The sequence below is a fragment of the Prunus persica genome, chromosome G7 (genome assembly GCF_000346465.2).
Source record: "Prunus persica cultivar Lovell chromosome G7, Prunus_persica_NCBIv2, whole genome shotgun sequence".
Taxonomy (NCBI): Eukaryota; Viridiplantae; Streptophyta; class Magnoliopsida; order Rosales; family Rosaceae; genus Prunus; species Prunus persica.
The window spans coordinates 12,053,283-12,188,819 of NC_034015.1; the positions used below are offsets into that span (position 1 = coordinate 12,053,283).

Below are 135,537 nucleotides of genomic sequence, written 5' to 3' on the forward strand. Positions count from 1 at the left end.
AGTTGATTAATTGTGCATTAGTAGGATTGTGGATTGTATTGGTTTATTTTTAATAATAAAGTTTATTCTCTCCGTATATGAGTTCAAGAATCATTGCCAATGATGGAAGTTCTGTAATATTCCACATCGACTAACGGAGAAGGGGTGGTGTGCTTTATATGTACATGCCCACCTCCATCTAGCACGAGGCCTTTTGGGAGTTCACTGGCTTCGGAGTCATGAGAACTCCGAAGTTAAGTGAGTTGGGGCTAGAGCAATCCCAGGATGGGTGACCCACATGGAAGTTGCTCGTAAGTTCACAGAAACAAAACCGTGAGGGCAGAGAGGGGGACCCAAAGCGGATAATATCGTGCTACGGTGGAGCCAATCCCGGGATATGACAATTTGGTATCAAAGCCACTCTGCCGTGTGGTGCGAGTGTGTCGACGAAGACATCGGGCCCTAAAGGGGGGTGGATTGTAACATTCCACATCGACCAACGGAGAGGGGGTGATGTGCTTATATGTACATGCCCACTTTCATCTAGCACGAGGCCTTTTGGGAGTTCACTGACTTCGGAGTCATGGGAACTCCGAAGTTAAGTGAGTTGGGGCTAGAGCAATTCCAAGATGGGTGATTCAATGGGAAGTTGCTCATGAGTTCCCAGAAACAAAACCGTGAAGGAATAGAGGGGGGCCCAAAGCGGACAATATTGTGCTTCGGCGGAACCGATCCCAGGATGTGACAAGTTCTGCTTATTTCAGCAGTATTTTTAAGCATGAGCATAATCTTTTTTTGTTGATAGAAAGTTTTGTAATGTTATGTTGTTTCCTATAGCGACAATTGCAGTATACCGACGTAATATACCTACAATTGTCGGTTGGTTCATGGTTTGTACCGCAACCACCCTTACTCACTATGGCCAAAAAAAAAAAAAAAGAAGCCCTACTATAAACTTACGACGCCGTTTGACTTGATCCTCCTCACCCACTCGCCCTAAACCCTTGCAGTCTGCAGCTCTATAGACTCTACCTTCTCAGTCTCTCAAAGCTTGTCTTCTAAAACCTCTAAAACCTCTAAAACCCCAATCCCTGAAAGCTACCCACGCACAATATATATACATATCACTCGTTGCATACAGCCACCACTATCGTTTTGTGAAAATGGCGGCGTCTTCCCAGAAACCCCAAGGCAAGAAGAAGGCCAGAGACCCCCCAAAGTTCAACAAGTCCTCCAAAAAGCCATTCAAACCAAACAAGGACCGAAACGACACCGCCCGGTCCGAAGCCGTCACTTTGCAGCTGGAAGACGACGTCCCTGATTTCCCCAGAGGTTCGAACTTCAGTAGTTTTTGTTTCTCAATTATGTGTTTTTATATTGAACTATATTGGCAATTAACGGGGTCTAAGTTGTTGATTTTTTATTTTTTTGAATTGAAGGTGGAGGAAGTGCTTTGAACAGACAGGAGCGCGATGAAATTCGGGCTGAAGTCGATGCAGAATTTGAGGCAGAGGAGCGGGAGATGAAGAAAAGAAAGAAGATAGGGATGCAGAAGAAGAGTCTCTCTTCGGAGGACGATTTCGGTTCGCTTTTCGGTGATGGTATTACTGGAAAACTACCTAAATATGCAAACAAGATCACTATGAAGGTATCCATCTGAAAACATAAAGCATTGTGATTTCTAACTTTCTTTTTAAAGAATTTAAATTTTCTTATGTGCATATATAAATATAAATGTTTGTATGTATAAGACAGCTAAGATAAATGACGTTATTACACTCTGACAAGTGAAGTTTTTGTAGTTCACCTATAATACTTAATACCCGTAAAAAATTATATAAAGTATTGTAGATTTTTTGTAGTCTATGCATCATGTGGGATTTTCCCTTTTTTTTGGGTTAAAAATTGTTGATGTACTTATACCTGTATGTCTGGTCAGAACATATCTGCTGGAATGAAGGTTTGGGGAGTTGTTGCTGAAGTAAATGAGAAGGACCTTGTAATTAGCCTTCCAGGGGGATTGCGTGGATTAGTTCGTGCTTCTGAAGCTTTGGATCCTATTTTGGATAATGAAACGAAGGTAATGATAAACATTTCTTTCCTTGTAACCCATAGTTATTGTCACTAACCCATTCTATGTTGAAGTATGTTTAATATATTTTCATGTAAGCAATCTTTACATTTTAATCTTTACCAGGCTGTAGCAGATAATCTCCTTGCTAGCATATTCCATGTTGGACAGCTGGTATCTTGCATTGTGTTGCAGTTGGATGAGGATAAGAAAGAGAAAGGGAAAAGGAAGATCTGGCTTTCTTTGCGCCTATCTTTGTTGCATAAGGGCTTCACTTTGGATTCTGTCCAAGAAGGCATGGTATGTGAACTAAGAAAGAGATAATCTGATCACATAGGTCACTTTCATTTTCTTCATATTTTGCCTTTCCTTGATTGATGAATAGTTGGAATTCTTCTGTATCATAATATAAATTTTATAATTGATAAGATTATTAAAAAATAGTTGATGCAACATCTCTAGTAGAAGGAGAGACATTATTGGTTATTTATCAATCTTCAACTGTAAGCATCCTACAATAGTGGAGCAACCACATACCATCGTAAAAATGCAGCAACAACATATGAACCCAGACAAGCAATCGACTATAGTGTTTTTCCCATTTGTCTATTTTTAATTAGGACAATTTGTCTCTGCCTTTGGAATGCACTGCTTTTAAAGTTGAAAGATGCTAATCTGTCTGTTTGGTCGATAACCGGACCTGCTTCTTTTAGTTTTTTTATTTTTATTTTTATACCGTGTTGCGCTTGCTACCCACATTCTGCATTAGCTGGCTTTTACTAGCTTTTTTCTGAACTGGGAACCTCAACAGTTGCACTGTTTATCACTTTATAATGAATGAAAATAATGATCCCTAATGTTGTTATTTATGTCTGGTTCACCTGATTGTTTGTTGGGGCACTAATTCAAAAGATTGTTATTATTATTATTTAATTCTTCAAGCTGAAAGAGTGATACAGTTCTTTTCCCCAATAAATATTCATGGAATTTAGGTGCAAATGTTCCAGAGTATTTCCTAGTTTTCTATAGTTAGGCCGATCTTTGCTGTTGGCCTGCTATGGTCATTTTGCATTTTTGGGGTGGCCTTCTAAATTTTGCTTTGCCATTGTTTATTATTTCAGGTCCTTACTGCATATGTTAAAAGCATTGAAGATCATGGTTACATTCTTCATTTTGGCTTATCTTCATTCACGGGGTTCTTGCCAAAAAATAGCCCAGCTGGTAAGTCGACTTGTACAGGTTTAGTTTTACCAGTTACTTTTAAGTGCCTTCTCCTTTACCTCTTTTTAGCCCAATATAAATCTAAACGTGCGAACAATATTCTCTCATGAGGTCCTTAAGTTAGATTCTTAAACGAGATCATATTTCACAGCTGTTAGATTAGATAGGATGATTCAAATTTTTTGAGATGCATCTTACTCACGGTGCACATGAGCTGTCCATATTTGATATGAAGATTGAGAAACATGAATTTATTTAAGGAACTGTAATTATCGAAATTCAAACATGTTTCCATTTATATTGTGTGATTAATTACTCTCTCAAAGTATTTTGTGGTTGACTAAAAGTTAGAATTTCATTCTAGTGAGAGTAACCTAAATAAGTATTGTGTTGTAGAAGACACTGGTTATTGCTGCTGATTAATTAGATAACAGTTCGTGCCCGTTTGGCATTGATTATTTGGGGTGATCAGTGATTTTTTAAAATTTTTGGGAAGCCCAACCCGTTTGGTAAACCATGAGAAAATCACTTATTGTTAAAAATTGCTGTGAGAGAAAGATATAAGGGAAAGCTGGTATAGAGCTGCTTTCATTTTCTGATTATGTGGCAATCAGTTTGGAGAGGCACTAGAGTTTAATGAAAATTTCAGAATTCCAAAAATAACCTCATGTTTTTACGCCCACGTCTCTTTCTCCTTGTTCTTCTACGTCCCATCGTTTATCTTCACGCCTTCTCTTCCATGTTCCTCAGTCCAGAGCTACTCTTCTCATTCTTTTCCTTCAATTTTTCTTGTTGGATTGTTGAAGCACTTTCTTGAAGCCACAAGAGCTACTCTGCTTATTCTTCTCATTCTTTTACTATTAACCAACGGACCAGTGAAGGATAGTATTCCAATTGATCTGTGAGAAGGTTAAAGTATCACTCATTGGAGATAAAGTGAGAGAGAACCCTGTGTTGTAATTTCATTTCTGTTCAATAAAAACATTTGTTTATTATGAAAAAGAAGATAAATAGAATAGTTAGAGTGATTAGATAAACATAGCAGGTGGAGCTTGAGAAAGATGAAAACAAAAATAACATGGATAGAGGTAATTAGGAAAAGTATTGCAGCATCAATGGAAATTTTTCCCAGGAGTAAGTGTTTTTCAAAAAAAAAATTTCCCAGGAGTAGGTGGAATGGAGGACGAGGTTTCATACATGGGTGGGACAAGGCTTGATTTGTTTTTTCTTTTATACCATATTCTCATGCTGGTAAAAAGTTATTTCATTACTATCCTTTCCTTTATACCATTGAAGAGCAAAAGGAATCAACTTTCACATGTAACAGACTAACCTTTATAATAAGATCGTGAAATTTTTTGAAGGTCACATGATGGCTAATGGAAATTCACAATACATGAGGTCACAGTAGATTGGTTGAGTGACTGTTTGGTGGAGCTCAATTGAATAGTATGCTTATACCTGTGTTCCTAATTTTTCAGTTGCTTAGAGGATCTTGAATAAAAATTATGGGTAGTACTCAGCATATAGATGCAATTTCCTTCTGCACAAAACCAGTGGACAGGTGGCCTGATATGTTTGCATGTCTTTTTCTTGGGTAAAGAAGATGAATCATTAAGAAGTCCCATTTGTAGCTTGTTTGTGGGCATGTTTTATTGTTGCTTGTTGGAACGAGGATTACTATTTTCTCCCAACTATTTTACTGTTTGATTGCAAGAATATGAATTTGTTTCAGATCTGAAATTCACAATTGATGTTTTTATGTGGTTTGTTCTATGTACTTGTTATTATACTATATTCCATTTCTTCGTTCTCACTTGTTTTTCAATCAATTGCGACTAGCCATACACTGTAGCTGTAATTTCTCATTTCGCTAATTGATATATAAACTCTTTTTCCTCTCCTTTTCATTTCCTGTTAATTCTGTTGTCTTTTCAGATAGCAAGGAGATTCAAGTGAACACTGGGCAACTACTTCAAGGTGCTGTTAGAAGTATTGATAAAGTCCGCAAGGTTGTGTATTTGAGTTCAGACCTAGAAACTGTATCAAAATGTGTGGTATGCCCCCTGTGCTTTTCTTCAGAAATTCATATGCGTTCCATGCTGCTTGTTTCACTGTCATAGTTTCACAGCTTCTCTTCTCATTTTAGAATTTTTTTTTCCTGAACTGATATACAGACCAAGGATCTCAAAGGAATTTCAATTGATCTACTTGTTCCAGGCATGCTGGTTAATGCTCGTGTGCTATCCACCCTTGAAAATGGGGTTATGTTATCATTTCTTACTTACTTTACTGGAACTGTAAGTTGTCAGTTCTGTATTCCTTCTTATATGAGTTGCTTACAAGAATCATACAAGCCTAAGATGACAGCTTGATAGGCTATGCGTATAAATTTTAAATTTTGTGGTGCTTTATATATATATATATTTATCCACTTCAATTTTTCAGGTTGACATATTTCATCTGCAAAATAGTTACCCTACCCTAAACTGGAAGGAGGATTATAATCAACACAAGAAGGCAAGTGTTAAAATCTGTAATCAATTTATCTCTATAGTTCTTAGTGCTGTTGATGATTTAGTGGCAATTGGAAACATGAATTTAACATATAGGTTATACATGCTTGATGTGAGAGTCATCGTACTTTTTAGCCAGTTAAAGGTGCATAACTATGGAGAAATCAGAAAGCAAAAAATGATATATTTCCATTGCATGTGATGTGTGGTCTGTGATAAGTCCTTAGCATGGATGCTTGATTTGGTGCTTTGAATTTTGATAATTTGATATGTTTGATGGAAGATTGTTACACATGGTCCTCCTTTCAAACATGTATGCTTTGTTCTTTTTTGGAATCAACTGCTATGTCTGAGCTGGCCTTCTTGTTTGCTGCATTGCTCTTCTCTGGTTTTGCTATAGTAGAAAATTAAAAATTGCAAAAGGTTCTGTTGTCAAGCTCCAGATCATAATCTTGTCAGATTAGTGGGTTAGCCATCTAGTAGACTGTCTTCCTCTTTTATTATGTTTTCCATTTTATGTTATGATGTCCTGCCTGATTAAGTTTTCCCTTGTAAAGTTCGGTTGCCATGTTGGTGTTTGTTCAAGTGCAGTACCTAACATGAGAAATCAAAGCATTCAATTTGAGAAAATATAACATGATTGGCTTTTATCGTACACGTTTGTATAATTATGTTGTAAATCTTTTAAAACTACTTTGGCGATATAACTTTTTGCTTATAAATTATGGTTGTAATTTACAAAAAGTATGACTCTTGTTTAATTATTTTATTTTATTTTAAAATATTGAAAAATAAAAAGTGCATTATTCATTCAGTTATGGCATCATAGAGTTTGGATGTGAAGTCTTAGAAAAAAAAAGGATGTAGATCTGAAGACTATGCCCTTATGATTGTACATCTTAATTATTGATTGGTTCTTTTGCAGCGTTGTGCTTTTGTTCTTTTGCATGCTTAATCTTCTAATACTTTTTATTTATGCTTTTATTAAGTTATTTAAGCACACTGTCTGTTATCCAATTAATTTTGGTTGATTGAGTTCTCTGTCGTCCTTGTTTGTTAACTTTGTTATTTTTGAGTTTCGTGTTTCTAATTGGTTTTTTTTAAAATCTGTTTTATGCTATTTTGGTTTAGGTTAATGCTCGAATATTGTTTATTGACCCTTCAACTAGAGCTGTTGGTTTGACGCTGAATCCACATCTTGTCCGCAACAAGGCTCCTCCTTCAGTAAGTTATTTCATATTCTTAAATTTCTTAGGTCATGTACTGTATGCTCTGGGATAAATTTTGGAATCAGAATTTTGTCTTTCTTTTATAAAGTTTTAATTTTACTTGTCTTGTAGCTGTAGTCTGTAGTTGTATAACCTTTTTGTGAGCAGGATTTGACTCTGGGCACATAGAAATAGGGTAACCGAGTCATTCCTGGTACATAATTCCATATCTAACAGAACTGAGGGCACATGTTGGGTTTTATTTGTCTTGTCGCAAGCAGATGCTGAGCAGGGGTTTCCATTAATGTGTTACCTTGTTTTTGGATTGATTTGTTTCTTCCACATCAATCAGAGTTTATTATCAAAGTTAGGATTATTAAAAAAGAACATGCCTTATTTTTCTACGAACTAGCATGGAAATCTTCGGTCATCCCATGCTATTGAAGCTTTTGTTGAGTAGCTACAACATTGTGGAGTCCCATCAAAATAAAAAAAAATTATCAACTCTGCATGAAACTTTTTCCTTTCACATATTCATAGTTTTTTTCGTTTGGTACATGTGATAGAGAGAATATTAAGATTTAAATTAGCAAGCTTTTTAAAAAGTGGGACACTCTCCTTCTACCCGCTTCGACCCCTCTCTCTCTCTCTCTCTCTCTCTCTCTCTTGTGGCAATCTTATAACTGCTTATGGAGCCTCTTTGTGAATAAGCTGAACTCATGTTTTAATAATCTACTGGTTAATAATGTTGGTAAGTAGTATAACTTGCTTGATCCTAACATCGTTTGCTTTAATGTGCAGCCTGTCAAAATTGGAGACATATGCGATGGCTCAAAAGTAGTCAGGGTAGATAGAGGGTTGGGTCTTCTGCTTGAAATACCATCTACCCCAGTTTCAACTCCGGCATACGTTAGTGTATGTTCATTTTGTGGCTTTGATTCAGAGACTTCTTTTGCTTACACAGTCCTTTTCATTTGGATAATGTTTCTGTTTTATTTATTATTTATTGCGTTAATTATAGATATGTGATGTGGCTGAAGAGGAAGTTCGGAAGCTTGAAAAGAAGTTCAAGCAAGGTAGTCATGTTCGTGTCAGAGTTCTTGGTTTTAGGCACTTGGAAGGACTTGCGACAGGGATTTTGAAGGTTATGCTTCTATATTTAACCCTGTTTCCGGTGATGGACACTTATTTGATATTACACCTTGCTGTATACTGTATAGTAGATGGGGAGCTGCAAAAGAGCTTTTCCATAAATGAGCCGTTTTACTGTGTCTTGGAATGGTCATTTACCAAACGACTTTGACTTGAACTTCGATGTTCAGGCTTTTCTGCTGAAAAAAAGCTTGCGTCTGAGTGGCATGTAACATGTCTCATTTTTCGCAAATGTTGGTATATTAGGGCTAAAATGTTGAAACTAGAACTCATATAGGCATATGATCATATTAGCCCAATCTGAAGATGGATGCTTTAATTATATGGGCATCTATTGATGGATTTGCGTTAAAGGACAGTATTATTTTCCTTTCAATTAAACTTAGGTAAACTTAATCTACAAATATGAGCTGGCCACCATAGGATCCAAGGACGACTTGTTGCATTGACAGACCAAATACGAGCAATCTCTAGAGTCTATTGTAAAGCATATGGTCCCAGGGGGGATTTGCCGACATAATTGTCAGCAAGTGAAGAATTTGATTCTTATATGCCAACTTTTATTACTTTGAATTTGACATATATAAGTAGACCAATCAAGAAAGAACAACTGCACTTGGTAATTTTTTTTTTCTTCAGTATATTTGTATTTACCAAGCAGTGGTCCAATTAGAATTTATCGAGTTTCTTTGAGTCATACTTGAAGAACTGAATATCTAGTTTACCTCATTTTGTTTGCAGCTTCGCATGAAAGTAGAATTTGTGTTCTTCCATTTACACAACAGTTAATACATAATTGCTTAGATGCTAGCAATTTTTTATTTTTATTTTTTGTATATGTTATGTTGTAAATGTCATTGGTGGTTGCAACCGTGTTCCCTGATATTTTCACTGGATGAGCCTTTTAGTGTTATGTAAAGGTTCTTTGTGTTATATGTTGTTTCAGAGTTGTTTGCATGTTGTTATGAAGCAACTGAATGGTATCTGTTCGTAACTGAATATGTTGACAACTCGCTTTTTGTAGTGTTTCATACCATAGACCTTGATTCTATATGTAAAGCTTATGTTTCGACATCTAGAAAAATCAAGATTTACTCTCTCTCTCTCTCTCTCTCTCTCTCTCTCTCTCAGCATTGTTAATGTCTATTCATAGCCAGAGATTTTGATTGGTGAGTATATTGTTGTTGTGTATTGTGCTTTCTAAAATGATGTTGATTATTTCACTTTCAGATGTTGCCCTTAGTTATTTACTAGTTTGTTTTTTATTAATATATACGAGTATGTTTAATTTTCTATGAAGCAGGCCAGTGCTTTTGAAGGGACAGTGTTCACTCACTCAGATGTCAAGCCTGGGATGGTGGTGAAAGGTAAAATCATAGCTGTTGACAGCTTTGGTGCTATAGTGCAATTTCCTGGTGGTGTGAAGGCACTTTGCCCTCTTAATCATATGTCTGAATTTGAAATTGCAAAGCCTAGAAAAAAATTTAAGGTATGTCATAATTGTACTCTTTTGGGTGCGTTTTCATTTTTTATATCCACCCACAAACACACACACCTAATATATGATCACTGGAACCTCGTGTGGATTTTATTTTATTTTGTCAGTCGATGACATTGAGGTGATAATTCATCTTTTGAAAAATTAATTTGGAACCTTTCATTCCATTTCCGTGTCACTATGTAGATTGGAGCTGAACTTCTGTTCCGTGTGCTTGGTTGCAAGTCCAAGAGAATAACCGTTACACACAAGAAAACACTTGTATGTAATATATTTGTACTTTTTTATTTATCTTATATTCTTTATTGGCTGGCTTAGTATTCCTTAGATGCATCTTGTCGATTTCCTGACAAACCACTCCTACAGAGAACTTACTGGAGTTACTCTTATTAACTTCTTGTGTGTATTTCAAAATCTCAATGTTGTCTCTTAACATATTAAATGATGGTATTGTATGTAAATACCATGGTAGCAGAGTTTATTTTCTGGCTCTAACTCCATGGATTTAGGTCGAAGAAAAACAGACTTGCAAGTAGGATCCTTTTTTTCCTTTTTACTATCAGTTCAACTGTTAGATCTGGTAAGGGTTTGCTCATATGCCCTCAATTTTGACTGTTAATGTGTAAAAATACATAACCCAGGACCACTTAATAAGATTGGTTGAGGTCTCATATGCGAAGGAAAAGGGTGGATTGGGAATTGGAAATGTGATCTAGTGAAACAAGGGCACATTTAGGAAAGTGGTTGTGGAGGTTTTCCTTTGGAAGATAAATCTTTGTTGCATGCTGTGATTAGAAGTAAATATGGGCTTCAGGAGAATGGTTGGGATGCAAGGTTAGTGGGTTCGAGTCAGTACCCAGGGAAATATAGTTCTCATGGTTAGGAGTTTTTTCTGGCTGCTGTCAGTTAGTGGGATGGGGGACAGTGAGATTTTTGGGAAGATTGTTGGGTAGGGAAATTACCTTTGTGTTGATTTGGAAATCTAGTGCTCCTAATAAGGTTTGTGGTTTGGCTTGGCTCATAGCTCATGGAAGAGCAAATTCGTTTTCTTATATATTTTTAATTACCATATCTTGACCTCATGCATTCTTAGTCATAAATATCAACTATTCATTGGCTATCTTTGTGATCTGATATGTTTTTTCACATTTCAAAGTAGCCTGGCTCATTTTCTGAAGCAAAGATTTATTGTTGATTTATAGGTGAAATCTAATCTTGGGATTGTAAGTTCATATGCTGACGCAGCTGATGGATTAATAACCCATGGCTGGATAAGAAAGATTGAGGAACATGGATGCTTTATCCATTTTTACAATGGGGTCCAAGGATTTGCACCAAGGCAAGGCCCTGATCACTTAGCTTGCAAATTTAAATAGTCTCTTGGACTTGAATGATGAGAAAGTGCATTTTACTTACTTGCAAGTTGCATGTGGCTTTTCTTTTTCCTGCTTGGTTGGTGATTTCTTTATCGTAGATGTTTAATTGTATATGTTTGCTTAACTATATATTTGGAAAGTAAAGAGTTGCTCTATATCTTTTTTTGGTACTTCATTTCTATTTGGATGTTTGTGCAAAATGTTTGTTTGTTTTCCTTCGTCTGATCCATTAAAGCTGAAGAGACTTCTCCATTCTTAAGCTGAAGAGACTTCTCTCTTTTGTTATGTTTGTTTCTTTGTTTTTTCTTTCATAAGACTCACCTTTTGTTATTGATTACTTTCTTAATTTGAAACCAGATCTGAACTCGGATTAGAACCAGGATCGGATCCAAGTTCCATGTATCATGTTGGGCAAGTTGTCAAATGTAGAGTTATTAATTCTAATCCTACATCAAGGCGGATCAAGCTTAGCTTCATAATAAGGCCCCCGAGGTTTGATTCCTTATGCCATGATAAAATAAAATAAAATAAAATGCATTTATCAGTGTTTTTTTTAGTAGATTTTGGAGAGAACACAAATGTTCTAATGTATCTATACCTGGAAAGGTGCTGAAAGTATTTCCAGTCAGCCGTAGGCTGTAGCTTGATTGGATTTGTACAGTGGATTACGTTTTAAAATTTTTAAAACCAGAACATCTATTTAGATTTTGAATTTTTCATTACCAAAGAAAAAGGAGACAAGCATGATAGTTTTTTCTACTAATTTAATTAGCGTTTTACTGACAGGGTTTCTGAGGATGATATGGCCAAGTTGGGTTGCCTTGTTTCAGGAGTTGTTGATCGAGTAACCCCCAATGCTGTTTATGTTAATGGAAAAGGTTACTCGATGGGTACAATTTTTACTGAACACTTGGCAGATCACCACGGTATATATTTCTTTGCCTTCGATATTGAATTTTTTCCTCTCTTGTATGGTGTTCTCTTATTGTATCTCTTGCTATGCAGGGCTTGCTGCTTTGATGAAGTCAGTTTTGAAGCCTGGATATGAATTTGATCGGTTGCTGGTATTAGGTATGGGAAATTTATCATCCATATTGACTTTGGGTTTTTTATTTACTTCTCTCTCTCTCTCTCTCTCTCTCTCTCTCTCTCTCTCTCTCTCATCCGTTATTGTTGGATGTTTTTTACACTGACAATTACAGAGTATTTCGAAATGCGTTCTTTTATCTTTACTTTGAGAAATAAAACAATAGTAAGAGAACAGAGAGGAGGGTGGATCACTATTCTCGGATTAAGAGGAAAATATACAATTAGAACAGAAGAATCTATGGAAAAAGTTCCATAGAGTTGGAATTTTCTTCCATAAGTTTTTATTCTGCTTTTCTCCTCTACCCCTTTTAGAAAAAGAATAAGCTCTGTTTTGTTGACCTGTGTTGTTAAATCATGATAAACAACTCCTAAATCCGGAGTAAATTTTTTAAAGTTACCTCAACTATAACCAAACCTTTGAGGAATCGAATGCAAGCAAAAGAAGTTGGATATTGCAAAGCCTTTAGTTTGTGATATCCTTGTTCATCCTAGGCTCTTAGCCTTGACATTTAAGTCAAATTTGAGTATTCGATGCATTTCTTCCCTGTATGAAACTATCTGTTGTAAGTTAATTAATTAATTTTTGTATAAGATAAATGATTAATTTATGTTTTGATTATACTTATATTACGTGGACAAGTTTTGGAAAGAATCTCAAAAGAGAAAAGAGAAAATAAAATAAAATGAATTTCTAATTTTTTGTTCAACAACCAGAGTTCTTAACCTCCAATTACTAATATTTTTTTCTCCTGGAGTGTGTAATTTGCAATTATATTCATTTATTATTTCTTAGCTCGCTCAATAGTTCTTATTTTATATTTCTCTTTGGCTCTCACAATTCGTATTTATTGTTGCAGTTTTCAATTTCTTACAGTCAGATGAAATCAGTATCATCCTTTATACTATTTATTAGATTAACAATATTAATTTTGGAAGTTTTTCTTGAATTGATGTAGACATTGAAGGGAACAATCTGATCCTCTCTGCAAAATATTCTCTGATTAATTCAGCTCAGCAGCTTCCCTCAGAACTTAGTCAAATTCATCCTAACTCAGTAGTACATGTAAGCAACTGGAGTTTTCAATGTGTAATATGGATTGTTATTTCTTTTCTGGAACACTTTAGGCAAGTTCTCTTTGTTTGTTTATTGTGTGAGGTGATTGCTTAGTACTTGTACGTGACTTAATCTATTGTTTATTTGAACCAGGGCTACATTTGTAACTTAATTGAAACTGGGTGCTTTGTGCGCTTTCTTGGGCGTTTGACTGGTTTCTCCCCCAGGCACAAGGTTCATTTCTTCCCCTTAAAATTTCCCTTATTCTTCACTCCACTTCTGTTACATCTGAATCCAATGATGTTTTGTATCCTCTTCACCATTTTGTAGGCAATGGATGACCATAAAGCTGATCTTTCAGAAGCCTATTACATTGGACAATCTGTTCGCAGTAATATACTCGATGTTGGTGAACTGTTTGGGACTGATACTTTAATTTAGAGTTATTAAGAGACTAGTAAGTAGTAATCATATTTTTAACTACTTATTTTCTCCCCAGGTTAGTAGTGAAACAAGTCGAATAACTCTGTCGTTGAAGCAGTCGTCTTGCACTTCAACAGATGCGTCCTTTATTCAGGAATACTTTATTTTGGAGGAAAAGGTAACCATTATTGGCACCGTTCTAATATGAATCATCTTCCTAAATTATTTTATAGGTTGTTTCATACATATTTCATATCACATAATTGTTATTTCACATTGCTGGAGCCTCTATTAAGATATTTTGCTAGATTTTTTATTTTATTTTATAGTTCTAAATCTTCAAATCTTACTTTTGATTCAGATTGCTAAGCTGCAATTGTTGGACTCAAAAGAACCCAAGTCAAATTGGTCAGAAGGATTTACAATTGGCAGTGTTGTTGAGGGAAAAGTACAGGAGGTAAAGGACAGTGGAGTTGTTGTCGGCTTTGAGAAATATAATGATGTCTTTGGTTTCATCACACACTATCAATGTAAGTTATTTCACTCAAGGTGTGGTTAATTATTTGATTTATTATTTTCTTTCAACTGTAATAAATTTCCTTTGTTTTTCCCCTCTATACTCTCTGTAGTAGGTGGTACCAATGTAGAAACAGGCTCCATCATTCAAGCAGTTGTCCTCGATATTGCCAATGCAGAGCACCTTGTTGATTTATCGCTGAAACAAGAGTTCAATAATAAATTAAAAGAAAGTTCTAACAGCCAAACTCATAAGAAGGTTAATTGCATTCCTTGTCTATCTCTACCTTTTTCAGTTTGATGTGTGAACTTCATAATGAATATGTAATGAGGGCAGACAAATTATTTTTGAAAAATATAATTTATTTCTCACTAGTGAAGATTTTGTGTCACTCTTTCCGTATTCGTGTTTTTTTTTCCTAACCTGTAGCTTTGTTGTATTGCTCTACTTTATTACATATTGATTTCAGAAACGAAAAAGAGAAGCTTCAGATGGCCTGGAGGAACATCAGACAGTAAATGCAATTGTTGAGATTGTGAAGGAGAATTACCTGGCAAGTTTTGATGTTAATATAAGTTATAATTGATTTATTCATGTCCTCGGCCTCTTTTTATCTGATTTTTATAATGTGCATTGCAGGTTCTTTCAATCCCGAAGTATAACTATGCTATAGGATATGCATCAATCTCTGACTACAACACTCAAAAATTTCCTCAGAGACAGTATTTGAACGGACAAAGGTGATCATGGTGTTGGTCGTGGTGATAGATATTTTTTCTGCTCTATATTCAATCTGTTTATTGTTCCATATGGCAACAAGGTTGTGTTCTTGTTGTTTTAAAGAAAATGGCCCAGCAACATGAAATTATATATCTTAATGCAGTGTCAATGCCACGGTCATGGCCCTTCCAAGCCCTACAACAGCAGGAAGGTTGCTTATGCTACTTAACTCTCTAAGTGAGTCCGCTGAGACATCCAGTTCAAAAAGGGCAAAAAAGAAGTCCAGCTATAAAGTGGGATCTGTGGTTCAGGCTGAGGTAATTTCTGTTTCTGGTTATTTACAACTTACCGTTGGTCATCAACTGTGTTTGAGTTAACATGGCCTTTGATTTTTTTTAATTTTTTTTCCGCTTTTGATTTGTTTAGAACAATATTTGTGAATACAAATTTATACATATCTTTTGGACTGGCTAAGTACTCATGTATTGCACTTATCACGTGTTGCCACAATCCAGATTACTGAAATAAAGCCTCTTGAACTAAGATTGAAATTTGGAATCGGCTTTCATGGGCGAGTTCATATAACAGAGGTAATATTTATGAATAATTTGATTTGAACCTTTGAAAGTTTAAATTTGTACCTTTTAAAGTAAATTTTTATGCAATCACACTTCACGCAGGTAAATGATGAGCTTCTGGAAGAACCATTTAATAACTTCAGAATTGGGCAAACAGTGACTGCAAGGATCGTTGCTAAGACTAATTATTCAAATAGCAACAAAAAGAGCTATCAGTGGGATCTTTCCTTGAAACCTACCATGCTAATAGGTAAATTTTTATCTAATTTTTTGCTTGAATTAGTATGTTTCATTTGATTGTAAGAGCACAGACTGATGGTTGCTTAAATTTTCTAATCCTAATCCAAGCCTCCTAAATAAATGTCTACCTTCTTCTCAAAGCAAATAAAATGTCTATCTTAGATGTATAGTAATGTCTTGGACCACAAAATCTTGGGTCATCATAGCCATAGCAACTTTTGTTTTTAAAGATTCCCTCAACTTGTATGACACAGTCAATTATATTTCTCCATTCTAGAAATAATATGCTATTCATTTAGCTTCTCCCTTGCGGTTCTCTTTTAAAAACTTCTCATTTACCTTTTCTCTTTATGATTCCTCATTTACCTTTTTGTAATTCTAATTAATCCAATTTTTGTAGCATCAATTTTCAGCTGCACATATTCCCAGGAAAGCTTCATTATGTGACGTTCTAGCTGTGTTTGAGTTTATTAGTCATTCTCTCATGGATATTATTTGATTTGGATATTTAAGTTGTGTTGCCTTCTCTTAATTATTTTATTAATGGAGTTCCGGCAAAATATTGTTTAATTTATTTTACCTACTTGTTCCTCAAGCATTGATGAAGTCTTACTTGGTGTGGAATATGCATTTTCCTTTCAGGTTCCTGCGAAATAGGGGAGAAGATTATGACTGAAGATCTTGATTTCTCAACAGGGCAATGTGTCACTGGTTATGTTTATAAAGTGGATGGTGAATGGGTCTGGTTGACCATATCTCGAAATGTTAGGGCTCAGCTTTTTATTCTTGATAGTGCTTGTGAGCCTAGTGAACTTCAAGAGTTTCAGAAACGCTTTCATCTGGGAAATGCTGTATCTGGTTATGTATTAAGTGTTAACAAGGAGAAAAAGCTATTGCGACTAGTTCTGCATCCTTTATTTCCCATCTCTGGCAAAATTGTTGATCATGAAGTTTCAAAGATGGAAGATCCGCACAATAACATCTTGAATGAGAATGTAACTGCTCATATTCGCGAGGGAAGTGTTGTAGGTGGGAGAATAATAAAAGAACTTCCAGGTGTTGGTGGTTTGACGGTGCAAATTGGACCCCATATGTATGGCAGGGTTCATTATAGTGAACTTTCTGACTCATGGGTGACTAACCCATTGTCTGGATATCATGAAGGGCAATTTGTCAAATGCAAGGTCCTTGAACTTATCCGCTCTGTAAGGGGAACTTATCACATAGATTTGTCATTACGCTCTTCTTTAGTTGGCATGCTTGGTCCAGATTGCAAGGGATCCCATGATGACACGTAAGTCATGTCTTAATCACCACAAAAACCTCAAAGCAGAACTTTTATTACATCTTTTGTTGCTCTCTTGTTAATAAGTTGCATATATAATTCATGCAATTGTCCAAAATATTTATTTTTAAACTTCTTTTTCATATGCTTTCAGTCTAGAATTTGTTTGCATACGTTCTCTTGATGTGGGATACACGCATGTTAATGATGTAATGCACTTATGTATAGGGTGTGCGTGTGTATGTAAACACTAGTGTGCTGATGATGTTGTTTGAAACATATTAGCATTCTGCTGGACATCTGTTGCTTTGAATAAAGTATCAGTCATTACATGACGAGTCACTAAAAAGATGGCTTATTCTTCTATTAGTTTTGATTGACAGCTGATATTCACACTTCCCTTTGTCATCCTGCACTCCATAATCAATATTTTATTATTTTATAACGTGAACAAAAAGAGTGTAGAATGACAAACTGGGGGTGTGAATAACATTTTTCCTTTTGTTATGCTGAACAAATTTTTCTTTTACTTTTGCATAGTCGCTGTCTAAAATCTTACAATCTAAATTGTTATTCTTTGGTTTTCACTAATTGTTTCTTGCTTTGGTTCTTGTTTTCTTCGCTTTGCTACTAAAGACAAACATTTTTTCTCTTCAGGCATGCTCATACCAAACGCGTGGAAAAGATCGAAGATCTTAATCCTAATATGATGGTTCAGGTGTTGTAGAATTTACTCTCCCAAACCTTCACTTGATTTTTTTTTATTCTATGTACTTTCTGGGATAATGCAGTGTCTTATGTTGGTCGTGATTATTTCTGGATCTGATAGGGTTATGTGAAAAATATTACTCCAAAAGGATGTTTTATTTTTCTTTCCCGGAAGATTGATGCCAAAATTCTTGTCTCCAATTTATCTGATGGATATGTTCAAGATCTTGAAAAAGAATTCCCAGTTGGAAAACTTGTAATTGGCAGGTAAGAGTTTTTTCTATTTTACTTTTTTTAAAAATTTGCAGGCTGTGCTTAAAAAGTTTTACTTCTTGGTAGAAAATTGATGTAATGCTGTACTATTACTAAGAAGCTTAAGTTCAGGGTGTCATCTGTAGAGCCGCTATCGAAGCGAGTTGAAGTGACATTGAAGTCATTGGGTGCAACCAGTGCGACACAATCTGGAAGTAATAATTTGGATAGCTTGCATGTTGGAGATATTATCTCTGGCAGGGTAAAACGGGTGGAGCGATATGGTTTATTCATCACGATTGACAATACAAACGTGGTAAAGGATGAGTAATATCAAGCAAAATTAATGTTTTCTTTCTATGTATGTTTTTGTGTGTGTGTGTGACAACATTTACCCAAAGTTTTTCCTTGATAAATTTGCAATTTTGGATATAATTCCATTTCCTGGTTAAGCATTTAATATTCCTTTGACAACAAACATACACTCTGGCAATTTTTTTTTATTTAAAAAGTTCTCTGATCTTCAACTAAGAAATGCTTCTGTTTTGTTATACACGTGGGAATGCTTTAGTAATTCATGAATCAGTTTTCGCTGAAATGATTTCAAGTATTTTGCTTTTGTGCTTAGGTTGGACTATGCCATGTGTCAGAGCTTTCAGAAGATAAAGTAGAGAATATTGAAACCAAGTACAGAACAGGAGAGAGGGTGACAGCAAAAGTATTGAAGGTATTATTGTCTGTTATGGTTGGAGCACATTCCTCACTCTTGCATCCTCTTGGGGTTCTTGATGTTTCAATAGTAGAATAGGTTGGAAATGAATAGTTAGCCACTAAAACCCAATTACTGTGGCATTTCATTTTTTTTGCAATTTGTGGGATCTGTTTAACTGCATAACACAGAACTTGATGAGAATATCTGGTTCACTCTGTTTGTGCTGTTTACACATTTCCTTAAATAAAATAAAAAGGTACTGTCTCCCATAAAAAGATGCATGTTATCATATTTCATTTCAATAATTTCAATGTGGTAATTTTAGGGCTGTGTTATGCATTCATGACAATTGTCATGTTAATTATTCGACTTTATTTATCAGGTGGACAAAGATAGGCACCGAATTTCTCTTGGGATGAAGGATGTATATATCATGGAAAATAATGACCTTCAAACGTCCTCAGAACAAGATCCTGATGAAGACATTATAGAAAATGGCATAACGGATGGTAGTTTGTCTGCAATGTTTCCTGGAAGCAGTTCATTTTGTACCCAAAACATGGATGTTGAATATGAAAATGCAGAGCCTCAGTTTCTTGCACAAGCAGAATCAAGAGCTTCTGTTCCTCCTCTTGAAGTCACTCTTGATGACATAGAGCAATTCAACGGTGATAATATTGTTAGTCAAGATCAAGAACATCCTGATGTGGACACTGTAAATGAAAAGAAAAAGCAGCTTACAAAGAAAAAAGCTAAGGAAGAAAGGTTAGTTTTGTACTCATTTGTCTTTGGCTCTTGTTTCTTTGTCTAAGGTTGTCAACTTACTCCCCTCTTACCCTTTTGTTTTTAATTTGGAAACAATTTTCTGCAGGGAGCGTGAGATAAGGGCTGCCGAGGAAAGACTGTTGGAGAAGGATATACCAAGAACTGATGAGGAGTATGAGAAACTAGTTAGAAGTTCTCCAAATAGCAGTTATGTTTGGATAAAGTACATGGAATTTGTTCTCTCTACGGCTAATGTTGAGAAGGCACGCTCTATTGCCGAAAGGTACTCCGTAGCAAAAATACTTGTTGCTAATTTGCTACTATGACAATGATGTGCTGCTGGCATAATCGTTTAAACATATAATGCTTCTTGACCTGAGTCTCTCTCTCTAGAAATGTTGTACAGATTTCCATTGTAATATATGTTTGATAGTGAGGTATAGGGTTTCAAAACTTGTTTTAGGGTATGGAACAAGAGGGTTAAGACCTTCATAGGAGCTGTGCTTAAGAGGAACAATTGATTTAATTGGACTAAAGTTTTGAGGAACTTGAAGGTTGTGATTTGAATTATTGTAAGAATAAGGTTTCCGTTTGGAGTACCATAGGCACTTATGCTGAACTGAGAAGTCCTGGTTGATTTATGGTGCTTATAGCTTTTTCCGGTTTTCTCATGTGTGTGTCGGCGTGCATGCATGTTATACTAGGATAACCCTTATTTACATAATTTCGACTAAATGTAGCTCTCTTTTTCTGTCAAGGGCTTTGCGAACAATAAACTTCCGAGAAGAGAATGAGAAGCTCAATATTTGGGTGGCCTATTTTAATTTGGAAAACAAATATGGAAGTCCTCCAGAGGTAATAAAACTAGTAAAAGGTCTTCTTGTCTTTCTAACGTTGATATGAAGTCCTTTAATCTGTTTTTCATTTTTCAGGAGGCTGTAATGAAAGTCTTCCAAAGAGCAGTGCAGTATAATGATCCCAAAAAGGTTCATCTAGCACTCTTAGGAGTGTATGAAAGGACTGAGCAACACAGGTTGGCTGATGAGCTATTTGATAAAATGATCAAGAAGTTCAAGAAGTCTTGCAAGGTATATTATTATCTCCTATATTTGTGCTCTCCTATTGCGTGTGTGCGTTGTGTAGATGTTCAAACGCTCAGTTAATTTATAAACACTAAATTTAATGGAAATTTAGGTTTGGCTAAGGCGGGTCCAGATGCTCTTGACACAACAGCGGGATGGGATTCAGGATGTTGTCAGTCAGGCTGAAAAAGTCCTTCCCAAGCATAAACATATCAAATTCATTTCACAGACAGCCATCCTTGAGTTTAAATGTGGAAATCCAGAGAGAGGGCGATCCATGTTTGAAAATATTTTGCGGAATAATCCAAAGAGAACAGACTTGTGGAGCGTCTATCTTGATCAAGTAAATCTCCTTTTACCAGCATTTCAGTATTATTTCTTTTACTGTCTCAAATTCAAGACAGTAGTTACCTACTCTTTTGTATCAACTGTGGCAGGAAATTCGACTTGGAGATGGTGATCTGATACATGCACTATTTGAGCGGGCAACTAGTCTGAGCCTCCCAGCAAAAAAGATGAAAGTGTGTACAATCATATTCCCCTTTAACTGAGAATGTTTTGCCTTTGTATTCTCTGTTATAGCTTATATTGGTGCTTCATGTATGGTTTTGCAGTTCTTATTCAATAAGTATCTGCAGTATGAGAAGTCTCATGGTGATGAAGAGAAGATCGAATATGTGAAACAGAAGGCAATGGATTATGTGAATTCTGTGGCTTGATATCAATTGTTCCTCTCACATGAAGGAGACAAGTTTCCTGATTCAGATTGCTACCCAAATTATTTGTCAACCTTGTACAAGAGAAACGAGGTTATTGTCAGTTATCGCCATCATGACACCACTATCTCCACCACCACACTTGCAATGCTGTTTCAGCTTTTTGAGGAGGCTATATGGCAGGATGTAGAAGGGTACCATTGTAAAGATGGAGAAGGTACCCTTGATCCTTGTCAAAATAAAGTAAGATTTACGTAGGATCACCGTTCTTATTATATTTGTTACTCTGAAACTGTGAAATTGGTTTTCCACCGGGGGTGGAGTTTTGCTCTCTTTTGTATTCTTGGGAATTGTAAGTTAATAGAATTCTTCAGTTCAGTACAGATATTCTAGTGAAATTGCAATGATTTTTTGCTCTATTTTGTATCCTTGAGAATTGTAAGATTCTTTCTCTATTATGAAAATTCGCGATATCATACCAATTTCTTTTTAAACAATCTAATTGAAAAATATATATCTTTTTCAACCTACTTGGAGTGCGACCAACTTCCATCCTTATAATTAATCTACTCTGAAATATTAATTTAAGAACGATAAATTAATTAGAAAAATAAATTGAACTCCATAATATAATCTTATTAAGTGGTTGAAAGCCGATAAATTTTCGTAGAAAAATGAAAATTATTCTTAAAATTAACATTTTAGGGAAGCAATAATTTGCAATAAACGTGACTTGCAAGGTTTTTTTTATTTTTTATTTTATTCTGTAGAGTATGCTCCCAATGATTAGTTAAGAACACCACCATGTGTCTATTTGATGTGAAGAAATCTTTTCAGGACTTTTAAGAGCAAAGGGTGAACTGTCAACTGGGGAAAATGGCCTTCTGTATTTAATATCTTAACTCTGGCAGGACCACCAAGCCTTTTCTTCATGTAAAACGCAACCGTTTTTGGAACAATAAAATCTTTCCTGGATTGGATTATGCTACTTGGCACCACAACTTGTGGCAAAATTCTTCTGAGGTCGCTTAGAAATACAGTTCTAGCAACACTCACTGCAATCTTGGGTGTCATTCTTCCCAAACTGTTTTCGAACTCGGCTATGGCACTTGTGTCTTTTACACCTATTGCTATTGGAGCAAAACTTAGAACCCAATTTGAGAAATTCTGATTGATTTGGTTGAAGAATGCATCGAGTTCTGTTCTGGTAAAGCCTCCATTGTATCTTGTTTTGTTGAGGTATCTACAAACAAAATCAACACAAAATTGAGTCAACGACAAATTCTGATATTGTCTACATATACCATATTTACTAATCACATATTATTTAAAAGAAAAAAAAAATATATATATATATATATATATATAAGTGGATTATATCATAGTAAAACATGAGTTTTTAAAGAGTGTGTAGTATGCTAAAGTACTTTTTTGAAAAGCAGCATACCAAACCAGGATTGACTGTCCAAAAGTCAATGGCAAATATTGCGTATTGTCATTTACTCCAAAGAAGTACTTGGCTCCCACTGTGATTTGCTACTTATCAGAGATAGGGCAAGCAGGGTTCTATGCCAAATTTTGTGTCTGTGTGTGACAGTGAGAGAGAGAGAGAGAGAGAGATGCATCATGACCTGGGAGAGCCACCTAGCAGGATAAGGTGCTGAAACAGGTGTGGTCTTTGAATAGAAGCGATGCATCCAACCATGGCAGACATGGAGTGGCCCAGATATACAGTCTTATTGACATTGAGATGATCAAGAAGGCACAGCAAGTCCTCTGCGTAGGCACCAAAATTTGAGTCGTACCTTTCAGGGTCATAGAGTTTTGGATCAACATTTGGTGAAAAAACCAAGTCGAAAACCACAACCTTGAAATAGCATGCAAGAAAGGGAATGAGGAAGTGCCAAACTGTTTGGTCTGAACCAAACCCATGAGCCAGAACCAAAGTCTGGCTGCCATTTCCATACACATGAGTGTTTAGGGCTTGGACAATGCCTCCTCCATGGCATAGGGCTTCCATTTATTAGAAACTAGATTTCGCAACTTTTGGATTTGGGTTGTGTTGTGGATGGATGTGGTTTGTATAAATAGGTCTTTTCTATATCACTAGGTGGCTCGAGAGAGCGAGAGAGCATTGATCATGGACTGAACATATCAGTCACGCTATGGAAAAAGATATAAATATGTACATAAATAAGTTGAAAGTTCCTTCCTTCCAACTGTCCATGAAAAAACTGCTGAAAAGTTGCGTGCTGTATTTTTTTTGGTTGCATAAATGCTGTTGCTACATTCGTTCCGACCAAAAAAAAAAAAAAAAAAAACACATTCGATCATGACCTGTAATGTTTGTCTTTTTCTTATGCATATGTATACAGACGTAATATATAGGCTTATTTACAGTAATGTCTCCGAAATTACGATCAAATTTTATTTTGTCTTCCTAAATATAAAGTGGTCCACTTTTTCCGTTTTGGTGACCGATTTTGCCCTTTGCCATCAACTACATCTAAAAGTCTGTTAACTTTGATGACGTGTCAGATATTTTTTGTAACTTCATATATATGGATCATTATTCACCAATTGAGTAGGTGATGTGGCAAGTGGAGTCCACCTCCATATAAATAAAAATATAATTAAATATTCTAATGTTTAAAAGTAACTAAAAATTTTAAAAGAAAAAAATTTCAAATAATTAAAAAACCTCCATCATGGTTTGAAGTTGGAACTTCCTTTCCAATTTTAGACAAAAGCGAACACCAAAAAGTCTCATGATGAAAGACTGTAAATTCGTTTGGGTGGACAAAAAATAGCTAACTCGATCATCTTTGCTTAAAATTCCTCTAAAGATACTAGTAACTGCCGAGCTTGTACCTGAAGAGAGAATTGGATAATTAAGACTACAAAAACTAGAGCTCCAAGGATATCATTTAGAAACCACTAGAGGTTTTTTTTTTTTTTTTTTTTTTTGGGTTTTCTATCTCTCTGATCCTCCGTTCCAGCAAGGTAATTTCTGGGTTTATGAGCTGGAGGGATGGTGTTGTTGGTGCTGTAGAGATGATGATGAAGGGATGGTGCTGCAGAAATGATGATGGTGTGGTAGAGATGGTGCTGTGGAGATGATGATGATGGAGGATTTTTAATTATTTGATTTTTTTTTCTTTCTGATTTATTTGAATTTTTAGTTATTTTTAAATATTAGAATATTTAATTATATTTTTATCTAAGTGGAGGTAGGCTCCACTTGCCACGTCACCTACCTAATTGGTGAATAATGATCCACGTGTACTAACTTACAAAAAACTACCCTTGCCACATTATCAGATTTACTAGAGTTTTGGATAGAATTGACGACATGGGCAAAATGGATCACCAAACCTTGATCAAGGGGAGAAAGTAGGTCACTTTAAGTTTGAAAGAGCAAAGTGATATTTGACCGTAGTTTCGGAAGCATTGGTGTAAATAAGCCTAATATATATGCCACATTAAAATGTAATTCTACTTAAATAAAACTAGTTATTAGCATATGTTGATGTTCAATTTCAATGAATATACATGTAGATATGTTATATTTTCAAACTGTGAATTAAAACGAGACATTCAAACGTTATGTGGAATCAATCAATAATATTCTCAGTCTAAACATGTGATATTAATTTCCATAAGTTTTGTTGTTAGATTTGAACGTAATTCTATTTCATGCTCTTGTCTTGTGAGTTGTTGGCTTATCTAAACGATGCAGCAAACCCAACCAAACTATCCTTGCCTTTAAGTTTTAGCCATGCGTGTCCACCTTCCCAACTGCCTTCCTTTGCAGGTGGACCTTTTGTGTTTCAATTTGATGAGGAGGATACTTGCATTTGGTATGATAAAATTGTAGGTGGGTCTCTTTTCTTGAGTTGTTGCTAGGCACGACATCAGTGCAGTTGGATATTTTAATTCTTATAGACAAAATAAAAGCTGTGTAGATGCAATTCAACAAATTTGCCGTCCTTGAATTTATTGTTGTTTTTGTGGTAGTTGTATTGTATGCATATGCTTTTTTGAGTTCAAAGATGAATGTTGATGCTGTCGGTTTAGGCACAAAAGGCTCTTCCTCTTCTACAATCTATATCCTCAATTCAAGTACGTACCATCCTCATTTATATATTTTAGTTGTGTGAAAAGTCTAGCTTTTATTTTCACATTGACTCCTCGTTTCATTAGACCAAATTATCTTTTCGTTTCAACTTACAAGGTCAAACTAAATTTAGTCCAACCCAAGCTTCTTAAAAGGTTAACAATGAAAAATACTTCTTGAGAATAAACTTCCCATGTCTAATAATTTTAAGAGATAGGAATGGAGGATGTTCATTCTCATGTTTGGGAATGCTAGGAAATGAGGACTATGAAATGGTATTTTATCACATTCCCATGTTTGGTTACTGCAGTATTAGGAATGAAAAGTTGTTCAGTTTTCCAACAATACCCTTATTTTTTATTATTAAAAGTTATTGTTGAAAAAGCAGTATTTAAAAATAACAATATAGGTAAGCTAGTGCAAAAAGAGCTGCATTAAATGTTTTTCCAAGTAGGGGAAAAAAGTTTCCCAAGGTGAGCCAAGGGTATGAAATTCCGCACTACATGGGAAGTCCATTCTCATGAGTCTATAATTACATTATCAATAGTGCACTTACCAAACATGAGAATGCAATTTGAAATCTATTACTAAACTCCTAAACCTTGAACCAAACATAATGGAGAAATTGTAAAACTAAATAACAGTGTTACGGTTTGACCCAAAAATTACTCCAAGCGGTGAGAATGAGTGAGAAAATTGATTAGAATTAAGTTAGCTCAATGATTCGAACACCCAAAAACATCAAAAGACTAGCAGTGAAAACTTATTGTATACCACGAAGTATGCAACTTTCTTTCCACAATAACATCTCACATGTACTCAGATATTATTCTTGTTCGAATTTCTTTAACAGTCGAAGATTTTTTGGATATTATGATTGTCTAATATGATATTAGAGTTATGGTCGGCAAGATGCCCCAAGTGTACGAAACAGTCAAATCACAACCCTGACTTCTTTGCTAGGTTGCAATGTGCATGGTTGAGCTGCACATATGTCCACCTCTGTAGCTGTTTGGAGTTGCACGTGGCGCGATAAGGGTGTAAGCTTGATATACATTGATTACATGCATTTCCCCAAAACTTTAAGATTTTGAAATCTGGAGATTGTTAAGAGTATGCATGCACGCTTCATACGCAAGGATGTTTCTTGAAAGTGCTTGGAATTTTACTGCTTATTAGGGTTTTGAAGTGTCTTTGCCTTTCTGTTTTTTCGATCGAAAATGATAAATCTACAATTCACTTCTTGTCCCATGCCCTGTATTGTACCAGTAATCATCACTAATCCACTTGAAGATGTACCAATCTTTTTCTCTTTTCAATAACCTTTTCCCAGAACTGACAATAATTTCCGGAGTAGAGTAAGATATTCTAAGGATAATGTTTCATGCACGAACAAATGTAAGTTAAATCGGTTGGACATAATAGTGTCGTTTGCATCCGAGATCTACGCACCAAAGCGAAGCCTTATACATTTCGAGCACTAAAATGGGTCACTAGGATTAAAGATCCTAATGTGAACGTCCGTGGTCAATAGGGCTTAAAGATCATCCTGATGGGACAATATTTTTTGTTTTTTTTGTTATCTTCTCTTATGGCGGATGGGAATGGTTTAGGTGGTAGCTCAATGCTGCTTTCAGCCAGCACATACTATTCCTCTCTAGTTGGGAGGAATATATTTGGGTCGTTTTTAATTGGGATCTATTTGGGAGTACTTTATAACTAATATTACTTTTTATAACGTAATTGGGTAAATGGCACCAGATAAATACTTTTTTCAGGGAAGCTTCGGCATACAGATGTGAAAGGCACACCATTAAAAAATGACTCCAGCCGTAAGCAAAATGTTACATTAATTGCTTTATGCATCTGCAGCCACAGAAGAACAGGCACATTTATCTAATATACAGAATGAACTCTCTCACCTGTTTCTCCGCATATTATACGTATAACCAATTCTACAATACAAGGAACAATGCAAGACATGTTACATAAAATGACAGGCAAATTCATCCATGTTGCGCACTTTTTGCCCCACTCTTTGAATTTGACGAAAGAATGTGAATCTAAGATACGCTTCATCAGTATGATGGTTAGCTCCATGGTATTAACAGTTGAGGGTCGAGATTCGCAACAAGGTCGTGCACGCTCAAATGTGCACGGTTGTCATTCACTAGTCCAAGCGAAAAGGAGGTACAACTAAAGATTAGTTGGCATCAGATGCTTCCTCCGTGGAGACTTGAAAGCCCATCTCCAGATCATGATTGAAAGAAAAATAAATATTTAGTTTAGGGCATAGTGAACCCGCTCAAGGAGTTGCACAACCTGATTAACAGGGATTAGCGCATATCGCGATTTCAAACTGGGCTTTACGGTGCCTTGTGCCCCAAGAGGTGATGATAATACTGCCTCTTGTTGCATACCAGTCAGCTCCAAGAATTGAGAGAGCATGTCACCATCAAGTATCTTAGGTACTCCTACCTGCATCAACAAATAACACACACATGCTCACACCCACATCACTCATCCACACGGGCATGATAACGACATAAAATATTCATCTTTACATACAATAACATCTGATGCACCCCATATTTCAAAATGAAACTATGTATAATGTAGCAGTATTCTTTTTTTATTTCTTACTCTCAAACTTATCTCTCCAGCTAATCAAAGGCACATTAGAATTGAAAACCACACCACCAAATTTATTAAGGTTTCTGTTGGAAACAATTTTCTCATCCAGTTGTAATCAATTTTAAGAATCAGATTCTAAATAGAACTGTCAACCGTGTATTATACTAAATGAAACTAATCTGATTAAATTTGGATGCTGGCATCGACCAATTTCTTTGTCAACCCAATCACTTTAAGCACTAACAGAAATAGCAACACATTCATGGTATACCCCCGTAACAAACTCCAAAGGCAAAAGGGAAAAAGAAAACAGGAAAAATATATCGAAAAGATAAATAACATGACATATTTTATGCACAGTACTAGTGTTCATGCACATGTAAGCATGCTAGTATATATAGGAAAAGATTTACAAGATCCTACAGTTCTTACCGGATTTTCCCGACTACGATACTCATTATGATCATTCCCAAGAATAGGAGCAGTTAATGGATGCACCACTAGTCTATCTTGGACAGCTTCTAAGAGTTCATATTCTTCCCTGGAAAACATAAATAAATATTTTAGTAAAAAAAATCAAATAAATTTGATATCTATTAAGCATGGTGTTAAATTCTAATCACGATTTACAATAAAAAGACAAACACATTGACCATCTACTATTAAGAAGAACATTGAACATTTGTAGAAGTAACCATAGAAAATTCAGTGCATCTGTGGCTCGGGCAACCAATAAAGACAAGATGCATAATGCATATTGGTTTATGGTGACTAGAGACTTTCACTTTAGGAGGGTATAGATGATTAGTACCTTAACTACAAAAGTCAGGATTCTTAGATTTTTCATTGAGGCACCTAGCTTAACAAACTAACAGACATTTTCTTCAAAAAAAAATTATGTCTTTCCAGAGGCAGCTTCACTATGTTAATGGTAAAACGAGTTATAAAAACACAGGCTAAATCCCCAGAAATTGGCAGTGAGCCAAGCTTACTTGCTCAAATGATCAACCACTATGTGTAGGCTAATAATAGCACATAAAGACTTTAGATGCATCTCTAGGATGTCTGACGCCTTTTATTTGACGTCAGGTCTAAAAGCATGATGGTGCAACTTTTTTGAAAAGGAAGGTTAGTAAAAGGGAATTGGAATTAAGGCTATTTTGCATACCTTGATATTGGCACGAAGGTTATTATGCTTCCAAGCAGTGTACTCACAATGATGGCGTTTTGTGAGAAGTCGATATTTCCATCACAACCCTTCAATACATCATCAGCTGGAAGTTTATATGAAAATGATCCCTAGAAAGAAAATTATTAATGTAACCACAAGGTAAGCACCAAGACATTTCACAACAATTTATAAGATAGTTTCAGAACCAGAAGTTCTGCAACGAAGCAATAGAAATAGTTTCTGAAGGTATGTTTTCTAATATAATAATATCAAGTTATCATGCTCTCATGGACATTTCATCATTTCTATATTGCAAGCATCCACTTACGTATGCACTTTTGTACCAAACTTTAAAGTCATGATGTATATTATTACTTTCATTCATTAACAAAAGAAAAAAGTTGGTCTTGCTGAATGTTGCTTATAAGTTACAGCCCATTCATGTTAGTCTTTTATATACTCATGAGTCATGAAAATTAATATCTAGCAGGAGCAAATTAACCTTGTAAGGCCTGCTTTTAAATCGGGATCTCTTCACTTATTTTGAGGAAAAAAAATACGAGTCTTTAACTATTAGGGTTTGTTTTCCTATTTACTAGAAAGGTTTCTTGTTGGCTTTATTTCCTCATTGGGGTTCAACTGCCAAGTACGGCTGATTGCAACCTACAAAAGCAGACTTGATTATTGGAGTGAAATTACAGATTTTTTTATGCCAGGATTGATATTAAAGATTGAAATCCTCTCTCTCTCTCTCCCCCTCCCTCCCTCCCTCCCTCCCTCTTTTTCGCTTTCTTCCTAATTTTTCCGCATCATCATTATATGTCAACTCCAGATAGGTATACCTAAATTCAATTCCTTCAGTTACTTCAGGCATTAACAATTTGAACTTCGAACGTTTAAAGGCTATAATCCAGTAGCTAAGAAGACACAGAGTAAAGATGTACCTTCCTGATGCTCATAGCTATCTCGCCCATATAATAAGCACAGCTCACTGTTAAATTACATTCTGGACTTGCGGTATCTGGTACACAGAATTGTAAGAAGAAAAAAGTTAAAACGGTACCACTTCCAGACGAAGCATATGAGCATGAACAGGGTCTGAAGACAAAATGATAGAAACCAAACAATATGAAGGTATTAATAAATTTGACTACCACCGTTATTTGTCTGTCAAGAATCCACCACCACCATACATTGATAACACTAACTCTTGACATTAAACAGCACGAAATTTATGAAGTAGTGTATGCTCATTAGCATTTAATTTAAGGCTGTCTGAAATATAAAAAAACCATTTGTAAAACAAAAAATTCAGTTTCCCACAAAATAAATTTCTACTTCACCATCATGCCAATTGCAGTGGAGCATTTCTCTATAATGATTTAAATCATAGAATCTGTTCCCGACAAGCAAGTACCACATTAGCAATGTTTTCCCAACATCGTGATAAGGAAAATGCATATGACTATGTTACAAGCTTCATGTCAATAACAAATAAGTTGTGAAATAATATATCTGACAAGTTTCTTCCTTTTGTGTTTTCTAAAATTACAAACCGTGTATAATTCACAAAATTTCTATATTTCTGACCAAATCAACTTGCATATTGTAGTCAAACAAGACAATCATTTTGAATGCTATACAAATTGGTATCAGCTAAAAAATCATACTTCCAAAAGACAATCAATTTCTCTTCATATTTAAAGCAAATACACAGATAGTCCAATGTTAATCTCTATAAACAATTTCTGAGCTGCACATCCTGCTGCTTCTGTTCCAACCCTCAACTGGGTTTTACAGGACTTAAGCTGGAAGACAAAAAGATTTGCAGACATTGATTTACAATTTCACAGGAAATTTAATCTTTTACCTTCTAAATAATCTGCACAAGAAAGAACAGCAATGCTTCCCTTACGATCTGAAACAACAGCAGTATTGACATCCATAAGAATGCAATCAGCAACTAATCTCTGACATGGATCAAAGTATAGTTGCTGCAGCTTTTTGGAATCCTTCCACACAAGAAAGAGAAGCAAACAATATCAGGACAAATAATACAAAGTACAAGGTGTGACCATATTGTAACTTCTAACGTAAAAGTTACTTAGACAAAGAAAAATAAACAACAACAAAAGGAGAGAGAGGGGAGAGCGATAATGCTTACCTCATGATAAGCATAGAAAAGGACACCATCACGACAATCACCAACAGCAATTGTAGTGAAATGTGCAGTCAAAGACGTAATCATAAAACGTGTCCTTGCCCAAGCAAACTTTCTCACTCTTTGGGAATTGTCATTTGGAAACCCGCATACATAAAACTGAGAAAAGAAGACCAATACCTTCATCAACAGTTGTCATGCAATAAACCAGGTTAACCTTATCTTCCAACTACAAAACTTTAAAACATGCATATAGAACAATATATAGGGAAAAAAAGAAGAAAGAATAAGAAAGAAAGAAGTTTGCTACTTACAGCATTACCAGAAGACGCCAAGAAGTAACGATCAAGATAAGGACAGATTGCAAGCACCATCCCAGGCCATTTGGTTACATAAGCCAATCGAAACTGCCATGCTTCAGTTTCTTCAAGTTTAATTCCATCACAGCTCGTATCATCTGGGCTACTGCAAAGACTACTGCTTGAAAGCTGTTCTGTGGCATACCCAACAATTTCATGAAATGGAGATGCTCGTTGAGAAGATGACCCTGCCTTTGAGCATAATGTCATTGAGCCACTGTCTGAATTTTGCACATGTTCAAGACAGAGAACAATAAGACGTCCCTTGGTACTGTTAACAAGAATCCAGTTAGAATGCATGCCTATCAAACAAAAGGAATTGAGAATGACCCTCAAACATTTACACATTGACACATTGCCTGGAAATTAGTTAACATTGAAGATCCTGAAAAACTTATATTTATAACTTGAACCTTTTAAACTCTGAGGAAGAGAGAGAAATAAGGACACGTGCTTTACCTCTCAGCCTCACCACTAGGCATTATGGCTGGACCAGAAGATAAACTCGTCCCAACCACAAGAACCTGTTCATTTCCAACCCTCACTAACTCCATGGATTTCCCTGTTTCACCGGGTTCAAGTTTGAAAGATGACAGCACTGACCCACTAAGAGGATCTACACAGCATATATCGGATGAAGATGTATCATTACTCAAATCAGTCCTCATCACAAGCAATAGCCTGCTTTCACTATGATAAAGGACCTCCCTCGGAGTGCCTCCAAGATGAAACTTCTGCACATTAAGCCTCTTACTATGCACCATCTCTACCTAGAATCATCATATAACATTGACTAGAATCAATATATCCAACTTCAAGATAATTTAGTATAAAAAATAAAATAAAATAAAATAAAAAACATTACAAACATGAGCCTCATAGACTCACAAGCTTTTAAGCTCACAAGCAAGCACCCACTCACATATGCGTACACACAAGCGTAATTTGAAAATAAAAAGACTTGCAATTCCTATGCATTGGGAGGTCCCAAACTCTACCCAACCTTGGTTAAGGCATAACTCAGTCAAATGTCCTTGGACAATGCCAAATGACCTCAGCAACTATGCTAAGATTTTCTAGGTTAGTGTTAGTTTATTTACTACACCTTATCATTCTTTAATAAATTCAGTATCAAAACATTAGAAGCTAATCAACTTCACAGATTCGGCCAGTTCCACTCATCAATCTTGTTCCAAATATTGTCAGGGAATATCTCTTTTATTTAACAAGGCAAAGACATAGAGCACAAGTGAAATTCCATTTACTGACAATACATTCAATGGGATATACAAACCATCAACCTTTTGTTCCAATAATCATATAGGAACATCTAGCCTGCTAGGACATCTGTGGAAATGCATGAACATCTGTCTAATTCTAATCATATAATAGCATAGAACAAATTTTTTAACTGGAACATAATTCCCATAGTCCTATGTTCTGAAAGACAATAGTGATTAAGAATGAAAATAAGTATATTTATTCAAAACCTCAAAAAATACCATCAAATGGACACAAACATCCACAGTTCCCAGAAGAAAAGGAAATAGAAATTCCATGAAAATCTAGAAATCCCAGTTCTGTGAAAATTAAATATAAACTATATAGAAAAATTAGCTGCAGTTAATATGGTAATATACTCAAGATAAACCTTTTTGTACAAGGCTCCATACACTTCCTAGATTGAAGGCATAATTACAAGCTGACAAGAGTAGAACTAGAATCAAACAAAAACATATTGATAAAACTAGATTCAACAAAATGAAATATATAGACCAACAAGAGCACACAGCAATATGGAGTAGAACTCTCACCAAATGTAGACAGTTCTCTGCAACAAATAAAATTCCCTTAGGGCATTCCACATAACATACAGGAGTGACATGTGTCGAAGATTGAAATGAGATAGAAGTATATGAGAGGCTGTGCCTTGCAGTATGCAACAACCAAGGCCTATCACTGAGAACAACTATATCACCATCTAGCGAGTCACTCAAAGGAACCAAGAAAACAGGGGTGATGCCAATCCGACGTGTAGCAATCAATTGAAGTTCAATAGGAAATTTGTCCTTTGTCTTCTCAGAGAACTTAACATCATATATTTTTGGGCCAAACGAATTTGCTGCTGATACACTTGGAAAAACAGTATTTGTATTAACTGAAAGAGATCCAACAGGCATTGTTGGGGAAGCAGGCCATTCGAAACGAAGCAGCATTCCATTCCTCAATCCCGAAAGGACATACAATCGGTCCACTAATACAAGCCTTACATCTTGAGGAATGCAGCCACTAATAGCAGTTCCCAAAGTATTTGTTAACGAGATCGTCCCAGAAGCAAGAACTCTCAGTCCTTCATTAGGCACAAGAGACAAAACTTCCACTGAAGGCTTGTGCGTGCCAATAACAAAGATATTACTGATGTCAACTCCAAATGGAAGGGTGGCATCACAGCTATTATCCACCAGACTGGTTCCCTCAAAACGTTTCTGAGGAATGGAAACACACGATAATTCATTTTGCAATCTCAAATATTGCATTTCATATATTTCATAATGATGCGCCGAAAGCAATCTAACCCCAAGAATGAATAAAAAGCATGGATTAGACGAGGAAACAACAATTAGATTATGTCCAACAGCCCCCAAACTGATACTCATATTTTCTGGGAACCAAGATGTGCAAACCGGAGAAGGCAGTGGAATACCTTCAGAATGGGCAGTCTTGGTGGGTAAACAGAGCCTAACTGCATTTTTGTGAATCTGAACCAGCAATCCATCATTTACAACACCGCAGGCCAAAGTAGAAACGTCAGGCTGAAAACCAACTGAATCCGTCACATCAGTAAAGCTTAAACCAACTGATAATACTCTGGTCTCCTCAACAAATGATAGCACAAGAAAAGAATGGTAAGAATCAATTACTTTCATTCGTAATGTCCAAGTACCAGTAATCCCTTGATATATAGGTGCAGTCCTCAGTAGCTTTTCCACACTTATACCATTTCTAATAATCCTTAGTGACCCCTCCGGTGCCACTCCACAACAGGCAAACATTTGATCATGTTTTTCATCATGGTAATCCACAACTGACATATCCAGTACTGGGGCAATATTTTGAATAGGACTTGCATAAAGAAGTGCCCCATTTTCCATTTTCAATACCATTCCGTCTCCCATCTCTATTATTGCAGCCAGAAACCCGCCTTCAACCCACAAAACTGCCTTGCTTGGTAAACCTTTGTAAAGACACTCAGATTCTTGAACCTTAAGTCCATCAGGACCAAAGATAATTTCAATCATGAAATATTCTCCTGTATCTGCACAAATGATCATTCTGGGACTTTTAGCATTTCCCGGTTCCCAACTCCATGAACACACATGTTTGTAAGTCACATTCACATTGTATTTGTCACCATCTATACACATTGGATCTAAATCGCTTAGTTCTAGTAAAGCACATGCAGCTACATTAAATAAACCTCCTTCATCATCAACCTGAAGTACTCTAGATAGATCACATCCTCTAGATGACTCTTGAACAAAATTTGCCTCATCAACCACATTGGATAAGAAATTTGGGCTTGTTCTGTGGACACAATAGGGGATCTGTGCATCTCTAAGATCCATTAGGAGAGCATCACCCTCCCTAAACATAAAAGCAAATCCATAAGAATGAGGAACTTCAACAATACTATGTGCTAACGGTCCATCTTCAGTATACGTAGAAATCACATAAATTTCTTGTTCACTAATATTCCATCCCAGTAACAGCAATTCATTAAGGACTGCTCCCCTCCTGCAATGCCAAAATTTTCCCATGTATATAGAGTCATCAGAATGTGAAAATGACTTCTATACTCAAACCATGTAAACAATTGCAAGTGCATTTTTTTCCCCCACACACGCATGACAATCATACCTATTTAGAAGAATGGCAAGTACAGGATTATGCCCCTTACTTGATTGACTAGGATCCTTTGAAATAAAGCTCATGCTCCATATAGTACCACATATACTGTTTTTTTGAACTCGGGCAGCACTAGCATCTGCTTCTTTTTCTTGGGGGAAGACTATTTTCTGAAATTTGGACAACAGAACATCTGAAAAACTTCGCATGAAAAATTTGTGGTCAAAAAGAAAATAAAAAAGCTTCATATGTTCTTTTTCTATACAAACAAAATTCATGTCATTTTCTCTAAAATATACAATACTGTGAAACCTATAATAAGAAGGGAAAGCAGCTCAACCTTATCAATAATGTCACTGCCTCCAGACACTGAAACAGAGAACATGGCCAACTGGTTTTCATAAGCACTAGCAGCAATGAAACAGCCACTGTAAAAGCGTAAACATAGAAATTAGGACTACAAAAAAATAATGGGACTGCCAAGAGCTTCTATTTACATATTCATTAGTTTATGAAATCTCTACCACATGCACTAGAGCATAAGAAAAGAACAAACATATAATAAGCAAACATATGAACACGCGAAGTTGTGCTCTACTCCACGTACTAAACTTTCTTCCTAAAAAACAAAGCTTACAATTATTCCACAAAAGACCCACAGCTGTTTGATAGGGGGAAAAAGAGGAACATTCAGGATTAAAATGGTAAGGAAAAAAAAAAAGCATTTATTTAACAACAAAAAATATTATCTTATACCCAACTGCTCCACTTTTCAGTTTAACTTTCAGTCCTTTACCTAATTCCCCCTTATATTCCCTCTTTCTTACCCACTTTTATTTTCTCCCTCTCCTAACTACTAAAAAAACTACTTTTAATTATTTTACTCGACAATGTTTAAGTTACACTTTTCTATCACACAAGAACATATATTGTTTGCAGAATCTAATGCAAGATAAGTAAAATTACAGTTAATATTCTATAGCAATATCCTAAAGTTTTCCAGGAAAACAACAAGAAATCTAGTAAACAAATAATTTGCAAATCTTTATTGGCTGAACTAGTTCAGGGTGCATAGCAACTAGCTAAAGATTTTAAACTATTACATGAGAAGACATGACACGACAGAGCAAATGATTATATTGCAAGTAAAAAGTAATTTCATCATGGAAATTGAAAGGAGAGGAGAAGGAATATGTGTTTACCCAAACTACACATAAACCAAACTAAGTTATAAAACCTTTTTTCAAAAGTTTCAAACACAATGGTGACTTACCTTGAATCAATGGCTAGCATTCTTCCAAGCTGATTCCTTGAATTTCCAGGATTAGAAAGTTGAACTTGTGTCACAGGAAAAAACCTACGTAAAACATTTCCAAATATAATAAGAGTAAGCAGCAGAGAAGGGTGGATTGTCAGTGTTGACAATTTGGAATATATAATTGGGAGGCATGGTTAGGTTCCATTATTATACTTGGCGCACATCCTAAACAAACCATTTGCACGGTATTCGAGACGCTTACTGTCATATAGCTGGTTTTTTATTTTATTGCACTGTTCATCAAGAAGCAACACCAAAAACGAAAAGTTCAAGAAAGCAAGAAAACGTATATTTACCTGTGCATTTCATTGCAAAAAGAGAGAAACGAGAGGTTCCCAGAATCAGAAATAACAACCAAAAGGTCTTTACCCAGCATCTACCACAAGAAGATGAACTTATTTCAATGAATACAACTTAGTTAATTTTTGAAATACAAAAAGGAAGAAAGAAAACTGTAAGGTTCTCCAAGTAAACGAGAAACCTGTGGGTTTTGGGTGCGGAATTTGTCATTCGAGGGTAGGATGGCGATGTCTTTAATGGTGCCAAACACAGGCTGCTCGCATATAGACTGTACAATCCCATCTTCACCAATTATGACCAACTCTATGGAAGTCTCCTGAATTTCAAATTTGCCACGAACCATTAACAGTTAGATTAAGCTATTTACTTCTGAGCTTAGGCAAGATTAATATCAAGCAAACGCAGTTTTTTTCTTATCTAATTCCAACAAAATTACAATTAAATAAGAAGAGCTTGATCAGAAAAGCAGTACTCTTTGTTTCTAAATCCAACAAAATTACCGTCCTGCTCACAATAGCTGCAGGAAAGTGGTGAACAACATGAAAAGTGAGAGAGATAGATGACCTTCCCGAAGACGACGTCGTAGGAAGTGGGAAAGCGGATGTGACCATAGAGGACCTGAAGAACAACGCTCCCTCGGAGGACGCACTTGGCGAGGTAGTGAGAGCTGCTGGCGGAGGCTGATGAGGATGATCGGGAATTTGCAGACGAACACTCTTCCTCTGAGACCGCCATTGACGATGGCCCCGAGAATTTCAAAGCTAGGGTTTTCTGTTTGTTTCTCGATAAAACTTAAACGACTGTTTGATTTTCCGACAACTAAAAGGTCTCTATTTCTTAGGCGTTTGTCGTCAAGGCTCCAGGTGTCCTCACAGAGAGAGATGGACTTAATAAAATTAATTAAGACTGATCATGTGTTATACTAATTAAGTAATCAGATATTTAAAGCAATGAGGATTTTATCAAGAATTTAATGCTTTACAAATTAAAACTCTAATGAAATTTAAAACTTATCTTTTTGGAGGGATTAATGACTGTGACAGCAGAGGTGACATCATGTGTAATGATGGTTTTAGTGCTACTAGTAGTAAGGTGGTGGCGAGGTAAGAGTGTGGTGGCGGCAACGGCAGCGATGCTGATGAGATGGTTTATCGCGGTTGTTGTGGGGAGGTGCAGATGGTTGCGGTGATGGGCATAGTATGGTTATAGTGGTGGTGGTAGCCAAATATGGTTCGGTTGGGGTGGTGGTGGTATAGGCGATGTGATACATAGTTTATTTTATTTTATTTTTCTTCAAATCTTTCACTCTTGAAAATTTTGAAATAATGTCTATTTATATAGAATTGAAAATCAATAGCGATACTCATGATAAAGTGGTGGTGGTGGTATAAAAGATGTGGTATATTATTTTTAAATTATTTTTTCTCTTAAAATTATAATTCTCTTGAACTCTTAGAAATGATAACTATTTAGATAAAATTTAAATTTAAAATTTATGACTTCGAAATTCTAAATTTGTTTCACAAAAAGATTTTAAATTTATATATTTTAATGAATCCAAACAAAAGTGTAGGTGCATGTCAATTCAAAAGTTAGGACTTTTATCTAAATTCCAAATTTATTTTCTTCTTTCAAGCCTTTGCTGCTACAAAACAAACGCTACCCAACTTTCTTCCTAACTATGATTTCTCAACTAACACGCATATATGATGGAGCACATCCCATCGACACGTTTATAACGAAACAACGCATAATACTCAATATACGAGCATGCTTACACCATGTAAGTTGGAAATTAAGAAAAGTAGGTTGTATAACATGGTCTAATCATTAAACATGACGTCTAATACATGGCCTACCAACAAGGACATCAATCAATTTCATACAATGTTGTACATGATCGAACTCACGTGCAAGAAGACCGAAAAACCACCTGATTAATTGACTTAAACCGCATATCTTTTTTAATTTGCAATACACAAATTCAAATTTGACATAAACCCTATAATATGAAGAAAAATATCACCGAATCAATAGCTAGTTTAGTATTCTCCTATTGGGCAATTATATGTTTTGTCCACCGTCCACATTGTAAATGGACAAGACCTTACACCATATTCATGTCGACTCCACCTGTTTCACAATTTTAATGTCAATAATCGATTAAAACTTGTCAAAAACGACCTGTCCCATCCTATGGTGCATCATTTTCATCTTCCTGTTTGCCGCCCATCTCACAAATCCATTTATTGAACATATTCTAGCAATAGCAGAACTATGAATTTTTCAATAGGTGAATTGTGCTAGCTAAAGTTATTAGCTAAAAATTTCATTATCATTAATTTATGTACTTACAGTTTCAATAATTTTTTTTTAGAAATAAAAGTGTATATTAAATTATATAAACCATGTTAGTTAATAATTTTATTGACTTTTTTTCAATACGTTTCTTTTGTGATAAACAATATTGGGATAGGGGTAATCGAACTTAGGACATCAAGTGCAATGGTAAATAGTCTCAACTATTGGAATTAGCCCCTAACAATTTCCAATAAACTTTAACATAAAACAAATACATATTAAATGCAACCAAAAACCACATATTGTCAAAATGAAAATATGTTCAACAACATAATTGAAAATATATCTATTTTAATGGGTATTTTTATTGTTGCCCTGAAACTAAATTCATAAAGAATTAGATTTGTTTTGAATTTTAATAGGTTAATACATACTGGACTATATTTAAAATAAGGCAAATATATAGGTTTGATTTTTGTTTATCCCCAAAACCTCCCTAGGTTACAGTTTGTCCTAGTTCCGCCAGTGTATTGTAATGATCTATTGACTTTGTTGAAAATGTTTTCTTCTTTGCCAATCGGTAAATAAGGGTTCGTTTGGTATCCTACTTAGATCAAATTTTACAAACTCAAAAACAAATTTGAAGTCCAAAACTTAAAATACCCGTTTAGTAAGGCCAGTTTTAAAAACCCGAACCAAAACAAACTAAAAAACACCCAATGATTGAAAACCGAAAAAGTGAGGTTATATATATATATTTTATCTCTCTCGCTCGCTCTCTCTCCTCTCTTTCTCGTCATTCTCTCATCTGTCTCTGTCTCTCATTGGTTGCTGGTTCAACGCCATCATTTGCAGCTCTATCAAGCTCACAGATTTTTCCATTTTTTTGTTAACTTCAATTTGAGAATCCGGGGTTTCTAATTTTAATTTTAATTTTTTAGATTTTAAAAATAGTTTGGAGTTCAATACCAAAGAAGTTTTTAGATCTTAAAATCACTATTTGAAAACTCATCTTTTTAAAAAGAATTATAATTTTTGAGTAGGATACCAAACAATGCCCTAGAATTTCAGTGCAACAAAGCAAGAGAGAACACTATCATGCACGCTATCAAATTGCTTTTACTCTGATTACAAAGACAATTGAACCTATAATTTTACTAATACATAAAGCATGATGAAGGTATTAAGATGCAACTGTCCAAGAGGCTTCAATCCGCGGCAGCACGAACATGAGCACACTCCCTTACTTTAGCACAAAAGATGCGCCGGTGTCCTCCAATGTTCCAATAGACTCCTTGAGAAGTCTCTGTGCTTCTTCTCTCCTCCTAAACCAGAAAGTGAAGCAAATAGTCACAAGCAATTATGTAACATCCAATCCGCATGGCAATTTGATTACACAGTCAAAGTACCAGTAGATTTAAGGAATTTATATGCATCTTTGAACTCTTACACTGACCACGCACACACTGCTTTTTACTTTTAACCTCATAATTCAAAGTTGCAAGAAATTAAATATCAACATTTCGATGCCTCACATACAAGAATAGGGGAGTTTTTCTATAACAACTTCTACAATGCACCAAAAGAATAGCCTAGTAGATTCAAGTAATTTTACTCTAAATAAAATGCTATATAAGCTATTCATTTAAATGATCAAAGGACAGAGAAATTTTCCTTCAACTGTTTTGGAAAAAAAAGCAAAACATTTCAGCCTCAGACCACAAATCTTTTCAGTAATTGTTGAAAGCATACCTCTTTATATCCTCCACAGCTTGTTTACGACGTTGTATCTGAAGTTCTAGAATGTGAATTAGCGTTGCCCTAGCCTGTATGATAAAATAAATTACAAAATAAAGAACCTCAAATACAAACCAATACAGAGCATTCTAAGACCCAAAACTATCTTACTTGATGGGGACGCAATGAGTTGAGAAGATGATGCAAGTTCTTGAAGATAAGAGATATATCTTCCACTCTCCTCGCGTACTGTGATGGTCTCTCTACAAGAATATCAGCCAGCTCCAAAATGTGCAGCTGTAATTCTCTGTTAAGTGACCTCAGTTCCTTCTTATAATCTAAGGAGTATCACAATTTTTGTCAGAGAAGCACAAAACATTTTAGAGGCGAAAAACAAACGCATGCATATGCACAATATTTCTTGTTAATTATTATCAATCAAATCATACTTTGCAAACCAGAAGATACATACCCCATAACATTCTTCTCCTTTCTAGAGAGGACATTTGTATTGCACTAAAGAAGGCTCATTAAGGGATCATATTTTAATCGTAATGTCTGATCTATCATTTATGACAACATTTTCTAGTATGGATTGGATATATGCCATAGCCTAGAAAACTATGCCAATCTATCAGAAATGTGGAGTAACTGTAACCAAGAAAGGTGTAGATAACTGTAACCAAGAGAAAATTTCTCAGTCTAGTAACTGTGTTCTACCTTAGCAAAGAAAACCTCTCTTTTGCTAACAACTTTCTAAAGAAAATTATAGTTAACTAGTTTATAAAAATGATAAATAATAATAAGATAATTCAACCAATGCTAAGAAGAAACTGCAATAAATGGTGATCGCAACAATGCTTGAAGCAAGAAAACGTTCACATTAATTCCTAAATTTCAAAAGCAGTAATTTCACATGACAAAACAAATAATTAAAACTAGAACGGAGACATACCAATGTTTGGGCCTTTTGGATACAGTTGACGCACTCCCTGATCTTCCAAGCTCGGAAGAATGTCATCAGTCTATATAAAATAAAATAAAACTAATTAAGAAAAGATTACAGGGAAAACAATGAAATCATACATTGATAACATCAACACGGCAAATTATAGAATTACACATATTTTGTAGAGGATAATCCAAACTCAACATTCAAAGCCAACAACTTTAAAGGTACATATATGACATTCCTGGCTAAAGCAACTGCTATAAAGGAGAGATGGCATTCTTCAAACAGTAAATTCAACAAACTTTACTTTTCACCAAAACTTCCAGCATCCAGTCATTAGTGACAAAAGAAATTTTCAGAAATCAAATTACATAGTTTATATAAATTTTGACAGGAAGAATGCAAAGAATGAGAAAAGCTCACAGTGTAATTGCCACCATAGCAAATGTATGTCCCTTCAATCGGAGGGGGCGGCTCCGGAGCTGATTTGGGATCTTGCAAGTAATCTTTGTAGAGCTTATAATATGGTGGTGGTGGTGGATATGTCGCTGTAGCCATTGCCAGCACCTTCTGGCCAAACCTAAATCAACCAAGTTTAAAGAAAACAATCATGCCAAGGGCAGCTCTCAAAATCAAACAGAAAACAAACTGAAATAACCTAATAGAAATATTAAGAAATCACCCAATTATGTACATAGAAACACAGAATTTGAACCTAGAAACACAGTCTCCTTTGCATCACGACATTGACACCTAAAGCGAACACACAGCCACACAATTGTTTAAACCAAACCATAAACCTGCAATTTCCTTTTAACAGAGACAAAGTACCCACACCTCCATCTGCATCTCCACCACAATATCACCCAAACCACAATCAAATGCATTCTACCAAACCAAAATCAAGCCCATTTAAAAATGCCATAAACAAAACAATCTCAAAAGATTACAGGGAACCCGAAACCATCCCATAAATTAAATCCACGCCTCCATATGTATTAGCTGCTGATAGAATGTGAACTTTGCAACGTATTGTTATAAATTTTTTACATTAGCACAAGACCTTGTCATAAGAAACAACAAATAGTAATAAAATAAAAAAAATCTATTCCCAAATTAAAATCAGAAATTCATAACAATACAAATGTAAAATTATACACAAAGCAAACTTACCTGAACTCAAAAAACCTACTCCGGCAGCTGTACTGAAATTGGGATTGATGCACAGAAGCAATTGATTTACTGAAAGAGAAAAAAGATAATTATATCACTCGAAAATTAAACCTTTAACTCAGAAAACAAATATAAAGCTATGGAAGAGAGAGAGAGAGAGGAATTGGAGAAGGAAAGAGAAAATCAGAAATTAGGTAAGTTCAATCCGTGGCCGATTTTTTTTCGAGCGAGAATGGAACCGGAACTGGGCGTTCCTGGTTGGATTCGCCATAACCGGAACCCTCATCTCCAAGTTCTCTCTTGACCTCACTGAGGAAGATGCTAAAACCTCACCTTTCGTTCAGAGGCTCAAGAGGTGATTTCTTCTCATGTTGTGGAGAGGGAGATTCGCGTGCTTTCTCCAAGGACTATGATAACATGAGAAGAAAAATAGACAAGGAGGGAGAGGTTTGCTTTTTAATATTTATTTTATTCATCATACTTGTTGCTCAATTATATTGTTGATCCGGTTTTTCGGATAAAATTTAAATAAATAAAAAAGAGCTGCTAAACGAACCTTAAAATTAACTGAGTACACCATATGATCTAAGTACATCTTAATATTTTAATTAAAATATAAAATTAACTAAGTACACCCTATAAAACTACCAAAAATATCCATAATACACTCTAATATTTGTAGCATTATTTTATAGTTGATTTTCAGCTTGATTTTTTTAATAGTGTTTATAAATCTTTGACTTTTCATATGGATTTATGCTTCTACTAAAATTGTTGACACTAATTTTTGCAATTCCAAGTTCTTGCAATCACCACCTCTTTCGTTAAAAACACAATAGGACAAGCAATCTCTTGATTAGGGTTGAATATGGTTAGTACGGTTTTCACAATTCCATATATCCTTTTTGGTCATTTTATATTAGAGTAAATCAGTAATTCAATATATACTTTTATAGTAGGGTGTACTCAGTTAATTTTAGGGTTCGTTTAGCAGCACTCATAAAAAATTGATGTGTTTTCCACTAAAGTTTTTTAATTGCACCTTGTAGTTTATTAATTATTGCAAGTTGCAACTAGGTCTAAAATTGTCTAAAATGATTTAATTTGCAATCGTTAATAAACTAGATAGTTAAATTATTGTGTGTATCTGATGTCGTATGTGTTGAATTATAACACGTGCACACTTAAGGACGTATTGTGTGTATGTGATGCCGTACGAAGAAGAAATGTGGGGGATGTATGGGTGGGATAATAACTTGTTGAAAGGCAATTACTTTAGGAATTGCAGAATTGTGGATCGGCTAGTGACCCTTGGAAACCATTTATTGGCTTTGTGAAAACTTACTAGAAGCAAAGCTCATAAAATATGCTATGCCTCTTCTACTTGGTTCAAGCTGCTGCACGAGATAACAATGAGGATGTTGTTACATTTGGTGGAAGGGCTGGTAGTTTTCTGGTGCAAAAAAAGAAAGAAGAAGAAAAAATATTGTCTTTCTGATGGCAAAACAAAAATCAAATAAAATTCTGGTCAGGCACAAATCTAAAGAGGCAACTTATTGTTAACAAGCAAAAGAAAACATGGCCGCAATTCAAAAGAAAACACAAAAAACTCCAACTTAAGCCTCTAGAAATAAACTCAAACGATAAAAAATAATAGTTTCCAAGGGGGAAAAAGTTTCAGCCTTGCTTTTATGCTATGTTTCCTTAAGCACGAATTCCTCTGTTTAGACTGACCAAACGGGTTGAAGTATCCATCTGAGACCCCCTTGCAGATGAACTAGCTTGATATCCAGTCCTCCCTGACCCTCCATAGGCAGCATCTTGATACCGCGTGTTGTGACCTGTTCCCCGGTACTGGCCTGTGCCTGTTCGATCCCTTGAATACCCACCTGCAGCTTGACCATATGCCATTGATCTATATCCTGTGCGCCCGGAGGCACCACCTTGCCTTCCTTGCGTGTATGACAAGTTATCTTGCCACCTGCCACTCACTGCAGTTGTTCCAGCACCATAGTCCTGGCTGTCCCTACGCCTCAAAGGCTCTATAGCACCGCCACCTATCTTCAATTCGGTTGCCCTTTCGTTACTTTCTGCAATGATTGACAATTTCTCAGTCAATTGGAAAGCTAGATCCTGCAGCCTAGTGTGCTCGACATCATGGAAAACAATGCAGTGTGTCGGCTGATCCCAACTAGCACGCAGCTCATCGTTGATCATCATCTTGCTCACAATGCAATGAGCCTGCGCCTCTGAGAGCTTGAACATCTGGGTGAGCTGTGCTAAACTTAGAGTCTTGTATGCGGGGGAGTAGGTCAAGAGGTAGGTTCTCAGAGCCTCCTCCTTGATCTTAGCCTCGAGCATCTCAAGAACACTCTCGTGCTTCCTGAGGAGCTTCCAGACATGAAGGGAACTGATGACCTTAAAGGCCTTTTCGAAGTCACCTTTGCTGAGGGCTCTGGTAGCTGCCATTACATGATCCCTGACATTTTCAGGGGGTCCTGTGAATGTTTGCTTCTCATTCATTTCAAGAAACCGCCTGAACGTTTTGCTAATCACTCTGTGTTTTGTATCGGGGATGTTAGCTGCCGTATTAGGCACTTCTAGCAGCATGGCACATATCAAATGAGCTGCCTCCAGGAGCTCAGGGTTTATGTGCATATGGTACGGCATCTGCCGTCTTCTCTCCAGCCTTTCCTGAAAAATAAAAACAGAAACAAAGAAACAAAAAGATTAGGGGGGATCAGTTCTATAAAATAGAGTTGATAGCAAATTAGACAAAGAGCATTACTATTATCTACTATAACTAAATAAGTCGGCACAGAAAATCTAATTTAAGATTTCTTAGGCTCCAATCAAAATGCTCTGTTTATGGTTTCAGCTTTCCAGAATATGTTGTTTCCCTCGAATGGCTTGTTTAACCAATTTGCTTCATCAAATCCTTCGGTTTGTTTCTTAAGAATCTTGAAGATTATGCTAAATTGCAATTTGACAAAGAGCAGCACTCTTATCGTTTCATAATTGTAACACCGGAAACTAAGCTAATCTTGTGGCAGGAATCAAATTTACAACTTGTGGAATCAGTTAAAGAACATTCAAAGTTTTGTGTTTCAATGACTATAGACAAACACAAAAGGCACAGAAGCAGAGAAATGCAATATATATACTCCTTTGCAAGAACAACACGCAGCCATTTTCCCATCCAATAGCTCAAAAAAGAAATCAATTCACACCTAAGGTAAGAACACATCGGGAGTTTCCTTGGGATCTAGTCTGACCAAACCAAAAGTAACACATCTTACAAAAAATATTAGGTCACATCTGCTTAAATTTTTTTTTCAAATGGGACATAAGAACATTAATATTGGTAAATCTGTTTGACGACATATGACCTTCAGCTAGTTCTGGATTAATTAGTTATCTGTTTATGGGTTTTCCCCTTAGAGCCTGCTTGTGGAATTTTGATTATAAATCTATACCATCAGTGCGCCTAATGAATTCAGGTCGTAAAGAAAGTATGAGGAAAACATAGAGAATAACTCTATAGAAAAACAAAACAAAAGAATTGGTACCTGTTCAGGAGTTTTCTCATGATATCTACTTTGGGAGACACCTTGTGCAAGCAACTCCTTTACTCTTCCACCAGAATATAGCTCAGAAAGGCAGCTATGCCCTTCAGGGATCAGTCCGCTCCGAAATGCACACAGACCAAGTTGTGCCATTGCCCTATTAAACAGTATTTGGGTGGAAATGTCCATATGCGAGATACTATCTTGCAGGTGACTCATTAGCATCAAGTCACGGGCAATAGAGAACTCGTCCAGGAGAGCATGGTGGTAAATGTCACAAAGCATTGCTCGAGCTTTCGTCCGGTCATCTCCATACTTATATATGAGGGAAACTAGAATATCCATCAAGGCCCTAATACTCTCAGTAAAAGTAGGTTTCCGAGGAACGAGCTCAGGAGTTAAAACAAATGCAGGTGGACCTCGACTTTCCTCAACTGATTTAGGCTCCTGGCCTTCACCACCAGTTTCACCATCTTCTGTCTGCTCTGCCAATATCTTCATGGCAGCATAAACTTCTTGCGGTTTATAATACACGAGCTCAACCCGCCTTAGGGCCACCTTTGCAGCAGCTTTAAACCTTCCAGCTTTCTCGAGATACTCTTGAACATTTTGAGCAAGAGTCAAAAACATAGGTTCATCTCTGAGTCTTTCAATGTACTCACGGGTGTGAGGGTCAATGCACTGCAAGCTCTTGAAGAACTCAGTATCTATCCTTTCCACAAAGGCCACCAAGTTTCCCCAGACTCTGATTGTCTCGTTATAATCTGGTCCCTTCTGGGATTCATTCTCATCAGGCTCAATCATGTCATCCACCGTAATGTTAGGATATTGCATCAGAATATCAAGTATAACAAGCATATTCTGCACACACTTTTTCCATACATTTATAGGCATGTGCCCACTGAGACCAGGGTTCACATCAAACTGAGCAGAAACAAGACTGAAAAGAATCTCAAGCTTCTGTGCTGGGGTCTTAGCAACCTTTGTCAAGAAGGTAAGCTGCTCAACCTGTTCAAACCTTCCAGTTCCCTTCCTGCCCCGAGCCGCCACAACCTCTTTGAATTTCTTGTTAATCATATCCCATGTGATCTCACTAGGGTCCCTCATGAACTGCTTGTCCATGAGCTTATCCTTCTTACTCATTTTCTTCACCCAACCATCCTCGTTGTCCCCATCACCTTCTTCCTCTTCTTCACCATCTCCACTAACCGAAAGCGCAATATCTTTTGGATCCTCAATTTCAGAACCTGTCTCTTCATTCTCACTTGTCTCATCTTCTACCCCCCCTTCCTCCTCGCTCTGCTCCGGATTCTCCCTGTACTTACTAATCAAATCCTCATAGTGCTTATTGTTCTTCTTCAGCTTCTGTTTCATAGCGTTCAAGGCCTTGGCATTGCTGCTACTCATCTTCTTCTTAGCATCCTTATTTGCAAGAGCCTGAGCCAAAAAGTCCTCCAACAAAACAAGCGCTTTGATGTACAGAGACGGTACTTTTTCAGACTCAGTCACACGCATCACCTTCTCAAGCTGCTTGTTCATCTTGTCAAAGCAGTCCTGCATGCTCACCCAGTCATTTATGTTCTTTGCATTCTTTATTTTGTCAACAGTGGCATTCATCTCATTGAAACGTTTGTCCTTCACGGATCTAACAACACGCTTCTCATCCTCAGATTCATCGTCGGGAAGCACATTGGTGCGGTATTTGTTGTCAATCTGTTTGGAAGTCTCAACGCTTGTGGCTTCAGCCTCCTCATCATACTCACTATCAGCATCCTCCGAATCACTACCAGTCTAAAATGACACATGAAAATGTTATTAAAAAATAAAGAAAACAAGGAACTAGCACATAACATGCATCTTAACATTTCATCAAAATGTAGAATCCAGGAGTTAAGAAGAAAATTTGATCCAACTACGGAGGTGAAGTACAAACCTGGTTCCAGAACTTCGATTCCATTCTGTCCTACAACAAACTGAAACAGGTCGAGAGAAAATCACAAGAATCTGTTTGGTTGATTATGCGAAACAGCTTCGAAAATCAGCCTCAAAGTTTATCTTCCTGTTCATTACAAGCCAAACCCAATTCATGAAAATTGAAAAAAACCAAAAAGCAAACAACTGATTCGGAAACAAAATCAACACACCAGACATAATTCTCAAATTTACATACTGTTTTAACACGTTACATGATTTATTATACAAATTAAATTAACCAAAACTCATTAAAACAATAACTAGATTGCAATTTCTTTTGTTCTTTTACTTAGGCCCTGAAAAATCACTATATGATAAGCAAACACATTCATCCATCCATGTATATATATATATAGAGAGAGACAGAGACAGAGACAGAGACAGAGGGAGAGGGAGAGATTGAAAATGAATTGGAGGCTTACAATGGACGAAGAGAGCTTCCAAGCTTTGGTAGCAGATTGTAAGGCAGAGCTTGTTTGTGTTATTTTAATTGATCAGAGACAGCAAAGAATGCCGAGGGTTTGATTGCTGGTTGAGAAACTCAATATATAAAGGGATTCGTTTGGAATCTGCTTTTTTATGAAACCGTTTTGTTTTTCACGTGAAAATAGGAAAACCAATCTCACCAAAAATAAAAAAGGAATGTTTTATCTGAAAAGGAAAAAAGTTGTATGCAAAGCGGTGATTCTTTCTTTTTATAAATAAATAAATAAATAAATAAATAAAAAGCAGTGATTCTTTCTCGGACAAGTTTTTTTTTCCGTAGCCCCCAAGCAAGACTAGACCTCTCCAGCTAACAAATTCCATTACCGTAAACTACACAACTTGGTCCCCAAGCAAGACATAAATTAATCGTATCCATTTTTTATTTTCACAAGTGATAGTGGGGGAAAATCGGACCTAGGACCAGGCCCGGCTCATAGGGTATGTGGGTTAGGCGACAGCACAACGCCTCAAAAAAATGAGGCCTCCTACAAAACCTTTTAGCCCAAGAGTTATAGTAACAAAAAGGCCTTTTATGTGTGTAACTCATACTTTTTCGGCTTTATTTCTTTTACTTTCATACATTGGGCCTATTTTACATAAACTAACAAACTTAGCACCTAAGCTTGAAACTTTTCATTTTAACTTTTGTTCAAAATAAGTTAAGTGTTGAACATAAAAGACCTCAAACCTTAGCACCATTGCTATCTAAATGGTGAAATGGTATCTAAGATTGGTTTATTTGGATTGCAGATTATGTGGGCAAAGCTGTACAGGTAATTCATTTTTTCCTTACGTTACATTTCATGCTTTTGCATATTTCTGAAGGCAGTCATATATTGGTGCCTATTGGTGTTTTTTGACAGTTCCGAGTTAAGTTTTCTCCAAATGTGATCACTCTATATGTTACTCTTTCATTTCTATCTTTCAGATATATAGATGAATTATATATCATAGTTACTAAACTCTATTATTGATGTGTACATGTACTTGCTACTGAAAGGAATGTCGTCCCAGTCGAAACCACGAAACCTACAGGTTCATCTGGGATGGGGGAAAGGAGAGCTGAACAACTTGTCATGCAAGCTAGGAAAGATGAGAATGACAAAGGAGTTGTAAGAGGGTGGAAAGTGGGAAGTGAGCGGAGAGGTGCTGCAACACTGTTAGAACAGAGGGGTGGTTTGCAAGAGGGCTATTTAAATATCAGCCTAAGAAGAGAGTGATGTTTTCTAAAGTGCAAGGTCCTTTCTTCAAGGTTGCTTGGCTTCTTCGTGAAATGGCTAAGGAATAAGTTGGGATGGATGCACTTCAATTATGAATTATATTATGTTGTTGTTGACATTATAGTTTGGACTTGTGTAGTTGATGCTAACAAAAGACTATGAGAACATCTCTCGATATTGGCCTACACATAATGAGTATGGGAGAATCACAATAGCACAAAGAGAAGGAAATCATGATCTTCATTCATGAAATAATACATGATATTTTTTTCTGCTTTGGGAGCATTTGGATGAAAAATACTTAATGACCGAACAAACTCTCCAAATTTACGCTTGATGTCAAACAAGTCAAACACCTGCAATGAGAATATGCAAATTGTTAGAAAAACATCACAAAATTTCCAGCAGATCAAACTCATCCAAATTACAAACATACAATCCCACATTTCCATACAAATACAAATAAACTTTGATTCCCAATTGATTAACACATATTAAACCAGGATTTTCAAAAACTCTAAAAACAACAAAAAAGAAAAAACAATTAGGCATCATTTGCCACCATCTTCTTCTTCTACTCCCTGTTTTTGTCATGAGAGATATGAACCCATTAAAGTCAAAAGCCATGACTCATGAGAGATATGAACCCATATATATAAGCTCCCATTAACCCAATATTCTTTCAATTTCAAATGAGTAAGGTACAAAAATACTCTTAAAGTAAAACAAAATTTAATGTATTTATACTTGTTTCATGTAAAGTTAAAACTCGATAAATGCACATATTACCAAATGCAATTAGCAAAGCTGCAAATAAAGAAATTATAAAAACCAAAACTACATGGCTTGTATGCTATTGAACCTGCAATTATGCGTCGATTTTGTTGAATATGCAGTTAGGGAAGAAACTAGAAAATAGGTAGCTGACCATATCCAAATGATCAAGCCACACTTCGCTAAGTATGAGGTCATACACAGCCTCTACACCAAACGAAAAAAATAATTAATTGCAATTTGAAATAATAATAAAATTGAATCAACATTAAGTTCTTACCAAAGAATTGTGTTCCCAGCATTTCTGCCACATGAGAAATGCAACTGGACACCAATTTTCGTACTTGCAGTTCCCGCTTCCAATTGTAACTAGAAGAAGTCCAACTTTTTTGGAAAGTTGTTCCCATGGATTTTGTAACAGAGGTCCGTGAACATCTTATCATCTCCCAAAATGACACGAGCAGAGTGAGGCAGACCGGGACATCCCAATAGTGTCCTCACGTTCCTCATCCATACCCCATGAAGAGTAATATTTAGGTTATCTTTTTATAAAACCTCAAAACATGGAGCATGACACTAATAATTGAAGGAAGTTGAGGTTCCACCCCGAAACCAATTGGCAATGGGGAGGAGTAGCCCAACTCCTTATAAACCCAGGCTAGGTCCCTTAACATTTCAATGTGAGACAAACACTCTCAACACGCCCCCACACGTGTGGCGAACTTTCAAGCCTAACACGTGGACAACACATATTGGGTGACGTGGGAGCACGTGTGGCCGTTGGGCCCAACACGTGAAGCCTTGCTCTGATACCATGAAGGAAGTTGAGGTTCCACCCCGAAACCAATTGGCAATGGGGGGGAGTAGCCCAACTCCTTATAAACCCAGGCTAGGTCCCTTAACATTTCAATGTGAGACAAACACTCTCAACAATAATATCGCTGCAACATTAAAAAATGAATACGAATAAATAAAAATGAAAAACAACATACTGCAGTAAAATAAATGAATACGAATAAAAAGAATTGAAAATTATTATACCTGTATATCGTACGCAGCTCCAGGACGATATATTAGCTATATGGATCCATCAACTCATATGTATTATCTACCCAATATCCAAAACAGCAGTCTATTGATTCGAAAGAGACAAGTGTACTGCAATCGAAAAACCTTTAGAAGAGATTAACCGGCACCACGTAACGGGAGTCAAAACGCAACAATAACAAACACCATTCATCTACAACTGAATCAGCGTTATGAAAACAATGTATACACCATGAATGGTGTTTGTTATCGTCGCTATGTGACTCCCGTTACGTGCTGCCCGTTAATCTTATCCAAAGGTTTCACGATTGCAATACGCTTGTCTCTTTCGATGCTGCCTCGGATATTGAGTGGATAATACATAATATTAACAAAATATATATATATTAGGAGATTAAACTTAATAAAACAAAAATTATAAAATACTTACCTCGTTAGTACGATTTTCCCCGCTTCTATAGTTGTCCATCACTTTTGCCAGGGCATCTCTCCATTTTCCTAACTCTTTATTGAGAATTTTCCACCTACTAAATAATGTCATCTCCGTACGAGTAGACCCCGGAATTTTTTCACAAAAGGAAACATCTTCCATGGTGCTCCAAGCCCCTCCGGTTTCAATAGAGAAGCCATAAAAATATGAAATAAAAATACAAGGTGAAAAAGAGGAAAATGTTGAGTAAAAAGTGAATAATAGTAGAAGTATAATGAAATGTATGAGGATTGGTGTTGAAAATGAAGGATATTGATAGGTATTTATAGAAGAAAAAAAATCAGAATTTTTAAAAAAAAATTTCGATTTTTTTCATAATTTTATTGCCCAAAAAATGCCCGCCGTTGGATTGGATTCGGAGAAGCTGATCAGAGTGCTGAGGGCGCGACACGTGGCTTCTTCCTGTTGGAGCTGATGTCAGCGTGCGCTGGTTCAAATTTTTTTTACCGTTGGCGCGTTTCATAATTTTATTGCCCAAAAAATGCAAGCCGTTGGATTGGATTCGAAGAAGCTAATCGGAACGCTGGGGGCGCGACACGTGGCTTCTTCCCGTTGAACGAGCTTGCTGACGTCACAACTCACGGGCTTCACCTCGGGTTGAACTGGCCTTCAGGCTGGCCCGAGTTGGTGGGACCCACTCCTAGCCCTGGCTTGGGCTCACCGCTGGAACGAAATTTTTTTTTTCCCCCTCAGCCTTGGGCTCAGCTCCTGGTTGGACTTGCTCTTAGAGCATTTCCAGTGGTCGGGTTTTGAGGAGGGCTTGGGGGTGTTTGGGCTAAAAACACATTTCCAGCAGCAAAGGGAGGCCCGGGCGCGAGGTGGGACCTAGCAACTCGGGTTGGCCCGAGGGCAGGGCTGGCCTGAGCTTCAACCCGAGGTTTGAGCTGACGTCAGCGTGCCTATACAATGTCCTCATTCACGTGGCGCGCGCTGGGCTCTCCGATTAGATTTTTTTTCTCTATACCTCATTTTCATTTTCAACATTTAAGTAAATGTCTTTGTCCTTTTACTTTCATTTATTTTTATATTATTCCATTTACTTAAATTTACAATGTAAATAAGGAAGTACCCCCCATTTGGATTCAAATAAAAATATTAGAAAATCAAATTCCCATCAAATCAAAATATGAAAAAATCAGTTTTAGTGCAAAATATGATTTATGCTACAAATGATGGCTCATTAAGTCAATATATACTTCATACTAAAATCCCATAAAATCAAGTTTTCTTATTTGATGTGTAAGGAATAAAAGTCGCCAAAAATTATCTTGAGAAAATGATTATTCTGAAAAACCATTTTTCATATTGAGTCAATATTGCACCTCCGCTAAAAAAATTTTGGGTCCGCCAGTGTCTATAAATACCAACCAATACTCTTCACTTTTAACACCAAATCCTCATACATTTTTTTTTTCTATAAATACCAACCAATACAACTAATAAAATAAAATACAACTAATAAAAAAAATCTTATCGAAAAATATTATCCAAATTAATTGTTTATGTAAAAACAAAGTTGTGAAAAAAAATAAAAAAATGAATAGTATTTGCCATGACAAAGGGTAATTGCTGAAAACACACATTGCTTAATATAGCAAGGGTAGCTACTATTCACGTGAATAGTAGCTGCCATGGCCATGACAAGGGGCAAACTGCTGGAAAGTGCTCTTAGAGGAGAGGCTTAACTAAAATGCAAATTTTTTTAAAAAAATTGTCACGGTTTGCGATAACCGCTATTTTCCAAAATCAAATACCGTAATGACAACAGCAATTGCAGTTCGGTTACTAAAATCGTAATTTTCGATCAGTTTTCAGTTATTGCGGTTCCAATACGGTACAATGTCGGTTAATTTTTGTGATTTTTGAGTCTAAAATGCCACCCCTACATATACCTGTAATTCGGCCGGATTGGATCGAAAATAGTCATTCCAATATCCGTCCAAAATCCTTCGGAATTCAATAAACTCTTCCGATTCCGATTCCAAAAAATTCCGGAAAAATTCAGAACTTTCTGATTCTGAAGTTTTGAATTCTTCATAATATAATCATACTTCCTTTCTCAAATCCTAGACCCAAAAATGGAACATCCCGCTGCTTCGTTCTTTCTCTTTTTGCCTTCTGTGAGACCCACTCCGATGCGGACGTCATAGCCTCCACCACAGTCAAACCTACCACAGCCTCCATCCACCATCCACCATTCCCCCACCTAATAACTCAGCATTTTCACACAATATGAATTCAACATCTCCAAAGACAGAGCACAAGTATCACTGTCAAACAGAACACAATTAAACCCAATCACTTAACCAACCAATCGAACCCAAACAAGAATAAGGAGAGTGAAGGAAGAAGAAGAGATAGAGGAGCCATGGAAGAGAGAGAGGGAAGAGAAAAAAAAAAAAAAAAAAAAAAAAAAAGGGTGCGGCGGCTGCAAATGGAAAAAGAAAAAGAAAAAAAGATGTGTTACTAGGGTAAGAACGTGAGTGTTGGAAGAGAGAGAGGGGGAAAATAAACAAATGAGGGTAAGTGGGAAATTGAGAAATTAAATAAAGAAAATAAAGAGGGATAGATAAGTGGGAGATGGAACATTTCCTTTTTTTTACTTTTAATTTTATTTATTTAGCTCTGTACTTTTGTTTTTAATTTCTGATAATAATAAAAAAAGGTTTTTAATTTTAATATATATTAATATATACATATATATATATATATATATATAAAAGACAGAGAATGTGTGCAAGGAAGCTTAAGTTAGACTTTTGAATTCTTTATTTTTTATTTTTTTTCATTATTGTGCTAATTTTGACGTACATGGGTTTAGAATCTCTTCTTCCAAATGAAGCCTTACAAGAGGGTGTACATATAACACGTATCTAAAGTGGTGGAAATATGAATGGGAGGTTGAGTTGTGTACATGATGGAAATTTTAAAAATAACATAATGGATTAAAAGTTTACAAAAGGAACTAATACTATTTGTTCATTCAATATCTTAATATGTTAGTCTTGCTCTATACAATTGGAATACTATAATTGTCAAGCTCTAATGAATATATTTATATTATATGTGGTGTTTCATGTAATTAAAGTTTAAATGAGCACGAGTCTTTGTGTCCAGTTTAAAAACTGTGCTCTATGTACACGAAATTGGCACAATTGTTTGTGTTTTATATGAAAAGAGCACATATAAGACTTATTTGTGCTTAATATTAGGAAGACGGGCACAATACTGTATTTGTGTTCTTATGTTCGTGCTTGTTGACCAGTTTTGTAGTAGTGTGTGCAAGGGGTGAATGTGAATTTTGGGAATGGGCTGGATGTGCGAGCGATCAAAGCAAATAATACCCGGTTTGCTGCGGAAGATCAATCACTTGGAAGAAGAAACAAAAAAAATATGAGAAACATAAGGGGGAAAACCCATGGTTTTGGGTGTCGTTTGCTTTTTTCTTGATCATTTGGTTGGTTTGTGCCAAAGAAAATGGCAATTATGGTAGTGGAGTTTTAGTAAAATCAGTGTCTTCAAATTGGTTAAAATTTTGAGTTACAGTACATCCACAAATGTTCACATTAGCCATTATCAAAAAATAATTATTACAAAGACTTAACTAGTCATTGGGTGACATTCTTTACTCACTAATCACTAATCATCCCACTAAGCCTATCACAATTGGTCAGACTTCTCCCAGACCCAGGTTAAGTTTTCTGGTCCAACTTTATGTTGAAAACATGGTCTGAAATTAGATAGCAAAAGACAACAGAACGAACAACTAGAAAGAAGAATTTATATCAAAACTGCTTTTTTTTTTCCTCTTCGTGTAACCATATACATTATATATTCATACAAATTGTATGAATTCTCTCTATATACACTTATCTGCTTTTTTTCTTGTAAACAATGTACACCATATACACCCATCTGTTTCGTTTGGCATCCCAGACAAAACAGATAAAATTCTCTACAGCATTTACATGATCTTCAACGAATGGTGTATAAATGAGCAAATGGCAACGGATTTTCTTTTCGTGCAGGTTTTGAAACTCCAGGAATCCCAAACACATTCCAAGTTCGAACTGTCTCATCCGCGGCTGCAGTGGCCACAGTGCATCCATCTGGGCTCTGAAAATATAAACAACAGAAGTTACAAACAATTAGAATATGTAACTACCATAAGAAGTTGCCATGAAAAATTATTCCAAATGAAAATCAATCCATGAAATCAAATACACAAACAGAATTGAATTCACAAAGTGCAAATTAAAGTCCAAATTAGTACCTGAGTCATGAAGAGAACTCTGGAGGTATGGCCAGTGAGCTCTGCCATCCTCACCATTGACGGGTACTTCCAAAGGATAAGCTCATTCTTGCTAAAACCATGACAACTAAGCAATTCACGCTCATAATTGTTCCACAAAAGACCACACACCTGCGAGCCAGTGTCAACCGAGCTCAAGCACGAGCCTGTTTGTGTGTTCCATATCTTAATGCACCGGTCAAGTTCACCACCACCAGAGGCCAACAAATTCTCTTGAAATGGACACCAAGCAAGGGCCTTGACTGCTGCAGTGTGGTCTTCAAGCCTTTGAAGCCACTGTCTTGGTGAATTGGAAGAGGCTGTTGACCTGTCCCATATGAAGAGAACATTATCGTTCCCTCCACTAGCTAAATGCTGGCCTGAGGGTGACCATTTTAATCCACAGATCTCGGCCTCATGACCTTTGTAGGTTCCAACAATGTGGGATCTCACTCTTACATCGTTGTTTATAATTCTACCATCCATTCCTCCTGTAGTAAGAATGCGTTTGTTCCAGGCCAGTGAACCTACTCTTCCATGGTGACCACCTCTCAATGTTCTTATCTGCAGTAACAAAATCAGCAGTAGATTAGTATTAGAACCAAGGTTTCATTTTCTAAGGAAAACAACCAACAATAATAAGCAACAACAATGTTCTTACCAGTCTAACAGAGACAGAATCCCATAACTGGACCCAGGAATTGTCCAAGCCGACGGCAATATGTTGCCCATCAAGAGCCCAGCTGATGCTTGTAACGGGACCATCTTCATCATCAATTGTGACGAGTTTTATAATGGAATGGTTAGAAGGATTCCATAGGTACACTGAGTTTTCAAGAGCAATTGCAAGAATGTTGCTGCTGCTCCAGTCTAGTAAATTCGAGTAGAAATTATCTACAACACCGGGAGCGTCCATTGTTTTCTCTGGACCCTGCAAAATCAATTTGGAAGAATTAGAACATAATCCACAAAGCAAAATCAATATGATCATCATTACAGACACAATCCTAAGCACAATTAGATTCAAGTATGATGATATTAATGCAATTATTATACCTGAGGAACCCGTCGAGAGGGCTTGGTAGATTTGGCCTTATGAAGAGGGGGTGAAAGCAATCTCCTCGGAATGGCTTCAACTGGGGTGGGGGGCTTGTTCTTGAATGTGAAGATTCGTCCTCTGTTCATGTTGAAGGTCTCAGTCAGTAGCTTCTGGTATGGAGTGCTTGCAGCCTCCGGGTTCTCGATTCCCTTTCTCCCTCCTCTGACCATGTAATGCGCGTAATCAAGGTCCAGTGCCGCCCGATTGGGTATAAACCTATCCAACTGTAAATGCCAAACAGATTTTATTAGCCAGAAGAAAACCAAAAACCAGAAGCGTTAATAAAGCTCTGTTTGGTTTCAAAGAAAATGCCAGAAAAGTGAGAATCTCTCAGACTTAGTGTATCCTTAAACAGAACATGTGATTGGACAACTAGCTTAACTTTGTGAGTTTGAAAAACAAAAAACCCAGAATTGTGTTTTGCTTGCGCTTGTTTTTCCTAAGTAATCAAACATAACGATTCAACGCAATTCTTTAACAAATAAAAACCCTAGAATTCCAAACGGACAGATAATCAAAATACAACTAAAATTCAAAAAAAACCCAGAAAAGATTCACTTACATTTTCCCAATTAGGCTTTCTCATAAGGAAGTTTTGTTCTCCAAGAGGGTTCCTGGTGTTCCTCGATGAACTCATTTTCCTTGTATCGCTGTGCGTGAAAACGAAGCTGAGGCAAATTGAATGCGTGAAAACGAAGCTAAAGCAAATTGAAGGAAACTGAATGAAAGTGGGTTTCAACTACAGACTTGGATTTAAATAGGCATCGACCGGAGTACAGTTGTAAATTTTTGTTTCACGAAAATCCTTGTCCTGCAAGGAAAACCCTCGAGCGGACCCCAGCTGGTCAGCTCCTTTAAACAAAAATTCTTGATTTTCCAAATTTACCCTTGCATTTTTTAGATTTATTTTATTTTCACCAAGGTTTTTTTTTTATACGAAATTTTCACCAAGGTTACAATTTAAAAGTATATGTCATTTTACACTTTTCTCATCTTATTAAAAAAATAAATCTGGTGTCACGTATTTTTTTTTCAACTTACAAACTTTGTTATCACACACTATTAAAGTGACATGAAAATTTGAACCTAAGATTAATCTACATGTCAAGACAATTTTTTACTGAATTAAACTCCTTTAATGGGTGAAACTTTCATAATCTCATAAATCCCACTTAGTTAATAAAAATGTTAAAAGAGAACACATTTTATTACAGAAAGATAAATTAGTACATTCACAATGTGTTGAATTGAATACACCCATAAATTAAATTAAATAAAAAAGACCATATTTTGCACTTGCCCATAAAAGAGTTATAAAACTCCAAAGCTGTAAAGCATTTTAGATATTTTTTTTTAATAAAAGTTATGAAACTCTGTTTTTCAATAACATTTATGTGGTTTATGAGTATGGAACTTGAATTGTTTTGCATGGTAATAGAAATACATTTTTTGTGCTATTTTCAATTTTCAATTTATCTTTTATAAATTGTTCAAAACTTTAATGGCCCAAACTTTATAATTCCTTGGAACCAAAAAAAAATTTCAAAATTCATATTTGATACAACCATTGTTGTAAATGATGGATGACCCACATGTTGAAAACGTAGAGTAACATTGAGTGAAATACTATGTTTTACGGAAAGTTGATGACTTGTAGGCTTAGTCACTATTTACAAATAATAAGAAGCAATTATGAGTTAATGTTGTAGAGTGAATGCTCTGATTGTGAAGCATATATCATCTGCCTATAAATAGAGGCAATCTTCAGACTTTGAGAGACACAAATCCGAAGAGAAAGAGAGAGAGAAATCTAAGAGTTGGAAAGCTTTATTCGAGAGAGAAAATTCTATCAGTGTAACACCACAAGAGCAAATACAATCACACCCAATATTCAGTGATACTTTCATACTCGGCCTATTTTATAACAACCAATTGATTTTAAAATTTGTGTTAAAAAAAAAAACTATGAGAAAAAAAGAGTCCTGTTGTGAAGCGGACAAGAAACACACTGCCTAAAACGCTATATAAATAGAGAAGATTCAAATGTCTCGTATATAGAATTCTCTCTCTTTTTGTTGTTGTCCCAGTTATAGACCAATCAATTATTCAATTGCCAAAACCCTAATCATATCGGTTCCTTTTCGGGTTTGGTGTGTTATGTTTTCCTGCTTTGTATATAATCACAGTTTTATAAGAAAAAAAAATTTATACACCTGTTCTTTCGTTTGATTTAAATATGGTAGTTCCATTAAACTAAAACAACAAAAATACATTAACTATGAAACATTAAAAAAATAAAAATAAAAACCATCAAACTATAAGAATTAAGCTTTTTTTTGAAGAAAGTGTCGAATTAATTAGATAAGGAGAATGCTAGCAACTTTCTCTGTAATCCTCTCCTTTTTCCTTATGACATGTGTCACTTTTTCTACACTTTGTTAGAGAGAAGATTGCTAGCATTTCCCATTAAATAAATGTTGTTCCAAAGCAAATTAATAATTTTTAATGTTAATGTGTGATTTTTATTTGGGCCTTCAATTTTTAAACTCTTAAGAAATTCATTGTAATATGGGCCTGACCAATTACACATAATATATTCGAGGCCCAGGCTCAGGGTTGGCCCTGATGCAATTACCATAGAAAAATCTAGAGGCTTAGGACATTATATTGTGTAAATGCAATCATTAACATTCTTAATACAGGCGTATAACCAATTTAAAACAAAAGAGAGTATTTTCAAAAACAAAAGAGAGTATTTTCAAGAACAAAAGGACACCAATGTTTTTCTTTTTGTTCTCTAAAAACTAACCATGGCACTAATGCTAATGTTAACCTAGGAATTCCCATTTCAGCCCCATTAAGGCGATAAATGGGGTTTCCTGTGTTGCTTTTACTTTGAAGAATCTACCATTTCATTTCGCTTCCTAATATCAGAGAAGTCTTTGACAAATAAGTTGCCCATCAAACAGAAACAAAGAGCCCAATTCTTAAGGGGTGAAATTCTACAGAGTAGATTGCCCCCAATTGTTTAGCCCTCATATAGCCTCTCTTTTCCTCTGTCACACAGATTCATTTACTTTGGTTAATACATATCTCAAGGGAAAGCATCACAAATAAAACAGGGAGGGGGGAGAGAGAGAGAGAGAGAGAGAGAGAGAGAGAGAGAGAGAATTATGTATGTAACACAGTAATAATTATGTCCACAATAACCAACTTAGAACAAGAAGCTTTTTTGCCATGTGTTCGAATTTATCAACAAAGACATGCAACTCAAATGCTTTCAAGTATCAAGACTCAATAAAAGCCCGAACAAAAGAGTTTGCCTAAACCGAAAATACGATTTAAAGACTGCCACCCCGTAGTGCAAGCACCAGATGAAGGACAGAGCCCCCCTCAATGTTGTAGTCTTTAGCTGTTTTGTCATCTCCAAGCTGCTTGCCAGCGTAGATAAGCCTGCAAACAGTGTAAAATAAATTAGATATTTGAATCAAATATTACATTACAAATCATTAAACATCAAAAACATCTCCTGACTTGTTTAGTTGGCCATTAAACATGTGGCCAAACAATACCTTAATAGGAGCTGTCAAGTATAAAATTAATAAAAATAACAATGTTGCAGATGCTGAGCCATTTCAAATAACATGAGCTAAGAAGACAAACAATAAGAGCTATGTAAGATTCAATAACAAGAAGGCCGTGCCATTTCTAATAACATGACCTATGAAGACAAACAATAAGAGCTATGTAAGATTCAATAACAAGAAGGCCGTGCCATTTCAAATCCCCAAGATTTTGAACCATCTCTCACAAAAAATTCAAAACACATGTTGAATCACACAAGAAGACAATATCCAATTCAAACTAGAAGCAACTAAAATATCCCAAATAGGAGTATAAACAAAAGTTATATGTTGACAACCTATTATTTTGAACAATCTCACCCACTGGAAAAGAAATTCTCAGTGCTATAGAGATAGAGAGCGTAATTCATGAATCAAAGCCTTTTAGAAGTAAAGAAATAATGAGTCGGTGAAACATCCAACACTAAAAAGACAAAATGGGCCAATGGGTTCCCACCACAGTGGTGGTGGATTCCCCCTCCCCCCATGGCACCCAGTATCAAACCCCAATAGGGTTTTCTTTCCTCCAGTGATACCAAAAAAAAAGGGCACTAAGTTCATGCATACTCACCGCCCAATTGTAATGCAAACACACATAGCTAGATCAAGGGAAAAGCAATAATCTCAGTACATCAATTTTTTAATTCATCAAATTTACTCTAGTCATAAGAAATTCCATGACCACATGCAGCAAAACCCAAATTATATTATATTTACCTGAAAAATGGCATGATATATAAATACACCGTGAAGTGAAATGATTAACATCTAATATATACTGATGAAAAGACGATGAAAACTCAGAAATAACTTGAGTTCAAGCAACACATTATTTTAGTGAAATAAAATATAATAATAAAAGAAAATATACCTTTGTTGCACTGGAGGAATTCCCTCTTTCTCCTCAACCCTTTCCTTGATCCGGTCAATGGTATCATTTGGTTCAATATCAATCTCAATTTCTTTCCCAGTAAGAGTCTTCACCTTAATCATAGTTCCTCCCCTCAGCCTCAAAACCAGGTGAAGCGTTGACTCCTTCTGGATGTTATAATCTGCAAGAGTTCGGCCATCCTCCAATTGCTTACCAGCAAAAATCAATCTCTGCTGATCAGGAGGGATGCCTTCCTTATCCTGAAACCAAATATCTATGAGTTACCATGCAATTCCATGACAAAAAAGAATAATAAATCTCTTTGATGCATATAAATGTAAAGGGAAGGAAAGAAAAATTGCAAAAAGAAAAGTACATATCAAAGACCGAAACATCATATGATTTCCGGATTTTAAATCCAATTCGCTTACAAATTTCTACTAAGCTGTCTGGGTGATTAAGGTATTTTTCCATGATGCCGTAAAAATACATAATTGATTAGCTCTTCGTGATGAAAAGTTGTTCTTTAATAGATAAATCTACAGTTCATTAGTATCAGTTCAAGACAGAGGACACTCTGCAAGTCTGCTTATATGGATTTCTTGTACTGCAGAATGGTAATGATAGTAACAGAATTATGCAATAACCTTACAGAAACAATCTCATTTCACAAAACTAAAGTCATAAAGGCTTAATCATACAATTAGGAACGAAAAGTTCTATGGGAAAGACGGAACACAAATAAACAAGAACTACTCAACCCATTGGATGACAGCAAAGGCCTAGTTTTTTGCAAAATCTTCAGTTGTATTTTTACTTGCCAAGAACAATAAAACTAAACAAACTCAGAAAATCAATAAATTTTGTACTCAATAAAATCCAGTGCACCAACAGCTCAAATTAGAAACCCTAACCCTCGCTATAGAATTGTTCCAACATATATATACACACACAATCACAAACTCTGATACAAATATTAACCAAACCGAATAACAAAATCATAATACAATAACAACCAAATCTTAACTAGAAACCGAAACCCTAATTATATCGCGAAGAAACGCTTCCATAAAATAAAGTTGTTCCTTTAAATGAATCAAATAAATACATGAGACGAAAACTCAAATTAGAGAGAAATACAGTACCTGGATCTTGGCTTTGACATTGTCGATGGTGTCGCTGCTCTCAACCTCAAGAGTGATGGTCTTCCCAGTTAGGGTTTTCACGAAAATCTGCATGTTCTCTTTGGTTTTTGGTCTCACGGAGGAGGAGGGAGAGAGAGAGAGATGTTTGATGATTTTGACTTGGAAATCAAAGGGAATAAGGGCTTTCCTTTTTCCAAGCAAAAAGTGGAATATATATGTAACCAAAAAAAAAAAATATCCTGAATTCGAGTGTGATTTGGAAAATGAGAAAGTGTGGACCCCACGTTTGAGATTCTCCACTTTCCATTGGTGTTGAATTAGGTGGTTCCAGCTTTTTCAGGCTGTATTCAATTGGAATTTTCACAATTTTTTAAAAAGTTTAAAAATTCAGAGATATTCAATCAAGATTTTTAAAGAAGTGTAATAAAATATTTGTTCTAAACTAGTGATTTTTATAAAGTTGATAAATTCTTAAATATTTTTATAGAGTTTATAGAAATTACTAATAAATCGACAAGGGATTTAGATATTTTGTTTGTTTTTTATCTATAATGATCTGCTTGACTTTTCTTTTGATACGTTACCTCATTAAAATTTAATCTAAAGGACTTTAAGTTGACACGTTATCTTTAAAATACAACCCAATTTTCTCATAATTAAAAAAGGAAAAAAAATCCTAATTGAACTAATAGGAACTTAACACCATTAAACTGTTACGGATGCAATAGTGGGTGTGGCCTCGAAGGCGCTTCATCAGGTGGTGATGGTAGGGTCCGTCTAGGCTCATGAGTTATTTTAGGATTTGGTTATGTTGAGTTTGTGGCCTTTGTTTGGGCTTACGATTAATTGTGGTGATTTGGGCTAGTAATTTCAGTGCGGCTTTTGTCCGCGTTAGTTGTGTTTTTAGCATATTAGTTTGTTGCCCTCTTGGGATTGGTACGTTAGATGTCTTGTTGATGTCTTTGATTGTACCGTTAAAGTTTATCTAATGAAGTTTCTATTTGATAAAGGGGTATGATTTCCTCACTCCCATTTTCTCCACTTACACTCCCTTTTGCTTTTTAATACTTTTTAATCAATTTTATTCTTTCTCTTTCCTATTCTACCCTTACCCTACATTAATTTCATTTTACTTCACTTTTATATTAGTTCTTTTTCTTTATACTTAATTTTCCAACTTGCACTCCATTTTTAATATTTTTTTTTCCTTTAATCGAGTAAGAAATTAACTTTTTTTTCTCCCTATAATACTAAAAATGGAGTGTAAGTTGAAAAATTAAGTATAAAGAAAAAGAAATAATATAAAAGTTCAGTAAAAAAGAAATTAATGTAGGATAAGGATAGAATAGGAAAGAGAAATAACAAAACTGATTAAAAAGTATTAAAAAGCAAAAATGAGTGTAAGTAGAGAAAAAAGAAGTGGGAAAATCAGCGCCCATTTATTTTCAAGAAATATAATATATTTTCATAAATAGCACTCTCTTTTTTCGGTCACTCTTATGACATAATTGATCACGGATGGATAAGATTGTATGAAAATGGAGGAGAGAGAAAGAGGAGGGTTCCAAGAAATATATCACATTTTAGAATACCTGTGCCTATACGTACAACACATTCTGAATACCGAAGAAACAAAAGGCAAAAAGAGAGAATGCTGAATGCATGTATCGATTTTAAGAAGAAATCTTCAGTTTAATTCTTTGCTTGGAGGGAAGCAAGATCCAGGAGGCTGATTTGCAGAAACAAGGATATGAGAAATATATAACTTGCTGTCTCAAAAACTATTTCTAGTTTTATTTGTAAGAAGCAAGTTAGTAAATAAAGAAAAAAAATATGTAGGGTTCTGTAAGTCTGCATCTGCGAAGCCATGTTAACAAGCTTCTGCATATTCTTTGCCTGTGACATGACTACGTTTCTTTCGGTATGGAACCCGTGAATCTAAATCAATGGGTCAGGCCAGCGTAAGAAAAAGCACTTAAGCGCTGTAAAAGATCTCTTTCTGAAGAGCTGTTGAGTCCAAACTCTACAAAAAAAGTTCTAAAAGAATGCAAAAACAATTCCTATATCATCTTCTCTATCAAAACATGAAATAATTGCTACAGATGATCCTTTGATCTAATATGTAGCAGTCAGCCTATGGTGTTGTGTCTCTTGCTCTTCCGAGGGCCAAGGGGACTTTTCCCTGCAGTTCTCTCTGTACTTAAAGGAGATGGAAGCAAGGGCCGGGGACTTCTTCCAGGTCTTCTTGGTGACAAGTTGGCTTGCTCTAAAACTCGGAACTGAAGCTCCGAAGGATAGTCCCTCATGCAACCAATCCGCGGACCAGCTCCTGTTGTCCACCTACTGGTTAATTGCTGAGCCAACTGATATGACTTCATTCCTTTATGTGAATCAATCCTTTGCATGATTTTCTCTTTTGGCACTGGCTTTTCGTCTTCTTCAAATTCATCGTCTTCAAACAAGTTTAGTTTAGGGATCATGAAATCTTCCTCTGTTAAGAGTGATTCTTCAGCTGTCTCATAACCATCGTCGGAAGCAGAATCTGGAAAATATTCGCGACAAGTTATTGGTATTCCCTCCTTGAGAATGTCAAACGCATCATTTCTTTGTGGTATTTCAAGTTTGGCTATCTTTGAGCAGAATCTTTCAGGCAATCTTAACAGAATAGGATTAGCATTTTCTACAGGGTTAGAGTCCTCATTGCTTGGATCAGTGCTATCTTGCCCTGAGCCTTCAGCATTAGTTGTTCCAGTATCTTTAGATGGATTTGGTTTTTTGGGACTGTTTCGAATTCCAATGTTGCTGCTCTTTTTGCTGAGGCCTCCTTCTTCATCATCAGCTGCACTTCTCTGAAAATTGAAAGAAAGGTACATTATTACTAGGTCAATTGTACATTACTATTTCTTTAATGGAAACAGTATCTACTATGAATCATGGGAACATTATGTTTCATATAGTATAGGGAAGAGTTTTTGCTAGCTACAAGGGTGCATTTGTGTCTGAGGATCTCATCTCAGAGCATTAATTTATGGAAAAACCCCGATACGTGGGAAATATAGATTTCGATCAGCTCTGTCCAGTTAATAATATCCTATCATGTCATATGCTGCTACACAAAACATCATCTGCTGAGACAGTAGAAGATGGTAACTTCTTGAGTTAAAATAATCGAATTTTTCCCGACGTACCTTAACATTTGTGAGATCTACGTTGTGATCAATAAGGAACAACATGAATTCCTGAAAATTTTCCTCTGTTGGGAGATAATGGCCACTATGAGGCCAAACTGACTGTTAAACCAAAAGAGAAAAAAAGAGTGTTAGTAACTATTATATTAAAGCCTAATCTCAAAGATAGACACAGGATTCAATCTACTAGGTATACGAAAATCGTTGAGAGATTACTCTTTCCTACCTTAAGAATTCCCTGTTCCACCACTAATCTTCCAGCAGAGAGTGTGGCTCCACCTGCCAAGAAGCTTGAATGTTGAAATGTACCTTTGCTCTTCTGTCCAATATACAAGGTCTTGGATGTGCTAAGCACAAATATCCACTTAGCATCTCTGACTTCTGTTGTATCAAGAAGATTTCCACTCTGCTTGTAAATGAACTTCCCATCTTGCATTACAACTTCATAAGCCTCTCTTTCTATCTGCAGAAATGAAGCAACAGTTATCGGTAGGTGCACCGGTTTTGTTTGATCTAAAATGTCTTGGGAATTTGTTTCATTCTTAAGGTTTATGGTCAGAAGATTGAAATGCCATGGTGAGAAGAGATTCAAACTCCTTCACGAAAACATAAAGAAATGAGAAATCATAACGGAAGATGAGACTCACAGGGCCAAGATACTTGATGCATTGTGTTTGAAGCTTTGGCCGAGGACATACTTCATGGTTGACTTCTCTTCCATCTCCTATGTCAAGCCTGCATTTTTAAGAGAAAAAAAAAAGATTATTAAATAGGTGCTAAAACATTCTTGGCTGTGATCAAGGAGCATTTCTAATTGCTTTGCATGATGTCCCAGATTAAACTTACCAATAGAAGAAGGGCTGTGTACTCTCACAATGGAGCCATTTCGCATAATAAAAGTGAAGATTATGGCCATAACGATGTCGAGGATCAATCTGTTAATAGGAAGGAACAAGAGTAAGAATCCATGAAGGAAATTTTGTACATTGATTCTAAGGTATGTTGCACTATAAGGTATAGAACTTACTGCCTCAAGCCAATGCTGCAAAGCAAGTTTACGGGCCCTTTTGTCCTTAGACAAACCTTTTCCCACCTTCAAAAGAGATGATGCAGCAGCAGTTAGAGCCATAATATAGCAGTACAGAAGTGCACATCACGTAGTGTAATACTAACTAACCTTGGCAGCTCTGGTTCTTGCCCTAGACCAGCGAGAAACAGCTGTCTCGGGTTTCTGAATGTCAAAAAATGATATTGAGCTCCGTTTGAGCTCAGCAAAATCTAGTGCCCTCCACCTACAAATTGAGTTCACCAAAATATAAGTCTAACTTCAGAAGGATACAAATAGGGATATGTGGACAGGACTAGTAGGCATAAAACTTTTCCATTTCCTTTCATGCGTGACACCGAAAGCTCTTCAAATTGAAAGAAGACATGAAAGCATACCATCTTTGCTCAACAAGAATTGCACAATCTGCTAACTGTCTTCTCGTGCGGAAACTTTTATAAACTTTCTGCAACTTCAATGCAGCCTGGTATCTGTGTTTTCCTGGCTCCTGGGTCTGGTTTTCTGTTGTCAGCAAAGGGTCTCCAGCATCGCTTTCTGCTCTGGTAGACGCAATGTTTTCCATATCTGCCGAACATGTCTTCGTTAAGGGCTTGGTGTTTAACTCCATCCCTTTAAAGCTAAGTGATCCTTCAATATTCATCTTTCCTGAACCATTTGTGGTGGTTGGTTCAGAATCAGGGCCGTTGGAGCTTAATGACCGCAAGGGCTTCCTCTCTTCTTCTTTCCTAAGACTAACTGGACTTACAAGAACAGCTCCACAATGACTATCCAAATCATCAAAATCAGAAAGTGGGCAGGAAACTGGAAACCCCATTGACCAACAAGGGATATCTGTAAGATTATACTACTACTAACCAAGATCTGAATCGACGAGATGATCGAGATCTATTGGGTCTCTTTACCTGTAAAAAACTGAACAGAATGTACAGAATTAAACATAAAAAGTTCATCAAACTTGACATCCATGAAGGGCAATATAATCAAACTTGGTACCAACAAACATTGTTTCAACATTCATGAATGGAGGTCTACCATTGGATATATAGGCACACATCCATTTCCTCCTCTTTCCTGTTTTTCTACTAGAATCTAAAGCATGGTTCCTCAAAAGCCATTTTACAATCCCATGCAAATTGCAGAGGAGGGTTTATATCCAACACTCTAAATTGGGTGATACAAAATTTTGCAACTTGTAAATTTGAAAATATTAAAAGTCTCAAATGCATTAAATGCAAATACTAACACACACACACATCACCAATTGCAACATTCAACCAACAAATTAAGTGAATGACTCACAAGAAAGCCTTTTGATACGTTTATGAATGAGGGGTGCACAATGAGTCTTACCTTAATCAGAGACAGAATGGAAGCAGAGATGGAGACTGGTTTAAGACAAGGCTGAGGAAAGAGAGAACCAAAGAAGGGTAGAGAGAGAAAGATGGAGAGGAAGTAAAGAAATGGACGAATGATGGGAGAGAGAGCGGAGAATGTGGGAAGTTGAAGGGGTTTTATTTTGTAGAGGTTTCAAAGGTTACAGAGTGGCTTTCATGGGCTTGCTTCTCTCCTTCCACAGAGAGCTCTACTTTTTTTTCTCTGTCTCTGGCTTACAGAGCACCTACGTTGGCTTCATGCTATTCTTGCAACATTTATATATAGAAGTTAGAGAGAGAATTCTAGAGAGAGAATTTCTATATAGAGAGAAGAGGGGGGAAGAAAAAGAGTAACAGTTGGATCATAGTCTCCCCACACGTGTTATTGACCACAAGAGAAAGTTCACCAACTTATAATATATATTTTTCTTAATGAATCTCTATTTTGATCTTTTTAATTCATGTGAATATTGTATTTATGTCTAAAATTACGTGATTTTAAATTTTTCTATAATTGGTTTAATCATATTTGGTTTGAAGGAAAATAAGCTTCATTTTCTTTAAGTAAAAACGAAAAGGTGCATGACAAGTTTTATAAGATACTAGTTTAAATACCCCTTTTTTTTGGTTAAGTTTGAATTTTTTTGTTATTAGGACTAAATTCTATTATGATATGAATGATCATTACCAAAAACCTATAATGCAAGTTTAATTTATAGTTAATGTAATAAATTGCTTGTGATTTTAGGAGGAATATATGCATTTTCAAGCAAGCAAGTGATTTGATGTGTAAAGTTCTCATGATGACGAACACACTGTCGTTTGAAGGTTTAATTGATAATTTAATTACTTTTCTAATTGCTTTTTTTTTTTGGTTGTTTCTTCATCTAACTAATCCATGTTAGTTTATCCCCTTTTTAATTTTTAACTTGACATTAGCCATCCAAACCTTTTTCCAATCTTTTCTTTTTCTCTTCTTTTTTTTTGGGTCAAGGAATCTTTTCTTGTTCTCTTGTCACAAAATTTGGGTGGGAATGGGATGGTTTCTAAAAACCCTATTTAGTATTGTATGGCCACAGATGCATGGAAACTTCTTTGGTTAGAAAACAATACATTTCTCCTACCCAATATTCTCTTAAATGAGTGTTATTTGCATCATGCGAAAAAACTTATGAAAAGTATAGGGTTTCCCCTTTTTATGGAAAAATGTTATGTTTTCAAATGGTCGAAAATGTCATATATATAAAAGACCACACATTCATACATGATTTTAGTTACATTAACTAATTATATTGATTAAATTAGCAAAAGAAGATATTCTTTCTTTTTACTAGAATGATATTTTAAACTATTTTTGACGTACGAAAAGGGAAGTTTAAACTCAGATATAATTGGGTGAATATATTGCCTTGATCAAGTAATCTAACCCGCAACATTTGAAAAAGAAGAAAAATCCACATTCAACCCCCCCCACCCCCCCAGATACTTGAAAGCAATTAATTTCCCACCAAAAAATTAAGTTACAACAAATACATGTTTACCCTTTTGCCGGCCACCTTCTTAAATGCAAGTGGGTCACCGCCACGGTATAATTGTAAGTACGGTCCTTGAAAGTATTATTATTTTCCCTTCTCTTTTGCCGTACCACTTTTTTGTCCTTTTCTTCTTCTTCTTCTCAAATTAGGTTTATTGCATCTACGTGCTCAAATGTCATGTTCATATTGTGCAAAAGAATTTTAACACTTACATTCGATCATTAATTTATATATGAGCATGTTGTATTATCTATGAGCAAATTAAATAAATAATATCTTATGTTTGAATATACAAATTCAAAAGATGAATTTATTTGCAAAAATAATTTTTTAAAACAACATTTCATAACGATAGCGTGTTAAATATGTTTCGAGAACGAAAATTGACCTCTCATTGAAAAAAAAAAAACATGTAATTATCGTATTAATACTTGTGAACTCAACACGACAAATTTTGGACGATGTGAATTACATCGTATATGATTTTATCAGGTCTAGTAATTTTTGAGTGATGTAATATTTGGACGATGTGTTCACGAGTTGTGACAAGAAGTAGACTTCATTGTGATTCAAGAACGAGTACAGCTCATGTACTGTCACAGTACGGCCTGTTAGAGTGGGATTTGTTTGGATTAGATTCTATGAGCAGCTGGAGAATATGGAGCTTTCCGCAAAAGTGCTTTTAATTCTGACTCATTCTAATTACAGAGTCCGACATGTATTTTTTTGGGTCCAAGTCCAACGCGTTTGTTTTGTTTTTGTAAAGCACCGACACACTCACAACTCAACAGTCAAATCACTCGCTCCTATTTTATTTATAGTAGTTGATGACCAGATGAAAGAGAAGAAGAAAAAGGACTTTTGGAAAGTTTCAAAGGCATGGGAGATTTTGGACTTCGGAGATTACTGGCTTAGGTAAATTAGGTGTTTGGCGTGTGAGAAAATTGAAAGAGAAAACTTGTACATTGGTCAACTAGTCAGCATCTGAGTGCATCATCATACATATATGAAGCTACGATAAAATCTCACATGTTATAAAGTAAGAAGTGAAGTTCACATGAATAAAGTAAGAGGATATTAGTTAAAAGATGAAATTATGATGTCGGGAGAAAATGTTGAAGATGCATTCATGGGAGGCCATTCTAATTGCCTATAAATAAGCTTCCTTTTAAGTTGTAAAATACACAACCAATTAGAAGAGAAGAGAGTCAGAGTCAGAGAAGAAAAGAGAGAATAAGTTCTATCTGATAAGAAATTCTGTTAGTGTAAACACCATAAAGAGCAAATATAATTTCACTCCCAATATGCTCCCAGTATTTAGTGGTACTTCTCATACTCTTTGATTATTCTAGTTCTATAACATCACATGACTTTTCAAAATTATAATAATTGTTTTGTTACTTTGTGTACAATGTCATGTTAAAACGGAGGCTTTCTAAAGCAGAGATGTCCTTATTCTCCTTGAAAGATGACCTAAATATAGATGATTTCGATTGTTGAAATATATTATAGGCAACCCTAGAAATGATGTGTGCACTTTTCTTATAAGGGCTTAACGTAGAAAAACTTCATGTGTCCAACTATTATATATCAAGGTCAGGCTTTAAAAGAATCGGCCAGTATCATATTACATATCTACCACGTTGCTTACATAGGATAAGAATTTGATGCAAGAAAAACATGTTACATATGGATTCATATAACATATGCTAGTTCCTTATGCCAATATTTACAGGCTGACAAGATATGAACTCTCTCTCTCTCTCTCTCTCTCTCTCTCATCCAAGATTCAGCAAATACTGAGGGAGTTGCTAGATGAAAGGAAAAATGATATACTCAGCATAGAAGAGATTCCATATAAATCTGTAGTAGCCGGCAATTGCTTCCTGCAGAACGCATTCAAACTTATGATCAGATGATGAATCAAATACTCTCTGTCATTTTATTGGAATCTGAATAGATCATCTCGAAGTAGTAGTGCCGAATTGTCCTATTCCAAACTGTACTGCTTGATCATTAGACCAGTAAAATGCTATTTACACAAAATGGAATTTTATACCTTGGTGTAATTTGCTTGCTCGAGCACCCAAGTCTGAAAGTACATGAGAACAAAATTTACATAAGAGTTCAACAATAAAGCACAAATTTTCATCAAGTGTTGTTTGTTCGTGTGTGCGAAAGAGCTCTAACATAAACCATTCACATCCAATTAAATGCAGATTAGAAAGCACGAAGCAGAACACGTTGCCATTGTCACTTTATTCTCCCAAGTCCTCACCACACACGCACACACACAAAATATACCAGAATTCCTAATACTGAAAAGAATCAGCATCATAAATGCCTAACTGAAAAAATCATTCAGTGAGAAGAAACTACAGAGAGGTGGGATGCCATTTTCGACAGTAAATTTGTCTGATATCATAAGCATTTTATTTACATCCCCCCTCTCTTTTCTGTCAATACTCTTGGAGCATTGACAGAAAAGAGAGGGGGGATGTAAATAAAAAGACATTCATAAAAACAAGGAACAAACAAAAAAAGAAAAAGAAAAAGAAGCCGTTTAGAATGGATATAGTGGTGATGAGGTCAGAACAGCAAGATACAAACCTGGAAAATTAAACTCAGAGCCAAAATTGTATGGGTCGGTATCATTAAGCTACGCCTGAATGCCTGTACACAAGCAACATAAAGGCTTTAATTTTTTGAGTCGACGGAAAACACGAAGAATTTCACAAACACAATAAATCAAAGCCATTAGCTTTTGTCCAAAAGCATGAACCACGCAAGCATCTAGAGATACACTTCAAAGTTCAAAGGGATACATGCTCACCTGAGGCATGAAACTTGCTGCGAATATAGAACCAACATAGTTTAGCAGCAAAAGCCCAGAACCCAGGAATGCAATCTTTCTAACTCCAAGTTTTGTTGCAAATGTTGATATCTGAAACCTGTAAGCATATATTTGAAATAAATATTGGTGGGCAACTGGAATGTTAGGCTTTAAACAAAAACAATGGTGCATTCTGATCTGAAAATGTAGAGAAAAGAGTACCAATATTGGTTAAGCATAATCTAAGACATTGACAATTACAGTGAGTTACATGGCAAAACGATACCCACTCTGTGTCTATGCAAGTATGGGGTAGAGGGTGCGGAAAGTATTATATGGGGTAAGAATCAAATGAGGAATCAGCTGCCAGAAAGTAACTAGGCCCTGCAACTTACTTGCGGTCTCCCTCTACATCAGGAAGATCTTTTGTTATGGCAATAACCAATGCAAATAATGTTACAAAGGTAGTGATAAAAGCCACGGGCGAGCTGCAGGTAGAATTTGAATTTCAGCATCAGTCTCTTTAAAATTTTAAATTATGAACATTACACAGCTAAAATATCAGAAGGATATAGTGACATTCACAAGAGAAAGTTGGACAATTAGATCAATCAATACAGATTTGTTTGCATAATAAAATTGAAAATTGAAAATTAGTAATGCTCATGTGTTGGATTTAGAAAAGGTCCCTTTTTGTTAACTTTCAAAATCCATATTGGTGTGTAAACTACAGCAGTTCCTTATCAATCCTGTATTAGTCCATCCAATTGTATAGTCATACCAGTTAAAATACAACAAATGGTAACACACCTCCACTCAAATTGAAGCCCAAGGGCAGCTCTAGTGGCATAATATACACCAAAATTAAGAAGGAAACCCCGTACCTGCAGTAGTTATTGGAGAAAAATAAGGCAAAATAATTTTTAAAATATATTTGTGAATCAACATAATAGTCATTGAACAGATCCTATCCTCTTCATAATATATTTACTTTCCAGGCTCCTTGCTCAAAAGTTGTTTGAATTCATGCCCAGAAATTTTTAGACAACTATATTAGATCAGTAGAACTACACTATTGCAGCGATTCAACTATAAAGAGTGTTATGCTACAATAGCATTTGGTGCTTCAGCCATTAGGGTAATATTCATATTTGGAAATTTTTGTTTTTTGTTTTTTGTTTCACATTGCTTCTAAAATAAACTACTCGCTTTCCTGTGACTCACAGGTCTGCTTCCGCCAACACTTTTCTACTCTCTTTTTTTCATGGGTGTAATTTGTGGATGTTTAACTTTATTTCTCTAGAACTTTCAGGCTTTTTTTACCAGAACTTGCTTAGATTGTGATGATTATAAATGTATTAACTATTATCTACTTTACTTTTTATTTGGACATTTTAAGGCAGGCGCATGAATTTCAAATCCCATGTACAAAAAATATCAAGCAATTTGAGTAGTTACTGATTTTAGAATGGAGAAAAAAAAAATTACAAAAAATGAGCGCATATTTCTATTGTGAGAATTGGATAACAGGAGAAAAAAGTGATACCGTAGCAATTATAAGAAATGCTGCAACAGGAAATCTCTTCATTCTAAACGGAGGAACAGAATATATGGTACCAAGGAAAAGACCAAGACTGTATAGAGAAGTAATGAATGGCCCAAAGTTCATTCCGACAATCAACAGGCCAGTCACTACAAAAAATACCACCAGAAGCCATGCTGATTTAACTGAAAGGTCCCCTGCAGCAATAGGTAAATAAGGTTTGTTTACCCTGCAAACACAACAGAGAGATGCAGAATAAGTTCAAAGAAACTAATATGCAATAATGTCCTTGGACAGTCTGTCACACAATGGAAACAAAGAAAAAACAGAAAAGATGATTTACCAAAGGTCAAGATCGTCTGGCTCTATATTTTTCCTTTTATCAATGACTAAGGAACAGGTTCTATCAAGAGTCTCTAGATCAGATGATTGATATTAATCAACTATGTTAAGGCATCAATTACATTCTGACAAGGGCCAACTTGTGATGGATCTTAAACAACAAAAAATGCGTACAAACCCTATTGTGGTTGTTGGAAACCAATATTTTGAGTTTAAGACTGTTGCGCAAATCCTTGTCTAATAGTATGCTCAAGAAACAGAAATTCGTAAAAATATACGCCCATCGTACTTGTCAATTTTGATATCGTAAATCTGGTTGATGCCAACTATGTAACCATTCCCACATAGTAGAGCAAAAAGACCAGAGAATGCCTTAAACAGCAGAGACCACTTTATCAAATTGGAGTTCTCAATCAACGCTCTAGTCACCAAAGCACTGTGGACAAAACAACAAAGAAATTTGGTCAACTACACCTGGCCTGAGTTGGAAATGAAACCAGTTTACTAATACAAATCAATGTTCTGTGTGGTAATTACTTACGTAGAACCCAGAACTGTTCCACGTATGGTATGAGGCCTCAGGAATCTCCAACAAGCATCTTTAAAATCTGAAATTCTGGTCAATACTGGATCAGATCCAGCAGCTTCAACTTGACTGCAGGCCTGGCAGCATTCACTTTCACTTTAATACCATAAAAAGAAAGGGCTTGAGTCTCATAGACTACAGTCTCCAAAATCAATATGCAACCATGTATATGGAACCGAATCAAGTACTAACACATGTAAAATCAAAATCAAAATCAGTAACAAGGCAAAGGGAGTATAATCTATAAACAGACACCAAATTGCCTTTTTTTTTTCCTTTTCTATTTGCATGTTCCACAGTAAAGCAAATAGGTACAACCAACTATATCAAGCTTCTAACTAGTTTTTTGCTGCTTTGACATGTTCAATAGTAGGATTGCGTACTATCAACCGCTTACCCTATATTAGTCCTTCAAACCTTGACATAATGTCGTAATTGCAGCATCACTTCAGAATAATAATCAAGTAGAAACTTCCAGTTCCACAAGCTAACAATAACAGCTAAAGGAAAAAATTACAGAGACCAAAATTCACTAATTGGAGCAAAATCAAACATACCCAACTGGAAAAGAAAAAGGAAAAGAAAAATAAAAACAATCTTCTAACCAAAGTTTCATAGTGGCATTTCCTAATGAACAGTGCTTAGAGAAGAACCCAATTGGACCAACTAAAAGTTGAATGTAATTTATATCATTGAGGAAGAAATGCAGCATACCCAGATGGAATTTCGCCTCTTCTGACAGTTGGGTAAGGACTTTGAGCTTCTGTAGAGCCCAATTGAGTACAAGTTTTGTGTGCATTTTGAGAGAGAAGCAAAGGGGGATTTGGAAGTTGGCTTAACGAAAGTTGAAGGAAAAGAAGAGGAGGTCTTGCAATGAGGGGTTAGAGCTGGAAACCGTGGAGAAGATGAGGGAGCGAATGAGAGCTCCATGCTACGCTTACAACACAGACAGAGAGCGAGAAACAAGAGTCTGTCCGTGCCTCCGAGAAAGTAGAGAGGATATCACTTTGAAACTCAGACACACGAAAAGACGGAGGTAAAACGACATGTCGTAGATACTCCAAAAAGAAAAAGGAAAGCACGGAACCAAAAAATAGGAAGTTAAACGAAAAATGGAGATGCGGGGTATCGAACCCCGTACCTCTCGCATGCAAAGCGAGCGCTCTACCATGTGAGCTACATCCCCAAGTTGCTAATAAGTTTCATAGTATTCAATTTACACAATTTTCAAGGAAATACATTTGCTTACCTTTTTTTTTTTTCCTCCTAATAAATGGCAGATTGTTTTTTTATTTTTTATTTTTAATAGAGCAACATTAGTACTTAGTTGGTCACTCAAGGAAATGATAGAGTTTTGATGTCTTCTATATTGCAAAGACGGTCCTCACTCACCAACCATTTTGCTCAATAGTTTAAAATTGAAGCGGCATCCCTCTCATTTTGTAGTACCCTTTTAACAAGAGAGGAAATAGGAAAACCACACCCTCCTCCTTCCCGTTCAACACCCTTCACATTACGACCCTCCGAAAGAGGGTACGGTGGTAAGACAACTGTGCCATGGTAGCTTCCTCAAGGGGCAACAGCACTAGTATTAACATGGTAGGCATTCCAAAAGAAAAAGGGTGTCACTGCCTAAAGTCCATTTTATTATTTGTGGACAAGGAAATCTTCAGGGTCGCCTTAGAGGAAACCATAATGCTAAAATAACTCTAAAAAGCAACCGCATGAATGTCAAAGTAACATTAATCTAAATAAAATTCGAGTCAAGCACAACATCCAACCACATAAAACTTGAGGATCATCAACATAAAAGGGCAGAGACATCTCTCATATTCAAAGGGTAAATCCGACAATCACTAAATAATAAGTAAACAAACAAACGCAGACAAAATTCTCCTTGTTGCCAACATAGTTTTCTGCAGCCCCTCAACGGTTGGCCTTGGCAACTCTTTCAATCTCATCCTTCTTCTTGATCGCATAACTGCACACAAAAGAAACAAAGAATCAAGGGAAGGAAATTAAATCAGACTACATAACAAAAATGGAAATAAACTCGGACATAAAAGAGCTTCGGCCGAGAATAATAAGTAATAAGAAAATAAGCGCTTAGAAAGCAAGCCATCAATCAGTACCTGTTAGAGGAACCTTTGGCAGCATTAATAAGTTCATCAGCCAAACATTCTGCAATAGTTTTGATGTTTCTAAAAGCAGACTCACGAGCACCAGTTGTGAGGAGATAGATAGCTTGATTCACACGTCTCAAAGGTGAGATATCCACAGCCTGACGCCTAACAACTCCAGCAGATCCAATACGAGTTGCATCTTCACGTGGACCACTGATCAGCACAAAGCAGACATACAAAAGAAAAAAAAAATGTTTGATCAATTTAAGGAGATAAAAAAAATCAACATATAATCGGGAGAAATTATACTAAAGGCCACTTGAGCTTCCCCTCCAATATAAAAAAAGGACTAAGCACAAGGCAAGTATGTAATTACTATGATAAATATAATAACAAATCTGCATCCACTTACCTATTAACAACAGCATCAACAATAACTTGAATGGGGTTCTGATCAGTCAGCAAATGGATAATTTCCATAGCATGCCTAATAATCCTGACAGCCATGAGTTTCTTTCCATTGTTTCTGCCGTGCATCATGAGTGAGTTAGTAAGCCTCTCCACAATAGGGCACTGAGCCTTCCTGAATCGTTTGACTGAGTATCTCCCAGCAGTGTGAGGCACATAGGTTGCATGCTTGGCAGGTACCACTCCAACATAGTCTGCCAATGAAATGTCACTGACCTATACGTTGCAAATTACATATTACCATTAGTAGATGCAATGAACAAATTAATACAACAAACTAATCTATATGTTTGAAAATGTCAAACGATTATTACCAAATAATTGATAATAAAAGATTTAGTCAGCATCTAAAAAAAACTAAAAACAATTTGACACGTAAATACCAATTAATCAATATACTTAATAGACAGGAAAAGATTTGACCCACATATGAATTTAACTGAAGCAGACATAAACTTTCATTTTATTGATATAAATTGAAAAAAGGCGTTAATAAAATCAGCACATTCAGGAGGAGCACCAAATACATGTGACCAAAACAAGTGCAATAAACAATAATAATAACAATAAACTTTAGCCTACTAAGTTACACCTACAGTGAATCTAAGAAACACAAGATGTCCACACAAAGAGGCCACAGAGATGTCTAAATTACAAAAGCAAGTCCCAATTACACATCTTGAGGTTGAGCTACATATACATTATGATACTTACAACCCAACAAGTAAATGCAAGGACGCCTATCCTTGGCTGCTAACCAACCAGCTAAACGTATGTTTACCAAACTCAACCTTAGTTTGTCTAATTCATAACAGATATCGAAAGTATAATTAAATCAAGTAAAGCAAAACAAACTCCAGATACCTGAACATCATCAAAGCTCCAGCGGTTGAACAGCTTCACGTCAAAGTGAGGCTCCGTTGGTTCCACAACAGAAGCAACTACGACAGGAGCAGCTGCGACAGGAGCATCTACGGCAGGAGCAGCCATGGTTCTGTATAAACACAATTAAAGAAACAAAACCTGTTCACATTTGTTAACAACAGCGGGGACTAGAATCAGTGCTGCAAATTAATTTTTCAATTACGAGAATTCCATATCAAAGTGAATCGAGTAATGTATAACTAAAAAATGAGATTAGGGAAAACATTGAATCAAGCTTTTTTTTCAAAATAAAAAATTAATATAAAAAAAAAAGGAAGAAGCAAAAGGGAAACCTCAAAATTTTGTGATTCTTAGTTTCATAGCTCAATTCACAAACCCAACAAAAATTTCAAGCCAAATTCTTGTTTCTTTTAATACTTTTAGCTTTATCTAGGTGCAGCAAAATCAGTATGTAAGAAGCATAAAAAATAATAATAAGCCATCAATAACAAAATACAAACAACTGTATGGCTCTCTTCCATTCAAAACAATAAACCCACCCCAAAACCCTAGCACAATCTTAATTACTCGAGGAAGTGGCAGAGATGGGTGAGAGAGGTAACCACTGACCTGGAGGTCGGAGTTTCAGAAGCTTGGAGAAGAAAGAGAAAATGGCGCCTGGAGTGGGTTATGAAACGCTCAATACAAGAGAACGGCGCAGGGCAGAGGGCGAAAGAGGGGAAAAAGTCTTTAATCAGCTAGGGTTTGGTTTTTAGGTTACGTTTACTATTTTACCCTTCCTCATTTTGTTTTTATTTTTGTTTTGTTAAAAAATCATATCCTCTGTTTTTTACTTTAATTTATTTTTTCAAATATGATCATAGAAGCTGCCCGGCTATGCTTTTTTTGACACGTGGGTCTCTTTTGTTTTGTAACTAAATAGTATAGTCGCGAGGCTATATTCTCAGGTATTTTTCAAAATCGTAGAGCCGGACTGCTATACTCGGGTTTTTATTTTTTTAAAAATAGTATAGCAGGGCGGCTTTACTGCAATAATTTTTATAAAAAATATTATAGCCGCGCGGCTATACTTGTGCTGACAGGTGCACACCTAATCTCTAAGCGGGTCCCTTTTTTTAATAAATAATATTGCCGTGCGGCTATACTCAACTTTTTTATAAATTTTTTTTTAAAATACTATAGTGGGCCAGTTGTACTATAGTTTTTTTAGAAATAGTCGTCGGGCGGGCATACTCTTTTTTTAAAATTAAAAAAAATGACGTAGAGGTTGTTGAGTTTTCAGATTTTTTATTTATATTTTGTTATTTATTTGTAAACCGAACTTAATAACTTTTTTATTATTTTTTTAACGGTAGTTTGACGTAGTGGACAACATTGACTAACGGAATAAAACACAAGGGCTCAATTTGCCAAATTGAACACACGGGAACTAAATTGGTCAAATGAGTATAACACAATGACTATTTTAATGTTTAAGCCTTTTTTTTTTTAATACTATAGCCAGGCGGCTATACTCTGGTTTTTAATCTATAAAAAAAGAGTATAGCCACGGGGCTATAAGTGTTTTCTAGGCAGGTCCTTTTTAAAAAAAAATAGTATAGCTGCGCGACTATAAGTTTTTCGACATCTGGGGCTGTTTTGTTTTAACTAAATAGTATAGCCGCGCGAGTGTACCACGATAATTTTTTTTATTTTTAAAGATAGTATAGGCACGTGGCTATACCAGTTTTGACACGTGGGTAACTAATCCTAGGTGGGTCCACCTTTTTTCTATAATAGTATACCCGCTTGGCTATACTCTGGTTTTTGTATTTTTTTAAAAATTGAAACTAGCCAAAATATAAACTAATGCAACTAAAAGGGTACTTTTTTAAAAAATTTCTTTAAAGAAAACGTATAGCCGCGCGGCTATACCTTTAAAGATAATATATTTTAATGCTACGGTATTTGTTTTATAAAAAAAGAATATCATCGTGCGGCTATACTGTTTTCGACATGTGTGTCCCCCTTTTTTTTTTAATAGTAAATAGTATAGCCGTGCGGCTATACTCTCGGTTATTTTTCAAAATAGTACAGTCAGGCGGCGATACTAAGGTTTTTTTAATTTGCTTAAAAATAGTATGACATAAAAGTTTATTGTGTGGCCAACAGGGCAATGTAAAAGGGTCTTGACTTGCATACTCGAGATCTCATGTTCGAACGTATGTGAGAAATTCGCCTCCCCTGTAGTTTAAACTATCGCTTTTACTAAAAAAAAATATTGTGTGAGAATAATTATGGTTTTTAAACCATTTTACGGTTTAGATCAATCGGTTTATCTAGGCCATGGCAAGTGTCGCATTGATAGAAGTTTTTTCTTTCTCGAAAATTCTTAGATGGATTTGGGCAATAAGTTGCTCAATTGTTTTTTTTTTTTTTTTTGTTGCCAAAGTGGGGAGTGGGAAAAACTGACACACATAAGGATTTAAACGCAAGACCACTTAAGAGCACACCAAAGACATGGGCCAATCCAACTAACACCCCCATTCGTCAGCTCACTTCAGACGATATGGGTTTCCTTAACTGTGAATATGATCGTGATACTTGTGAGTTTCACATTGTGCAAGGAAAATTTTGTGCACTTTCATAAGGTAAAATGTCAATTGGAGGAGAGCAAAAGGAGCAACACGAATTTTAGAAATATTTGTAGCTACTGTTCTTCCATTCATATTTTTTCTAATTCTCGATATTGTCTTGGTCACATCCTTGAAATTAAACAAAAAATATGAGAAAAACAAACATCGGCCATTTTTCATGAAACAAAACAGAACTAGCTAAAAATCTTGAAAAATAGGAACTCGCACATTGAGATCATTTGGAGCTTCCTTTGAACAGCAAATGACAAGATACTCGTAGGTTTCGGCAGCCCCTCAACGGTTGGCCTTGGCAACTCTTTCAATCTCATCCTTCTTCTTTATAGCGTAACTGAGCACAAACAGAACAACCAATAGTCAGAAAAGTATCAAGTTGAAGAAAACGAAATTAGACTAAACTAAACATAACAAAACAGAAATAAACAATGAGATAGATGAGCTTTCAGAGAAAATAAACATAAAGAAAGCAATGTATCAGTACCTATTAGATGAACCTTTTGCAGCATTAATCAGTTCGTCGGCCAAACATTCTGCAATAGTTTTGATGTTTCTAAAAGCAGATTCACGAGCACCAGTTGTAAGGAGATAGATAGCCTGATTCACGCGTCTCAAAGGTGAAATATCCACAGCCTGACGCCTAACAACTCCAGCAGATCCAATACGAGTTGCATCTTCTCGTGGACCACTGATGGTCACAAAGAAGACATACAATTGGAATCAGTATTTCCATAAGGGTCACCATCCAATGTGGTTAGAGTACCCAGAAGACTTCCAAAGTCAGAAAGTAATCAGGATCAATTTTATTAAAAGACCACTTGAGGTTCCCCTCCAGCATCAATACCTTCTACAGACCCTAAGCACAGGGCAAGTATGCAATTACTATGAGGAATATAATAACAAATTTGCATCCACTTACCTATTAACAACAGCGTCAACAATAATTTGAATGGGATTCTGATCAGTCAGCAAATGGATAATTTCCATTGCATGCCTAATGATCCTTACAGCCATAAGTTTCTTCCCATTGTTCCTGCCATGCATCATGAGTGAGTTTGTAAGCCTCTCCACTATAGGGCACTGGGCTTTCCTGAATCGTTTGACTGAGTACCTCCCGGCAGTGTGAGGTACATAAGTTGCATGCTTGGCTGGGACAACTCCAACATAGTCCGCCAGTGAAATGTCACTGACCTATATGTTACAAATAACATGATTATCATTTTAAATATACAAGGGAAATAGATTTCAGTATTTGTCTAACACATGAAAATTATCTAAACGTCCATAAAACTTTACCAAAATAAATTATTTTTAAAAAACACGAAAAAACTTAAAATCAGTGTAAAGATGAAGCCAAGGGCACCAAACAATAAGAAAATCAACTGTTAGCATTAGCCTACTAAGTTACACCTACTGTGAATCAAATCAACACAAGGACACACAGGATGCACTTATTACAAATCTAAAACCTAACAAAAGCCAGTCCCAATTACCGACATTTAGCAACACATACGCTATGTTTTCTTCCGACTACCCAACAGGGGAAACATGCATCTAGACACAGTATTTAAGAGCTCAAAGTACAGCTACATTAAACCTGAACATCATCGAAGCTCCAGCGGTTGAACAGCTTCACGTCAAGGTGAGGCTCAATTGGTACCGTTTGTACCGTTGGTGCCGTTGGTGCCGTTGGTTCCACTGCAACAGACATGGCTCTGCATAACGCAATCGAAGATCTAAGGTTAAGAGTGTTAAATTGAAAAAGAGGTTGGTTGTGATTTTAAATTCTTTGTTCAATTAAAATACTCACTGAAAATTCAAGTATAAAATGTGAAAGGAATTTCATTGTAAGTAACAACGACGAATGATAAAGCTTACCTCTTCGTCGGAGGTTGGACCTTCAGACGAGAATGCGAGAGAGCTTGTACAGAGTGGTGCTGAACACAGGAAAACCCTAGTTCATGTTTATAAGCACGACTGACCTGAAAATTACCTTAAGGTCCTTTAAGGGTAGTAGGGTCTTTTCGTTTTTATTTTATTTTTATAGATTACAATGTTTGAGATTCATCAAACTTCAAATTAATCTCTCTCTGGTTTTTATTGCTAGATTAAGCCTTGTGCATTGCCGTCTCTTCAATCTCAATATGAATGGATTAGTCAAGCCATTTTTGCCTTACTTGTTGGCTATATATGCACAAGCTGGATGGTAAGCATGTAAGGCTCGCAGATTATTTTCATGTGGAGGGACGAGCACATGTGGCTTTTAAAATTTCGACCTCTTGTTTGTTCATATAATTGCTTTTCACTTGCTTCTGAGTCATGACTTCCGCCATATCCTTGAACCATAAGATGTTTTTCCTCTTTCAAAAAATATTAAAGCCTAAAGCTATCATGATTTTCACTTCTAGCATCCAGCAGATAAAGTCGGGAATATAGGAGCATCTACATGATTTCTCAACGATTTATTAAAAATTTCAACTTTGAAGCAGCAGCAAACTATTGAGACAAATTTGATACTCAATACCTCAGAGCTCAGGGTAGAAGGAAATCAAAGATTTGACACAGAAACCAGGAATATTTGTTACTTGTTCAAACAAAACCTAGGGCTTTTTTCCGACATAGAAGTTTAGCAAGATTCGATAAAGAACTCACATCAGAACAATCAAGTCTACGTTGCTAGTAAATACCAAGACACATAAACTAAAAAAAATACGAACAGAGATTGGCAACACAACTGCCATTCATCAACATAAACAACAGTTGCTTGCAAGTAACCAAAACTTCGAAGTTCAAGCATCAACAAACAAGAGCCATCTCTGATCAACGCAACCTTCTAGCTTCCCTCTCAGACTCGAGCAAGGTAAGGATATCCCCCTCCCTCACTGGTCCCTTGACGTTCCTCATGATGAACCGGTTCTGGTCATCCAGAAACTTGACTCTAACTTGAGTCACCTGCCCACGAGATCCAGTCCGGCCCATAACTTTCACCACAACAGCATGCTTCACAGTGGAGTCCATTCTACACGCAAATACAAAAGGAAAATTAGCAAGAGAACACTCTTGTAGCAGTCGGTCGCCACCAGGAAAGCAACAAAGTCAAGAGGCCAGACTATTATATTCAGCATTACGATAGGAAATAGAACACGAGCTACAAACTACAAAAACCGAGCAAAGAACTAAATGGGGTATCATAATTTCATCTTATTTTCCGATAACTGAATCCTCGAAAAATATCAGAATTATACAGCAGCACCAAAAATTGTCCTACAAAACACACTTCAATTCCATAGCACACTAGTAAATCAAACCGAAACACCAAACAAAAGCCAACTACAAGCTAATTACAATTTTCAATGTACATGAACACAAACAGAACATAAGTCATAAGTTATTTTTTCCCCATAATCCACTTTGATTGATGGCATAAGGAAAGCTGCAATCAACCAGATCTAATTCCCTAAACAAATAATGAGCATAAATCTTGATTTATACAGTCACGAAAGTTTGATATAATTCCCTAATTCCATGAACACTTTTCTCATCTTATTTTAAAGATCTAAAAACAACATAATAACAGTCATAATCTGAATTTATGAGTATTGGGTTGAGTAAATAATCCAGCCAAAAACGCAAACAGCGATTGAAAGTTTCAGAGAATAAATCGCTCAATAAAGTAAATAAAAATGCAAACAGAGATTGGAAATAACAATACTGAAGATTACGCATTTACAGAAGAGTGAGAAATTCACCTTTGGTAGAGAGAGAGTCTTCAAAGGAAAAGTGACGAGAAGGAGTGCGCGGCTGCGTCAAGGAGAGAAAAAAAATGCGTGCGTCTGCGTTTAGGGCACTAGGGTTATCAAAGGTTTTTCTTTTATAGTGATTTTTTTTTCCTTTAAAAATGTAATATTTTATTTATTTATGGATTGCTTATTCAAAGCCCAAATACGACGTCGTTTATCATTTCCACTGCATCATCTTCTCGTCTCTCTCTCGCTCTTGCTCTAGCCCTGCCTCGGTCCAGCATTAAACCCATCTCTCTCTCTCTCTCAATGAAGCATTCTCGCTTCAGTTCGCTGTTCAATTTGTATTCTCGTTTCGGTTTCCGAAACGTACCGGGCGTTTCGCTGTACTCGACGGCTACAGATCCCACATATCATCATAGAAAGTGCTGGAATGGTGCCCTGAACAACCTCTACGGTCGGATTTCTCGAGTCGGAGATCGCAATGCATGCATTTTGCCGATTCTCGACGAATGGATTGAAGAAGGCGGAAACGCAGAGAAAGATGACCTCGTCACCATAATCAAGGAGCTCAGGCAATTCAAGTACTATAAGCACGCTCTTGAGGTAGGTACTAATTTCTGTTTGGTTGCTCAGAAAGTGTGGAAATGGAATTCATTTAGGGTCTTTATTTGGTTTTGTATCTTTAATTTATCAAATATTATGTTCAACTCGGTAAAATTGAATTGTGAATGGATTGAAATTCAAATTATGCTATAGAGTAGCTTAATTCTGTTAGCTTAACTGCTAAATGGGAGTGCTTTCATTGTAATTTGGAGGATTTAGACTGCTAATGGTGAGAGCAATGCTATATAGACTTCAAAATAAGTCAGCCCAAGTAGCAAAGTTTTCATCTTTTTCATCTTCTTCATATTTGGATTTCTGAAGAGAGATTGTATGGTATGTTGGCAACCCCAGATTCTGAAAATTGTTTTTGGTTTATTGATTCGCAGGTATCTATGTGGATGACTGACAAAAGGTACTTCAGCCTTATGAAGGCTGATGTTGCCATCCGGCTGGACTTGATTTCAAAAGTTCATGGAATTGAACAAGCTGAGAATTATTTTGAAAACATTCCAAAACAATTGAAAGCTCTCGAGGTTTACTGTACTCTCCTCAACTGCTATGCCCATGTAAAACTTGTGGAAAAAGCCGAGGCCACCATGCAGAAGATGAGGGATCTGGGGTTCGCCAGGACACCTTTGGTCTATAACGCTTTGCTCAATTTGTATTATAAGACTGGAAACACTGATAAATTTGACGTTCTGCTGAATGTAATGGAAGAGAGTGGCATCAGTTGTGACAGATGCACATATGGGATCCGTCTCAGTGCATATGCTGCTGCTTCTGATCATGAGGGAATTGACAAGGTTGTGGCAGAATGGGAATCCAATCCTGGGTTCCAGGTGGATTGGATTAATTATTCCGTTGCGGCAAATGGTTATGTGAAAGTAGGAAATGTGGAAAAGGCTTTGGAAATGCTAGAGAAGTCTGAAAAACTGATATCAAGCTCTGAAAGACCGAGGGCAGTATATGAGCACCTTATGACTCAATATGCAGTAATAGGGAAGAAAGATGATGTTGTGAGACTCTGGAAACTTTACAGCAAGCACATGAAAATATACAATAAGGGTTATATAGCCATAATAACCTCACTCTTGAAGTTTGGTGATGTTGAAAGTGCTGAGAAGATCTACGAAGAATGGGAATCCAGGGAATTAACTTTTGATATTCGTATACCTAATCACTTAATTGGTGCTTATGCCAGAAGGGGCCTTTTTGACAAGGCTGAAGCCTTTCTTAACAGGATAATACTTAAGGGTGGGAAACTGGATACACGGTCATGGTTTACTTTGGCAAGATTGTATCTTGATCGTAATCAAATTGAGAAGGCAGTTGAGTTGATGAAGAGAGCACTTTTGACTGAGGGGCCTCAGTGGATGCATGACAAGGGTGTTTTGGCTGTCTGTTTGCGACACATGAAAAAGAGAGCAGATCTGGAGGGAGCGGAGGAGTTTATAAGACAGCTCGGGGATAATTGTGTTATCCCCGTAAGTGTTCAGGAGAGATTGTTGGATTATATTAATAAAGATGATTCAGTCTCTAGAACCAGGTGAAGTGGAATGGGATGATCTGAATGGAGATAAAGAAACAAGTGGACCTTTAGAAGCCGAGGGGACTAGTAGTAGTTAGGATTAGAGACTCCTGAAAATTTAGGTAAAGGCAAGTCAACAGCAGGGACTTGTAAAGATGTGCGTGAGGATGAAGCTGACGTGTATTCAAGATATCATTTTTCTGTCAATGAAGATGTTGCTTTTGTTTCTCTAATCTGATCATGAAGTTTGCTGCATATATAGAGGACTTGAATGAATTTTATTTTGTATTTTTCCTATTCATGAAGATGCAGAAATTCCCTGAACAATTTTCTGGTACTATTGGCATGCTTGTGTCTACTAAAAACCACTCTTGAACTGCAATTTTGAGGTTCCTGAAGATTTCTTTGTATAAATAAGCTGTCATCTACATACCCAACAAAGGGAAATTAATAATGAGCAGTAAAAAGACACAAACCCAACTCATTTAAAATTGATCAACAATTCCAGCAATTGAGATGTAGTGAAGTAGAGAGTGGGGAATAGCTCAGTTGATTGAGCTCTTTGGCCTCAAACTCTCTGGACAGAGGCTTGAATCTCCCTTCCCAATCGCTTGTACTAAAACAAAATGCGGCTAAGTAATTAAAGCTCCTACTAAAAATAAGTGTTTAGCGGAGGGTAATATTGGTATTTTGCATTTTTTTTATTTATCTGATTCTGGATTTTATTAAGTGACAAAATAAACCAACCTCCTATCGAAAACCCTGCCAAAATGGAACAAAACCTCTCGGCCCAAACCCTCCCCAACTCACTCTCCAACCACCAAGACGACGACGAGGCCGCCGCCGACGACAATGACCCACCGTCCCTAAGCCTTCAAGCCCTAGAAGCTCTCAAGGAGTTCCTAGCGGAGCAAAGCCAGCCCTTACCTGATACCGCCGCCGAGAGCCGAGCCGCAGACTCGGCAGCTCCAGCTCTCATCTCCGAAGACTGGAGACTGAGCCAGTTCTGGTACGACCCCCACACCGCCGAAACCCTAGCCCAAGAGGTCCTCACTCTCTGCAACTCGCTCCCCGACTCGGCCGCTAGGGTTGCTTGCGTCGCTTGCCCCTCACTCTACGCCTACCTCAAGGTCCCTTTCATCTTTTCGCTCTCTGGGTTTTAATTTAATGTTTGTTTGTTTTTAAATTTAATATTTTTACTGATTTTTATTTATTTATTTATTTCTATTTTCAGAACAATGATTCTGAGGTGCCTGTGCAACTGCTTGAGTATGACAAGCGGTTTGAGCAGTACGGGAGTGATTTCACGTTTTATGATTATAACCGACCTGAAGACTTGCCATTGGAGCTCAAGCATGCTTTTGACATTGTAGTTGCTGATCCCCCTTACCTGGTGAGCAAAATTATGCTTCTTTATGTCATTTGGTTCAGTGTTATAACTTATGGGTATGTGTGTTATGTAGCAAAATAATTTGAATCTGAGTCTTCATGCACTCTGTATGAATTAAGATCTACCATCGAAATACATTTTCGTGACTGTGTTTGTACCATGCTTGGTGACTGCATTGCTTTTTCTACATCTCTCGTATAGAGGTCGAATCTGTATTCATAGGTAGGACTGTGAAGTTGTGGTTATGAACCAATTGCTGATATAGTATAACTGGTGTTTACAGAGTCGGGAGTGCTTGGAGAAAGTCGCTCAAACTGTTTCATTTCTTGCACGATCAGAAAAATCTTACCTGCTTCTCCTCACAGGTAGACATTTCCCTCCTATATAATTGGCAAAACATAATAAGAATATTGCCATTCCTGCACAAGCTACACTGTAATTACTGTGCTACAAGACAGGATTAAAACATTTCACCAATGAGATTTTTGTTATTGGAATCAGAAATTGAACAAGTGTTATTGCTAGCACCTTTCAGTTTGTTGCAACTAACTGTTATATGATGACTTGCAGGAGCGGTGCAGAAAGAGAGAGCAGCCGAACTCATGGGATTACATCCATGTGGTTTTAGGCCTCAACACTCTAGCAAACTAGGAAACGAGTTTCGGCTATTCACAAACTATGATCCTGCAATGAGATTAGAAGGGTGGGATGTTGAGAAGTAGGAACTCTGTATTCTCGTGTGACCCTAAACTGGTAAGCATAGATTGGTCGGGGGAAATTTCTTTCTTCCGACTCGGTATTATGTAGTGGAATCTTACATTTTCTGTGTGATAAATTTTGTTGTTCTCAATGTCATCTCCACATGCTATGAGCACAGTTATAATATTCATACTTAATTAGGACCGAGTATTTTGTGAACTCTGAACCGTTCTGACTTCTGAGCATGCGGTAATCATTGTACTGGCATTTTCTTTCTTTTTTACCAAGTTATAAATAATGCCTAGAGCTCTAGATGGTGGAATGTTACTGTGGTTATATGGGTGAACTTTTGTCTGCAGATTCAACTGCTGGAGAATCAAACTGTGTCGCCTGCTAGGCATATTCTGGATGCTAGAATGATGATGTCAGAATCTGTCATGTGGCATCAATTCAGGCTAAAGCAGATCAGTGTACATTGCTACTCCAGTCTGTTTTATCATCTGTAGTTGTTTTTCAGTTTCTTCAACTCCCCACCCAACTTTTGTAAGCCAAATTTGATTTGTTATGTGTATTTGCATCGCCCAAAATTTCACAGGATAGAAATGTATCTTCTTTTTTTATTGGAAGATAAATCTACATCCTCAAATCAGTACTTGCATCTTGACAAATATCAATTCTCTCTTTATTTGCTTAGAGTCTTCGAGTTTCCTTCCTCTCACTCACTCAACAGAATAAGAACACTGATGGGAGGGACAGAGAAAGAGGAGGAGAGATGAAAAGTGCTATGCTTCCATGTTAATTTGTTTCATTTGAATGGACAAAATAACCTTAAATTTAACATTAAAGGCAAATCGGCACGTTTTAAAAGTTTGAGTGGTTCATAACCAAATTGATAGTTCGAGGGGCTCATAGCCAAATTGATAGTTCGAGTAGCAAATCTGAAGGTCATTACTTTATGAGACATTGCTCATAACCTCACACCAATCGTTGGATGTACAGTGCAATTCATCAAATGAAAAATCTATGTTACAAAATACTTTTCTAACCAATTTGCATCTTCTACAATGGCTCTCTTCTAGGCAAGCCAAAGTATTCTTTCTGCATTAGAGACGACCTTAAACATGAATTTTGGTGCAGAGCTTCTTCATAGGCATCTGTTTTCGGTTGAAGAATATGAGTCTTGTGTCGAATGGCGGAATTATGCTCGGGTTTGGATGAGATCTAACTCGGTGCAAATTTGTGGAACTTTCGAAACTTTGCACTCCTTGTTCGAGAAGATTCAAAGAAGTTACTCTCTTCACATAGATATTTTAGATACAACTCAAACAACGTGTTCCAAATGAGAAATTCCTTAATTATCAAAACAAAATTAGGGATTAAAACAAGAGAACCCTTCTTGGATTTAACCCGGTGTCCAATTTAAATGCGGGCCTTCTCAACCCAACCCACGATTTGTTTCATGGACCCGACCCGCCCGTATTTCACGATCCGAGTTGGAAAAGATGGAGAGTTCGAGATCCCCGCACAACGCAAACACAAAAAAGCGATTTGGTGCTCTCCAAGACTTACTTCCAACTAAAGTTTTTTCAAAACCAAGTCACATAACTGCAGCAGCAGCAGCAAGAAGAAATGAGGCCAAACATCGTTTCCGAGGTAAATCTCACAACTCTCCGATGCTCTCTTTCCCATTGGTTTTTACCTTCAACTTCGCATATTTCTCAGAGAGTTATAGTTTTCTCTTAATGTTTTGTTTGGTTGCTGAGAAAATGCGGAAAATTTTGAATCTCGTTAAGTACAGCACGAGGTAATTTTTTTCTTGGAAAACTGGCAATATGTTAAACAATGGAATTTAGTTGCTTTGAGCTTCTCAATTTTTGTTGCTAAAAATATGCAGATTTTTTTTTGGGGGGCTAAAAATGGGCAGATATTTGAGTTACATTTGTACTCTGCTCTCATGAATGATCTGTTAGGAGTTTCTTACTTCTTCTTCTTCTTTGTTCTTTATTGCACATATGTACTTTCATGTTTGAGCTTGTCTTGGTTGTGTTTAGCTGCAACATCATGAAACTTAAATAGACCATTGATTTCTTTATTTATTTTTTTTATTTTGAAATTAGTATTTACTTGGATATTCATGGCTTGCGTGTTTGTTTTTATATCTAATTAATTTTGTGTTCTAGTAAATTTCATATTGATTCTATGTTTGGGTGTATAGGCAGGACTGCAAACTAGGTTGGGGCAATGGTGGGAGAGCATTCCTTTTCTTACTTCTGCGGTGGTTGGCGTGTGTGGAACTGTTTACTTGATCTGTCTCCTGGTTGGATATGACTCCTTTTACGAAATATGCTTTTTGCCCTCTGCAGTTCTATCAAGATTTCAAGGTAAATTGTTGAAACTGAAATCTGACATGATTGGTACATTCATTGGTCAGTTTTGAATTTATTAGTTATTGGAAAGAAGTCCAATTTTCCCAACCTCTTTCCTGGGGTTAAACATGCCCTTCCCTGCCCCTCATTCTCACACTATTATTCTTGATGTTTCACTTCTGGATATAATTGAGGATTGTGCAACTTAACATCTTTGTTATTCTTCTGTTCTGATTTCTATAATTTTGATGATGCTACTAAAATTTTACTTTGCCACAAAGCAGAGGTCCATCATTTTTTTTTTTGGTCAAACATCATTTCAAGTTATGTTCAAGTTCACATGATTTTGGTAATAGACCTTATGATTTGTAGTCCTTTATACTAATAAACAAATTAAGATTATTGTATCATGTTTTATATTCTTCTGGTGTTGTCACTATTTCGCCAATATTGGAGATACTTTGTTGCATGAATGTGGAGGCTTGAAGTTTTAAGATTAATTAAGTGACTTTAACACCATTAGTACTGTTTAGCTGTTTTGGTTGCTCCCTTGGATTCTTTTATGTATAAGTCCAGCACACTGGGCTAGAAACCTGCCAGTAGTTTCTTCGATTTAGTATTGCCCTAGATCATGATCTTTTATGATCAAGCTACAACCTGTATTTTAGTTCCTCTATTATCAAGCTACAACACAATCTTTGTGTCACCTGCCTGGCCCAATTTGAAGCCTCGAATAGAGAATTGAACAGCTGTTCGTTTTGATCTCTCTCTTTTTCGTCAATCAAAAGCTCAATTTAGCTTATGTTTAATAATCAACAAAAATTATTTGGGTGATTTGTTCTGTTAATAGATAAAAAGAATAGCCTGTTATTGCATGCACTCTGACACATCTCATGGTCACTTTCTGTTCTCCTTTTCAGTCTACAGGATTTTCACCTCCATTATCTTTCATGGTTCAGTGCTTCATGTATTGTTCAACATGATGGCATTGGTTCCTTTGGGTTCTGAGTTGGAGAGAATCATGGGATCTGTCCGCATGTTGTACATAATCTTTCTTTTGGCCATCAGCAATGCACTGTTTCATCTTACGATTGCGCTTTTGGTGGCCTATAATCCCATTCACTCTGATCCGTATCTCATGAATGAATGTGCAATAGGCTTCTCGGGAATCTTGTTTTCTATGATTGTGATAGAGACAAGTCTGAGTGGACACCAGTCTAGAAGGTTGGCTTTTCTAATGTTTAATTTCAAATGTATTACATACCATGGTTTTGTTTTTTCACTGAGTGAGAATTTTGCAAAGGCTATCTTTTCCCTAACCTAGAATAATTAGATATTCCGAAGCTTTCATGTATTTGATCATACATATGGGTGCTAAGACATCCACCGCATACACAGCTGCACATTAGAATTCTTTTCCCTTTTTTCTTTCATTCTTGACAAATGTATTGGATTCTACTAACTCACAAACTTTTCTCTCTGCAGTGTCTTTGGACTCTTTAACGTACCTGCTAAATGGTAATTACAGTAACATGCTTATGTGATGTCTAATTCTGTTCATTTTACATTGCCTTTTTTGGTAATATTTTGACATATTTACTTAAATATCTGTTTCAGGTATGTATGGATCTTGCTGGTAGTGTTCCAAGTTGTTATGACAAATGTTTCTTTACTGGGGCACCTATGTGGCATTTTGTCTGGCTTTGCATGTAAGTTTTCTCCCATTCTAATATTATTCCCCTCTTCTATTTTGCTGTGCCATGTTACACGAGGGAGTTGGTGACAATTCTATGTCTTGTCTTTACAATACAGATACTTACGGATTATTCAATTTCCTCATTCCCGGACCATCCTTCTATTCTACAATTGAGGCCACCTCGTTGCTTGTAAGTAAACTGCTTTTGATGATCGATCAATTTGGAAACTTACTATTATTCTTTTATCTTTTCCAACCTGTGCATTCATAATTTGCATGGATGTCTAATTGTTGTTCTTTTAAAATATTATGTTTTCAGTCAACTTGTGTGAGGCGGCCTAAATTTATTTTGTGCACTGGTGGGAATCCTTCAGCCTTCATCCCTACATATTCAAGCCAAGGTACAGCATCTAGGTAAGTAATATTTTTTTGTTTTTCAATGTTTCCTTGTTGAAAAATTAAGCACCTTCTGCTCTTCTTAACAGACTACAATTATATGTACTATAGTCGTAAAATGATATATTTTCTTAACCAGTGGATTCTCTGCCGGAAGTGTCTGGAGAAACTTGTCTTCATGGATTCCACAGAGGGAAACATCTGCACAGGTTTTGTTTTTCTTTTTCTTCCACTTGTGTTAATGCTGTTTTACCCTTCAATTCAATCTTTAAAATTGCACACTTCGTTGTAATCTTTAACCCTCGGTGTTTGGTGAATGTAGATTAAGTTATTGAATTTGATGACTTCCTATTGTAATAATGCAGTCAGCACAAGACGGTCACATGTTTCCTGGGAGGGGAAGAACACTTGGATCTGGTCGAAATACTGCTTCTGATGCTAATTCAGAATCAAACTTACAGGTTAGACTTTTGGATAATAGCAACTCAGAACATCCATCAGACATGGCAGTTATTGGTACAGGACAGCAGTTATCTGATGGAAGGTACTAGGAAAACTTCCTGCTTCTAGGTTAACGAGCTATTTCTGTTCATGGATTGTGTTTTTCAGTTTACAAGAAATTTGGTAGTTAGTTCATCACTTGTAAAGGCTTTCTTGTTCTTTCACCCATGCATTTCTATATTGAACGGATTCAGAAGAGTTTTTCTCGTTGATGAGAAAAGATATGTAACTGAGGTTACACTATCGCAACAGTCTTTCACGTTGATTAAGATGCATGAGTAATTTTTTTCCAGATGTGGAAAAGGTTATAATGTTAGTGGTAGTGGTGGTAATGGTGATTCTGGCATTAACATTGTTAATGATTAATCACTACTAATGGCTTGTTGTAAAGATAGAAAATTATCTTGCCTATGATTAATCACTACTGATGGCATGTTTTAGAGAAAGAGAGAGAACTTTTCTGTGCTATGAAATACAAAGGAATGTCTTTACTTTTGTGACTTGGACAGTAAACCCATCACTCCTAACCTCGGGCCTGAGTCATGTTTAAATAGTGCAAAAAAGAATTTTTACATTAGTTTGTTATTCGAAGAGTTCCTAACCATGCTTCTGACTGGAAACTGGTACTATCTATTTCCTTGATATTTTCAGGCGGTCAACCCTAAATAATACATCAGTCGCTGCAGCAGAAGTTCCTGTGCACCATCAGGTTTGTTCTTTTAATCAATTTCCTTTCAACATCTTCAAGCTCATCTGATTTACACATGTATCTTGGTTTACTTGTCATTTGCGTGCAGGATTATGTTATTTCTGAAGAAGAAATCCAGAAGCTTGTATCAATGGGCTTTGAAAGGGTAAAAAACTTGAAAATTCCTTTTCCTTGATCAAATGAGCTAACCATCCTATATAGTATACATTTTCCTTATCTAGCTTGATTCATATTCGTAGAGTTGAAGAATGCAAGGCTGGTTATGAAAAATGTTTTAGGATCGAGGAGCATAGTTTTATGTTCAGCCTTATAGCTGATGCTTGCTTTAATGAAGAAATCTTTGAATGTCACTAAATGTCTTGGTATGGGTTACAGACACAGGTAGAAGTTGCTCTTGCAGCTGCAGATGGGGATCTTAATGTGGCAGTGGAAATTCTGAGCCAACAGGTCTGTCTTTCAAACTCATTTGTTTCCCAAATTGTCGACTGTTGAGATTTCTTGGTTTAATAATGGGGATTGGGAATTATCTGCAGGGCTAATCCAAGCAAGCGAGCTAACTATTTGACTTCTCAAAATGGACCTCGGTCGACCCGGTTTGATGGGCCCGGTTCATTTTCACGTTTATGTAAAGTTCCATGTTCATTTTCACGTTTATGTAAAGTTCCATATCTGTATACTCTGTGTATTGTTTGAGAGCATGCTGAGATTATTTGGTCTGGGGGAAGGAAGATTCTGAATGGGATACCACTACACACACTTAACATCTGTTTAAATGAAGGCAGATAAGTAGTTTATAACATTTGACAGCAATGGAAAAACTAGAGTTGTAATATAACATCCACACCTTTAGCTTTGCATTGTTTGTTACCCATTATCTACTTGTATAGTGGTTCATTTACGGCTTGTTTGGTAGTGCTTTTCTCGAAACGCAGATCTAATTTGTTTTCTCAAATAGGACTTCAATTTTGAGTAAAATTTTTGTTGTGCTTATAATAAAAGTGGTTCTATAGCAGAATTGCTTCTAGATAAGGACTCCCAAAGGGGAGCAAAAGCGTTTTCTACATAAGCATTTGTAATGATTACATGGAAAGGAGCTTTTTCAATTCACACCATCTGTTATTTATTGATACATTTTATTTCTCATATATAAAAACCTAATGCTTTCCAGACTCCTTGGGTGGCTTAACAATTACAACTGGGCATTTTGCGTGATGTGCGCAGTAGTCACTCACGCTTCCTATGAATGTTCTGCACCACCCAACAAAAAACAAAATTAAATTAAATTAAATTAATGAGGCAAATAAAATAGAATAGATGTTGTTTGGATTTTGCGTGACAATTGTAAGCAGGAATTCCAAATGAACATAAACAAAAAAATCACCTCTTGATTATGCCAAGGCCACGGCTGCCTACAACCAAAAGATCCACATGCATCTGCTCTGTGGCTTGACAAATCATGTCCTTCGGATCTCCACCTAGAATTAGGGTTTCTGCTTTGATCTGCACAATTACTAAAATCGTGTTAGTTAAGTTCACCCAAATGCATCACAAAACCTCTCATCTAATTATCTGAACCCATAATTAGAATCATTAATTGAGAAACTAATAATGCAAGAGAAATCCTTAGATACATAAACCAACCTGATAAATGATTAATTCACAAAATAACAACATAAACATTAAAACATCGTGTGTGTGTGTGTGTTAAGAGTGCTAATCTATTGAGGGATCTTAAACTTATGCAAAGAATCACTGCGAGACTCGACTCGCATTGTATTTCCACAATCAGAACCATTTATTTTTTAAGTTTCATTCAAATCTATTGTATTTCCACGATCAGAATCGTCTATTTTTTAAGTTTCATTTACATATTTAAAAGGATAGACAATTCACAAATTTATCATCTACAAATTTGATAAACACGGTGTTTAAAAAAACACACAAAAATAACAACTATTTAAGCGAGTGTCAAAATGTGAAAATAAAGAGTCCTACATTGAAAAGTTAAGGAAACCTAATAAAAACTTATAAGGAGTTGAGTTACTCCCCTTATAGTTAATTAGTTTTGGAGTAGAACTTTAACTTCTTTCATGATATAAGAGAGAACGTGTGAGAATGTAGATGTAAAAAATCTCACATTGAAAAGTTAAAAAACCTAACCAAGGACTTATAAGAAGTTAGATTACTCCCTATTCCCAATTGATTTGATTTTGAAGTAGAACTTCTAACTTCCTTTAATATTTCATCCTACTAAACTAAATTAATTACCTTCTTATCCTTGCAAATCTCCAAAGCGCGGGCGAGTATAGCGGCAGCCCTCTCTTCTTGTTCCTTGCGCAATTCACCAGACACAGCAGCAGAGAGGACGTAGTTCTGGAACGGCTGCATAACATAAACAAGAGTCACCATGCTCACATTCTCATGGCTCCCTGCAAGAGGTGCTTCCAGGGTCGCCGTGCCTGTGCTTGTAGCCACATCATCGGCGTTGTCCTTGGGCAGCACAAGAAGAAGGTCAAGGGCCCACTTGAGAGCATAGAAGCTCCCCTCACTTCCGTCTATGGCCACCACCACCCTCATCTTCTCCTTCTTCCTCTGTTGCTCGTCGTCCCCGCTTTGCACCACTGCCTGCTCTGCAACTATTGTTGTCTGCATCACTTGCTTGGCTGAGATATCTTCTTGTTGTGTGGTTTTGTTGGTGCTTTTGAATGGTATATATACATACATACATATATATTCGTCGCTCTCTCTCTCTCTTTTCATTTTTTTTTTCCCCTTAGAGGTGAATTTCCATTTGTTTCTTATTTGTTTAGATTGGAGGTAAAAGGACACGTTTATGTACGTGGCAATCACGCAAATAGAAAATTCCAATTCCTCATACAATTTTGGCATTTCCGTGGGGTATAACTCTTTGTGTTTTACTATTTTGGTGTCGTGTCATCCTCGTGACCTGTGAAATTCTTCTCAATTTAAATTTAATTCGTAATATGTAAACTCAAGCTTATTTGTGAAAGTAACACATCGTGTCCTGTTTTATCTGTCGACACTTGGAAAGTCGGGTGGTTTTATCTGTCGACACTTGAATTCGGGTGGGACTTTTGATCGGATCACAGTCAGATTTTTATTGGGTCAGAACATAATGGATGATCTTCTTTTTCTTACCGAAAGAGCATGTCACCAAAGAAGCACTGGTGTAGTATCAGTCAACTTTTTCTGATGACAACGTCATAATTGAGTAAAGGTATTCTGTTGAGAGGGCAAATGAACATAATTTCTGGGAGTAGAGAAGTTATTACCTTGTTTGAATGTAAGTCAGGAATATTTATAAGAGATGAAGGAGAAATAGAACTCCTGGCAGGAGGGGTGTCTCTAGCCATGCTGCCATCATGGTTAGAGGGAATGATTTTGGCATCATGACTTCTTGTGCTTGTTACAAAAGGGAGACGAGCCAATGGGGACACCTGAAAGGGAGTAGGAATACATTCTCTCTCCAACCATATGGTGGCACATGTTCAAGTTGGTGAGCTTTGGGAGGTGGTCCGTTACTAGGTCCCAACTACCCCTAATTCCCGGGGTGGATCACTAAGAGTATCGACTCCTTACACAACATTTTTAGATAAAATTTAGGAGGAGGTGAGAAAACTCAACTCCAACCATACTCTCTTTCCAACTCTTAAAATATGAAGGCCTATAGAAGTTCTTAAATTTGATGAGAAAGAAAGAACTCTTAGAGGCTCCCTATAATTAAATGATGCTTTACTTTAATGCTAACTATTTTGTATTATTATTATCCGGTGGACTCCATTCTTTTCTATCATGTGAGAAAACCTTGTTTGATTGTCAACAGCCCTAGGATTGGATTCAATAGTAGCTGAATAAATAGATGGGGATTCCTTTCATATGAAGAGTGAGTATTTATACTAAACTAAAAAAATAAATAAATAATTTATGATTCCCTAAACTAGAGAGGATGGTTGGAATTGAAATTTTATAAGGAGCTTCTAAAATAGCTTCCTAGTGTTTTTAGCTAAATTTTAACTGAAAAATAAGGAACATGATTATGGATGCTCTAAGCGACCAATGTGGTCTCGGCCCCCCTCACCTATTTTATATTTTTATAAATATATTATATATATACTAATACTTATATATATTGATATATTTTATATTACCTTTAATATTTCAAGAATTTCATTTTCATGCATACCTCTTTTCTTAAATTTACTAAATCTGTTACTTTTTTATTTTATTTTTTTTTATAACACAAATCCTCAAAATCTAATTCTTTTTCAACTATTTCTCTTTTTCTTTTTTTTTTTGTGGACACAAAAACTTCCTCCTTCCTCTTACAACCATGTTTGTGACTTTTGTTTATTTTTCTTATTCTCCATATAATATATTATCAAATTCCAATTGAGTTAAGTTACTTAATTCAGGTTTGTTAAAATTTATCTTTTATTTATTTATTATTTTCTCTCCACCTATGATTTGTTTGGGTTTCAGAAATTTTTTATTATGTTCTCATCACATATGGTTTGTATAGATTTTGGAAATTTTGATTTATTCTCTACTTTGAGTTTAGTGAATCTTCCAAAACAATTATGTGTAGATTACCAAATGAAAAAGTTGTAAATATAATATATATAGCTTCAGTTGAGGGATTCCTCAAATAAGTTTATTTTAAGGACACTTTTGCAGGGTCCACTCCATATTGTATTTCACTAATTTAAACTGTCTATTTTGTAGATACTCATTCAAAGATCATCTCTACAAAAAATCACTTTCATATCATTTGACGACTCAATTAAATTATTGAAATTTTAGTATTTTCTTAAAGCACCGTGTTCATTAATTTTGTAGAACACAATTTGATATCGAAACGGTCTCCGATTTGTGTAATTTTTTGCAAGAATGATCTACGAATATAGACTTAAAAAATAGATAATCGCACTTCCAAACGGACACTCTTACCTTCAACTTGCCTCCGACCGAAGGTGCATGAGTTAACCGATCAGTATCTAACACTTCTTCATTTCGTCTTTATATTGATGACGAGAAGACAAATATGCCCCTAATTATACCATATTTGTACTAATTACATGAAAATGAACTTACTATTTGACTTCTCAAAATGGACCTCAGTCGACCCGGTTTGATGGGCCCGGTTCATGTTCACGTTTATGTAAAGTTCCATATCTGTATATATATTCTATATTGTTTGAGAGCATGCTAAGTCAAAGCACTACCAAACATGTCCTAACTCGAATTACGATACAAGAAGATAACTTGAAGCACGATGTTATATTACAACTCTAGTTTTTCCATTGCTCTCAAACATCTTATGAACTATACTTCTATGCTTTCATTTAAATCATTTCAACAGAAACTAGTGTGTGTAGGGATATCCCATTAGCTTCGACTTAAGGCTTGTTTGATAGTGCTTCGACTTAAGGCTTGTTTGATAGTGCTTCGACTTAGGACCTATTTAGTAGTACTTTGACTTAGGGCTTGTTTAATAATGCTTTTCTCAAAACGCCTATCTAATTTGTTTTCTCAAATAGGACTTTAATTTTAAGTAAAATTTTTAGGGATATGATTTCCCCAATCCCTTTTTCTCTACTTACACTCCCTTTTACTTTTTAATACTTTTTAATCAATTTTGTTAATTCTCTTTCCTATTCTACCCTTACCCTACATTAATTTCATTTTACTTCACCTTTATATTAGTTCTTTTTCTTTATACTTCATTTTCCAACTTGTATTCTATTTTCAATAATTTTTTTCTTCTTTTAATCGAGTAAGAAATTAATTAATTATTTTTTTTAATACTAAAAATGGAGTGTAAATTAAAAAATTCAATATTTAAAAAAATAATATTTAAAAAAAAATTAATGTAAGATAAGGATAGAATAAAAAAGAGAAAGAACAAAATTGATTAAAAAATATTGAAAAGCAATGGAGAAATCAGCTCCCAATTTTTATTGTGCTTATAATAAAAGTGGTTCTAGAGAAGAAGTGCTTCTAGATAAGCACTCCCAAACGGGAGCAAAAGCGTTTTCTACATAAGCATTTGTAATGATTACATGAAAAGGAACGTTTTCAATTCACACCATCTGTTATTTATTGATACATTTCATTTTCATATATAAAAGCCTACTGCTTTCCAGACTCCTTGGGTGGCTTCACAATTACAACTGGGCATTTTGCATGATGTGCACAGTAGCTACTCACGCTTCCTAAGAATGCTCTGCACCACCCAACAAAACAAATTATAAAATAAAATAATAATACAAATCAAAGACAATAGTGCTGATGAAAATTAAATATTTATAATTTTTTTTTTTTGGGGATTTCGAGTGAATTCCAAATGAACATCCTGAATTTGACAGAGAATAATCTGAGTTCAGTAAACATGTAATAAGCTGTGTCTGTGTGGATGGAGAAAATCACCTCTTGACCATGCCAAGGCCACGGCTACCTACAACCAGAAGATCCACATGCCTCTGCTCTGTGGCTTCGCAAATCCTGTCCTTCGGATCTCCACGTAGAATTAGGGTTTCTGCTTTGATCTGCACATCATGTTAATTAAGTTCGTCCAAAATGCATCGCTACAAACCCATAATTAAAATCCTTAATAAAAAAAATATAATTAAGAAACCAACCAACCTGATAAATGATTAATTCACAACATAACAACATAAACAATTTTTTTTAAATATCATAACATAAATTTTTTTTTTTTCCTTTCTACTAGCGATATTCTACTTTAATCTGATCATCTAACCATCTAACCTAAACTATAGAGAAGAGGAAAAAAGGGATTCAAACTTGAGTGCAAAGTGATGAGTACGTCCGCAATTCGGCTAAGCTCATAACAACATAAACATTAAAACATCGTGTGTGTTAGTGCTATTCTATTGAGGAATCTTAAAACATATATGTAAGGAATCTCTCGTTAATTACCATCTTATCCTTGCAAATCTCCAAAGCACGGGCGAGTATAGCAGCAGCCTTTTCTTCTTGTTCCTTGCGCAATTCAGCAGACCCAGCAGCAGGGAGGACGTAGTTCTGGAACGGCTGCATAACATGAATCAGAGTCACCATGCTCACATTCTCATGGCTCCCTGCATGAGGTGCTTCCAGGGTCGCCGTGCCTGTGCTTGTAGCCACATCATCGGCGTTGTCCTTAGGCCCCACAAGAAGAAGGTCAAGGGCCCACTTGAGCGCATAGAGGCTCTCGTCACTTCCGTCTATGGCCACCATCACCCTCATCTTCTCCTTCTTCCTCTGTTGCTCGTCGTCCCTGCTCTGCAAACTATTGGTGTCTGCAACACTTGCTTGGCTGAGATTTCTTCTTCTTCTTGTTGTGTGGTTTTGCTGGTGCTTTTGAATGGGATATATATGTATATATGTCGGTCTCTTTTCCTCAAAGGTGAATTTCCATTTGTTTGTTTGTATTGGAGGTACAAGGACACGTTCGTGTACGTGGCAACCATGCAAATAGAAAATTCCAATTCCTCATGCAATTTTGGCATTTCTGTGGGTATTATCGGTATATGAGATGAGATAGACCTCGACGCAACCCTTTGTGTTTTACTATTTTGGTGTCCTGTTTTATCTGTGGACACTTGGAAGATCGGTGGGTTTTATCCGTTGACACTTGGAAGGTCGGGTGGTTTTATCCGTTGACACTTGGAAGGCCGGGTGGTTTTATCTGTTGACACTTGAATTCGGGTGGTCAACTGAGGAGTTTTGATCGGATTCGGAATCAGATTTTTATTGGGTCAGAACGTAATGGATGATCTTCTTCTTCTTACCAAAGTGCAGGTCGGACTTGAGATTTTAAAGGCCATGACGAAGTCGAAATTAAATCCTATATATATATATATATAGCTTCACATAAAATATTTTATTTTATTTTATTTACATGTGTGTAAAATATTAGAAAATATAGCTTTGTATAACTATAATAAAAAGTTTAGACCTTTAAACAAAATAAATTTTATTTTTTTATGTCTTCATATATAAGAAAAGGATGATTAAAGACCAAAAAAAAACATTAAAGTACTAAAAAGCATACCAGCAAGTGGGGACACTTGGAAGGGATTAGGAATGCATTAAATTCTCTCTCCAATCATATGGATTACCCCTTGTTGGTCTTAGTTAGATCTACACCTTCAGCTTTGCATTGTTTGTTACCCATTATCTTCTATGATGTGCTTCGACTTGGGGCTGTTTAGTAGTGATTTCTCAAAACACCTATTAAGTTCTGTAAATGAAAATTCCATTGTGTTTATAATAAACACGTTTCTAAAGCAGAATCGCTTTTTTGATAGAGTAATGCTACAGACACCAACTTAAATACCAACTTAGTGATACCAACTTATTTGGCACGTGACATGTCAACCCATGTCATCTATCATCGCCTCACTTCCCAAATCTGGTCATGGTTTCAGTTAACAGACTATACAGATTCTGGTCATCACCCATATTTTTATCCATCTTCCTCATTTTTATTAGTTTGAGCCATCTTCCATATCAAGCAATACATCACACAACCCTTCAATGCTGCAACTGTTTCGCAATATTGATACTTACCAAGGAATTCTCTTCTCATTTATGTATCAGTGTCGTGGTCATGTATGAGAACTTTTTTGCATACGTGAAGGCATAGAAGAGTGTACAAACCTCGTTGCAGGGAGAGCCGTGAAGGCTGAAATTGCTATACATATCAGATTGGTAGAGGTCAAACGTGGGGTGTGAGTAATGAAGATTTTTTAAGGAGGAGGACATGGTAGATTTGAGAAGGATGGAAGGCGTGGAGAAGAATTTATTTATTTAGGGTTTAAGTTTTATTTATTTTTAACTAAATAATTAAGTTAATTATGGCAATTTTTTTTTTAAAATTTAACTAATAAAAAATAATATGACAAATAACATAAATTTTCATGTGTCACATAAGTTAATATTAATAAACGCTTTAAATAAAAGTTCTTTAATGTGTCACATAAGTTAATATTAATAAACGCTTTAAATGAAAGTGCTTTAAATAAAAGTTCTTTAATGTGTCACATAAGTTAATATTAATAAACGCTTTAAATGAAAGTTCTTTAAACGGATACTCTTTCTACATGAAAACTACATGAAAACTTAAAAAACGCTTTAAATGAAAGTTCTTTAAACGGATACTCTTCCTACATAGGCGTTTCGTTTACTTTTCCTACATAAGCATTCCCAAACGGGCACTCCTACATGAACGTTTCGTTTACTTTTCCTACATAAGCATTCCCACATAAGCATTCCCAAACGAGCACTCTTAACTTTGACTTGCCCTTCCGACTGAAGGTGCATGAGTTAACCGACACTTCTCCATTTCGTTGATGACGAGAAGACAAGAAATGCCCCTAATTATATCTATTAACAATCTGAAATTGGTCAACGTATTATGTACGTAGCTGGGAGTTTTGTAATTAGATGAACAAAAAACTTACCAGAAGAAAACCATTCATCATAATAATAATTACATGAAAAGGAACTTTTACAGTTTACACCTTCTGCTCTTGATACATTTCATAATAAACAAATAAAAACTCTAATAAAAAGCTACTTCTTTCCAGACTCCTTTGGTGGCTTTCCAGACTCCTTAGGTGGCTTTCCAGACTCCTTAGGTGGCTTCACAATTACAACTGGGCATTTTGCATGATGTGCGCAGTAGTCACTAACGCTTCCTAAGAATGCTCTGCACCACCACCCAACCAAATTTTTTTATTATTTAAATAAAAATTAAATACAATAATGCTGATGAAAATAAATATTTATATGTTTTTTTTGGTATTTTGAGTGAATTCCAAATGAACATCCTGAATTTGACGGAGAAAATCTAAGTTCAGTAAACATGTAGTAAGCTGTGTCTGTGTGGACGGTGTGGATTGAGAAAATCGTCTGTAGTTTCCACTCAAGGGGCAGAGCCCAGTCAAAACGACAACTCTTTTGAGCGTCTGTTTTCTTTACTCATTCCACATCTTTAGGTGAGCCAACATCAACAAAAATCTTAGTTCACTAAACAAGTAGTAAGTTGTGTGGATTGAAAAAATCACCTCTTGACCATGCCAAGGCCACGGCTACCTACAACCAGAAGATCCACATGGCTCTGCTCAGTGGCTTCGCAAATCATGTCCTTCGGATCTCCACGTAGAATTAGGGTTTCTGCTTTGATCTGCACATCATCTTAATTAAGTTCATCCAATTGTATAACACAACAAGGGACGGGAGAGTATTATAAAATAGTTAATTACCATCTTATCCTTGCATATCTCCAAAGCGCGGGAGAGTACATCGGCAGCACCGTCTTCTTGCGCCTTGCGCACAGATTCCAACAGAGCCGGCGTCACATAATATGCAGCTCCACCGGGCCCAGCCGGGAGGACGTAGTTATAGAACGGCGGCATAACGTGGACCAAAGTCGCCATGCTCACATTCTCTTGGCTCACCGCAGGTGCTTCCCGGGTCGCCGCCACACCGGCCTTGTCATTAGGCCCCACAAAAAGATGGTCAAGCGCCCACTTGAGCGCGTAGAAGCTCCACTCACTCTCGTCTATGGCCACCATCACCCTCATCTTCTTCTTCCCCTGTTGCTCCTCCACTGCCTGCTCTGCAACTTTTGTCTCCATCACTTGCTCGGCTGAGATATCTTGTGTTGTTTTTGTTGGTGCTTTTGAATTATATATATATATATATATATATATATTATTTTTTTTTTCTTTTTTTTGTGGTGAGTTTCCATTTGGAGGTGCAGGGACACGTTGATGTACGTGGCAACCATGCAAATAGAGCATTCCAATTCCACATGCAACTTTTTGTGTTGTATGGTGTTTGTTTGTGTCGTCGTGTCATCATACTGGTGATGTATGCCCATAGGAGCCGTTAGCCTGTCCCTTGCATAGTTGAGTGACATCTGTACTTCCACTTAACCAAAGTATTAACAGAACGCTGTTAATACTTTGGTTAAGTGGAAGTACAGATGTCACTCAATTAAGCAAGGGATACAGAGGGGACATGGGCTTGGGGACAGTGGATCCGCTCCCATACTATGTATGTATACCCGTCTTGGACAATAATTTTGTCCTTATATGCTCTATTTTGGTAACATTGGAAGGGATTGAAATTTATCATATTAAGGAAAAATTATAAAACTGAAAAATAAACCACAAAAGAACCATAAAAAGGAGAATATAAATATATTTTTTTAATTACCATAATCAACATTTATAAACACTATAACTAGAATAGTTTATTACCAATCCTAAAATGAGCATTATTACTACTGACATTTTCAAAGAATTCATCGAAAGTGAACATTACTTAGTAATGTTGGTAAAGTTCAAATCTAATGTAGCAACTCTCATAAATAACACAATCGTCTTTCATGTTATAATAGTCACGATTTATAAGTTCACGCTAGAAAGGTCCTTAGGACATTCGGGTTTGAGTTATCGTATCGTGTTGATATTGTGTTGACCCGTTAGTCATTCGTTAAGTTAACGGGTCATTTCGGTGTTCATTCACGAATACCCTAATCAACCCGTTAAGCGGAAGTAATTTTGTAATTTTCAATTCTAAAAAATCCCTCCTAACTCTAGCATCTCTTCATTTAGCGTCGTCTCTAAGAGCGTCTCTTCATTCAGCTCTCTCTTGATTTCTCTCTTCCAAAATTCACTCATCTTCTCTCTATATGTTGCTACAAGTATCATACACTCCAAACTATGCTGGTACTCCTCTTATTCCAGGAAAACAATTGAGAATACCAATTCTTAGCGGCCAACCCTAGATAACTTTCACTTTTACTGACTGTTTGTGAAGTTTGCTGTGAAGATCACCTGCAATCTCCCCACCATCCGACCTTCAATCTTGACCATCACCTGCAATCTCCCCGTTTGTCCTTTCATAACTCTCTTTTTCCTCCTTAATCTCTTCTCTCTCTTGATGTTAGCTGTTTAATGGAATGTCTTTAGCTCAAGAAAGAAACACCCAGATTCATACACAGTGGCTTTTCTTTAATTAAAATTTTTTAATTATGTCAGTTTTAATTATTTAATTATTTACTATTATTAACGGGAGAAACGAGTCTTGTCGTGTGATTCGCGAATTGCAACGAGTCGTGTCATGTCAACTCATTAAAAAAAGCAGATTGACACGAACACTACAAACACGACACGAATGCCAGGTTTATTCAGTTGTACCATAAAGTCGTTTATTGTTTAATATTATTTGTGACCTTTTTGCTTTCAATGAGCCACAAACAACTATATAACTTAATAGGGTGAACAACTCAATAAGTTTACTTTCAATCAACTCAGGATTATCATTGAATTCAGAATTAATATCATAAAACTCATTTGACCTCTTAATTGAGTTATTGAAATTTTAGTACTTTCTTAAAACACCATATTCATTGATTTTGTAAGATACAATTGGATGTCGAAACGGTTTTCGATTTGTCTAATTTTTTGTAAGGATGATCTATGAATGAAGATCTAAAAAATAGATGGTTTGGATCATTAGAAGAAAAAAACAAATTGTAGGGTACCCTAAAAGACATCCCTCAAATAAAATTATTTGAAGAATCCCTCAATAAAAGGGGACTATATATGTGTATAGACAATCACAATCATCTTGATTCTATTTATATAGTTTCTATAGACCTTTTCATAATAGTAGTAGTATACATATTATAACATAATTAAAAGCTATATTGTTAGCTTTGCCCGATGGTTACAAGTTACTAGTTATATATTAATTTATATTTTATCAATTTCTTTTGAGGGCTATGTATAATTGGTATGGTAAGAAATTGTGTTTGTTCCTTTAAAAAAGAAATATGACTTTCGGTATAGTGATGAGGTATTTCATTGCATTTGTTTTTAAGGCATTGTCTTATAATATTTTTCTTTATGTGCATGATGGTTTAAGGCATTGTCTTTATTCCTTTGTCTTTAGTAAAGTGATGGTGTACCGCAATGCATTTGTTCTTAGAAAAAACTAAAATAAAAACAGTCATATATGTGTACAATCCCATTTGGAGGTTTTTTTTAATGCCAAATTAATTTTAATATTCTGACCAAGTACACCAAATTGCATCGACTATATCTTTGATATTTTATAAATAGTGAGCATCTGTAATTAATTCTTTAAATTATTTTTTTTCGTGCATTTTCTTTTAATACAAACAATATTGAAAAAGAAAAAAAATAAAACTTAGAACCTCATATGCAAAAGATAAATACTCTGAACCACTTACGTTTTCTCATGTTCATTTCATTCGAGATTGTAGATACTCAGGGCATGTTTGGTAGGCCTCACTGGATTGGACTGGGTTAAATAGCATTTAAAACCCATATTTGGTAGGAGATGGACTAACTTAAATGAGACTATAAAATGGCTCACTGGCTCCTCTAATATAGTGAGTTTGAAATGTAGTTCACAAAATAGCATCATCGCTAAACTGTACAAGCGAGTCCGACACACTAGCCTGGCTTCTCTTCCCTGGCGCCATTCATCATTTTCTAGGGGTGCACATTATTATCGAAAACCCGACCGAACCGACTGAACTGGACCGATTTTGGCGAGTTGGTTCAGTTTTTTAATTCAAATTATTGAAATCGGTAGGAAAACCTATCGACCTGATTGTGAACCGATTTGAATTTTTTTACACCGACGAAACCCGAACCGGACCAATTTCATTAAATTGCCTAAAAATTTAAACAAATGCCATGATGGGAATCGAACTCTATTCACAGTTCATATACAAAGCCCAAATATCACTGGACTGATGTGCCTTCTTGTCTAATATGTGTATAATCGTATTATTTATTACAATCTAATATATATATTTTTTTAAGTAAGGGTTTTCCCTGCCCCACATACTCTCCTTTTCTTTTTCTTTTCTTCCACCCCAGCTGACATGCCTTCTTTCTTCTCTTCCCTATCTTTTTGTTAAATAGGGAGAGAGAATGAGGAGGAGGAGAGGGGGGCTTGGTTGTCGAATGAACAAGAAGGAGAGTGGGGGAGAGAGGACGGAAGGGGTGGGGTTTGGAATATTTGTTTTGGTTTAAAAATATTAAAAATTAGCTTCTTTAAAAAATATAAGAATTTGATTTATTTTCTTTTTATTATTGTTTTAAATCTTTGAATTGGGTTTTTTTGCAGAATTTATTTATTTTTAAGTCAAAATTCCTAATTAAATTTAAATATTACAAGAATTATTTTTTAGTCCGATACAACACCAAACATAGGTCTTCACTATTTTTACAATTCAGTTTCTTAGTCCGACGTATCACCAAAGGTAGGTCAGTACTTAATCCAGTTTAGGCCAATCCAAGTTAATCCAAAACAGTCCCAAAATTTAATCCAGTCTATGACAGTCTGCCGTACCAAACGACCCCTTAGATGCTAAAAAATAAGAGATACTAACGGCAAATCCAGAAGCAACCCATTGAGTTTATGGGCCTAATCCGTAAGTAAACCATTGAGTCAATGGGCTAAGGGTGTTTCCGTAATTCCACAATCAAATAAATCCTAATTCTTTAATCTCCTAGAACTTCCTCTCTCTCTCTCTCTCTCTTCTCGCTTCTGTCTGTGCTTCTCTCTCTCTATATTCCCGGCGGCCAGTGTTGCAGTCTCAACCTTTGGACAATCAGAGGTGCCTACAGCTTACCTCTAATCTCCCCTCTTTGTTATTTTCTTTTAATTTTTATTTTATGGACAATAGTAAGCACGATATTTAATTTTATAAATTGTCAAAGTGAACTGATGAAACTGGTGCTTCGTTAAAGCCCAAAAGTTCGACTTAGGTTAATGATTTTTTTTTTCTTTTTTTATCGTGGGTAATTGGTACCCACCTGAATTTCGAGTTGTTCAATTTTCTTTCTGTGGTTTTCAGGCTTAAGCTTCTTCTCTCTTGCTTTTTTTTTTTTTGGGTGTGCAACAATCGTATACAAAATTGAAGCTATAAACTCTATATTACCATATGTCATATTTGTGAAAATTTTGTTGAGACCTGTAAAAATGGTAGCTTGGGAATGTTTTGTGTGTTATGGCTGGTGGTGCTTTTTTTTTTTTCTAAGAGAGAAAAGGAGACACATGGGTAAGTTGTATTTGGCTTATAATAAGTAGATTTGGCTTTTGATTAACTATTGTGCTGTGAAACTAATTTGTATGTTACTCAGGTGCTGCGATGCAACTCTAATGGATTCTGATACTTTTGTGATGATTTGGTTTTTTGGAAAATACCCTGTTCAATTCTTTGCGGCTGCTTTTCTGGGTTGAATTTCTAATTAGGTTTGAAATAACTTTTGTTCTATTTCTAATTGTCATTTTTTAATGGAAATGGTCTGTCCTCCTCTTACAATTCAAATATCTGGAGGAGACTTGATGGATGCATTTGTTTTTCTTTTGGAAGCAGGGGAATTAGTTGTAGGGTTTGAACTGAATAAAAAATTTGTTTATTTATTTTGTCTGATTTTCCTTTTGTTGTATTACTTTGTGGTGAAGAATGGATTCCACTATAAAGCATGCTGTGGTGGTGAAAGTTATGGGTCGGACTGGGTCTCGAGGGCAGGTGACTCAAGTGCGAGTCAAGTTTTTGGATGACCAGAATCGGTTCATTATGAGGAATGTCAAGGGGCCAGTGAGGGAGGGGGATATCCTGACCTTGCTCGAGTCTGAGAGGGAAGCAAGACGGTTGCGTTGATTGGAGATGGGTCTTCTATGGTGAAGCTCCTACCTCTCCCTGTTTGATGTTTTGGTTACTCGCATAAGACTGTTGTTTGTGTTGGTGCAGTGCAGGACAGTTGTGTTGCCAATTTATGCTCTCATTTTGTTTGTTTATTTATCATGACTCTGAGTGTGTGTTATTAGCTGATGGAATTTCTAGTGTATGTCTAGTTAATAGTTGAACATGGTGGATGTTTCTGTTTAGTTTGGATCCTGCAACTTTATATGGATTACTATTTTGTTTCACATGAATTTTGTTTCACATGAATTTTGTTTCAATCACCTTACACTGTCACTGACATTGTTGTGTTGAGAGTTTATTGCATCACTACCTCTTTACCTTGAGTCTATATATACTAGGAATGATTTGGTATCGAACTAAAGCGTAGACCAGTCGAGTGTAGAAAGAGAAAGATTGAGAAAGGGGAGGGAAGGGTTTGCTAGTAGAGGAGTGGAGTTGCTGCCGGTGGGGTTGTGTGGTTAGGGTTGGCGTCTCTTGGGGTTAAAAGGTTGGACATGTGTCAAGAAACAGCAAAGGACCTCGAAAATAGGGATAGTGGATCCGGACTCAAATTTTAAGCACCTGAAAGAAAATGAGGGAGTGACAGGAATGAGACACACAAGGTCCACCCCAATGTCCAGATTTTGGTTTTCTTCTTTTATTGACTCTGGTCATCACAATTTTGTCTCCTAAGTTGTGCCCTTAGGTAAAATGGGTAATGCAAATGGAAACCAACATGAACTAACTATTTTTACCGCATTGGATCATTAAAGTAGGGAACATGGTCATCCTATTTGTGTAAGTTTAGTTTTCCTTTTACTTTGTGGTCTTCGGGAAATCGATTCAGAAAACTTTGATTGTTGTACGAGGGAAGAGTGCATGATAACTATAGAGGTTTTGGCTATTTGGATCTAATATTTGTAGTCTTGTAGATGGGAAACGTAAAGCTAGTTGTTTGAAAACTATAGGAGGAGAAAAAGAAGCAAGTAGAAGTATCTTTCTTTGATTCTGAAGTGAAATTTCTCAAAAAGCAAAAAGAACAACAAAGGTCGAACAAAGACCAAGTCAAAAGAATGAAAGCAGATGCAAAACCTAACCTAATTAACAAGGGTCGATCATTACATATTGATGTATTTGTTTGGAACAATACATAGTTTCTTGATGTATTTGTTTGGAACAATACAGTCAGTTGCTCCCAACTCATTGAGCGTGGTCTTCACCATACACATGTTATTATCGAAATAATTTATTTTCTAAATCACAATTTAAAGATTCTCTGGACAAAAATTAACTAAATTGGAGATCGTTTAATAAAATCTATGTCAACGGGGTGGAAAAGGGCATTGACTTGCAAATCAGTGGTTTCAAGTTTGAACCCTCATGGTACCTCCATTCCTCTTATAGTTTAGACTATCGTTTGTATTCGTTTAATAAAATCTACATGTGTTGAACAAATCAACAATTTTGATAATCTCATTACAAATCTGTCTGTAATAGTGAATTTCTTTCTCCATCCTGATCCTTTCGATGACATTCTCCTTCTCCCATACTCTACACCACAAATTGGTTTGTCCTAATTTGGTGACCACTCGCCATGAGTGACATTGTGACACATCTTCTTCCATTTTAGGTTCCCAACTCTAAAAGTTTTTGGGTGTTTAAAGTAAAAATTGTTGTGCAACTGTTTTCAAGAAATAAATTGAATTTGTGGATTGAAGGATATGCTTGGAATGTCGAGTATCATATTGAGTATTAAAATGGATATCGTGTTAGTGAATTGTGCCCATGGCATAAGCGAACACGATTAAGACCATCACAAACATGCCACTTTTACTTGAGAGTCTCAAAAAACAAACATAACACAATCTTACATGCATAACACGAGATTACATACATAACTCGTTCTATTACCTAAAATAATTACGACCTTACCTAATTCTCACTAAAACTAAACTTGGAAGCATGTATAACATAAAAACTTCATAAAAAAAACTAAAATATGTTAAAAACGATTGGTAAATATGTCATGAAAACACAATGATTTAGCATGTTAGTTTATGTCGTTTTCGAATTAGGCAGGTTAACACAATTACAAGACAAACACAACTACATACTAAACAGTTTATATCCAAGTAAACACAATTAATCTATTACACATCATTTTATTAGCAATGTTCAAACAATTGTTTATTTATTATTTTATTTGCTTATTTTCAGTCAAATAATGAGAATAGTGCTCGAACTCTAATTTTTGATAAACAAACCACTTTTTTAAATAAAAAAAGAAAAAGAAAAGAAGCAGTACCAGTGTACGAGGAAGGATCACATACCGTCATGGCCTGTGCACACGCACGTGACCTCCTGAGGCCGCCACGTCAGCTATTTTGGTGTGGCCCCACCCAACCCAACCCATCCACCATAGCTGTCGACCTCCCACTGGTCCTCTCACACGCTCAAGATCTCACGACTCACGAAAGCCCACCGCACGCCATCCTCCATTTCCCATATTGCCCTCTCGTTTTCGTGAAATCCCCAGTCTGCCCCTCCCTGAAGTTGCACTCAGCGGCTTGTCTCGGAGCCAGTTTCTTTCGGGAGTGTCCCCTCCTTTGCAAAACGAAGCCCCGCTTCTCTCTCTCTCTCTCTCTCTGCCTCTCTTTCTTTCACTGTTTCCATTTATCTCTCAGATTTGTCGATCGGACGGCTCATTGCTCGCCATCAATGACTATGATGACTCCTGCACCGTTAGATGTACGTACCAACTTCTCATCAACGTTTCCACTGTCGTTTTCCATTGAATTTCGGTTCGGTTCTTTGTTTCTGATCGACTAGGGTTCCTAGTGGCATCCGGTGTTTTCGAATTGACTTGAATTTTTGAAAATTCACTACTTGCAGTGATTGATTTGCTAGGGTTATGATTCAGTAGGATAGGGTTAGGTTTTGCCCGATCAGAGCTCTGATTTTGTTTCCTTTTCCAGCAGCAAGAGGACGAAGAGATGCTTGTGCCGCACTCGGATTTGGTCGAAGGCCCTCAGCCCATGGAAGGTTTCATTTTTATCAATTTTTCGATGATTCACTGTTTGAAATTCATAAGTTTGTGTTTACAGCGTGGTTTTAGAGCTTTAAATGTTGCATAATTGATCTGAAAGAATTGATTTTTGTGTGAGTTTGGTATCATGATGTGTGATTAGAGTTCAAGTGATTGCATTTTCTTTAGGGTTTTCGTTTTGTTGTTTTGAAATTTACGGTATTTGGTGTGTTGGTAGTAGCCCAAGTGGAGCCCGCTGCTAGTACAGTTGAAAGTCAGCCAGTGGAGGATCCTCCAACCATGAAATTCACTTGGACTATTGAGAACTTTGCTAGGTTGAACACCAAGAAGCACTACTCTGACATGTTTATTGTTGGCGGCTATAAATGGTATTTTTCCCTTGTCAATCAATTGTCAAAAACTGATTTACGCAAGTTGGCTTATTTGGTATCTTAGTGATTCAATTAATTGCTTTGGTTTGTTTTGTCAGGCGGATACTAATATTTCCCAAGGGAAACAATGTGGACTACTTGTCAATGTATTTGGATGTGGCGGATTCTGGGACATTGCCATATGGGTGGAGTAGATATGCGCACTTCAGCTTGGCTGTAGTTAATCAGATCCAGACCAAGTACTCAATAAGAAAGGGTATATTTCGTTATTAGTCTTATTTCCTTTTTGCATTTAAGTTTGTGCATTTGCTAGGTTGTCGTTTTCGTTTTCCTTTTTTTCTTTTTTTTTCCTCTTTCGAGGGCTTTTGCTTCGCTGTCATTCAGTAGTAATTTGTAGTTAAGGGTTTCAATTAGAACTTCTTTTTCGTGGAGTGGACGTATTGGCTTTCAACTTCACAGTTCTTGGGTGATTTCATTTTGTACACAATGAATTGCTAAGTAATAACCTGAGTGTTTTTTTTTTGTAAGCTTTTAATTCCAACTTTTACTCGTTAAAATTTAAAACAAAAAATAAAAACAAACTCTTCTACCCCCTTTCTCTCTAACACCTTGGCCGACGCCGGCAGCACCATGGCCTGACCATCTGCCCTTGGTAGCTTTTTTCTTAGTTTGAATTTCTCAAGTTTGAAAAGAGAAAAGAACAATTAGGGACATAAACGTTGTTCACTAACAAATAATTGAAAGGGGCAAACTCTGCAAATTCTTCGGTTCAAATAGAGTAACCCAAGTTCTGTTAAAGATTCATACAACACTTTAATTAATTCTTCATTATCTGTTCTTACCTAGCATGTACTAGATTAAAATTTGGAAATTATCGTCACCTATATTTTTCATCTGTTAATGTGATATGTTATTGTTTTGCTTGTGCTTGAGAGGAAAACATTAAGCCATGGGGCAAAGTAAAAAACACACAACATTAGTTTCCATCCAGAACAGGGGCAATCGGTTAAAGAAAGAAATAAGATGACAGATCTTAACGGTTATCTCATCTCACTGGCCATTAAATGTCACCACAGCCTGCATGCATTTGAAATGTATGTGGTCAAGGAATTGATTGAAAAATAATATGTTAGTCCTTTTACAAGGATCTAGAGGTCAATTGGAGATTAACACTAAAACTGGAAAAAAGGTAGAATTTTTTCAGAAACTGTGTGCAATTAAAAGATTATGGGCAGATTGAATTCTAATTAATAAAGAGGCCGAACACACTAAATCAAGGATATTTATTTATTAATAGATCAGCGTGAATTGGGTCTAGTGACCTTGTTAAAATTGGAGATGTGAAGTACATATATGGTAATAAATTGTATTTTGTTGATGTGTTCAAGAGCCTAATAAACTTTAATTATATCATAGGCATTTGTTTTGCCATTACTAGTGTGTGTGTATATATTCCATTATTCTTGATTCTTGTATCATGTTGCAGATACACAACATCAGTTCAATGCAAGAGAAAGTGACTGGGGATTCACATCATTCATGCCGCTCGGTGATCTTTATGACCCTAGTAGGGGGTATCTGGTGAATGATACAGTCGTCGTTGAAGCTGAGGTTGCTGTCCGTAAGGTTCTTGATTACTGGTCGTATGACTCAAAAAAGGAAACTGGTTATGTTGGGCTCAAGAATCAGGGAGCAACATGCTATATGAATTCTCTACTCCAGACTTTGTACCATATACCTTACTTCAGAAAGGTCGTTTACATGATCTTTTGTTTTCATCATGAGCTCAAAATGAATTGTCTTGTGGGTTTTATATGAAAAGAGTTATCTCAATTGTGGACTTACTTATCAGGCTGTGTATCATATGCCAACAACTGAGAATGACATGCCTTCAGGAAGCATCCCTTTGGCACTACAAAGTTTATTCTATAAGCTTCAATACAATGACAGCAGTGTTGCAACAAAAGAATTGACCAAGTCTTTTGGATGGGATACATATGATTCCTTTATGCAACATGATGTGCAGGAGCTTAATAGAGTTCTTTGTGAAAAGCTTGAAGATAAAATGAAGGTATAGGAAGTTTTCAAAATTTTTTTTTTTGGATGAACGAAGTTATCAATTTTGGGTCTATGAGTGTATTTGTTGTTTAATTATCATTTTTATCATTGTTCTGTGGGTATAGGGAACTGTTGTGGAGGGTACAATACAGCAGTTATTTGAAGGACATCACATGAATTACATTGAATGCATAAATGTGGATTACAAATCTACAAGAAAAGAATCATTTTATGGTATGTATTTCTTGCACAAATTTCAGTTGTTAAGAGTTGGAAATATTTTGTGAATGTCAGTGCATGCCACTGGTTCCTATTTATTTCCTTGCAGACCTCCAGCTTGATGTCAAAGGCTGTCGGGATGTTTATGCTTCTTTTGACAAGTATGTGGAAGTTGAGCGTCTTGAGGGTGACAATAAATACCATGCTGAAGAACATGGTTTGCAGGTTAATTATTGAACTTCTATTGGCAACTTTGCATTTGCACTGTAAATTCTGATATGAAGCTGTGTCGATATATCATTTTCCAAAACTAGTGTTTTTGGATTTATTTACTTTGTCAGTGAGATTTTGAATATGTGGTTCTCAAGGCATTTGTGCGTGGCTTTGGGCATGTTATGTTGTGTAATTTTTTATGGATTCTGTCCTTAGTTTTCATCCTTCCATTAAATCACTTGCCGAAGCGAGTGTTCTTACGTATATTTCTTTGATTATGAAAATTTTCGAATAATTTTCTCAAGGCATTTTTGGAACTGATGTTTATTCCAGGATGCTAAGAAGGGTGTCCTGTTTATTGACTTCCCTCCCGTTCTTCAACTTCAGTTAAAGCGATTTGAATATGATTTTATGCGAGATACAATGGTTAAGGTTTGTATTGGAATTCAATTTTCCTGCTTCAGTTTCTACTATGCTTTATCACTTGGTTCCATCATGTGCTCAGCATTTACTCGAGTTGACCTGTAAGATGTACTGTAATGTTTTACTACTAAAGTAAAGCTTCTGAGTCGAACTTAAAACTGTAGCATGTAAAGTATGTTTCTTCAAATTCTTATAACTCCAGGTCAAGGACTTGTGTTTACCTAATTGCTTCAATTAAATTTTTTTTATTTTTTTTTTGGTTTTAGGACTGCATGCTGAAAGAAGGACAAAAACCTTTCTATGTTATTATATTAACTTATAGGAATTCTTTTTTCCTTTATTATTATCTGCAGTGTGTACTTTATTTTCTTCCCCCTTTTAGTTGAATCTTCTCAATCTAGTGAATTATTTTTATTTGAAATTATATAACTAATCAAATTTGTTTTTACCTTTTTATTCGTTTGCTGTGTGTGATAATGGTATTTCTTAAATGGAAAGTGAATTCATTATCATGGTAAAAATGTTGTATTATTTGTTTGTGGCAGATAAATGATCGCTATGAATTTCCTCTTCAACTTGACCTTGATAGGGAGAATGGCAAATATCTATCACCTGACTCAGATAAGAGTGTCCGCAACCTCTACACTCTTCATAGGTATCCATTGTCTATGATATCATATAGTGAATCTGTTTCCTAAATTTGGCAATTTATTTCAATGAAATATACTTTCTAGACCTTGCATGCTCCATGTGGAAGGCGGTCCCTTGCTGAGTGTATCATAGAAATTTGCCTCTGCTTTGCATATGATGTACACAGTGGATGGATCACCTTTTTTCCTTGACGTTGAGTTGTGTTATATAACTTTCTATCTTATGTATGACCATTGATGATATTTTGGAATCCCCTTCTTTATCAAAGTTTCTTCATGCCTGTGACTATTGAGGGATGGTGCCTGTCTACCCTAGTTGATTGGGTTGGATCCTGAAAAATGGTTCAGGTTTTATATATCATTTGGTTGTGCTCAACTCTAATAATAGTATGAAAATTCCTAATGAAAGATACGTAAGACGGTTTCTCAAGTCTGTTTTTTCATGTGGTGTGTAGATTCATTATCTTTCCTTTGGAATTACTTAGTTACTGTAATGTTTATTTACTGTTGCAGTGTCTTGGTTCATAGTGGTGGGGTGCACGGCGGACATTACTATGCTTTTATCAGGCCAACCCTCTCTGACCAGTGGTATGTACCTGCATAATCAATGCTTTTTATGATTGTTTGTACAGTCTCTTGCCCACAGAAAGACACGAGTGTCCACACACACTGACCACTCATAATGCTATTTTTTTCCTTGCCTTCTCTTATGAGTTAGGTTTACATCCATGTTTCTCACCACAACCTCTGGTTTTTTGGTTGCCTGATTGTAAACTGTAAAGAAAGCACCAATTTTGTTATCTGCATTTGATTATGAGAAATTGGAAAGGATTTTCATCTTTCTATCTCAAAGGTTACATGATTACTGGGTTATGGTTTTTCAGTTTTTGGGCAGAAATGTTGGTTAGTAATTTTGAGTAATGTGTTTTCGAGTTTTACTTTGGTGTTTATTTGGAGTGTTATGCATGGCTTTGAGTGTTTTTGTTCATGCATTTTCATATACGTTGATTATCTGTCGGTTGATGTAATTTCGATTTAATTTGTCCTCCCTTGTTTTAGGTACAAGTTTGATGATGAACGTGTGACAAAAGAGGATGTGAAGAGGGCATTAGAAGAGCAATATGGTGGTGAGGAAGAGGTAAATTCTTTGTTTTTTGGCTTTATCCCAACTGTCCAATCATCCTTAACGTTTTAAACGTGGGTTAATTGTGAACTGACCTTTTGTTGTCTTCTATTTCTTACAGTTGCCACAGACCAATCCTGGCTTTAATAATACTCCTTTCAAATTTACAAAATACTCGAATGCATACATGCTTGTGTATATACGGGACAGTGATAAGGACAAAATAATATGTAACGTTGATGAGAAAGACATAGCTGAACACTTACGGGTAAATACTTGTTTTTAAATCTAGTTAATGTTTATATCAAGTGTAAGTTCTGCATTAAAGTGTCCAAGTAAGAGATGGGACTGACATTCTTTGTTTCATTTCAGATAAGGTTGAAGAAAGAACAAGAAGAAAAAGAAGACAAAAGGAGATATAAGGCACAAGCACACCTCTATACGATTATTAAGGTAAAGACTCTTGTCCGTCCCTGTTATCACCATTGCTTGTTCAGAAGTGCTTGTACAGGTATTTGGTGTACATCAAAAAATTATGTTAGAGGCAATTTATTGGTATGTTTAGGTTGCTCGAGATGAGGACCTGGCAGAACAAATTGGAAGGGATATATATTTTGATCTTGTGGACCATGACAAAGTTCGTAGTTTCCGTATTCAGAAACAGACACCATTTAATCTTTTCAAGGTACATCTCTACAAGCTGACTTTTATGCATTTATATCTTCCTTTTTCTTTTCCCTACTTTTGGGGTTATGGAAGAAGATTGGTGATTTTTAGTGCAACAGATTCTGAATTCAGTTTTATTATTATGAGAATTTCAAATTTCAAATGATTCTCACAGGAGGAGGTTGCAAAAGAGTTTGGTATACCAGTGCAATTTCAGCGCTTCTGGATTTGGGCTAAGAGACAAAACCACACATATCGCCCCAATCGACCATTGACACCTCAAGAAGAACTACAATCAGTATGTACTTCACCCTTGTTACTTTTTAAAGGATTTTCAAATTTACAAGCATAAACCTGGAGGCCCTGGTCCTAAAGAAGTGCTTAATGAAAGAATTTTATAGAATTCAGATAGTCATTCTACTTTCGATATTGTTTGGGGACCAGGGGAGTTCTTCTGCTATACATCTCTCTCTCTCTCTCTCTCTCTCTCTCTCTCTCGTGTACATGTATTCATGGGAAACACCTCCGTGGCATTTTAAAATGAAATTATTCCACTATGGAGAAAAAATTGTGTTGGCCAGTGGTAACCCTTTGATCTCAGATTTTGAAATGATTAATAATGTTTTGAATTGCACAGCTATGCCAAGAAGAGCTTGGTCTATGTACCTTATGTAAGCTAATGACGACTGGTTGCGTTTTTCAGGTCGGACACTTGAGAGAGGTATCAAATAAAACACACAATGCAGAGCTGAAGCTGTTTTTGGAAGTAGAGTTTGGGCCGGTAATCCATTCTTACTCTATGGTTGTTATAACCTGTGGTTTGAGGCTTATTGCTGTTCCAATTGCTGCATGAAAGGGATCATATATTACAATTTATTGCTCCTGTAATTACTTCAGGATCTACGCCCTATTCCTCTGCCCGACAAAACCAAGGAAGATATCCTGCTGTTCTTTAAGCTTTATGAACCTCAGAAACGAGAACTACGGTACCTAAGGCTCTATTTGCTGAGCTGAATATTTTCTTTTAACTTTATTCATGTTTGCTGATCTAAGTGTCTTGTGTGTTACCAGTTTTGTCGGTAGGCTATTTGTGAAGAGTTCTAGTAAGCCAGTAGATATTTTGGCAAAATTAAATCAATTGGCTGGTTTTGGCCCCGATGAAGAAATTGAACTTTATGAGGTTTGTTTCGCATTCATTTTTTGGGCATCAGCTGTTTCATACCCTACATATATACATATATGTATTGTGTATCTGCATTTTTAATATTTGATGCATCCTTTGGTATAGCATTCTTAAGCAAGATTTAATATATCTTAAGCCACAGTTGATATGTGTTTTTGTGCTACATTCAGGAAATAAAGTTTGAGCCTTGTATCATGTGCGAACACCTTGACAAGAGGACCTCATTTCGATTAAGTCAGGTAAACATTGCTATGTTGCATGCTTGCAAGAGGACATCATTAACGTTTTGATGCTTTTACAAGTACATTGCTAGTTAACTGTCTGATGCTTTCCTTTTCCAGATTGAAGATGGAGACATCATTTGCTTTCAGAAATCTACTCCACTTGAAAGTGAAGAAGAATGTAAATATCCTGATGTTCCTTCATTTTTGGAATATGTACACAATCGCCAGGTACAGGCTGCGGAAACTTTTGTTTGGTTTTTAGTTTAGATGGCATTATTCAATTATTGCATCGTAACAGTCAGCATTGCTTTTGCAGTATTTTCTTATAGCTTTATTATGTTGAATGTTAATTCTAACCATATGGAATGATTTGATGCTTTGCAGATTGTTCATTTCCGTTCTTTGGAGAAACCGAAGGAGGAGGATTTTAGTTTAGAATTGTAAGCACTTCTGTCTGGAACCATTGCCCCTCATAGTTGGGCTGTCCATCATTGTTGTGTTATTCAGTGCTAAAACTGTTTTATTCTTGTTGTTTTCTAGGTCAAAGCTACACACTTATGATGATGTGGTGGAGAAGGTGGCTCGCCAAATTGGTTTGGAAGATCCTACTAAAATCAGACTCACCGCTCATAACTGCTATTCTCAACAACCTAAGCCCCAACCAATCAAATATCGGGGAGTAGAGCATTTAACAGATATGCTAGTCCATTACAATCAAGTAAGTCGTATTGCATTGAACGGCTTCTGTTATTTAATTCTCACTCTCATAAACATCATGTATTGTGGCTGCTAATTGTGTTTGTCATTCCCTTTCACAGAGCTCTGATATTTTGTATTATGAGGTCTTGGACATCCCTCTTCCAGAATTGCAAGGCCTAAAAAACCTGAAAGTTGCTTTTCATCATGCTACAAAAGATGAGGTCCGTGTGAAATATTTGGCCAGTATTTCCTGTTTATGGAGCATGCTTATCCTAATCTGTGTATCCTAATCTGTGTATCCTAATCTTGTGTAATTTGTTTACAGGTGGTGATTCACAATATTAGATTGCCAAAACAGAGCACTGTTGGCGATGTGATTAATGTACTTAAAACAAAGGTAAGGTTTCTCTTTATTGTGGTTTTTCATTTATTTACTATCCATGAATGTCCACATTGAAATTTTCGCCAACCATGTGAGATGTCCCTGAATGCTTGATAAGATTATCCCCTCCTTTTGAAGTTGCTGATAAAGCTATAATGGATTTCACTCTATTTATGGTGTACCTGTAACAGGTAGAGCTGTCTCATCCAAATGCAGAACTCAGACTGCTCGAGGTTTTCTATCACAAGATCTACAAGGTAACTACTTGTATGCCAGATGTATCAGGATGTTAGCTCTTTTTCTGGGTCATATTTTCCCCAGAAGTGATATGCTTGGACCTAGCACCATTTGTACTGTTGATTACGAATGATATTTTTGCATGTTTTCTGTATGGATCTCCAATTGTGTTGGGGGGTTTTTTGCTTTCTCCTTTATAATTTATTTGTTTTAATCAAAGGAGTAGTGAGCGCTAATAATTCCTTATTTTTTCAGATCTTCCCACACACTGAAAAGATTGAGAACATAAATGACCAGTACTGGACTTTGCGTGCTGAGGAGGCAAGTTCCTTTCCCCCCTTTTTCTTTATTTAGTTTTATTTGAAGAGATTCTTCTTTTATGCAGTTGAACATTTTCAGACTAAGAATCTAGTTTAATGGCAAGATTTGTAATCTACTTTCCCCTTTTGAATTAGCTTTGCTTATCTTGTATAGGACTGGACTGGATTGGTTCATGTCACTGTTATTTTTTAAGCTGACTGGTTTTTATTTCTGTTTATCAGATTCCAGAAGAAGAGAAAAACTTGGCTGTCCATGATCGCTTGATTCATGTTTACCACTTTACAAAGGACACTGCACAGAACCAGATGGTATTGGAATCTTTTATGAATGTAGATGAGAATTTGACAAATTTTAATAGAGTTTTGCTTTTTAAAAATGAACTATTTCATTCTGTTTCAATTAATGATGTTGGAAGATTTCACCCAAATACTTGTGATTCTTATTTCTTGGTGATGATTTTTTCTTCAACAGCAAGTACAAAATTTCGGGGAACCTTTCTTCTTGGTCATCCATGAAGGTGAAACTTTAGCTGAAGTTAAAGTACGCGTACAAAAGAAATTACAGGTCCCCGATGATGAGTTTTCAAAGGTACTTGAAACACACCTTGTATCTATTTGAAGGTCACTAGAGGGAAAGAGTGTTCTATGGCTATAATTAATGGTTTTTTTTTTTACTCTTCTTCCTCAACTGATTCCCTTTTGTTTGTGTAGTGGAAGTTTGCATTCTTGTCACTCGGTCGTCCAGAGTACTTACAGGATTCTGATATTGTTTCCAGCCGATTTCAGGTATGTCTTTGATCTAATGAGGTTAAATATGAACTGTGGTTCTGTGTATTGCGTGTGCGGGTTCTTTAATTCCAATATTTTGGCTTTGTTTTCTATAGAGAAGAGATGTTTATGGTGCTTGGGAGCAGTACCTTGGGTTGGAGCACTCGGATAATGCTCCTAAGAGAGCTTATGCCGCAAATCAAGTGAGTTTAAATACTTAATGGCGTCCAATGCACTGAATAGAACCATATTATCAGGGTTTTCCAAATTATGAAGTTTGCAAAAAGAAAAGGGAGGGGAAGACAAAGCTACTAACATCATACAAACTTGGGAGATTTTGGAAAAGCCCAAAGGAGAGAGAAAATTTTTAAAAGAAGCAAAAATGGACAAAATTGCCCTTATTTATTTTTTGATTTCCTAAGAAATCCTTTACATTTGCATGTCTTTGGTTTGAAAGTTGAGAGGTTATTCCGTCTTTTTTCAAAAAGCTTTGGCTTTTTCCAAAAGTGAAAGTTTTTTTATGAGTAAAACCTAAATTTACTTACAAACTTCACATGCTAATGCTAGAATATGGTGTATAAAAAATGGATGCCTCCCATTTCTTACTATTGATTCACCTCAAAATGTTTTTGCAGAACCGTCACGCATATGAGAAGCCAGTTAAAATATACAACTAATAAGACCGATGATCCTCGAGTGGAGCATCAGCTTGTACTAAGCATCCTTCCCTGCCACAGAGGCAGTCCAGAAATAGGCACGATGCGAACGAGTGGCACATCCAAAGAACGAAGCTCGCATGTAGGTGCTTCGGGTAGGATTCAGTTATTGTATTGTGAGCTCAATTATTCATTCATGTGGGTGGGGGAATGGGAGGATCATCTCCTGGATGTGTAGTAAGATTATTACTCCCTGCTTGAGTTCTGTTCTGTTCTTTTTGTTTGTTTTTTACTCCGTATTGAAGGCACCTCCTTGCTTTGAGAGGTTGGTTGCTTTCCTTATACAGCTCCATTGTAATTTAGCAGTACATAAGGAGATTTTGAGGGCATGTATATCGGGTACAGTCGGCTGCATTTAGGATTGTTCCGTAATATTATTTTTCTTCATGTTCAATTAATTTTATCGTAATTTGGTGCAAGACGAGTGAAAGAATTAACAAAACCTATGGAAATGAGTCTGTATTAGCAAGGTTTGGCTGGCCCACAATTATGGCTTTCGGATTTTATAAGATATATGATTGGATCAGTATGGGATTTTTTTTTTTTTGTCTGAAGTATGTTTGTGTTTATCGGGCCATTTTCCGGTTCATCTATGGAAGAGCTTATGATTTAGCATTTCAGTTCTCAAATAAATGTAGAGAAATGGTGTATCGAATTCAAGTAAAAATATTAATAAGCAATGTAATTGAAAACTCTACCTAAATTTGTTGCCTTCTTAACAATTGGTTTGACCATTTCCCTTCCTCCCTCGTCCTGTGGCGGCGGGATCTGGATGGCTAGTTTGCTTTGGTATTCCTTCCTTGGCTGGCTGCCTCCATGTTTGTTGTTTGGGCTTTTTTCCTTACCTTTTGGCCGTTAATGAAGTACCTTTTCGACAACAACAAAAAAAAAACCGAACAATTGGTTTGGCATTCACAGCTTTGTTTATTGTCGTCTTTCCTTTTTTACTAATAAAACTCGGTTATCTTGTTTTATGCAAGACCAAGGTTCATTTTACCTTTTTAAGTGTGTTGGATGTTTTCTTTTGTTGATTTAAGAGGAGAGATGAGGAATAGAAAATAGTTGTACTTGTAGTAAGCATGCTCTATCCATATATTGGAACCTGAAGTCGGTTCTTTCTCTACCACCATTGTAATTTGTGGAGAAAGAAACCTCAATGTCTACCTGGTTGATTTTTTTTATGCCAAGTTATGTTCGCATGCTGATGAAGTAATGGAAACTGTCTAGAGGTACTATTTTGGCAATGAACAAGTTGAGGTAAAATTTCTTTAGTAGTTTCAAGTTTCAACAAGAAATTAGTAAGGAATTACAACCAAATAAGAAAACTTGTACAACTAATCCTCCTAATCCAAATACAAATATGAAGGATCTGCATTCCTAAATAGGAAACTACTAAAAACTGAACAATCAGAGCCCATCTCCAGCCCAGCAGTACTAGTTCTGCTTGCTACAAGTAGAAGAAGAGTCCTCCTCCTCCTGAGTCGCAGGCAGTGGCGGCGGCAGCACGCAGTAGTCATGATGAGTGGCGATTTGTTCCCTTGTCGCATTCAAAAAGTTTGTGATGATATTAAGGTATTACTTTGTCAAATTCAAGTCGTGTGTGTGATGATTTCAAGGTATTGCTCTGAAAAACTACGACTAGTATTGCCCACGCCCACCCTCTCCCCACCTCCGAGTCCAATTCCTTAATATAGCCTATCATTTTTTGTTGGAGCTCCTCAAGGTCCTTAGCCTTGTCCATTAAGTCCTTATGAATAGTCGTAGCCTTAGCTTCCTCAGCAGCATCAACAGCAGCTCTTACGTCCATTTTGAATTGAATTATGAAGGTATGAAGGTAGGTGCACCTTTGACAAGAAGTTGGAACTAGAAGGAATATAATCAACTTCTTCTAGGGCAATCCAAAATCTATAGACTGAATTCTCGAATGATGGAGGATGTTGATACAAACTGAATACAAGAGTTTAATTTAATTAATAATTAAATCCTATTCCTACTAAGACTAGTTAGTAGTTAGCAATCCTAATCCTATTCGGACTAATAATTATTTAAATTATACTATGAATGAAAGCAAAGCAAAACTAAAAAAAGAAAAGAGCCAAGAAAGAAGGGAGAAGCTATACAATGATATACAGGGCGATTTTAGACACCTTCTATCTGACCGATGAGCAATTGCACAACTCGCCGTCGAGAAAGGACGGTATAGATGAGGCCACGGAGACCATGCTCAGAATCTATGGCTGTGAGTTAATCCAAGGAAGCGGAATTTTGCTCAAATTACCTCAAGCAGTTATGGCCACTGGTCAGGTTCTGTTTCACCGATTCTATTGTAAGAAGTCGTTTGCAGGCTTCAACGTCAAGAAAGTTGCTGCTAGCTGTTTGTGGCTTGCATCAAAACTGGAGGAGGAATGCCCTAAAAAAGCCAGGCAGGTTATCATTGTTTTCCACAGGGTGGAATGTAGAAGGGAGAACAAGCTAGCAATTGAGCCTTTGGACTTGAATTCAAAGAAATATTCGGACATGAAGACGGAGTTGAGTAGAGCAGAAAGACATATTTTAAAGGAGATGGGTTTCGTTTGTCATGTTGAGCATCCTCATAAGTTTATATCAAATTATCTTGCCACTCTGGAGACATCCACACCGCGGGAATTAACACAAGAAGCCTGGAATCTAGCAAATGACAGTCTGCGTACGACATTGTGTGTGCGATTCAAGAGTGAAGTTGTTGCTTGTGGTGTAGTTTACGCTGCTGCTCGGAGGTTTCGAGTTCCCCTTCCTGAGAATCCGCCATGGTGGAAGGCATTTGATGCTGAGAAATCAGGGATTGACCAAGTTTGTAGGGTGCTGGCTCATCTGTACAGCCTTCCTAAAGCAAACTACATACCAGTCTGTAAGGATGGAGGAGATTCTTCTTTTACTAACAAGTCATGGAATTCAATCTCTCAAGAACCACTTCCAAAGGAAAATAGCCCATCAGCTATTGACGATAAAAGCAAGGAGAGGGAGAAGGAGAGAGACATAGACAGATACAGAAGCATGAGGATAGAGCAGCAAAAGATTAGGGGGCATTTGGAGAAATCAAGACATCACAGAGATCGTGACTATCACAATTCCTCCTCTTCTTCACGGGATGAGGATCTCCATAGACATCATTCCTACGTTTGAACTGATCATCAAGGCATCTCTCTTTTTCTCCTAAACTTTAACGGAACTGAAAATACTTTGGGCTTGTATACTTGGAGACTAGTTATGGATATGCATGATTAATTCTTTATTAAAGAATACGAGGATTGGGCCTCATATTCTGGTATTTTAAGGTTTGTTCAGTTTTATTAGTTTCCTATTTAGGAATGCATATTATATTTGGATTAGGATTATTAGTACAAGTTCATATTTGGTTGTAATTACTAATTTGTTGAAAAGTAATTTTACCTTAACTTCTTCATTGCTAATAACCAATTTTCCTACTCCTAGTCTTCTTAACTACAAGTCTTAGTAGGAATAGGATTTATATTCCTACTAGGATTAGGTTTTCTTAATAAAAAGGAATAAAATGTTAAATTCAGTGGAGATGGCATTTGGCCAATTTCTCAAAAAGCTTATATATCATGGGGTTACTTTTCAAAAGAGAGAAAAGTACTTCATTCGTTGAATTGCAGAAGGTGTCAAACTAAAACCTCAGAATTACCTTTCTTTACTGAAGTTTTCAACTTCTATGAAAGAGGAAACCAGTTAGAAGTTACCACTTTGTTGGAGATACTCCTGCCAATTTGTGGGAATAATGTTTTACCAAGTGTCTAAGTTGTATAGGGTTTGTGAAAAATGGTGGAAAGGACCCTTAGTCATTGCATTTATGGCAAAGGATTCCTCATAGTATCTTTGTTACCTTCATATGTAGCCTTTACTCTGTTAAAAAATGTTTATATTTGAGAGTTTTTAATTAATTTATCACTCAAGATCAAGACTCCACAGTTTCTTTTCTTTCAATGTAACCTAAAAAAAAAGGTACTTGACTTGAGGTTAGTTGTTAAATTTTTTTATTTTACGGGGGAGTGGATAGTAATTTTCGTTACCTAGAATTATTCGCTACAAAATTTAATTTACAGCTTTGCTGGCGGTGGCCAATGAGTTGGATAAGCTACCTGGATCCATGGACAAACAAACATGGATTGTTCTTCTCAGTCACAACCAACACTGTTTGTTTTAACAAAATCTTCAATGGTGAGTTGAAACATGCAGATATTTGGTTGAACTTCATTCTGGAAAATTATCCGGGATATGTTCTTGTTTGTGCAATTTGTTTCCTGGAAAGCATCACAGATCCTGTGAGTATCCAATGAATAAATGTATACACCGACTACCTTTCGGTTCTTTTTGGAAGCACCTAATCATTGTGTCCATGCCCCATGCCCTTTCAGGATCCACTGCGCCCATTAGTGTTAGGTGGTGGTGACTCAATTTCTTACCCTGTTGATTTTCTGTAAAGCATCTCATAGGATTTTGTCATCACTTGTGGGTGGGAAAATTTGAAAATATTCTCAGCTGATAATGTTATATACCATAGAAGATTTTATAAGCATTTGGTATTTCTAAAATATAGATGAAATCTTAGCTATGCTTCTTCTTTTTCTTATCCTTTATATCTATTCAGGTTGGTATGAGATCAATCAACAAAGAAGGTCGTGAACAAGGAAAAAGGTTTGGTGTTGAGCAATATGAAATGCGAACCTTTTCAAGAGATTGTCATTTTTTTGGAAAACCTGGTCTCTCTTCTCCCTCTCTCTGTCTCTCTCCCTCCCTCCTTCCATGTCCCATGTGTATCTTTGTGTTTATACGTATGCATGTACTCATAAGAGTACTGAGAGTAACTCTTAAGAAATTTGTGTTTGACAGAAGGGTACATCTTGATAGATGTAGATTGCCTTGATCCTGCATTTGCTGTCACACATTGAGCCTTGGGGTCTTTCCTTCCGTGATGTTCTCAACATACTCCACAGCCTCCAAGGCGACATTGTTGCTGCAGATGTCGTTGAATTCAACCCGCATGGGATGACTGCAATGGTAGCAGCTAAGCTGGTAAGAGAGTTGACTGCAAAGATATCAAAATGATAAAATCACTACAAAAAATAATGGCAACAGTCACCATTATTTGATGACGGTTGCCACCTTTTTTTTTTTTTTTTTTTTTGGTGAATTATCATGCGCCTTCCTTTGGTACACGTGGAGAAAAAACCAAAAAATTCTTCAAGACTAATTTTCCAATGTGTTTAATTTCTTCATTTTATTCAACAATGTTAATTGGCTTAGACTATGAATTTAATGAATAAGTGGGCCTTTTTCAAGCTGAACTTTTCTTAATTTTGGATTGAATAATTTGGCCTAACAAAATTTTTATGTTTAATTTTTATTTTTAATTTTTTTAATTTTATATATAGTATCGTACTAGATATATATAAAAAGGGGAAACCCTGTGAGTTTGGAGGCTCTAGGTTGCCGCCTTTGCTTACTTGTGCTCAGAGCCTCCCCTGATTATATAAATATATTTATATATTTTTTCTTTCTATTGTGAACTCTTTAGTAAGATAATATTTCCCTATATATATATATGAAAATGAATTTTCATAGGACATGTAATTATTAGAAATAGTAATACCTGGTTTAGTAGTAACACTCAAGTGAAATTAGACGTGCATTGATTTTTCATGTGGGTTGGCTCGACAAAAAAGAAACATGGGAAAAAAAAAAATTGATAAGAGGAAAATAATTGTATGTTGTTTGGGGTAATAAAAGAGAGTTTCTAAATAACTCCAACTTCCGCAACAAAAAGAAACACACGAGTTGGCCCGTTTGCGTTTGGCGAGGGTGTGGCAATAGAATTAATTTAATTAAAATATTAGTTTTCCCAACGAGATTAGGAAACAGAAAACTATAAATACATATGTAGCCTCAGCCTTTTGTAAACACAAGCTACTGTGATTTAGGGTTTCCAAAATTCGCCATAATCTTTTCTCTTTCAAACGATCGAGAGACCCTTCACTTCACTAGCTACTTTCTCTTTCAGGCAAGATGAAGGCTTTGAAGGAAGAGCAATGCGAGCGAGAGGTTCCTGTTGACGTTGACGTTGACGACGATGACGACTTTGGTGGACTCGCTTGCCTTCCCCTCTACGACCTTGAAAGTGAAACCACGACTTTCGATCCCTCCAACTTGTTCGACGACGTCAAACTTGATGATCGCAACTTGGCAATTCTCCAGAAGCCCAAGAAACCACCATGTTACGGCAATTTCGGCAAGGGCAAGGATTTGGAGACCCTCCGCTTGATGCTAAGCGCACCACCTCCACCTTCTTGTCAACAAAACCCTACGGGGCCAACAAAATCTGATGCTCATCATCAACGGCAAGACTGGGATGACGAAGAGAAGTTGGAGAATAGCAAGCGAAAGCTTCACCAAGGCTACCAAGAGTTCCAAAACAAGAGAAAGAAAATTCAATTTCTTGACGTCAAGAACTTGCCTTTGCCATCTAAGCCTCAGCGAGGCCGGGTTTTGAGCGAGAACAAGCCGTTGATCAGTTCGAGGAAGTGCCCAGAGCCTTCTGATTTTTCGGAGAGCCAACAAAACCCTAAGGGGCTCACAAAATCTACTGATCATGATGTTCATCATCGGCAAGATTGGGATGATGAAGAGAAGTTGGAGACTAGTGTTCGAAAGCTTCACCAAGGCTATCAAGAGTTCCAAAACAAGCGAAAGAAAATTCAAGTTCTCGACATCAAGAGCTTGCCTTTGCCGTCTAAACCGGGACGAGGTCGGGTTTTGACAAAGAACAAGTTTCTGACCAGCTCCAGGAAGTGCCGAGCCTTCTGATTTCTCGGAGAACACGTTTCTTATTGTCTAGTTTATTCTTTAATTGATATCAGATGTAAGTACATGGTTTTTGAACCACGAAATGATTATAAGTACATGGTTTTCTAGAACAATTTTAGTTTTTACCCTTTCAAATGTATGTATTTTGGCCTCCATATCGAATGAGGAAAAGGCCCAGGTGCAGGGTTTCGTTTTCTTCCATTTGCTTTGATTTTGTTCTGTGTTTTTTTTTCTCTTTCCTTTTTTTAAATAATAATCATTTTAACTATTGAGTAAATGAAAAAGAAAACAAATACACACATTGCAATTAATAATAATAATAATAACAATAATAATAATAATAATAATAATAATAATAATAATAACAATAATAATAATAATAATAATAATAATAATAATAATAATAATAATAATAATAATAAAAGAGTACATATCAATGCGCCAATTCCTTACAAAACTCTGTATGATATTAAACCATCTACAGTCTCGACAACTAATCGATTCATGCGTACAAGCAGCAGCAAATAAGATCTCGCTTTAGGTCCTATTATGAACAAAAATATCACCAAAATCAGGTCTTGGAAATTGACATCTATAAATAAATAAATAATTTTACCCATCACAAGCTATTTGTCAAAAATTTTGACGGTTAAGAGATTTCGAGTGAGAGTTTTACATACGCCAACAAGCAAGCATAGCTGTCAGCAGCCTATATTGATTCAAACAAAAGTTTAGGCAGAGTTTAAAGAATCACTTACCCAAACCCAAGGATGAAATTTCATCTTGGTGGAAGAAACTACTTCCCTTTGCTTTTCCTTTCAGGCCTGAATTAATTTTCTCAACAGCAGCAAGCAGGTCCTTAACGTCGAGTTCAGTACAAGTACAACACACAAAAACTTCAGAAATCGAAATCACCGTGAGCAACTAAATCGACATCACAAAATCAAAATTATGCTCGGATATCATATAGCAATCAGTTCATTTGTTCTTCTGGGTGATAAACTATAAAGCAAACTGTGATATTTTGATGAGTATAGAGTAAAAAATTGAACTTCGTAAGTTTTCTAATGCACCATTTTTTGTTTTTGGTTTCGATGAAACCAGAGACAATTTGCCAGCATTATTTTTATGTTACATATAAATTATAATGCCACTATATCAAAATCATTCAGGCTACACAATGCATTATGCATATTCATAAACTTCGCATCTTGGTTCATTTTATAGGGTTTATACAAATTTGAAAAGCCATTTTAACTCTATCAATTAGCTTTAAAGATACAGCATATCCATGTGCAAGGAAATTGTTATTTAGACGAGAAATCCATGAACCATGGTTAAATCTGCTATGCAACATCCTCAAATTATGTTTCTACACCAGAAGATGAACAATGACAAAACTGCGGTTTCTTTTCTGATCTTTTACCTTTGGGCTTGTCATAATGTAAAATTTTGGGGTTATCATTCTCAAAGGTCTAGCACAACTAACTCGGAATGTTCATCATTACATTAGTCAGTATCATAAGCCAAAATTGTACATTTCAATATCAATTCTCAATTAAGCAAAATTGTACAATTCAATATCCAAAATTGTTAATCTTAGAGCTATCAGAATGGTATAAATTCATTAAGCAACTATCTCTGCTCTCCTTTTGTCTTTTCGTTATTAACTTAATTTAATCCATTCTCAATTGTTAGATAATACTGGCTATAATTTCACCACATGATTCCAAAATACAGGTACAGGAGCAGTTCCCTTTTTCATGATGCAGGTGATTGAAGCATTATATTGCACTAAAGTATGAAAAACTTGAAGACATAAATTCAACTACAAGAAACCTGAGGTAGAAATTCCATACCTCCCAAGGTGCTAGGCTTTTCATGTAGGAAGGAAGACTCTCATAATCATCCCTAGATACATTTACAAGAGGCAAAGGAACTTGAGCTAGCTTTGGTTTATCCTCACCTTCCCCTGCATTTATTTCACACAGAATGCCAATACCAATATGGGCAATCATTTAATTTTGTTCACAACTAAAGTGATGAGTCTCTAACAAAATGGACCTATAAAGACGACGTTACATACCAAAATCAGAGAGCAATCCATCTCCAGATGCTCCCGAGGTATCCGTAGAATGATCATATGACCCCTTAAAGGACTTAAACTCATGCAAAGATATATCTGGATCCTCATTTCTAGCATTAGCTGCAAGAGAGTAAGCAATAGAAGTGAACTGCATAGCAGCTAGAAAACAAGCAAGAAAATTTCCAGCATTTTTGTGAACACGAAATCACAGACAAACAAAGACTTAGGGTTTCATTTCAATTTCTCACCTTGAAATGCTAAAGTGGCAAGGGAAGCATCCGAAAGTCCAAGCTTCTTTAAACTCAAAGACTCGTCCAATCTAAGCAAAAGCTCACTAAGAAAACACAAATGCAATGTCAATTCCAATTTTCATTTCTTTAATAAGGATACAAAGAGTCGTCTTCTTCATCACTGATACGTGGATCGAATCCGTCCTCTGGATCAACCGGCGTCGTTTCGTGATCATCGATCTCAATTTCTACGTCAAAATCAGAATTAGTCAACAATTACGAATAAATATAAGGGCGTGTTTGGCCGGCGAGAAAATGAGTACCGGGGTCGTAAGCGGACGAAGGAGAGAGACGACGTTGGAGGTGGAGGAGCCGGGTTTGGTTGTCCTTGTAGACCTCGGTGCAGTGGCCCAGGAGCTCCTCGAAGGAGACGGTTCCGAACGACATCGTTTCGAGGAGGTTGAGCTGGGTGCTGGCGGCGGAGACGCGGCGGTTGAGGGATTGGAGGAAGGTGGACGACGCCGTATCGAGAGGGATTGCGCGGCGGTCGACTGAGGTTTTTAGGGCGTCGCAGCTGCTCTGGAGGTGGTTGCAGAAGGACGCTACGCCCTTGCACAAGTTCCGTATAGATTCCTCCATCTCTCTCTCTCTCTCTCTCTCTCAAATTCTGAAGTTCTGAAGAATCTGCTAATTTCTGCTTGTTAATTTCGAATTAAATAGGCGGGAAGCTTGTCAAATGTGTACATATGCAATTAACGGAAGAAGGTAGAACAACAAGCGCCTGTAGCTCAGTGGATAGAGCGTCTGTTTCCTAAGCAGAAGGTCGTAGGTTCGACCCCTACCTGGCGCGAACCTTTTTACAATTTGTTTCAAATTTTGTAAAAAAATATACTTTTGGCCTTTTTGGTTTTAGAATACACCTTTTGCCTTTTTGGTTTTAGTTTAATTTATGAATCAATAACACTTTTTCTCTCGTGCCTATTTGACGCACTTTCTTTTCTTTGTATTAACGCAATAGTTAGAGAGGGGGATTCGAATATGGGACTTTGAGTGCAAGGATGATCTTAACCACTTGAGTTACAAACCCCTTTGCTATTTATAAGAAAAAAAAGCTTCTAATCTCTATATGCAAAAGTTTAAAAGCTTCATAATTTCATTTAGATAACTTTATTACTGTGTACAAAAACTGTAGGTTTACATTACAGGGCAAAAA

The 135,537-nt window shown here is 36.2% G+C and overlaps 22 protein-coding genes, 1 long non-coding RNA gene, 2 other non-coding genes and 2 pseudogenes across 32 annotated transcripts in view; 10 read left to right on the plus strand and 17 right to left on the minus strand.

The window, feature by feature from the left end:
• LOC18769940 (rRNA biogenesis protein RRP5) lies at positions 664-21,653 on the plus strand. Of its 2 annotated transcripts, none has more exons than XM_020568220.1 (40): positions 664-1,311; positions 1,419-1,627; positions 1,919-2,059; positions 2,177-2,350; positions 3,172-3,271; positions 5,210-5,328; positions 5,449-5,571; positions 5,720-5,791; positions 6,919-7,011; positions 7,797-7,910; positions 8,017-8,139; positions 9,451-9,636; positions 9,832-9,906; positions 10,848-10,984; positions 11,379-11,513; positions 11,808-11,947; positions 12,027-12,092; positions 13,067-13,173; positions 13,318-13,398; positions 13,495-13,569; positions 13,664-13,765; positions 13,949-14,117; positions 14,217-14,362; positions 14,574-14,657; positions 14,744-14,844; positions 14,988-15,141; positions 15,340-15,414; positions 15,505-15,652; positions 16,285-16,936; positions 17,585-17,645; positions 17,757-17,902; positions 18,020-18,203; positions 18,516-18,614; positions 18,982-19,364; positions 19,471-19,647; positions 20,123-20,219; positions 20,297-20,452; positions 20,559-20,789; positions 20,884-20,967; positions 21,061-21,653. In XM_020568220.1, exons 1-40 carry the CDS (start codon positions 1,143-1,145, stop codon positions 21,163-21,165), a joined length of 5,793 nt encoding a protein of 1,930 aa, XP_020423809.1. In that variant the 5' UTR covers positions 664-1,142; the 3' UTR covers positions 21,166-21,653. The 2 variants fall into 2 exon arrangements, with proteins under 2 accessions (XP_020423809.1, XP_020423810.1); XM_020568221.1 differs by having other exon boundaries at positions 14,220-14,362; positions 21,061-21,546.
• Positions 21,785-23,611, minus strand: LOC18770089 (strigolactone esterase D14). The gene is made up of 2 exons (XM_007202604.2): positions 22,794-23,611; positions 21,785-22,405 (listed from the first exon to the last, which is right to left on the minus strand). Exons 1-2 carry the CDS (start codon positions 23,180-23,182, stop codon positions 21,973-21,975), a joined length of 822 nt encoding a protein of 273 aa, XP_007202666.2. The 5' UTR covers positions 23,183-23,611; the 3' UTR covers positions 21,785-21,972.
• LOC18769711 (splicing factor 3B subunit 3) lies at positions 27,095-38,067 on the minus strand. The gene is made up of 15 exons (XM_007204237.2): positions 37,693-38,067; positions 37,310-37,444; positions 37,125-37,204; positions 36,784-36,867; positions 35,851-35,938; positions 35,523-35,680; positions 33,419-35,399; positions 32,064-32,374; positions 31,560-31,875; positions 31,249-31,404; positions 30,955-31,096; positions 30,029-30,105; positions 29,082-29,212; positions 28,346-28,454; positions 27,095-27,757 (listed from the first exon to the last, which is right to left on the minus strand). The coding sequence occupies exons 1-15, from the start codon at positions 37,861-37,863 to the stop codon at positions 27,560-27,562; spliced, it is 4,137 nt and encodes a 1,378-aa protein (XP_007204299.1). The 5' UTR covers positions 37,864-38,067; the 3' UTR covers positions 27,095-27,559.
• On the minus strand, positions 40,443-43,739 carry LOC18771315 (mediator of RNA polymerase II transcription subunit 7a). The gene is made up of 7 exons (XM_020567889.1): positions 43,625-43,739; positions 43,292-43,360; positions 42,542-42,698; positions 42,122-42,191; positions 41,338-41,504; positions 41,182-41,255; positions 40,443-40,754 (listed from the first exon to the last, which is right to left on the minus strand). Exons 3-7 carry the CDS (start codon positions 42,674-42,676, stop codon positions 40,673-40,675), a joined length of 528 nt encoding a protein of 175 aa, XP_020423478.1. The 5' UTR covers positions 42,677-42,698; positions 43,292-43,360; positions 43,625-43,739; the 3' UTR covers positions 40,443-40,672.
• Positions 43,367-43,650, plus strand: LOC109950155 (annotated as a pseudogene).
• Positions 44,791-49,438, minus strand: LOC18769014 (eukaryotic translation initiation factor 3 subunit C). Its single transcript, XM_007203172.2, has 4 exons — positions 49,254-49,438; positions 48,791-48,916; positions 46,861-48,648; positions 44,791-45,985 (listed from the first exon to the last, which is right to left on the minus strand). Exons 2-4 carry the CDS (start codon positions 48,812-48,814, stop codon positions 44,996-44,998), a joined length of 2,802 nt encoding a protein of 933 aa, XP_007203234.1. The 5' UTR covers positions 48,815-48,916; positions 49,254-49,438; the 3' UTR covers positions 44,791-44,995.
• LOC109950156 lies at positions 50,750-51,863 on the minus strand. Its single transcript, XR_002272456.1, has 2 exons — positions 51,592-51,863; positions 50,750-50,893 (listed from the first exon to the last, which is right to left on the minus strand). It is a non-coding gene; the product is annotated as an uncharacterized LOC109950156 (long non-coding RNA).
• On the minus strand, positions 56,681-58,971 carry LOC18770267 (cell division cycle 20.1, cofactor of APC complex). The gene is made up of 5 exons (XM_007203077.2): positions 58,801-58,971; positions 58,196-58,462; positions 57,801-58,070; positions 57,122-57,703; positions 56,681-56,964 (listed from the first exon to the last, which is right to left on the minus strand). The coding sequence occupies exons 1-5, from the start codon at positions 58,873-58,875 to the stop codon at positions 56,824-56,826; spliced, it is 1,335 nt and encodes a 444-aa protein (XP_007203139.2). The 5' UTR covers positions 58,876-58,971; the 3' UTR covers positions 56,681-56,823.
• Positions 61,399-64,073, minus strand: LOC18770172 (ubiquitin-NEDD8-like protein RUB2). The gene is made up of 3 exons (XM_007202654.2): positions 63,878-64,073; positions 62,733-62,992; positions 61,399-61,691 (listed from the first exon to the last, which is right to left on the minus strand). Exons 1-3 carry the CDS (start codon positions 63,968-63,970, stop codon positions 61,580-61,582), a joined length of 465 nt encoding a protein of 154 aa, XP_007202716.1. The 5' UTR covers positions 63,971-64,073; the 3' UTR covers positions 61,399-61,579.
• LOC18769755 (IQ domain-containing protein IQM6) lies at positions 65,708-69,020 on the minus strand. The gene is made up of 8 exons (XM_007204726.2): positions 68,509-69,020; positions 68,243-68,357; positions 68,093-68,158; positions 67,912-68,000; positions 67,713-67,800; positions 67,292-67,528; positions 67,066-67,167; positions 65,708-66,726 (listed from the first exon to the last, which is right to left on the minus strand). Exons 1-8 carry the CDS (start codon positions 68,943-68,945, stop codon positions 66,007-66,009), a joined length of 1,854 nt encoding a protein of 617 aa, XP_007204788.1. The 5' UTR covers positions 68,946-69,020; the 3' UTR covers positions 65,708-66,006.
• LOC18769870 (pentatricopeptide repeat-containing protein At2g20710, mitochondrial) lies at positions 72,593-88,556 on the plus strand. The gene is made up of 3 exons (XM_007203394.2): positions 72,593-72,819; positions 86,482-86,795; positions 87,182-88,556. The coding sequence occupies exons 1-3, from the start codon at positions 72,786-72,788 to the stop codon at positions 88,343-88,345; spliced, it is 1,512 nt and encodes a 503-aa protein (XP_007203456.2). The 5' UTR covers positions 72,593-72,785; the 3' UTR covers positions 88,346-88,556.
• LOC18771788 (homogentisate solanesyltransferase, chloroplastic) lies at positions 72,613-77,316 on the minus strand. Its single transcript, XM_007204469.2, has 10 exons — positions 77,058-77,316; positions 76,299-76,420; positions 76,047-76,193; positions 75,419-75,644; positions 74,683-74,756; positions 74,268-74,360; positions 73,873-73,990; positions 73,650-73,712; positions 73,099-73,131; positions 72,613-72,925 (listed from the first exon to the last, which is right to left on the minus strand). The coding sequence occupies exons 1-10, from the start codon at positions 77,271-77,273 to the stop codon at positions 72,851-72,853; spliced, it is 1,167 nt and encodes a 388-aa protein (XP_007204531.2). The 5' UTR covers positions 77,274-77,316; the 3' UTR covers positions 72,613-72,850.
• On the minus strand, positions 77,457-77,529 carry TRNAA-UGC. The gene has a single exon. It is a non-coding gene; the product is annotated as a tRNA-Ala (tRNA).
• On the minus strand, positions 78,054-80,645 carry LOC18771543 (40S ribosomal protein S5). 2 transcript variants are annotated; one of them, XM_007202493.2, is made up of 5 exons: positions 80,429-80,645; positions 79,799-79,928; positions 78,879-79,150; positions 78,476-78,679; positions 78,054-78,324 (listed from the first exon to the last, which is right to left on the minus strand). In XM_007202493.2, the coding sequence occupies exons 2-5, from the start codon at positions 79,922-79,924 to the stop codon at positions 78,270-78,272; spliced, it is 657 nt and encodes a 218-aa protein (XP_007202555.1). In that variant the 5' UTR covers positions 79,925-79,928; positions 80,429-80,645; the 3' UTR covers positions 78,054-78,269. The 2 variants fall into 2 exon arrangements, with proteins under 2 accessions (XP_007202555.1, XP_020424036.1); XM_020568447.1 differs by having other exon boundaries at positions 79,799-79,957; positions 80,429-80,534.
• Positions 82,491-84,433, minus strand: LOC18769612 (40S ribosomal protein S5). The gene is made up of 5 exons (XM_007204668.2): positions 84,328-84,433; positions 84,047-84,164; positions 83,369-83,640; positions 82,934-83,137; positions 82,491-82,783 (listed from the first exon to the last, which is right to left on the minus strand). Exons 2-5 carry the CDS (start codon positions 84,158-84,160, stop codon positions 82,729-82,731), a joined length of 645 nt encoding a protein of 214 aa, XP_007204730.1. The 5' UTR covers positions 84,161-84,164; positions 84,328-84,433; the 3' UTR covers positions 82,491-82,728.
• On the minus strand, positions 84,949-86,323 carry LOC18771735 (40S ribosomal protein S28). Its single transcript, XM_007202775.2, has 2 exons — positions 86,199-86,323; positions 84,949-85,468 (listed from the first exon to the last, which is right to left on the minus strand). Exon 2 carries the CDS (start codon positions 85,465-85,467, stop codon positions 85,270-85,272), a length of 198 nt encoding a protein of 65 aa, XP_007202837.1. The 5' UTR covers position 85,468; positions 86,199-86,323; the 3' UTR covers positions 84,949-85,269.
• LOC18770489 (protein-lysine N-methyltransferase N6AMT2) lies at positions 89,045-91,072 on the plus strand. Its single transcript, XM_007202416.2, has 5 exons — positions 89,045-89,453; positions 89,558-89,716; positions 89,997-90,078; positions 90,284-90,466; positions 90,772-91,072. Exons 1-4 carry the CDS (start codon positions 89,094-89,096, stop codon positions 90,433-90,435), a joined length of 753 nt encoding a protein of 250 aa, XP_007202478.1. The 5' UTR covers positions 89,045-89,093; the 3' UTR covers positions 90,436-90,466; positions 90,772-91,072.
• Positions 91,935-96,954, plus strand: LOC18769542 (rhomboid-like protein 15). The gene is made up of 13 exons (XM_020568525.1): positions 91,935-92,065; positions 92,628-92,793; positions 93,699-94,002; positions 94,264-94,296; positions 94,396-94,487; positions 94,591-94,664; positions 94,794-94,888; positions 95,010-95,079; positions 95,236-95,414; positions 96,023-96,080; positions 96,169-96,225; positions 96,456-96,527; positions 96,614-96,954. Exons 1-13 carry the CDS (start codon positions 92,042-92,044, stop codon positions 96,617-96,619), a joined length of 1,230 nt encoding a protein of 409 aa, XP_020424114.1. The 5' UTR covers positions 91,935-92,041; the 3' UTR covers positions 96,620-96,954.
• Positions 97,044-98,857, minus strand: LOC18770787 (universal stress protein YxiE). The gene is made up of 3 exons (XM_007202546.2): positions 98,349-98,857; positions 97,462-97,580; positions 97,044-97,328 (listed from the first exon to the last, which is right to left on the minus strand). The coding sequence occupies exons 1-3, from the start codon at positions 98,838-98,840 to the stop codon at positions 97,235-97,237; spliced, it is 705 nt and encodes a 234-aa protein (XP_007202608.2). The 5' UTR covers positions 98,841-98,857; the 3' UTR covers positions 97,044-97,234.
• On the minus strand, positions 102,036-106,792 carry LOC18769705 (universal stress protein in QAH/OAS sulfhydrylase 3'region). 2 transcript variants are annotated; one of them, XM_020568527.1, is made up of 3 exons: positions 106,373-106,789; positions 106,175-106,293; positions 102,036-102,324 (listed from the first exon to the last, which is right to left on the minus strand). In XM_020568527.1, the coding sequence occupies exons 1-3, from the start codon at positions 106,745-106,747 to the stop codon at positions 102,231-102,233; spliced, it is 588 nt and encodes a 195-aa protein (XP_020424116.1). In that variant the 5' UTR covers positions 106,748-106,789; the 3' UTR covers positions 102,036-102,230. The 2 variants fall into 2 exon arrangements, with proteins under 2 accessions (XP_020424116.1, XP_020424115.1); XM_020568526.1 differs by lacking the exon at positions 102,036-102,324 and adding an exon at positions 105,565-105,816 and having other exon boundaries at positions 106,373-106,792.
• Positions 110,668-112,100, plus strand: LOC18769604 (40S ribosomal protein S28). Of its 2 annotated transcripts, XM_020567839.1 has the most exons (3): positions 110,677-110,775; positions 111,302-111,413; positions 111,627-112,100. In XM_020567839.1, the coding sequence occupies exon 3, from the start codon at positions 111,628-111,630 to the stop codon at positions 111,823-111,825; it is 198 nt and encodes a 65-aa protein (XP_020423428.1). In that variant the 5' UTR covers positions 110,677-110,775; positions 111,302-111,413; position 111,627; the 3' UTR covers positions 111,826-112,100. The 2 variants fall into 2 exon arrangements, with proteins under 2 accessions (XP_020423427.1, XP_020423428.1); XM_020567838.1 differs by lacking the exon at positions 111,302-111,413 and having other exon boundaries at positions 110,668-110,775.
• On the plus strand, positions 114,427-125,673 carry LOC18769796 (ubiquitin carboxyl-terminal hydrolase 12). Of its 4 annotated transcripts, none has more exons than XM_020568164.1 (32): positions 114,427-114,597; positions 114,825-114,891; positions 115,113-115,263; positions 115,365-115,522; positions 116,753-117,018; positions 117,119-117,337; positions 117,450-117,558; positions 117,653-117,768; positions 118,090-118,188; positions 118,725-118,834; positions 119,343-119,417; positions 119,889-119,967; positions 120,074-120,220; positions 120,325-120,405; positions 120,518-120,637; positions 120,794-120,916; positions 121,322-121,399; positions 121,516-121,604; positions 121,690-121,798; positions 121,972-122,040; positions 122,143-122,253; positions 122,410-122,465; positions 122,566-122,743; positions 122,844-122,945; positions 123,050-123,121; positions 123,298-123,363; positions 123,599-123,664; positions 123,886-123,972; positions 124,136-124,252; positions 124,375-124,449; positions 124,548-124,634; positions 125,067-125,673. In XM_020568164.1, the coding sequence occupies exons 1-32, from the start codon at positions 114,568-114,570 to the stop codon at positions 125,106-125,108; spliced, it is 3,354 nt and encodes a 1,117-aa protein (XP_020423753.1). In that variant the 5' UTR covers positions 114,427-114,567; the 3' UTR covers positions 125,109-125,673. The 4 variants fall into 4 exon arrangements, with proteins under 4 accessions (XP_020423753.1, XP_020423755.1, XP_020423754.1 ...); XM_020568166.1 differs by having other exon boundaries at positions 115,116-115,263; XM_020568165.1 differs by having other exon boundaries at positions 114,828-114,891.
• Positions 127,269-128,309, plus strand: LOC18770248 (cyclin-L1-1). Its single transcript, XM_007203619.2, has one exon. The coding sequence runs from the start codon at positions 127,269-127,271 to the stop codon at positions 128,307-128,309; it is 1,041 nt and encodes a 346-aa protein (XP_007203681.2).
• On the plus strand, positions 129,269-130,969 carry LOC18770713 (annotated as a pseudogene).
• On the minus strand, positions 132,407-134,997 carry LOC18771135. Its single transcript, XM_007202706.2, has 7 exons — positions 134,648-134,997; positions 134,485-134,572; positions 134,343-134,413; positions 134,095-134,214; positions 133,868-133,980; positions 132,767-132,866; positions 132,407-132,552 (listed from the first exon to the last, which is right to left on the minus strand). The coding sequence occupies exons 1-7, from the start codon at positions 134,961-134,963 to the stop codon at positions 132,458-132,460; spliced, it is 903 nt and encodes a 300-aa protein (XP_007202768.2). The 5' UTR covers positions 134,964-134,997; the 3' UTR covers positions 132,407-132,457.
• Positions 135,102-135,174, plus strand: TRNAR-CCU. The gene has a single exon. It is a non-coding gene; the product is annotated as a tRNA-Arg (tRNA).
• LOC18769803 (probable glutamate carboxypeptidase 2) overlaps positions 135,454-135,537 on the minus strand; it is a 5,910-nt gene continuing 5,826 nt past the window's right edge. The window contains exon 10 of the mRNA XM_007203990.2: positions 135,454-135,537. This exon is cut by the window's right edge and continues 269 nt beyond it. The gene's annotated coding sequence lies outside the window, so the exon portion shown is untranslated.

What these genes read in the sequence shown, in the direction of transcription:
- LOC18769940 (XM_020568220.1), top strand. Translation starts at nt 1,143, where the DNA reads ATGGCGGCGTCTTCCCAGAAACCCCAAGGCAAGAAGAAGGCCAGAGAC. An exon ending in TTCATAATAAGGCCCCCGAG is followed by an intron (nt 11,514 to 11,807) that starts GTTTGATTCCTT and finishes TTTTACTGACAG; the next exon opens with GGTTTCTGAGGATGATATGG. An exon ending in ACTTTATTTTGGAGGAAAAG is followed by an intron (nt 13,766 to 13,948) that starts GTAACCATTATT and finishes CTTTTGATTCAG; the next exon opens with ATTGCTAAGCTGCAATTGTT.
- LOC18770089 (XM_007202604.2), bottom strand. Translation starts at nt 23,182, where the DNA reads ATGGAAGCCCTATGCCATGGAGGAGGCATTGTCCAAGCCCTAAACACT. An exon ending in CTGCTAGGTGGCTCTCCCAG is followed by an intron (nt 22,406 to 22,793) that starts GTCATGATGCAT and finishes TTTTGTTTGTAG; the next exon opens with ATACCTCAACAAAACAAGAT.
- LOC18769711 (XM_007204237.2), bottom strand. Translation starts at nt 37,863, where the DNA reads ATGGCGGTCTCAGAGGAAGAGTGTTCGTCTGCAAATTCCCGATCATCC. An exon ending in TGGCGTCTTCTGGTAATGCT is followed by an intron (nt 31,405 to 31,559) that starts GTAAGTAGCAAA and finishes TTCTTTTCTCAG; the next exon opens with TTTTATGTATGCGGGTTTCC. An exon ending in ATCGTAGTCGGGAAAATCCG is followed by an intron (nt 27,758 to 28,345) that starts GTAAGAACTGTA and finishes TTGTTGATGCAG; the next exon opens with GTAGGAGTACCTAAGATACT.
- LOC18771315 (XM_020567889.1), bottom strand. Translation starts at nt 42,676, where the DNA reads ATGGCTACAGCGACATATCCACCACCACCACCATATTATAAGCTCTAC. An exon ending in GCTATGGTGGCAATTACACT is followed by an intron (nt 42,192 to 42,541) that starts GTGAGCTTTTCT and finishes TATTTTATATAG; the next exon opens with ACTGATGACATTCTTCCGAG. An exon ending in ACTCATTGCGTCCCCATCAA is followed by an intron (nt 41,256 to 41,337) that starts GTAAGATAGTTT and finishes TTTATCATACAG; the next exon opens with GCTAGGGCAACGCTAATTCA.
- LOC18769014 (XM_007203172.2), bottom strand. Translation starts at nt 48,814, where the DNA reads ATGGAATCGAAGTTCTGGAACCAG. An exon ending in AATCGAAGTTCTGGAACCAG is followed by an intron (nt 48,649 to 48,790) that starts GTTTGTACTTCA and finishes GTGTCATTTTAG; the next exon opens with ACTGGTAGTGATTCGGAGGA. An exon ending in ATGAGAAAACTCCTGAACAG is followed by an intron (nt 45,986 to 46,860) that starts GTACCAATTCTT and finishes TTTATTTTTCAG; the next exon opens with GAAAGGCTGGAGAGAAGACG.
- LOC18770267 (XM_007203077.2), bottom strand. Translation starts at nt 58,875, where the DNA reads ATGAGTTCATCGAGGAACACCAGGAACCCTCTTGGAGAACAAAACTTC. An exon ending in CCTCTCGACGGGTTCCTCAG is followed by an intron (nt 58,071 to 58,195) that starts GTATAATAATTG and finishes TTGATTTTGCAG; the next exon opens with GGTCCAGAGAAAACAATGGA. An exon ending in ATTCTGTCTCTGTTAGACTG is followed by an intron (nt 57,704 to 57,800) that starts GTAAGAACATTG and finishes TTGTTACTGCAG; the next exon opens with ATAAGAACATTGAGAGGTGG.
- LOC18770172 (XM_007202654.2), bottom strand. Translation starts at nt 63,970, where the DNA reads ATGCAGATTTTCGTGAAAACCCTAACTGGGAAGACCATCACTCTTGAG. An exon ending in ATGTCAAAGCCAAGATCCAG is followed by an intron (nt 62,993 to 63,877) that starts GTACTGTATTTC and finishes ATTTGGTTTCAG; the next exon opens with GATAAGGAAGGCATCCCTCC. An exon ending in ATTCCTCCAGTGCAACAAAG is followed by an intron (nt 61,692 to 62,732) that starts GTATATTTTCTT and finishes CACTGTTTGCAG; the next exon opens with GCTTATCTACGCTGGCAAGC.
- LOC18769755 (XM_007204726.2), bottom strand. Translation starts at nt 68,945, where the DNA reads ATGGGGTTTCCAGTTTCCTGCCCACTTTCTGATTTTGATGATTTGGAT. An exon ending in TGCAGCATTGGCTTGAGGCA is followed by an intron (nt 68,001 to 68,092) that starts GTAAGTTCTATA and finishes TCCTATTAACAG; the next exon opens with ATTGATCCTCGACATCGTTA. An exon ending in TGGAACAGGGAATTCTTAAG is followed by an intron (nt 67,168 to 67,291) that starts GTAGGAAAGAGT and finishes TTGGTTTAACAG; the next exon opens with TCAGTTTGGCCTCATAGTGG.
- LOC18769870 (XM_007203394.2), top strand. Translation starts at nt 72,786, where the DNA reads ATGAACTCTCTCTCTCTCTCTCTCTCTCTCTCTC. An exon ending in TCTCTCTCTCTCTCTCTCTC is followed by an intron (nt 72,820 to 86,481) that starts ATCCAAGATTCA and finishes GCATTAAACCCA; the next exon opens with TCTCTCTCTCTCTCTCAATG. An exon ending in ACTATAAGCACGCTCTTGAG is followed by an intron (nt 86,796 to 87,181) that starts GTAGGTACTAAT and finishes ATTGATTCGCAG; the next exon opens with GTATCTATGTGGATGACTGA.
- LOC18771788 (XM_007204469.2), bottom strand. Translation starts at nt 77,273, where the DNA reads ATGGAGCTCTCATTCGCTCCCTCATCTTCTCCACGGTTTCCAGCTCTA. An exon ending in GGAACAGTTCTGGGTTCTAC is followed by an intron (nt 76,194 to 76,298) that starts GTAAGTAATTAC and finishes TTTTGTCCACAG; the next exon opens with TGCTTTGGTGACTAGAGCGT. An exon ending in AGCAAGCAAATTACACCAAG is followed by an intron (nt 72,926 to 73,098) that starts GTATAAAATTCC and finishes TGCGTTCTGCAG; the next exon opens with GAAGCAATTGCCGGCTACTA.
- LOC18771543 (XM_007202493.2), bottom strand. Translation starts at nt 79,924, where the DNA reads ATGGCTGCTCCTGCCGTAGATGCTCCTGTCGCAGCTGCTCCTGTCGTA. An exon ending in GGAGCTTTGATGATGTTCAG is followed by an intron (nt 79,151 to 79,798) that starts GTATCTGGAGTT and finishes TGCAACGTATAG; the next exon opens with GTCAGTGACATTTCATTGGC. An exon ending in GCCAAAGGTTCCTCTAACAG is followed by an intron (nt 78,325 to 78,475) that starts GTACTGATTGAT and finishes TTTTGTGTGCAG; the next exon opens with TTATGCGATCAAGAAGAAGG.
- LOC18769612 (XM_007204668.2), bottom strand. Translation starts at nt 84,160, where the DNA reads ATGTCTGTTGCAGTGGAACCAACGGCACCAACGGCACCAACGGTACAA. An exon ending in GGAGCTTCGATGATGTTCAG is followed by an intron (nt 83,641 to 84,046) that starts GTTTAATGTAGC and finishes TGTAACATATAG; the next exon opens with GTCAGTGACATTTCACTGGC. An exon ending in GCAAAAGGTTCATCTAATAG is followed by an intron (nt 82,784 to 82,933) that starts GTACTGATACAT and finishes GTTTGTGCTCAG; the next exon opens with TTACGCTATAAAGAAGAAGG.
- LOC18771735 (XM_007202775.2), bottom strand. Translation starts at nt 85,467, where the DNA reads ATGGACTCCACTGTGAAGCATGCTGTTGTGGTGAAAGTTATGGGCCGG.
- LOC18770489 (XM_007202416.2), top strand. Translation starts at nt 89,094, where the DNA reads ATGGAACAAAACCTCTCGGCCCAAACCCTCCCCAACTCACTCTCCAAC. An exon ending in TTGCTGATCCCCCTTACCTG is followed by an intron (nt 89,717 to 89,996) that starts GTGAGCAAAATT and finishes TGGTGTTTACAG; the next exon opens with AGTCGGGAGTGCTTGGAGAA. An exon ending in TTACCTGCTTCTCCTCACAG is followed by an intron (nt 90,079 to 90,283) that starts GTAGACATTTCC and finishes GATGACTTGCAG; the next exon opens with GAGCGGTGCAGAAAGAGAGA.
- LOC18769542 (XM_020568525.1), top strand. Translation starts at nt 92,042, where the DNA reads ATGAGGCCAAACATCGTTTCCGAG. An exon ending in AGTTCTATCAAGATTTCAAG is followed by an intron (nt 92,794 to 93,698) that starts GTAAATTGTTGA and finishes TCTCCTTTTCAG; the next exon opens with TCTACAGGATTTTCACCTCC. An exon ending in CAGCAGTTATCTGATGGAAG is followed by an intron (nt 95,415 to 96,022) that starts GTACTAGGAAAA and finishes TGATATTTTCAG; the next exon opens with GCGGTCAACCCTAAATAATA.
- LOC18770787 (XM_007202546.2), bottom strand. Translation starts at nt 98,840, where the DNA reads ATGAAAAGAGAGAGAGAGAGCGACGAATATATATGTATGTATGTATAT. An exon ending in AGATTTGCAAGGATAAGAAG is followed by an intron (nt 97,581 to 98,348) that starts GTAATTAATTTA and finishes GTAATTGTGCAG; the next exon opens with ATCAAAGCAGAAACCCTAAT. An exon ending in GGCCTTGGCATAATCAAGAG is followed by an intron (nt 97,329 to 97,461) that starts GTGATTTTTTTG and finishes TGGGTGGTGCAG; the next exon opens with AACATTCATAGGAAGCGTGA.
- LOC18769705 (XM_020568526.1), bottom strand. Translation starts at nt 106,747, where the DNA reads ATGGAGACAAAAGTTGCAGAGCAGGCAGTGGAGGAGCAACAGGGGAAG. An exon ending in AGATATGCAAGGATAAGATG is followed by an intron (nt 106,294 to 106,372) that starts GTAATTAACTAT and finishes GATGATGTGCAG; the next exon opens with ATCAAAGCAGAAACCCTAAT. An exon ending in GGCCTTGGCATGGTCAAGAG is followed by an intron (nt 105,817 to 106,174) that starts GTGATTTTTTCA and finishes GTGGTGGTGCAG; the next exon opens with AGCATTCTTAGGAAGCGTTA.
- LOC18769604 (XM_020567838.1), top strand. Translation starts at nt 111,628, where the DNA reads ATGGATTCCACTATAAAGCATGCTGTGGTGGTGAAAGTTATGGGTCGG.
- LOC18769796 (XM_020568164.1), top strand. Translation starts at nt 114,568, where the DNA reads ATGACTATGATGACTCCTGCACCGTTAGAT. An exon ending in AATATGTACACAATCGCCAG is followed by an intron (nt 122,254 to 122,409) that starts GTACAGGCTGCG and finishes GATGCTTTGCAG; the next exon opens with ATTGTTCATTTCCGTTCTTT. An exon ending in ACACTGCACAGAACCAGATG is followed by an intron (nt 123,973 to 124,135) that starts GTATTGGAATCT and finishes TTTCTTCAACAG; the next exon opens with CAAGTACAAAATTTCGGGGA.
- LOC18770248 (XM_007203619.2), top strand. Translation starts at nt 127,269, where the DNA reads ATGATATACAGGGCGATTTTAGACACCTTCTATCTGACCGATGAGCAA.
- LOC18771135 (XM_007202706.2), bottom strand. Translation starts at nt 134,963, where the DNA reads ATGGAGGAATCTATACGGAACTTGTGCAAGGGCGTAGCGTCCTTCTGC. An exon ending in TTCGTCCGCTTACGACCCCG is followed by an intron (nt 134,573 to 134,647) that starts GTACTCATTTTC and finishes ATTTTGACGTAG; the next exon opens with AAATTGAGATCGATGATCAC. An exon ending in AAAGCCTAGCACCTTGGGAG is followed by an intron (nt 132,867 to 133,867) that starts GTATGGAATTTC and finishes CTCGACGTTAAG; the next exon opens with GACCTGCTTGCTGCTGTTGA.